The following is a 113,515-nucleotide window of genomic DNA, read 5'->3' on the forward strand; positions in this document are numbered from 1 at the left end:
CCTAAAGCATCCCCGACAGATACCTGTCCAGCTGCCTCTTGAAGGCCTCTTGTGTGGGAGAGCCCACAACCTCCCTAGGTAACTGATTCCATTGTCGCACTGCTCTGACAGTCAGGAAGTTTTTCCTGATGTCCAGCTGGAATCTGGCTTCCTTTAACTTGAGCCCGTTATTCCGTGTCCTGCACTCTGGGAGGATCGAGAAGAGATCCTGTCCCTCCTCTGTGTGACAACCATTACACCATGCTTTATCCCACTATTCACAAATAATACCAGACTTCCTTCATTAGAAAAACAAACAAACAAACAAACACTAAAATGGTTCCAAACACAGGAGAGGCCTTGGAGGAGGAGGATGTGATATAAAGGACCCGCAAATTCCTGTAAGTGAGGAATCATGAGCGCAAAATAAATGCCTTATGTAGGAAGGGTCTACAATTCAACTTCCATGATGTGGTGGGGGACTGGGACATGCAGCAAAGATGCATGGATGTCCCCCCATCTCAGGTGGAGAGCCTGCACTGGCCCTGATAAAATCTATTCTAATCCTGACAGTCCTAAAAGATAGGCAGGCAATAGGCAGGCACAGATCACTTTATATTTTGTGTGGTCCCTGCTACGCCACAAGTTGCCACCATCGCTGCCAAATTGCCACTGAGTTTTGGCATCACAGTGGACCAAAATGGTGCATTTCACTTTAAAACATGGCATGTGAGGAGCGTGTGTCTTGTTCTAATGAAAACTCACGCTGCCTTGGGGCTTCCAGGAACACGATTAGGCAAGTCATACAAGTCTCATGCTGGGAGCGATAGGAACTTTTTCTGTCTAAATATGCATAGGATTGTGCCTTCAAATAGGGTGCCCATATGAAAAGGAGGACAGGGCTGCTGTATCTTTAACAGTTGCATAGAAAATGGAATTTCATCAGGTGTCATTGGTATATATGGAGAACCTGGTGAAATTCCCTCTTCATCACAACAGTTAAAGGTTCAGGAGCTATACTAGAGTGACCAGATTTAAAGGAGGGCAGGGCACCTGCAGCTTTAACTGTTGTGATGAAGAGGGAATTTCCCCAGGTTCCCCATTTATACAAATGACACCTGCTGAAATTTACTTTTCAATACAACTATTAAAGATACAGGAGCCCTGTCCTCCTTTTCATATGGTCACCCTACTTAAAATGAGGTGTGTGCTCCCTGCGTAACTTGTTTTAAAGTGAAAAAGCTGGCTTTTTTGCTGCTGCCAAATTTCTGCTGAACTTCAGCTGCAATTTGGTGGCAATATGCATTTTAGCAGCCTCTGATACTGGAGGTAGCACATAACATCACAACTAGTAGCCATTGATAGCCTTCTCCTCCAGAATTTACCCAGCCCCCTTTGAAAGCCATCCAAATTGGTGGCCATCACTACATCTTGTGGTAGTAAGTTCCATAGTTTCACTATGCACTGTAAGAAGTGCTTCCTTTTATTTGTCCTGAATCTCCCACCCATCAGCTTCATGGGATGACCCCGGGTTCTAGTATTATGAGAGAGGGACAAAAATGTCTCCCTATCTACATTCTCCATACCATGCATAATTTTGTACACCTCTATCATGTCTCCCCTTAGCCTCCTTTTCCCCAAGCTAAACAATCCCAGTTGATGTAACCTTCCCTCGTAGGGGAGATGCTCCAGGCTCTTAATCATTTTAGTTGCCCCTTTCTGCACTTTTTCCAGCTCTCCAGTATCTTTTTTTAGGTGTGGTGACCAGAACTGTACACAGTATTCCAAGTATTTGTTGCACCATAGATTTGTATAAAGGCTATATGATACTGGCAGTTTTATTCTCAATTCCTTTTTAAATTATGCCTAACATGGAGTTTGCCTTCTTTACAGCAGCTGCACAATGTTTTCCAGATGCCCATGGTCATGGGATGCTGGGAGGTGTAGTCCAAAACATCTGGATATCTACATTCTTCCCACGGCTGCCTACCTGTTGCATTTAGGGAGTTTGTTATATTTAGCGGTATATAAATATTACAAATATTATTATTAATAATAACAACAACAACAAACACAACAAATGTGTGTTGTGTATGTTCCCAGCCAAGCCTCTAGAGGGTGTTTGATATCTCAGAACAAAGCGAGTAAGTTAAAAAACAAGCAAGTGACAATTCTGCTCCATACTGGACAGCATGAATTTTGCCTTTTCTCCAGTTTGGAGTTCTTTGCAATCTCTTTTTTGTTTGGACTACCCTAAACAATTTGGTGCCATCAGCCAACTTGGCCACCTCAGTCCTTATCATTAACTCCAGATCACTTATAAACAAGGAGCTCCCACACCTATTTCTTTCCCCTGGTTTGCCTCTGCATTTTTACCTCCGTTTCATAAGTGTGGCAAGCGTTCCTCCCTTTCATGATCGTAGCTATACCAGTAAACTCTCTTTTCACTTGTTTGCTCTTCCGCTGCTATTGCGCCCACCCCACCCCTTCTCCTTCTCCTTCTCCTTCCAGTTCATTGGTTCTTGTCATTGATGGACATTGTGATCAAGTAGGAGCCTTGCCCCCTTGCTCATTGGAGCGCCTATGGTAATTAACCAAAATGCTTACAGCTCCCTCATTTTTAAAGCTAAAGATATAGAACTTGGCACAGTGATAGCTCTTAAGTAGGGCTTTAGGCATGCTAAATTTGAATCGGATCAGTTCATCCCTTGATTTTTAAGGAATTTTTAATTCCCCCCCCTTCAAGTCATTTCCTTCCCATTAACACACACACACACACACACACCTGATTCTGCGCTGGGTGCATTAAGGCAGAATCGGAGGTGTGTGTGTGTGTGTGTTCAATGGAGCTCATTTATTGCCCAGCCTTGATTCCCTTACTCAAGAGTAAATCCCATTGATTTCAACTGCATTTACATTCAAGTCATACTAAGATCAATGCATGCTTACCTTTGAGTAAACCCCTTTGAACAGAGACTTACTTCTGAGTAAACAGAAGTAAGATCTCAGAAGTAAGCATAGGGTTGCAGAGCACTGCTTTCCAGTTTGCTGTTTTAGACTTTAAAAAAAGGTGATAGCTCTTAAGGAGGGCTTTAGACATGCCAAGTTTAAGTCAGAACTGCTCATGCCTTGATTTTAAGGAATTTTTAAAATGGAAATTAATAAAAATCCTTACGTCTGTGTAATTTTTACAGATAAAGAGATGAAGCTTGGCACCATGATAGCTGTTAAGGAGGGCTTTAGCCTTGCCAAATTTAAATCAGATCCGTTCATGCCTTGATTTTTAGGAATTTTTAATTGTTTTCCCCTCAATACATTCTCCTGATGCTCCACCAATGCGAAATTCCACCTGTTTGCATTTGTGGAAGATCTGTTTTCCTTTATTTTGATAATGCACAGCTGTTCATCTCCAGTTCATAAAAATAGAGATCTGCTGGGGTCCTCAGGGACATAGGGACCTTCCCCCCTCACTTCTGCGGTCGTGAAGAAGGCCTTTTGGTTTTATGGTTATTTCCATTAGGTTTTGTATTTTAAATGTAGGCTTTTATAGTTATTAGATGCCTTGAGTGTCATTTCCTCATAGAAAGTCTGGGTATAAATTAATTAATTAAATTTAATCGCTATAGACCCATTTCTGGTGCTCAGATGCCAAAGTCACACAAGAGCATGGTCTCTCTCTCTCTCTCTTGTGCTCTGTTGGTGACTGTGCTGATGCAACACACTTTCCTCTTTGCTCAGGGGCCACCTGTTAAAAACTTGACTCTTTCGTCACCATGCTGGGCGTGAACACAGGAAGCAATATGTTCTCCCCATACTCCCTTTCACCACCGCCCCACATTTTACTACCCTTCAGCAGAGAGAGGGAGAGAGTGACAGTGTGGTGTTGAAATTCGGAAGTGAGCCTCTCTCCTCCGCGTCTCTTCTGTTTTATTGCTCTGCCTGATCCCGTTGCTTCTCTTGAACCCCTGGTTTGGCTTTATCAGATTATTCAGTCGGTAGCCTGGCACCCTCTGCCAGCCATGCCCTCCAGAAAGTAAGACCCTGTGATTTCCACACTTCTCCACCATGGCTCGTGGCCTGCCTGCTGGCCACGTTCTGACACTGCTGGTTGGCTTGGCTTTGCAAGGTAGGTTTATTTATTTATTTGTGGCATTTTTATATCGCTGAGTACAGTGGAATCTCTCAGTGGTTCACAACCTTAACCTAGGTTAATAAGGGTTCACTATGGTGTGTCAAAAGCCCTGCTTTGAAGTCTCTCGTGGAATCAGCTGCACGCTGAACACATAGGTGTGCACACAGCACATTTCATTAGGGTGTGCACCCAGAGATTTTATTTATTTATTTAAGGTGAACATTTATTGAATACTTAATCATAAAGGACATTATTTTTATTCATTTATTTATTAAACACCGTAGATATCGATGCTCTATTCTGCGTTTGGATTGCCTGACCGTGGGAAGGCCGTTGCAGGTGGTGGTGGGGAAATGAGGACCACAATTCCCCAAGCCCCAGCATTGCTGGGGCTTTGCGGTGACACTGGCTGGAAGAGGGACTTAGGAGGCAAAATTAGCCTTTGGTGGGCCTCCTCCTAGCCTCTTTGAAGTGTGGCTCCTGGCAGAGCGATTCCTTTTTGCTCCTGCTGCCAGGAGCAACGGTATGTTGTCGGGGTGGTGGTGGCAGCGGAGCAACTGGAGGGTAGCTGAAGGACCATTCCCGCTGTGTCTACTCAATTCTCCTCTCAATTTGGCACTTATTGCTTGAGACATTAGGGTGTGCTTGGGCACACCCAGCACACCCCTTGCGCATGCCTATGGCTGGACATGTAACATTGTGCAAGGTGTAGCAGAGTTTAGCTCTGAGTGAGGACAATCTGCAGAGGCAGAAATTCAGTTGCAAAGAAATGACTTTATTGTAGGGAAAGGGGGTGTTGATGGTGAGAAAGACTTAACCAAGGGCTGTAGCTCAGTGGTAGAACACATTTTTGCATGAAAAAAAACCCAAGTAGAATGTTTGTCATGGCTTGGAATGTCTCCTGTTTGAAACCTTGGTGCGATGTTCTCAAGTCAGTGTAGGCCAGCTTTCTCTGAGCCTGCACCCTCCCAATGGGTTGGGCTAAAACTCTCACAAACAAATAGAAGGCAGTAGTTTTTAAATGACTAATATATACAAGGTGCCTGAACGCACACAACTACCCAAACCACTATTGGAGAGAGATGATTAACAAGAAACCCATTTATTATTATACAAAAATTACAAAAAAGCTGATGTATCCCATAGTTGTTAAACAATAGTGGTGTTGGGTACTATAATTCAATAAACCAATAATTGGAATGATATTCCTACTATAAGACCATGCAAGTCTATAATATAGCCCAACAAAAACACATTAACACACTTTAGTATATTAAACACATTTGGCAATACATCAGTACATAAACATATATTCACGGATATATTATAAATAAGGTTTGTTCTTATTATATTTTGTTCTTTCCAGCGTTGTAAGTTGTTGACAGGATTCTGCAATAAATTTCCCGTTTTTGCGGCTCAAGCTTCCTCGGAACAAACGCTACAGAGATAAGACAATATTATTTATATAATCATCACATTTAGTCTAGATATCTCTATAATTATAAAATCCAAGCACTCATTTCTAATTCAGCCTAAAAATCACTCACCCATATCAGGTTAAACCATCAATTATAGAATATTCATCCTCAAAAACTTTAAATGAAAAATGTGTACATTTGGAAAATGCAAACAAATTCACTTTTATCAATGGGAGAAAACGCATAAATTTCAAAGATGTTCACAATTGATTATTACATTTGGAAAAATATGCAAGAAGATAGTATGGATTTTCATGTAAAAAAAATCTCATAAACTGATACAGACTTGAGTCAGATTTTAGATGGAACTGAGAGAATGAGAGCTTGTGTTTTGCTGATTCCCTAACAACAGACCAAAAGATAACATCCGCAAAACGCAAACGGAACAGATTTAACAAAATTTGTACATCCTTATCAAACCTTATATAGTTTGTCCCTTAGCGTAGAAGTTGAGAGAAAGCCAACCTGGAGTACCACTTTAATGGGCAGCTTAATAGGCCAAAATAGACAGGTGTTTCCATGCTATGGAGATAAGCACATATTCCGTTACACCGTTCTAAAATTAAGAATAAAGTCACTGAGGCACCGTACAGCATTTTATGGAATTATCACACAAATATGATGACTTTAAATTTTTAGTCATTGATAGAATCTATATTGACCCATACTCTTGGACTGATTATAATGACTTATTACTCAAAAAAGAGGCTGAATGGACTTTTCGATTGGATACAATCTATCCACATGGTCTTAATGCTAGCATAGATGATTCGGTCTTCTTGGCAGGATAAAAGCCTCTTCCAATTAAGTAGCTGTTTTCCTTGATAAAAAGGACTACTGTGGTTATATTCAGACACAGCTGCTTTCCGCATTTTTCTTCAGACCATAAACAGACAGGCCAGTAAGATAACTTTTTGGAGCTCTTGGTAACTCTTCGAAACAGAAAGATGATGTTTATTTTCTAAAAGGTCAAATTTATGGTTTTCCACAGCCTTCAGTTGGAAGGGTTTTCTATCATGTCTCCCCTCAATCTTCTCTTCTCCAGGCTAAACATGCCCAGTTGTTTCAGTCTCTCTTCATAGGGCTTTGTTTCCAGACCCCTGATCATCCTCACGGCCCTCCTCTGAACATGTTCCAGCTTGTCATATTGACTGATTTTTTAAATAAATAATTTTATTGATTTTTTTTAACAAATAAAACAATAATGATTGATTTTTTGAACAGTTGTAACCTGCCGGTCTTCCTTGATAAAAGAACTTCAGACCGGTTTTCAGACATAACGTTTAAAACAAAGCAAACATAGTGTTGTCTTTCAAAACCACAGCCTAAGAAAACAAAGGGAGGAAACCCATAACTCTGTAGCAGCATATAGCAACCAAAATACCTGTCCCTGAAGAAATATCCTCAGCTGGTACCAAAGGCCTTTTGGAAAAGCCAGACTGTTTGCCTCATACCAGTGTTGGGGTTAGGTGGGTCTCCCTGCAGAGACCATTTCACAGTGTTAGTATAACCTCTACTTGTGTGGGTCCCATGGGGCTTAATTCAAATAAAACTTGCAAAGATAAAACTGAACAAATATGTATTTAGTAATAATTTAAATTATTAATAAAATAATTAAAATTATGCAAAAATGTAACAATTTCTCAGTACAAATGTAACAATTAGCCCTCCTGAGTCCAAACAAAATTATGGAGTTCTTGCTTGCAATTTTGCAGTAGCCCAGTCCCAAATTGTCTCTGGTTTCACAAGATGCTAGACATTTCAGTTGACTTTTTAATAGATTCCTTAACTTTAGATCACAGGACAATCCACAATCTGTAGCTTATACATCATAATTCAAGGTATTAGCCCTGCAATTATAATACAAATATAACAAAAATCAAAGATACAAAAACGATGCTGACCTCAGAGGTCAGCGTGATTAGGCAGTTGCTGCAGGCCCTGACCCTGCTGACTTTCTGGTGCAGACATATATACCCAGCAAATAGTGGCACTCCACTCCATGTGTCAGCCAGCCGCCATTTTAGATTACCTCAGACTAGGGTGACCATATCAAAAGGAGGACAGGGCTCCTGTGTTTTTAACAGTTGTATAGAAAAGGGAATTTCAGCAACACCTGGTGAAATTCCCTCTTCATCACCACAGCCCTGCCCTCTTTTGTAGAGTGACCAGATACAAAAGAGGGCAGGGCTCCTGCAGCTTTCTGTGGTGATGAAGAGGGAATTTCACCAGGTGCTGCGCGCATACAAATGACACCTGCTGAAATCCCCTTGTTAAAGATACAGGAGCCCTGCCCTGCTTTTGATATGGTCACCCTACCTCAGACGCAGTGCCTGACCTGAGGTGGGACATTTGGGATAATGTAAGATAACCACTGGTTGAAACACAAGCTCTGTCGAGAAGTGCGCCGACCAGCCGCAAGCCTCACTGGCCCTCCCATGACAAGTTTCCTGGCAGCCAGCAATGTTTCTGAGTGAGAGCCAAGCTGGCACTTTTCAAAAGTTTCCTTGTCTCTCACCAAGGTAAACACAGTTGGTCAGTGTAATATACAGAAATAGTCAAAGATGCATTCTCTCAGACTACCAGACTGGGTAATAAAGAGCACTACACGCTGTAGTGCTGGTAAGCTGAATAAAAAGGTTGTCGTCAGCCTGTTTATGAGAGACCAGTCAGGGCCCATCCAGTTCATGAGTGAAGTTGCAGCAAGTAGAGGTTTGTTACCGAGGGGACCATTGAAAGTTCCATGTGGGCCCTACAGAATGGGACTTTCAATGGGCCCCTCGATAACAAACCTCTACTTGCTGCAACTTCACTCATGAACTGGACAGGCCCTGACTGGTCTCTCATAAACCTATGTCTGTCACCTCCCAAATATTTGCTGGTCCTACAGTCATTAGAGGGCACCTTGCTCGCCCTGTGGGATGACTTGTGTGCTGGAGAGGGAAATGGGGAGTGTGACCCTATTGGTTCTCTTGAACTTCTCAGTGACTTTTGATACCAACAACGTATGGTTAGGCAAATGCGAGGTTACATTGGCACTGGCTGTCAGTCCATTTCCGGGCCCAATTCAAAGTGTTGGTTTAGCCTTTAAAGCGCTGAACTACTTGGGGCCTGGTTACCTGAAGGAATGTCTCCCATAGTTATACCTACCCAGACATAAATATCATCCTTTGAGGCCCTCCTCCTGGTGCCTCTGCCAAATGAGCAGGTGGCCACAAGGAAGAGGGCCTTTTCAGTGGTGGCACCTGGTTGGGGAGTGCTCTCCTCAGAAAGACTCACTGTTATGGTCTTTCCAATGCCAGGTGAAGACCTTTTTGTTTTCCCAGGAATTTTAAGAATTGCTTTTAATACTTTATTCTGCTGCGGATTTTAATTTGCACAGTTTTTTATTGTAATGTTTCTATTTTATGTTTTTAATGTATTGGTCACCTCCCAAAAAAATTTGGTTATTGTACAGTTAAAAAACAACAACCAGCCCAGGAGGTTTGCCAGAAAATAAAAAACAAATTGACAACTCTATTTGCCAGATGCCATAAGGACTCCAAGTCACATTGCAGTCAGTAAACCCACATTGCGCTGTTCTATGAACCCTGCAGTGGCACAGATATATACCCTCCACTCTTTTCTCTGCCTTTCCCCCCCTCAGCACATCAAGATTTCCCCCCTCAGCCTCTGCAACAAAAAGTGTGTGGGAACCCACCTTTCTAGCATCAGTGGTGGCAGTGACAGAGCTGTGGCTTACTCTTTAGTTGCAAATAAAGCCCTTCACCGCTGCAGGTCTAAAAGACAGAGGAGGTGGTATCCCAGAGGGGAAATCAGCTGACCTAACATGAAGCCGCTTCACCGACTTGTGGGATCTTGGTGTGATCTGCTAGCAATGTAAAAGTTACCGGATCTTTAATGAGCTTTGCTGCTCTGCTTTTTAGGAGCAGCAGCCCAGCACACAAGCACAGAGCAGATGAAACGTTGAATGAATACCTTGGAGAAGCAGGTAGAGAGCAAACTCAAGTCTGCTTTTTATGTGTATACATGTACACCAGAGCTTCTTTCTTAAATTTACATCCTGCTTTTCTACTACAAATAGTGCTCAGGGTGGCTAACAACAGTAAAAGTCAATATACAGTAAACTAATAATTATCATTCAAATTGATAATTCAAAGCAAATCAATTAAAACACATCCATAAATAAATGAACAGTACCCACAAGTAAAAACCTAGTTTGGCAAACAACAGCTGAATAAAAATGTATTTGCCTGCCAAAAGAAACACAATAAAGATCAAGCTAGCTTGGCCTCCCTTGACCGAGAGTTCCAAAGCCTGGGAGATAGATTTTAAAACATGCTCCCTCTATTTCAGATGTATAGGCTATTCACAATTCTTATTTAACTTCTACATTTCCAAACTCTCTCTCTCTCTCTCTCTCTCTCTCTCTCACACACACACACACACACACACACTCACACAAATACAAAAATGACTTAAAAAGAGGAAGAGGAAGAAGAAGAAGAAATACAATGCAAAATCAAAATCCATATAAAACGACAGGGCTCATCTACACCAAGCAGGATATTCCACTATGAAAGCGGTATATAAAAGGCAGGAGCCACACTACTGCTTTATAGCGGTATTGACACATACTATATACCGCTTTCATACGACTTTCATAGTGGAATATCTTGCTTGGTGTAGATGTGTCATGGGCCCCAACAGTTGCCAGTGCACTTCAGTACCTCTATAAAGGAGTAGTGTAGATCCTGCAGTGCACTTCAATACCACTATAAAGCAGTAGTGTGGCTCCTACCTTTTATATACCGCTTTCATAGTGGAATATCCTGCTTGGTGTAGATGAGCCCTTAGTCAGAGTTACTCATAAAGGATGAGGTATGTTGGCCACATGTTAGAATGTTTCTCAAAGGAGGCAAGACCTTGAAATCCTCAGCCCATTGTATGGTTGAGGTGGGGTACCTTGCCCTTCTACCCCTGTAATATGAATCCCCTAGCCACCAACACTGCATCTGGATGATGGATAACTTCCACACCATGGAAAATTAATTTACTAATGCATCAGCATCTTTGAAGTATAATGAAATATCCAAGACAAAATTGATGTGCCTAATAATGTCTATCCAGAAGGTAGCCACCACTGTACATGCCTAAATCAAATGTACCAATGATGCATCTGTTATCCCACAGCACCAGCATCTATTGGAAGGTGATAGTTTTTTCAGAAATAGGCATTATGGCACCCATTACACCCTGAAGAGCCATCTCTGCTGTAGAAGGCAAAGGGGAATCTAGAATTAAGGTCTGCACTTTGTTTAAGGCTAACTTCTCAAGCCTTTGAACACTTAGCAAATGAGCAAGCCACTTCATGTGCTTCTTGGATGACCCTAGCTTTAAACACCAAGGAGCCAACTTTTTCATTGGCCCTGCTCCCCTGCCTTTACCGGCAGCCTGACATAAAAATAAAGTAGCAAATTAAACTCTGCCTGTCACTTCCTCTCTGTGCCAGGAAAACCACTGCTTGCTGATGAGACTGCACAGCAACAAGGCCAACTTTAAGAAGTTGAAAACCTGTTGGAAAGAGAAGTCTTGAACCCTGATCAACTCTGGTTTAAATTTAGCCCAGGCGCCTCCTCAGCCTAAAACCCTCATTCCTGGCAAGTCCACTTCTCTAGCAAGCATTTCTGTCCACCCACAGATATTTCAACACAGAAGGGGATCCTTCAAGCTTCCTTTTTTGTTATGCATCACCTGATCCCAGTCAGCTGTGAAACAAACAAGGATAGAGACACAAAAATCTCCCCACCCAACCCTAAATTGGGTCTGTCACCTGATTAAATCATTCAAAGGTTGCAACCCTCTGCATGCTGTCCTGGGATCAAAACCCACTGAGCACAGCAGGATTTACTTCTGAATAAACTGGGCATGGGGTTGCAGTTGTCAAAGACAAAAATCCCTTTGGTTGTAAAGCAACTTTATTGAGTGTAATACAGCTGTATGGAGAAAGTCCTACAGACAAAGAACTTCTCAAGTGGCAGTGTGAAAAGCAGGTATATTTATACATAGTAGCATCTTAACCAATTAGCAGTTAGCAAAATTCTAAAGCAAAACAAAGACAAATCAAAGAAAATTTCTTCATTATACCTTATCAACAGATGTCCCATAGCTCTTCTGGCAATGTCAGATTGACTTGGATGGTCAGTCCTCTTTATCAAGCTAGCTTATTTGTCTTCTTGACCAATAAGGTCTTGACAGTTAAAGTGCAGGAGCTATACTAGAGTGACCAGATTTAAAAGAGGGCAGGGCACCTGTAGCTTTAACTGTTGTGATGAAGAGGAAATTTCACCAGGTTCTCTATATATACAAATGACACCTGCTGAAATTTCCTTTTCAACACAATTGTTAAAGATTCAGGAGCCCTGTCCTCCTTTTCATATGGTCACCCTACATAGGAGGAGCAGGAGTAGGAAAAAAAGAAAAGAAAAAGTGGCAACCCTCTGGTGAAGCATTACTAGAGCTTTCAAGGGGACATCATGTTTATTATGTATACATGTTATATTGTAACATATATGCACATGCCAAATGTGTACAGGCGTACAGAGATTAGCAGCCAACCTCCACCTTGTGTACCCAGGGTGGGGCTGGGGCATTGTGTTTCCATCCTTTTTATTGGTTTACAGTATTTTATTTCTTACAATATTTGCAATGCAAAAAGCAGCTCTCAGCACAAGCGAGCTCTGAGCCTGAGAACCAACGAACAACAGGGTACCCAAACTGCAACAAAAAAATATTGGTTTGCTTCAATTTGCAAAGCTGAGGACATAGGACTGAGAAACCTCTGCTGGGACCACACGGCGCCTGCCACTTGTAAAACTGTGAAAGAGTTGCGCACGTTGCAAAAAGTGTGAAATGTGTGTTTCCTATTACTCTGTGTGTGAACAATGGAGAGATAAGATCAGAGGGTGCCTCATCTTGGCACGGTGCTCAAGCATTCCTCACTGCCACCTACAAGTATGAATGAATAGAGTTTATTGAACTCTATCAAAGCCATAATCTTTAGGGAGAACCCTGCCCACCAGGACCACGTTTGCAAAGAGTGAGGCCTTCTCTGTGTTGGCTCCAAGGCTTTGAAATGAGCTCCTGAAACACCCCTCACTGTTACCTGTGAAGATGCCATAGACCTAGGCTATATCTACATGAATGCTTTTTATTGATATTGAAGAGTACCGATAACAGTTGGGGCACACTAGGCATTACGTATCCTGCTTTTCTAGTGCTATTTCCTGTTTTATCCAAATTATCGCCACAGATGTCAATGTGTGTGCTCCAAGCAGTGGCGGCACTAGAAAAAAAATTCGGAGGGGGGGGACAGCAGGGGCAAAGTATATTTCTAGGTGGGCAGGCTGTGCCCCACATGTTAAGGTCTCTGAAGAAAAATAACGGTATATCTCACGCTATAAATGCCATCCTAACCATATATTCTGAAATAAAAAATATATTGATTTAGGTGGTGGTTTTTTTAAAAAATAGCATGTATTAGCTAAATTCAAATTGCAGTAAGGAAAAAGCATTTCCTCGACATACAGTTTAAACAGACAGAAGACTTTCTTTAGAAAACAGTTACTTTTAAACCAGTGCAGGTAGAACCAGGAAGGTAGACTTTTAGTGCAAGGAAAGTAAGAGCAAAATGTGGGCCCTGTACACCTAGGAAACCCAATGTATGTTGTTGTGTGCTTATATAATGCCTATTTCCTTTGATATGTTCTTTATGAGCAACACTTAATTGCACAAAAACTGAGCCTCCTTTGGATTTCTGTGTTTCTTTGTAACTCTCCCATGCCACCATACAGGCTTTGTGGACTGCACTTCTGTTATGCAGCTTCATTCCTGAATCATTAGCAGTAGCTTTTTCCCAGTTGTACCCTTTACGAGTAAATGGATTTTCAGCAGTACAGGGATCTTTTCCAGAGAAATGGCGACAAACAAAGCAAAACACAGCATTTTGTATTACACTGTAGTCTAACCAATAGCATTTGTACCATGCTGGGTTGAAATGTCTCCATGACGATTGGCCATATTTTGTTGATGGATAACTTTTTAGTGCTGACTGAATTGGACTTTCTTCTTGAGACTATGCAATGTCACTTGGACCAGGTAACTTTTTTTTTAACAAAGGGAGACATTAACTCAACCCCTAAACAAGCATCTGGCAACTCTGAAACACTTTCGTCTTCAGAATTATCTATTTCAGAACTATCAGACTCACTACTACTGCCAGATCATTCCTCCTCCCAGTCAAGTTCTGGTTCAGTTAGTCTTTCCAAGGAACCTAGGGCGGTTGTGGGCTCTCCCACACTAGAGGCCTTCAAGAGGCAGCTGAACAAGCATCTGTCGGGGATGCTTTAGGGTGGATTCCTGCATTGAGCAGGGGGTTGGACTCGATGGCCTTGTAGGCCCCTTCCAACTCTGCTATTCTATGATTCTATGAACCCTGTGTTTCTGTGACATCAGACCCTTTCCTGAGTTTTGCTTGGCTAGTGAAGTAGTAGTCTAAAAAGATGACGCTCCTGATGAAGCTGGGTGGGTTTTTTATTATTATTACAATCCATTGCCTTTGTAACATGTAATAAAAGAAATAAGAGGCATTGAATAAGGTGGGATTAATTGATGAAATTCTCACAATTTATTCTTGCACTGTGAGTAAATTCTCCCCACCCCCATTCCTAATTCTCTGAGGAGAAAAAAGGAGGACTTGGAGAAGGTACAGATTAATTTTTTTCCTCCCCCTCTCATTTTTCCTGGCCTACTGTAATGAGAAAAAAAGGAAGAGATCCATGGAATAAGTGCTTTTCTAGCTGGGCTGCTGGTGCTGGAGTATAGTTTGGAGGACTCCCAAGAATAAGTTTAGGCATCATGTGTTTTAAGTGTGATGCAGTTATGAGTGCCCCCATCCCAAACCTCAGTTCCCTAACCCTAATTGGTGGGGCAGAAAGTGGGTTCACTGGAGACAGAGCCAAGGGGGTCACCATCCTCCTAGAAACCTCTCTAGAATAACACAGAGAAAGCAGTTTGTGGCAGAGCCCACTTATTGAAGCAAGGGGAGGTGAGGAAGGAAGAATCCCACAGGCAAACTGAGGTAGGAGGCAAATAAGAGTCAATTACTGCAAGAGAGAGTGAGTTTGGGTTGCATAATTGCAGCACACTAAGTTCCCAGAGCCAACAGAGAGCAGGCTTTTTTAAAAAATGTTTTAAACACACACACACACACACACACACACACACCCCAAGGTATGTCACAGCAAGAGAAAGGCATTTATAGACAAGCCCATCTCTCCAACATTTAAATTAAATGCAGTCCTTCCTGTGGTCGCTGCTGTCCCCCACTGGGGATTTTTAAAGAAAAAATGGCATCTGTAGCAGTGGTGGAACACCCAAAGCATCAGAAATATAGTTTATTTGCAAATTGTTTGAACCTTTTAGCATTCCGTAACTGCTCTGTACCCTTTGGATGCTTCATATCTGCTATGGATGACTTAAGAAAAAATTGCACTTGTGGGGTGTGTATGTGCAGCCCACAGGTGGAGGATCCAGGGGCCCAAAATGGCTCCCGGACCTCCTGCAGGTGTTCATCCCTGGACTAGAGGGTCTCCAAATTCCCTTCCAACTCTTAAGATTCTATGGCTGTTGTAACCTAGGAGTGAAACTGGCTCATACTCCACTGCCTTCCTCTTCTCGCCTCTCTTCCTGTTGAGGAATGAATTGGCCCACAGCTATTGCTTGTTTGAAACGGACTGCTTCTCTCTCAAGCATGTGGCTGCTGCACTGTGTTTTCTTCCCCATCGGGGTGGGTGGGTGGAGATCAGCAGGGAAAATAAAGCACCCGGCCACAGAACCTCTGCGATGCGCGTTTGCCACCTTCTCCCATCTCTAGCAACTGGCTGTGGGATACTTAGTTCCCCTACAAGGAAGAGGGTGAAAAACGAGGAGGTGGCAGCAATGGAGCTGGCTGGGAGCTGTTGCATACAGCAGCATCTGTCAATGTGCTAAGATGCCTCAGCTGCGCATAGATTTAAAAGAGAGTTCAAAGTATGTACTTTTATGGCTCTGTATATGCATATGGACTTTGAGGCTTTCCCACTTCTCCTTGAAGGATCACCATTTGGGGCAGTGACTTAAAAGAGTGTCTGTTCTCTCTGCTGGTTACTGAGAATTTTTTGTTTTTTAAAGAAGACTATACTGTCTTTAAAAAAAAAAAGAAAAAAGCTTTATAGCTGTGGTTTTATTTTGAACCTGCAAGGGTTGCTGGAAGTTTCTATCGCTTGTTATATCTGAGGAACGTGGGCTTGAAAAAAGCAACGTAAAGCACTGTGACATCAGTATCAATCTTGTATATTTTGGGCTCCATGACACCCACTTTTTTTATCCAGCTTTCATCTGTGGTTTCCCCCTCTGTTTCCTTAGCAAGTCAAGCACTGGGCACTTTCACGTCTGTGCATTGTTGCACTCTTTCAGCTCATGTATCTTTTCACCTGCAGCACTACTATGCCGGTGAAATCTCCCTCCCCTTAGGAAAGGTTTACAGGGGAGGAGGAGCGAAGGTTTGTTTTGCTCGTTTCAAAGGGTGGGCAGATGAACAATCATTTTAACTAATTTCTTTTGTAAAGGTGGTCAGGTCCCCTCCTTTGCTCCAAGGGAACCAAAATGCTTACATCTGCATATGTTTTAAAGATAAAGAGATCAAACTTGGCATGGTGATAGCTCTTAAGGAGAGCTTTAGCCACTCTGAGTTTGAATCAGATTGGTTCATCCGTTGATTTTAAGGAATTTTTAAAATGCAAACTTAAAAAATGCTTACATCTGCGTACGTTTTAAAGCTAAGAGATCAAAATTGGCACAGTGATAGCTCTTAAAGCTCTCAGCATGCCAAGTTTGAATCAGATTGGTTCATCCCTTGATTTTTTAATTTCCCCCCTTAAACCCTTTCCCTCATAGTCCACCAATGCAAAGGATCGCTTTTTCTTTCTTTTGATCATGTGAAGCTGTGCATCTCCAAGTTCATAAACTACAGATCTGCTGGTTCCCTTACTCAAGAGTAAATCCCATTGATTTCAACTGCATTTACATCCAAGTCATACTAAAATCAGATGCTTGCTCACTTTTGAGTAAACCCCACTGAACAGAGAGAGACTTATTTCTGAGTAAACAGAAGTAAGCTCTCATAAGTAAGCATGGGGTTGCAGAGCACTTCTTTCCAGTTTGCTGTTTTAGACTTAAAAAAAAAAAAGTTTCTAAGTTACCCCACTATTAAAGGTCAGTTCTATACGTTCTAAGGCGAAGGACTTTCCTATAGCATTCCCCTTGGAGTCCAATAATTATTGGCCACATTCTGAAGGTCACCTTAAGCGTGAGAAGAAGGTGCAGTGTGACCTTTGGACTTGCGCAATCTTACTCTCTGTTGCAGCCACAAGGCGTTCAAAAGCCTTTGCTTCTACTTCTCATTAACTGCAGTTTTCTGTGTTATTATCCAAACCAGACAAACTGTGATTAAGCTTGACTAGGCTAAATGCAAACAAGCCAACTTCAAACCACAGTTTACAAAGCTGGCTTGCCTCTTAGAAAGGCGCTGGAGGTAATAGTTCAAAGGGAGCTATTGATCCGTGAGCAGGCTTATATACATGCTGTCTACCTCACTTTGTGGTTCAGTGGTTGCAACTGGGACGTTCCCCTCCTCCTTAGTAGACCCTTGCTCACAAGTAGACCCAGAGTAGACTGATTTTCTGGCAGCCAAGTGGGCACTCTGAGAGGGTGACCATATGAAAAGGAGGACAGGGCTTCTTTATCTCTAACAATTGTATGGAAAAGGGAATTTCAGCAAGTGTTATTTTTATTAATGCAGCTGAAATTCCCTCCATCACAGCAGTTAAAGCTGCAGGAGCCCTGCCCTCCTTTAAATCTGGTCACTCTAGTATAGCTCCTGCACTTTAACTGTTGTGATGAAGAGAGAATTTCACCAGGTTCTCCATACATACAAATGACACCTGCTGAAATTCCCTTTTCTATGCAATTGTTAAAGATACAGGAGCCCTGGCCTCCTTTTCATATGGTCACCCTAGTATCTGGCCATGCTAAGCAAGGCTCCTGCAGCTTTAACTGTTGTGATTTCAGGGAAATCCCGGGCAGGTTTCAGGTTGACTTACGAGCTGTGTGCCTCTTGTCATTTTGTGGAGTTACCAGGTTTCAGGATGACTATAGGATCCAGACCGAGTCATAGTTAAGAATGTAAGAAAAGTTGTGCTGGGTCAATCTAAAGGTCTATCTAGTCTAGCGTTATGTTCCCACAGTGGCCAACCAGATGCCTATTACAAGACCACAAGCAGGACATAAGTGCAACAGCACCCTCTCACTCATGTTCCCCAGCATACTACTGCTGATACTGGAGGCACAATATAGCAGGGATGCAGTACTCTCAGCCTGTGGCCTTATCTAGCCAACTGAGCATCCCAATCTGACCTTTGGGATTTCTCCAGGGCGTGGGGCTTAGCCTTTCAACAAGGTAGAGGACTGTCTTCTGTAAAGTAGGTCACATGGCCTCCTTAAAACAAATTAGTCTGTGAAAAAGTTGAAGAGCATCTTTTGATTGACACCAGGGCTGGATTAAGACATGGCTGAGGCCCTAAGCCATGTCAAGATTCAGATACCCCATACCATAAAAATAAAGAGAAAAGGTGTATTATATTATAAGAGAGAGGGTAATGAAAGGGTACCACCCAGCATTAGGGTATGCTTTTAGTAAAACAGTTAAATAGCCTTCTCTGAAGATGTGTATAAAAACGTTGTCCCTATCTTCAAAAAGGGCAAAAAGGAGGAACCTGGGAACTACAGACCAGTCAGCCTGACATCCATCCCTGGGAAAATTCTGGAGCAGATTATAAAGAAGTCAATCTGTAAACACCTTGAAATCAATGCAGTGATTACTAGAAGCCAACATGGATTTGTCAGGAACAAATCCTGTCAGACTAATTTGATCTCATTTTTTGATAGGATAACCTCCCTTGTGGACTGTGGGAATGCTGTGGATGTCATATATCTTGACTTCAGCAAAGCTTTTGACAAAGTACCACATGACATTCTGATTAACAAACTAGCTAAAAGTGGGCTAGATGGAACAACTATTAGGTGGATCCACAGTTGGCTACAGAATCGGACTCAAAGAGTACTTATCAATGGAACCTTCTCAAACTGGGGAGAGGCAACGAGTGGGGTGCCGCAGGGCTCAGTCCTGGGCCCAGTGCTCTTCAACATTTTTATTAATGATTTGGACGAGGAGGTGCAGGGAACGCTGATCAAATTTGCAGATGACACCAAATTGGGTGGGATAGCTAATACCCTGGAAGACAGAAACAAACTTCAAAGTGATCTTGATAGGCTGGAGTGCTGGGCTGAAAACAACAGAATGAAATTTAATAGGGATAAATGCCAAGTTCTACATTTAGGGAATAGAAACCAAATGCACAGTTACAAGATGGGGGACACTTGGCTCAGCAATACTACAAATGAGAAAGATCTTGGAATTGTTGTAGATCACAAGCTGAATATGAGCCAACAGTGCGATATGGCTGCAAGAAAGGCAAATGCTATTTTGGGCTGCATTAATAGAAGTATAGCTTCCAAATCACGTGAGGTACTGGTTCCTCTCTATTCGGCCCTGGTTAGGCCTCATCTAGAGTATTGCGTCCAGTTCTGGGCTCCACAATTCAAGAAGGACGCAGACAAGCTGGAGCGTGTTCAGAAGAGGGCAACGAGGATGATCAGAGGTCTAGAAACAAAGCCCTATGAAGAGAGACTGAAAGAACTGGGCATGTTTAGCCTGGAGAAGAGAAGATTGAGGGGAGACATGATAGCACTCTTCAAATACTTAAAAGGTTGTCACACAGAGGAGGGCCAGGAGCTCTTCTCGATTCTCCCAGAGTGCAGGACACGGAATAACGGGCTCAAGTTAAAGGAAGCCAGATTCCGGCTGGACATCAGGAAAAACTTCCTGACTGTTAGAGCAGTGCGACAGTGGAATCAGCTACCTAGGGAGGTCGTGGGCTCTCCCACACTAGAGGCATTCAAGAGGCAGCTGGACAACCATCTGTCAGGGATGCTTTAGGGTGGATTCCTGCATTGAGCAGGGGGTTGGACTCGATGGCCTTGTAGGCCCCTTCCAACTCTGCTATTCTATGATTCTATGATTCTATGATTCTTTAAACTGGCTCTAAGTTTGCACTTACCTCCAATACTAAATGTTGTGTTGTTGCCACACTGTTTCTTTATAAGGCAACTCTGTTGTAAGCCACACCAGACTTTCCAACATATTTAAGCCAAAGCAATTTTGTCTTCACTAAAATGTAAGAGAACTATCTCCAACATATGTAGAGGCCCCTCATAATATGAGGCCCTAAACCTTGGCTTGTTCCTAAATCCAGCAGTGATTGACACAAATCTTGAATTTTCTGAAGTTCAGAGAGCAATGAGAGAAGCAAATCCCACTGAGTTCAATGGGGCGCACTCCCCAAGCTGCTCCACAGCTTAACTGTATATACTGATATCCTATTATATGTTATAACTGAATATCCAAAATATATTGCCACTCCTTAATTACATTGTGGACTTCTCTCAAAAAGACACATTGCTTCTGTTTCTGCATGATAACATCGTGGTCTACATACTGTGGCTACCTCCAAATAATATAATGTTCCTTTGTCTTCAATTTGCTGATGGTTTCAGGATTCAAGTTTAATTTTAATCCTGTCCCCCACTGCAATATTTTCAGAAGTGGCAAAAAACTATATTTTGAATCCCCTTCTTTTAACGTGAAACAGTTACTGAGAACAGAAGGACATATAAAAGTGCAAAAACATTGTGTGTGGGGGGGTAGAGAGTGTTAGACAACCTCCTGCACAAACTGAAAGCAGATGTGAAGGGGGCACAGGGTATGCACACACCATAACTGCTTCTCTAGATACCAACAGCTGCTGAATTACGTTTGGGTTGCAGAAATTCTAAGCAAGATGTACCAGATCCATTGTGCGATTATTTCAAGAGAAGTAGCCAAGTCAGTATGTTGCTACAAAACCAAGTCCCCATCTATACGCCAACTGGATTGCTCCTCATTGAATATAAACCCGAATTTTCGTAGATTTGAATCTACGAAACACTGCAGCAGCAACAGCGATATATCTCCTGAATTTACTGCTCAGAATATGCAATCATTGTTGCTCCGCTGGGTGTGACCCCTTCTTTTTTGTAGTGTAGTTATTAATGCACACACATGCACATACGAGGCTAGGAAACCCTAATTTTTTATCTGCGTTGCTCCTCAGATTCTTATAAGAGAAAAACAGGGAGGGGGAAGAACAAGGCAGCAGAGGAGGATGCAAAAGGGAGACTGAACACGTCTCCTCCCTCTGGCTGCCTGTTCAACCTCTTTGTTTTAATTTTATAAGCTTTATCTGTGGAGCTCCGCAGATTCATATAATTAAAAATGAAAACAGTGGGAAGGAACGAGGGAGCTAGAGGATGATGCAATGGGTGAGAAGGCGGGAAATCGGCCAATCACTTTGTGCTGCCCTCAAAGCTACACCCACATTTCAAAATTCAAATTAACTCCCCCAACGACACATAACTATAATGCGGTGCAAACTCGAAGATTTATCAAAAGCCGTGGTAAATCGCAAGTACAAATCTGCGCATTATCCGGTTAAAAACCTGGCGCTGCGGTGAATGAGCGGCTGCGTCATGTGTCCTGAAACACCAATCAGCGCATTTAAGTCAGGGTAAAGAAGCCATATAGACAAGCCCCAATACAGAGTCTTGTGGCATCTTAAAAATTAACAAATGGATTATAGCATAAGCCTTTGTAAACAACAGTCTTTTCTATCAAATGCCTAAAGTATTACCCTGTAACTTACACATGGTAGGGGAATGAAATGCAGAAAGTACAGACAGTGAGAAGTATTTTGTTAAGGGTAGCCATTCACAAAAACAGTTGTTGGTGATAGCACAGACCTCCTAGCAATTGTAAATTAATTAACCTATATTGTACGATGATGATGATATAACCTTATTGAGGTTCAAACCAGAGGTGATATTATTGAACTGATTGATTAATTATAATTCCATAATCCACATAGTGTACAACCGCCCAGAGAGCTTCGGCTATGGGGCGGTATATAAATGTAATAAACAAATTTATAAGCCAACTTAAAAATCACAAAAATGTGCTAATTTTCAAGATATCCAGATCTCACCCACTGCAATTCCCTTTGATGTTCCTTTATTCAAGGATGAGCACTATAAGATCAGTTACAGAAGGTTCTGGGAGACTGAACACTGGTTTCTGTATACAGCAGCATTTATGCTTTCTTTGTGGTTTTAAAGTGGTACTGCTATAGGCAGCATACTAATACATCCCACTTCAGAAGCCAGTGCAGTATAGACTGTATTGATTGCTCAGTAAACGAATGCAGCTTAAGGTGGTTAGGGAAGAATGTATACTGTACATTGCAAGCAAGGAGATATAGGCCCAATCTACGTGGAAACAGTATGAGAAGCACTTTGAGGTTTTGTCTCGATTTTCAGCTGTGTTGCATCAGCAGCACATCAACCAAGAAAAACGAAGGGTGTGTTACAGCTTTCATAGGTGAAACCGTAGTTGAAATCACTTTGGTTTGGGGTTGGTTGGAGTCCTGCCAGCTGAACTGAGCATCATCAGTAGATGCCATAAATGCTGCTCATCAAATGAGAGAGGCTTGTTTCTCGTCTGTGTCCACACTCCCCTGCTCTGGGAAATGGAATGGAAGCACTGAATTAAGCCCCTGTGCTTTACCCATTTATTCACCATTGTGAAAGGTTAAAACAGCACTACACATTGTGAACGGGTAAAGCAGGCTACTGTGAATGGGAGAGAAACAGCCCTACTGCACAATTGTGACTGGGAGAAATAGGCTACATATTGTGAGAAGCATCATGTGTGCTGCCTTCAGCTCTTTGGAAGGAAAGCAGGATATAAATGTAATATTAAATATCAATTTAAAAAATCCACTTTAGGGGTGAGGACTTTTGGTTTCAAAGGTTCCGCTGGTGGGGGGGGGTGTAATTTCTGTTAGATCAGCATTTCTCTCCCCTGAATTGAGTCTGTGGCCACCAACACTTTCCTTTGCGGTATGTTTTCCGAGATCTCCGCTATACATTTTAATTTGCTGCCGCCCACGCTTTTAACATTTCAGAGGAGATAGCTCGATGTATTTGAACTGAGCCGCTCTGCATTGACTCTGTGGTTTTTATGATTCATGAACCTAGCAGCACCTTGAGGTTGGGATCTTTTGTCTCCATGAAAGGGTAAATGAGATGTAATGTGCTGCCTTTCCGCTCCAGGGGCTACCCCCACCTCTAGTTTCATAAAAATCGCTGAGCTTTCAGGGGAAATTTCCAAGTGGGAGCCCTCCGCTTTTTCAAAGACACCCCCTAAAGCAGTGATTATTTTTGTGCCCTGTAACTTTGGTGTTTCCCATCTGAATGGTGTGACAGTTTCAGGCATTGCATTCAGGGCTAGCATCAAAGGTAGGCATGGGCCGGCATTTGCCGCGAGCCTTCATCCCAGCAGTGACCCATTGACAAAAAGACCCTGGAGATGCTCCTCTTCCTCCTTTTCACCATTGCAACCTGCTTGCTTACCTGCCTCGTTCAGGCCCAGACAGTGATGCTGAGAAGTAGGAGCAGCGGATGCCATGGCTTACTTCCTCACTAGCTCTCTGCCTGTCAAGCAAGCAAATAGGAAGTCACAATGATGATGAGGAGGAGGAGGAGCAATAGCAGCTGGTGACAATGGTGGTGAGAAGGTAGATTCACTGAGGGAAGGGGCCCAGTGAGTGTGTCTTGTAGGGTGACCCTATGAAAAGGAGGACAGGGCTCCTGTATCTTTAACAGTTGTATTGAAAAGGAAATTTCAGCAGGTGTCCTTTGTATATATGGGGAACCTGGTGAAATTCCCTCTTCATCACAACAGTTAAAGGTGCAGGTGCCCTGCCCTCTTTTAAATCTGGTCACTCTAGTATAGCTCCTGCAGCTTTAACTGTTGTGATGAAGAGGGAATTTCACCAGGTTCTCCATATATACAAAGGACCCCTGCTGAAATTCCCTTTTCTATGCAACTGTTAAAGATACAGGAGCCCTGTCCTCCTTTTCATAGGGTCACCCTAGTTGCCCCAAGGGCCCTCAAAAACCTTGAGTTGGCGTTGGTTGTACTACAGTGTCGCAGCAGTGGTTACAACAAATTTCATTCAGACTGGAAAGTGAGTCCCTCCTGTAGAGGGAATTTAAAAATTAATTTAAGCTCCCCATTGCTTTCCATGAGGGACCTGCCTGCCCTTCTCCCTGCTTGTAACTTTTGTGTTTTCCATCTGAAGGATCAGAACTGCCCAGTTTCAGATAGGACAAAGGACCCCCATTTTAGAGGCAATTTAAAGACACAGAGCTCCATCACACCTGGACGTTTGCCCTGGTTTACCCTCGAGTTATCCGCCTTCGTTTCCATAGCGTGTTTCTCTCTTTTCTCCTTATATGCAGTTGAATACATTGATATCAACCTGTGAGGTTTTTTTTAATTCTCTTTTATACTAACTGCTATTAAATGTTTTCCTAATTCTCACACATGCACGTGTAGACATAATTTGGTCCTTCATAAATCTCTCTCCCATGAATATTGATAGGCTACATTGTCTCTTTCTGTATATATTTATTATTAGAAAACGTATCTTGCCTATTAGGCTGTTACTAGTTGAAGAGAATTAAAAATGCTTTCTCAGTTTGAGAAAACGTATGAATTTAGCCATATTTCTTTGGTTCACATCTAAGCCACCTTCAATAGCTGCATTAAATTAATCAAATAAAGGCTGAAATAAATAATACAGACTGCTGTCAAGGATGCCCTGTATTGGTTCTGAAGTGTGATGCTCCTGACCCCTTAGCTGTGGTGAAGGGATTGGGTCCGAAGGGTCGTACACCCCCTCTTGCATATGAGCTCTCCCTGCCAACCTTAACCATGGTTTAAAGTTTCCAAGTGCCCAGGGGGAAAATCTGCGTATTCTGCTCTTGGTCTGCAAATATTAAAGGTAATAATGCTTATTGTACCATGAAAAGCACTGCCTTCTGATTCATGCAGATCAAGTTTCTGTTAAAGGCCAGGAGCAGATCAGCCCCCCTCATTCCTGGTCAGTTGGCAACCCTAGGTGTGGAAGAAACAGGCATGAACATAAGTTCGATCCCGTTTTCTCCATCTCCCCGGAATAAACATTGCCCCTCTTCTTTCCACAGGCCTGTCGCCATCCCTGGGACACAACATCGACACCTCTAATGCTGCTGTGTTCTTCTCCAACGCCAGCAAGCAGTTCGGGTATCAGGTCTTGCAGCTTGGGGAAGGCTCTGAAACAAGGTAATGATCCTTCAACTCACTTCCCCAGATACAATAGTCCAGGTATATTTGGGGAGATTTGCCTGTAGAAGGAAAACTTATATTTGAAATCCTCCTCAGGCCGGATTTAAAAATGTTGAGGCCCTAAGCCATGTCAAAGATTCAGAGGCCCCATACCATAAAAATAGAGAGAGAGAAAGGTATTACATCAGTGGTTCCCAAAGTGGGCGGTACTGCCCCCTTGGGGGTGGTGGGATTGCATGGGGGGGGTATTAAGAGGCAAAGGGCCGGCAGGGGGGCGCTAACAGGCAAAGGGGCGGCAGGGGGGCGCTCGAGGTGGTCTCTCCAGAAGGTCCTAAAACCCAGGGGCCAAGCAGGAAAGAGCGGCAAATTCAGCTGCTCTCCGCACACGGCTCCTGCTCAGGAAGGACTTTCTCACTCACGCAGCCGCTCTCTCCTCCTATCTCAAGCCCACAGCAGCCCCACCATAAGTAGGGGGTGGGGGAAGCACCCACAGGAGGCAGCAGAGCAGGAAACAGTGGCGAATTCAGCTGCCCTGCCCACTCTTCTCCTGCCTAGGAGGGCCCAGGGCTTCTTTCCTGCTGGAGCCACCACCACCCTCTCACTTGCTCCCTCCCTCAGCCAGAGCTGCTCCCTCCTATAAGCTGCCCCGGCAGACTTCTCAGGAGGGCCTGCTGCACAAGGCGGGAGCAGCAGCCGTGAGGCGGAGAGGAAGGAGCACGTGGAGGACGGCGGGCAGCAGAGCAGCAGCCAAGAACAGCGGCTGGCCGGCTGGGTGGGGAGCAGGACTGCTTGTGCTGCTGCAAGGTATCACCAGGCTCCCTTCCCCCGTTAGGAGTTGCAGATTGGGGCCATCTCCCCTCTGAGCTGCTGCCCTCCTGTCCTAATCAGCCCGGCAGCTATTGTGAGGCTTGTGGGGAGGGGGGTTGGAGAGAGAGAGAGAGATGCTGTGTGTCTCGGTGTGTGCTCCCACCCCCCAAAAAATCTGAACTACAACAGGATTGGGAGAGAAAAGAAAAGGGGGAGGGAGAGAGAATTGCAATTCCCCAGGTCCTTCCTGGCTAAAGAAGATTCAGCAGCACCTTTTTGCAGAATGCTTGCTGAAACAATTCCTATCTTCCCTTGCTTATTTCAGGCTGTCCAACCCCCTTTTTTCAAGCGTTCTTTTGGTAAACATGGTATGTGTGTATCTTGTGTCACCATAAAAACAGAGCTGCAACACAATCCTAAGTATGTCTACTCAGAAGTAAGCCCCACTGAGATCAATAGAACTTACTCTGAGGTAAATGTGCATAGGATTCAGCCTGAAAACGAAGGGAGGGTGAAGAAAAGACAGGAGAAAATGAATTGTAGAAATAGAATAGCAAGGTAACTGTGGGATATTTAACCATATTTAAAGACAATAAGTACAGTAAAATTAGTGGCCCTCTACTTCAGTCCCAGCCAGGTTTTCCATAGGAAAACTCTGTACCAGATGGCAGATAATTATTTTTAAATTTTAATTAAAATACATTATCCTTTCCTATAACAAAATGGTGCTTACTCCTAAGTAAGTGTGTTCCACTGAAGAAGGAAATCCTATTTGATTCCTGTATTCATGCTAGTGTGACATGATAAGTTAAGGGCATAATTTTATGCATGTTTAGACAGAAAAAAGTCCTTCAACTCCTAGAATCCCCTCTAAATGGGAAGCACCCACCCCAGGCTTGCCGAGGGAAGGAGGGAAAAGAGAGTGAACGCCTCTGTTTGCAGCCAGCATGGCGGGGCACACCAATTGGATTTTGAATAACGTATTCAATTAATTGTTCCTGTTTTGAAATTTATTATTATCTTCCTTAGTGGGTCGTTGAAAACCGCTATTCTGAACAATGATTTCTATAGTGTAGGGTAGGGGGCGCTGGGCATGAATTTGTGGAACCAAGGGGGCGGTGACCTGAAAAAGTTTGGGAACCACTGTATTACATTCTAATAGGAAGGGTATTGAAAGAGTATCACCCAGTGTTAGGGGGTGCATGTCATTAAACAGTGTTAGATAACTCTGAAGACATTTAAAAAGGGTTAATGAAGTGAGTAGAACTAAACTATATAATGACACTACCCACATCATTGGCAACTTTAGTTAGGGCCCAAGCGGATCTCCTTGAGGAGAGTATTCCACATTTTAGTGGGCCCTACCAAAGCCCCTATTCCCCCCTCACCGCCCCCCATAAATCCTTATCGAAGAAGAGGAACTCTTAAGCAGGGGCATTTATAATGATTGGGGGCAGGTTTACATGGCTGGAAGTGTCTCTGTGTGTGCCTGTGTGTATGTATGTACAATTGACAACATGGGGTCTAGCTTCTCAAGGGCAAAGTCCGAATTAAGTGAGGAGGCTTGGGTGCCCTGGATGCCTGAGTTAACCGTAAAAGCATTTACAAAACGGGAAAGAGGAGTCTTGTCCAAGGTTTCGCTGCGTTCACTATTTCAGTCTGTGGTTGACTAATTTGTTTACACCCTCTTTGGCCTCGTTTGGTTTCAGGGGAAGGGGTTACTTCAAATCTGTTCCCCTTTTTATTGAGCAATGCCTTATCTTCTACAGTGTGGTTGAGAAAATGAAAATTAAGGGTTGTGACGGAGCGGGGGTGGGGGAAGTAAGGTTGGCACCATTTATTTTACGGGAAGGGGTTCCCTAATTGGCGTATGACAGGCAAAACTCCGGATGGTGATTATATATTTAAAATATGTATAGAGCACCCTTCACGAACAAATTCCAAAGCAATATGCAATACCAGCTATAACAACTGTGGCGTTACCCACATTTCTACTCCTTTAGGTATGTCTTCTGGATGAGTATGTTTAGAGAGTGTGGAATGTTGGACTGAGTGGGTGTGGCTGGTGATGCTGTGGAAAGGGGGAGGAGTCTATATATATTCCAAGGAACTAAGAACTGTAAACAACAATAAACATTTTCTTTATTTTGCTACCACAAAACCACATGTCAGTTTGGCTGTGTCTCCTGCTCTATTGGTTCATAAATAAGTACATTACATTAAACCTTCAGCCTGCTATATTCACAGAAAAGCCTTTTCCAAATCTCCTTACCTTTCCCCTCTGCTGTAAGGGAAAGGTTATACTTTTCTTTTTTCCCTTTCCTCAGGTATTTAAGTGGTAGTGCTTACCCTGAGGGAGGTGTGCGCATCAAAGCCTTATGTGTGAGGTGGTGGCATCACAACAACCCTTAAAATAAAAAATCCACAGTAAATAGAAAATCTAACTCAGTTTGGCATCAATATTAGCAAATGCTTGGTTAAATAAATACCTTTTTAACAGGTACTGAAGCACTGTCAGGGTTGGCGGGGGGGAGGGGAGAATTCCAGAAGCAAGGCGCCACAATTAAAAAGGCTCTGCCCCTGGTTGCTGCCAGTTGCATACATGCAGGGGATGGAATGCCCAGGGGACTCTATGTAGATCTCAATGGACTTCCCTAAATTGTCACATTGCCACACCAGGAAAATGTTTCTGTCTGTCTGATGTCTGTCTGTCAGTCATAATGCTATTAAAGGTACGGGAGCTGCAAAAAAGTGACCACCCTATCCAGGGGTGAGCTGAACCTGAGATTTGGGGTCCTTTGGGAAAAGGTCCATTTTTAATTTTTTTTTTACTGATACTACCCTGCTCCTGTTATGAATTCTTTTTCAGCATCATTGTGGGAGCCCCCGGTGAGCTGAACTCCACAGGGAAGGTGTACCAATGCAAAATGCGGAGTGGGAAGTGTGAGGCAGTTCCCGTCGAGGGTGAGTTGCAGGGTGCCAGGATTGTGTAGGCAATGGAGTTAAAGGCCATGAGTGAGCCCAACCGTAACTGACAAAGAGCTGAGGGACAACCCCAGAATCTTCACTTTATTATTACATTTTAAATACTGCTGAAGCCTCGAAGTTATTCAGGGCAACATACATGATACCCCTCCTGCAATTTTTTCCTGACAGTAGAACAAATTTATGAGGTAAGTTAGGCTGAGAGACAGGTCCAAAGTATACTCAGCTTCATGACTGAACAAGGATTTAAAGTTCTGGCCAGATTCTGAAACAACCAGTCCCCGCCTCAGACTGCACTTTATTAGGTTAGATGCCTCTGTGTGTCACAAAAGACTCTGGTGTGTGGTTTCTAAGTTCATGGCGGTTGCCTCAGAATGTTAGAGGAGGCTCCAAGGCAAGGATGGGTAACCTTTTTGTGTTGGGGGACGCATTGCCCCCCTCCAGAATCCTTTTGGGGCTACGTATTCATACACCCATTCATATACAGACACCTATACATTCTCTCTCTCTCTCTCTCTCTTTCTCTCTCTCACAATCTCTCTCTCTCTCTCTCTCTCTCTCTCATATATCCCTCCACACAAACGCACAACATAATTGCTGATTCTACTGGGAAACCGGGTGTGTGTGTGTGCAAGGGGAGCCATCCATGTGCAGCCTGTTTCCTTGCAGAATTGGGTTCCCACCTGCCCGCTAAAGAACTGTGGACCACACAGGGGGCTTCTGAAGGCTGCATGTGGCCTGTGAGCTGTGGGTTGCCCACCCCTGTTCTGTAGAAGCTCTCATTCCCTCTAACAATCTCTGGTGCTCTGCCCAAAACACAAACGGTGGCCATCTTGCTTTGGTGGGCTTCGTAGCGGCTTTTAGGCCTTGGCAGCTGACAAGCCTGGCTCACTCCTGGAGCCTGCCCTGCAGAGATGTTTGTGTTGCGTGTGGTGGTGGGGAGGTCTCTACAGATCTGGAGGGAAGTCAGGCGCATGTCTCCTTCAGCATTAACCCATTTGCTCTCTGTCTCTTTGCAGAGGACGGTGGAGTGTCCCACTTTGGCATGACCCTGGCAAGCGACACGCAGGGGTCTACAATGATTGTGAGTCTATACTGGAAGGCTGGAAGGGAAGAGGGTGCCTTTGAGCAGGCTGAACTGGGCACAGGGCCTTTTAACAGCCATGTGACAGGCAGAAATCAACAGGTAAAGCTGTTTCTCGTCCCGGCATCTGCATGCTGAGAAAAGCTTTGCCTGTTGATTTCAAATGAGCTGTTGAAAGCTCCACATAGGAGGCATCTTGACGAGGCCTTCATTTTCTCTTTACAATTGTTACAATTGTTACGTTCCCACAGTCTAGCAGTATAGTACAGTGCTACCCTGGGGCTGTCTATATGGTTTAAAAGCCCTGCGGTGGCTGCGGGGTAGCACTGCATTGGTTATATGATGCAGCAGCCACCGCAGGGCTTTCCAATGAAGCTGCAAATAAAAAAAGTTGGGAACTTACCCCCATGTTTTTGTCTCAAGCAAGGCGAATGCAGCCCTTCCGCCATCTAACCCCACTCCAGCTTTGCTGTGGAGGCGTTCCCTGGTTGCAGGCAACCTCTGATTGGTTGCCAGAAACCAGGATAAGGGCAAGGAGGGCAGGGGGGTTTCCAGTACCCAGATGACTGCCAGAAACACCATGCACCATCACCCAGCAAAAACGTGGGGTTTAGGGGGGAATGCAGTGCCAACACAGCGCCATCAAGGCAGCCCCCCCATCTCTGTTTCTTGGATCCATTAGAGCAGGGATGGGAAATCTCAGGCCAAATCCGGCCTTCCTGGGGTCCCAATCCATTCTTCCGGGTCTCACCAGATGGTTACAGACTGGCTTCCCCCTGACTGAAATTTTTTTCTGGTTCTGAAAGTTTGAAATGCCTCTCTTCAGACTTAGTTAGTTGTTGTTGTTGTTGTTGTTGTTGTTATTATTATTATTATTATTATTATTATTATTATTATTATACTGTTTACTTCAACCCTTTACTCTTGCAGGCTTGTGGGCCAGGACATCAACAGTTTTGTGACGGAAATCTGTACATGAGCGGGATGTGCTATCTGTTTGATGCCATACTGAATGTACGGAAGAATATAACAACTGGGTACCAAAGTAAGTTAGAGTTGTACCTTGACCTTAGGACAGGGGAAGACACAAAGTAGATCTCCTGAGAGATCTCTTGGTGATTTGCAATAGATTGGCAATTTGTTGTTTAGCCATAGCAATTTTTGAGGTCTAAAAGCTCCATCACGCCTTGGAAGAAACGCTGGCTAACGCTGGCTACCGTCGCTTCTCCGTGGACACTCAGTTACTTCCTGTTTTTAAACAAGGTGCACGAGGGCCATTCAGTCCCTCGTCATGAGCACACTTCTTCTCCCACACACAGCAGGGGAGAGCAGTTCAACTTTGGTTTAAGAAATATTTTGGCGTTTTTCTGGTTTTTCTTGCGGCGCAGCGTTCTACACGTCTACACAGCGTTCCGAAGGTGCCCCGAAGCCCCTTGAGGGCGCCCCGAAAACGCTCGTGTAGTACGTATGGCATTCCCTGAATGTGGATCCTCAAGCTTTTCTACACGAGCTGTTAATTGTCTGCATCTACTTTCAGTTTTGTCACAGAATTGAGATCCAAGCACTAGACGAGGAGCGTTTCCTTTCCTGCTTTTCCACTATATTATTATTATTATTATTATTATTATTATTATTATTATTATTATTATTATTTCCATTTATATACTGCCCCATAGCCGAAGCTCTCTAGGTGGTTTACAAAAGTTAAAAACCTTGAACATTAAAAAACAAATATACAAAATTTTAAACCATAAAAAGCATAAAATACAAACAAAAACAAACAATATCTGTTTAAAACAACTATTCTGGGATCAGTTTAAAAACTCAGCATATGCTTAAATGCCTGGGAGAAGAGAAAAGTCTTGATCTGGCACTGAAAAGATAACAATGTTTGCGCCAGGCGAGCCTGTTATAGAATCATAGAATAGTAGAGTTGGAAGGGGCCTATAAGGCCAAAGAGTCCAACATCCTGCTCAATGAAGGAATCCACCTTAAAGTATACCTGACAGATGGTTGTCCAGCTGCCTCTTGAATGCTTCTAGTGTGGGAGAGCCCACAACCTCCCTAGGTAACTGGGAGATCATTCCATAATTGAGGGGCCACCACTGAAAAGGCCCCTCCCTTGTTGCCATCCTCCGAGCTTCCCTGGGAATAGGCACCTGGAGGAGGACCTTAGATGTTGAGCTTAGCATACGGGTAGGTTCATGTTGGGAGCAGCGTTCCGTCAGGTATTGTGCCACATAACCTCTAGGTGGCACTGTGGTGTAGGGGAATAGTGCAAATACTCAAGTAAAAAAAAGCATTTTCTTTTGGTTTTGCAATTAAATATCTCAATTTCCCTTCTCTATAAAAAAAACCACACTCAAAAAGTGCTCTTTAGACACAGAAGTGAAACTGGAAGGTTGCAACATTATTCAAAGGACCCGTAAACAACCATGAGAGGGACATGACAAGCACATGATAAATGCCTTGTGTAGAAAAGCCCCTTGTTTAACAAATACAGCATCATCCACACACAAGAGGGAGGTATCAGGAGGCTCAGGGGAACTCCAAGGTTCGCAGAAGTACCCCCCAAAAAAACTTTTGTGGGAGCAGCCCCTACTTTACGGATTGGGGGAATAGACCAAATATACTCAATGAGAACTGAGGATGTTCAGCAGGCATGGAATGCCGAATAACTATTGGGGGACGGGGTGGAAAAACTGGGGGAAATGGAATGGAGTATTCTGGAAAACATTATTGCTTCTTGGCTGGAACCCCAAACAGGAGCACTCCACACTGTTACATTTTGTTGCAGATCTCACTTGTATATTTATAAACTGCATTTCCAGGGCTCAAAGTGGTGAGTGAGGACAAAGAAATCAGAAAACCATTGGCCCTGCCTTCACAGCGCCATGTTGGTGCTGTGTTGCTCCTAAAACCTGAGGTTTCACTCCTGTGGGTTGGTGTCAGCTAAACCCCCACCAAGACGGAGCGTGGGATTTCCGGTCATCATCAGGGTACTGGAGCCACCTCCCTGCCTATCCCTGCCCTCTTCCTGGCTTTCGGCGACCAATCACCGGTTGCCATCCCCCTGAACGCCCCCCCCTCCCAATCGACTACAGAACAAGGTCAGACAGCAGAAGAGCTGGGGTGACCTCGCTCCCAACAAAAAAGGTGGGGTAAGTCCCCGGCTTTTTAACAACGCAGCTTTGCAGTAAAGCCCCACAGTGGCTACCAATCTGTGGCTGTGTCATATACTGACACAGCACTGATTCACAGCCACTGCAGAGCTTTGAACACGTACAGACAGCCCCCATGAGAAAACTAAGGGTCAATATACAGCCGTGAAACGATATAGCTGCAGGATCAGAACAGAATAGAACAAAAGCTTACTGACAGAGAAGTCTTGTGGCCCCTCCAAATCCTAGCATGGATGCTGATTTTCAGACTTCCTGAAGCAGATGACATCAGAGTTTAAGGGGCCACTGCAGCAAAGGCACTCACTTTAGCTGCTTCCCTCCTTACTCACCTTAAAGATTGGTGGGATCTCAAGTATCGTCTGGGCTCAGGTCGGGAGAGATGGACAGACTTGCTGAAATCCCCTAAAAAACTATAAAAGGCACGGGTGCCCTGTCCCATTCTGCACTTTCTTACCCTAACTATAACATCCTACAATGGGAGTAGAGTTGCTAATAGTGATGTAAAAGAATTTTGTTTCTGTTTGCAAACCATGCGAATATGTGCTGTTTGCAATACTGAATGCAAGCGGAAGTGCTTTTTTTGATAAACGTTTGCAAAGTGCTTTTTTTATATTAAAAAAATAAATACACTTTTTATTTAAAAAAAACCCCAATATTTAAATCCTTTAACTATAGGGGGAAGTATGCACTTCTGAAAAATATGCACAGGAATGCACGCACCTCCCAAGCTAGAAGTGCACAAAAACAGAAGTGAGCCAAAATGAGCTTCAAAGTGACTTTTTGAGAATTTAGGCAAGCTTAAAAATGGCTGGTGGTTTGCCCACCCAAAACTTGGAAACCAATATGAGACATGACTGTCAGGAAGCATTTTTCAGGAGGTGGGGAAAGGTGTTCAACCATTAGTTCCATTTTCAGAGAATACAGATGTTCTAAATTTGAACATTGTTTCTTTGGAAAGCTAGTTGCAGTATTCCTTACAAAAGACAAGGTAGACTAAACTTGCCTTTCTCAACCTAGTGCCTTTCAGGTGTTTTGGACTACAATGCCCATGGCCCCTATTCAATGCTACCAATAGCTATGTTGGCTCTGGGTACTGGGTGTTTTAGAACAGCAAATCTGGAGGGCAATGAGTTGAGGAACGCTGGGCTAAAAAGTGAAAAATCAACACCTCCCCGCTCTTCCTAACCTTACATGAGAGCATGTAGATTGTTAGGAAATGTATGGAGTTTCTGCACATTCCTGTTTCAGTTGAATAAACCCCTGGATCTGCCACAAGGAATCTCGTCGCTTGTCCTAACCCAGCCCAGGGTCCCTGACTCGTTTTTACTTTCATCTTAGCTGTTTTCTACCCAGTCATCTCTCTCTTCATCCTACAGAGTGCCTGAAAGGGAACACGGATCTGGTGTTTCTTTTTGACGGGTCAGTCAGCATGAAAGCAGATGATTTCAATACTATTAAGGAGTTCATGATCGATGTAATGGAGAAGTTACACAACACCAGCATACATGTAAGATACTGAGGAGTGACTATCAGAGGCCCTGAGAGACCAAAGGTGTCTCTGCATTAAGGGAAACTCCCCACACCCTTACCTGAGTTTCTTCTTCTGGAGTCTTTCCGCGTTTGCAACTGGCTCCTTTAAACAGTGATCACGTGACTTTGAATGGAAAACTTCCCCTCCCAGCAATGCTATTATTTTAAATGAAACACCACCATCTAGTGGTGGAATCATAGTGTACATGGGCTTTACACGCTGGGCAGATGCTGTGATAATTTAAATTCTGCATTGTTTTCATGATTTTTTTAAAAGCAAGATTTTTTAAAAGTGGGAGATGTCCTGGAGATTGATGGTGTCGTGTAAAAGAGCCACAAACTTCCATGAGTAGTCAATCATGAGTGTGCAATAAATCACTCATGCAAAGAAGCTCCAAGCTTGTTTCCAACTCTAGAGCAGGGGTGGGCAACCACAGGACTGGGGTCCCAATCCAGCCCTCCAGGATTCCCCAAATGGCCATGCTCCCTTCCCCTGGCCCCTCCTCCTTTCCTCCAATTGTTGATCATTTGGTGGTTTCCCAGCAGTTGTACAGTCCCTCCCCCATTCCCAAAGACTGAAATGCCGCTTCTAAGGCATAACTAAGAGCTTGAAGCTAAAATATGCTGGATTTGTTTATTTTTATTTGTATTTGTATTTTTTGCTCCAACCCTTTTATCTGTCCTGAATCTCCAACCAATCAGCTTCATGGGATGACCCCAGGTTCTATTATTTTGGGAGAGGGAGAAAAATGTCTCCCTATCCACATTCTCCACACCATGCATGCTTTCCAGGTGAAGCTTTTATTGTGCAATTGCACTGCTCTCCAACCCGGGTGGCTCTTTCGCCGGCAGCAGGAGGCCAGCGGGGAGGTGGGCGACGGCGGCGGCAAGGACTCACCAGCGAAGCCACCGAGCCCTGGAACTTTTCGCCCCGTCCTCGCGAGGGGCGATGCGGGGCCTCCTCCTCCTCCTCCTCCTCCTCCTCCACCTCTATCTACACTAGGAGTTTCGGGGCGCCCTGGAGGCGCACGCAAGCGCCTTCAGGGCGCCCCGAAGTCTCTATGTAGATTCCCTCTAGGGCCCAGACATTGTTGTCTTCCACTTGCAACTTTTCTGTTATTTTCTCATGGCCTTTTCTATCTTTTTTCTTTCCACAACAAACAAACAACAGATTAAAGAAAAGACTGAATACTTGCCAAAAGTCTTTTGATTGGTACTGCTTGGAGCCCTCCATTCGGAAACACTCTATAATGCTATAACACTAATTAAACAATATATAGGAGGGAGGGAGCACGGAACCAAGGTTGGTGACTGGGGGGGGGGGGGGAACTGGCATCATTTTTTTTTAAAAAAAATAGTGTTGTGCCATTATAGTGTTAAAACTTTCTTTAATTTAAATGACATCCCCTATTTTAATATGTTTCAAAAGTCATTGCCAGAAAGGCATGCTAGTGCTAAGTATAAGATTTATTATTAAAAAATAATAGCATGATAAAATGCCTCCCCCCCCCCCCCGCAAAGCTTATGGTGAAGGTGTGTTTAGCTTCAATTGGATGTTCAGGCAAATAGAATCAGCCTTCCTCTTTCAAACCCACAACAACTCTGTCACATCCACTGGTATGGATGGAACATAGTGGCATGTATACATAGAAAAAGCACAAAACTTCTGCTAGTGTTGAAGATCAATTGCAGTTCAGCTTGCACCTTACAGCAGAAGAGCAATGATTCAGGAGTGTTAGGAGCTGCCTGTCTGAAAGCATCCCAAGATTCTTCTACAATGTGTAATCAAGGACCATTTAGCAAAGGTCCCATGCAATGTTAATTAAAAACTTCCTACTTTCTGATTCTGTGCCTTTCATTGCTTTTTGCTGAGTGTGGAGCCAAGCTATTTGATGAGTAGCCTGTGAATAATTCCTTGAATAACCTCTCTTAATTGTCCCTTCTTGTCCAATTGTGTGTGTGTGTGTGTGTGTGTGTGTGTGTATTAATTAATAGTTTTCTCTTACATTTTCTTATTTCAGTATAGCAAAATAGTGCTATTTCAGTCAATTAGCAAAAACAAAAAGAATAATTATGAGAAGAAATCAGTAATTAATCCACCCCCTTCCTTTGGGGACCAAAACTGATAATAATAGACATTAAACAGCTATCTAAAGGACAATCAATAGGGTATTCATCACTAATTCCCAGCATGTGACCAACAGGAAGTAATAGAAAGTCATAACCTGCTAACGGGACATTTTTAATTAAAGGTGCAGAAAGCCTAAAAAGCCTCAAGACAACATGGCTTTGTGTTTAATATTTTTTTTTAATCAGTAAAATGGAGGACAACATAGAAAACACTGGAGTGGCACAATCTGATAGTGAGGGTATCCAATTTCTCCACTTTATAAAAGAGTAAATGAAGGATAGGAATGCCAGCGAAAAGGGCACAGCTGAGCTGTTTTGCTCAAGGCCGACATCCACCAACTTCAATTGTTGCAGTAATGAATCTTTCTTTCTTTCTTTCTTTCTTTCTTTCTTTCTTTCTTTCTTTCTTTCTTTCTGTGAGGTGTTTTATTGCCAGAAGCAAGGGTTTGCACACAGCTTATTCCCCCAGCGGGAAATGGCTAGGCTAGGCTAGCTGCTTATCTCAGCTCAACAAGTGAATGGAATACATCGGGTGCCATGGCCATGAGAGGCCCTAATCCAGGGGTGGGCAATGTGTGGCCCTGCAGATGCTGTTGGTCTGCATCCTCCATCAGCCATAGCCAGTATAGCCCATGGCAAGGGATGCTGGGAGTGGCGGTCCAACCACGTCTGGAGGGCCAGAGGTTACCCAGCTTTTCTTTACTCTACACATTCAGCAAAATTGCATGGTAGATAGATGGACTGGATCCTTTCAGACTGCCAGTGGAGCGGGGTTTAGCAGTTTTCGACGCTCTACATTTAACAAACAAATAATTCCTCACTTGCAGAAGAATAGCATATTAGGGAGGAGCTAGACTGGAAGCTTCCTCCTCATGGGCTCAGTTTCTACATGGGGGATGATGATGATGGTGATGACTTTGGCCTTGGGAAGTTTTCAAACCTGTGACAAACCCAACACCTGCTGTATGAAGTGGAACAGTATAGGCCAGACTATAGCATGTGATTTCGACAAACATGTAGGCCGGCTCTGTGTCTTCCCTGGGACGGGACCCCTTCATCCCCCAGCCTGTGCAACAAGGGGGACTCCGTTTTGCATAGCAGTGTTGCAAGGATGTCTTTAATGTTGCTCCTGTTTTCCCTCCCAATCCTTCCAGTTTGCTGCCGTGCAGTTCTCATTCAATACCAAGCTCGAATTTGATTTTAACAACTACACCCATGATCCCAACCCTCAAAAGCTCTTGGCCAACGTGAGGCATGAGAAATCAATTACGAACACCTTCAAGGCTGTTAAATATGTCGTGTGAGTAGCTTTGCTTTTTCAGTGGCTGTTGGGCTGGTGGTTGGTAACTTCAAGCATGGAGGGCGAGTCACGAGTGGCCTCTAAAAGGTCTGCGTGTCCGCGTGTCCTTTCTCAAGATCTACAAACCAAGATGCTGCTTTGGAGCCATGACCCATCTAGCTCAGTATGGAGTCCTGGCATAAGGCTTAGCAGTGGCAGATGTTTTGGAATACAATCTCCATAATCCCTGGCCATTGGCCAGGGCTGATGGGAGGTGTAGTCCCAAACTTTTGGAGGGTGTCAGTTTGGGGGAGGCTGTATATACAGTATATATATAGAAAGAGAGACAGCTTCATCACACCAGGGTTGTACTGTGCAATCACTGTGAATTGCGTGCAAAGGACTCCGAAGTTTTCCAGGTTATAATCTGCTTTGACTGTGAAGCACTCCCATGCATCCTGCTTTAATTGTGCTTCTTAGCCAAAAGAACCGCACTTTAGGAGTGAATCATTTGTTGTTCTCCAAGCGGCCACTGGGGGCGCAGGGGGATGATTTGATATGTTTAAAGTACAAATTAAACAAATGCTTACGGCTGCTTAGGTTTTAAAGATAAAGATGTCAAAATTGGCACAGTAATAGATATTAAGGAGAGCTTTAAGCATACCAAATTTGAATCAGATTGGGTCATCCGTTGATTTTTTATGATTTTGTACATTTCTCCCCCTTAAACCCCTTTCCTGGTATGCAAAGGATCTTAGGAGCGCTGCCGCCCAGGGTGTGATTTAGCTAGCAACAACAAACAATGACAGCTTTATGCTATGGGGATAATTCGGGGGAAACAGGTATGTGGGATGAAGCCTAGAGAGAGTTAGTTTAGGGCAGCTTCCTCCAATGTGACACTGTCCAGACACATTGGACTACAACTTCCATCAGCCCCAGCCAGTATGGCCAATAGTCAGGGATGATGGGAATTGCGTCCCAAATCATCTGGAGGTTACCAGGATGGGGAAGGCTGGTTTAGAATGAGCCCTCAGAAGACTGCCATGGAATAGTTGGGCCAGTGCTTTCAATTGATGGGCTGCCATTTTCTTTGTGGTGAGAGCATAGACACTTCCCGCATGTTCAGAGGTACTCTGCTTTGCTTTTTATCTCTTTTCTTTTCAAGGGGACCAGAGCCACTGGTGGGAGGGGGCAGCCAAACACGTGCAGTTAGAGAAGGAAGAGTGGGGACAAAAGACCACAACCAACAATACCAGGAAGAAGACATTGTTTTCCACTTGCATTTATGCTAGCTATCTCTGACCTGCAGCAGCTTTGGAAGGACTCAGACAGTGGAATTTCCCAGCCCTGCAAATACGTGCTCTAGCTATTCAGAGGAGGCTGGTGGCTCTGCTGTCAGTGGGGCGGTGAATCCGCTCCGGGTTTCAGTCAGAACCAATCAGAGCTCTAAAAGTTCTGCTTTGCAACTTGGGTAGCTCCTTTAGAGTTCTGACTGACTGAAACCTGGAGCCGATTTACTGCCCCACTGACATTGGAGCCATCGGCCCCCACTGGTTTGAGCCAGCCCCAGAGCTCTCCTGAACCTGCTGATGTGTCTCCCTCGCACACGGACGGTGCCATTTTAGCCACATAAGATCCACACTTGCAGCATGAATTCACTGTTAGTGTATAGTATATAGGCATGTCTGAACTAATCCCCAATGAGAACAGTAGAGCAGTTAAACTACCTTCAGGATTTGCCTTGGTTAGGATAACCGTTCCCCGGTTTGCTCTCGGCAGGGATGAAGTTTTCACTCCTAAGCGGGGGACGCGGAAAGGAGCAAACAAAGTTATCATCATCATCACAGACGGAGACGCCTCGGACACAGACGAGGGGAGCATAGAAGCCGCCAAGAAAAAGGGCATCGTACGCCTCATCATTGGGGTAAAGTATCTGGGGTCCAGCTGCCCACCCGTCCCTTTTGAACCTGGTAGTACAGATGTCCAAAAGCTATATAAATAGCTTTTGGGGAAGAAGATGCGAGGGGGACTGGAGCAGGCAGGGACCATCAGAGCCTGCTTCAGTTGGAAAAACACCCCCCCCCCCCAGGGCTAACATCTTCACCTTGTGGGGAAGAAGGAGCTGTTGGTTTGCCCCTCCATTGGGAGATGAGAGGACGGAGCAGGGCCTTCCCACCAGCCTAAACAGTCTCCTTAATTTCTTTTTATTTTCTCCCTCTTCCCTCCCCATCCACTTTTCCTTGTGTGTCGCGTCTTTTTTTTTTTTTAGAATGTAAGCCTGAGGGTAGGGACTGTCTTCTTTATTGATGCATTGCAAGCCGCTCCGAGAGCCTTTTGGCTGAGGTGCGGGATAAAAATACCCTAAATAAATAAATAAATAAATAAATAAATATAAATGAGAAACGTTATATAGTACCAGCCCTGATTATCGAACTCAGTGGATTGCTGTCTCCAAAATCAAGCTCCTAGTCCTTACCGTTAGAAGGCTCTTGATCGTAGAGAGAAAAGGGAGCCAGGTGTAATGCCGCAAGGAGCAGGATCGAGGGGGTGGGAGTTGAAGGCCCTCAAGGCGATGGTTGCTGGTGAGTCTGACCCACCTCGTGACCTCATTCACAGATGTGACACAAAATCCGTGACCACTAACTGCTGTGTGTTTCTCTTTAAACTTACAAAACTGCTCTGTGTGTGTATAGTTTATTAGGAAAATCAACCAAAGACAACAAAAAAAACCACCAGTATTCTCGAGAGCAGCCTTCCTCAACCTGGGGCGCTCCAGATGTGTTGGACTACAACTCCCAGAATGCCCCAGCCAGCTGGCTGGGGCATTCTGGGAGTTGTAGTCCAACACATCTGGAGCGCCCCAGGTTGAGGAAGGCTGCTCTAGAGGAAAAGTGCAGCAAAGTGGGGAGTATGTAGCAGAGGATCAGGATCAGGCTACCTGGGGACTATCTTCACAGCACCGAGTTGGCGCTAAATTCATTCCCCCCAAAACCTGCACTTTCTCCTGCGGGGTTGCGCCAGATAATCCCCATGCCAAGGAGCAAGCACGGGGTTTACAGTGGTCATCCACCCCCTCCTCCATCCTTCCCTGAGACTAGGGGCTCATCTACACAGGCACTTTTCCCTGGGGTAGCTTCGGAGTGGCAGCAGGTGATCTACATGAAGGGATCCAGGAGCAAAGCCCCAAAGCTAAAAACCCCGGGTACTTACCCCGATTTTTTAGCTTGGAGCTGGGCTCCGCGCCTCTGCAGAGCCTTTTTAAGAAAAAAAAATAAAATTTAAAGGAGGTGTTGGAAGGGGTTGAACAGGGAGCTCCAGGCTCCACACTGTAAATAAATAAATAAATATGTTTTAAAGAAACAGGGTGTGGGAGGAGAGGAACGGGGCAGCTGGGAGTCAGCTGCCGCCGCTGGGACAAGCACCAAGAACACGGCAGCTGATTCTCCTCCCTCTGCGCTCGCTTTGTCTGCCCCGTTCCTCTCCCCCCGTTTTTTATTTTTAATCTGTAAATGCAAACCTTCGCATCTAAAGATTAAAAATTAAAAAATGGGAGGGAGAGGAACGGGGCAGCCAGAGCGAGCTCAGAGGGAGGAGAGCCAGCTGCCCTGTTCCTCCCCTCTCCTTGGTTCTGCCAGTGGCAGCAGCAGCAACTCCGAATTTTTATTTATTTATTTATTTATTTAATTACATTTATATACCGCCCCCAGCCGAAGCTCTCTGGGCGGTTTACAATGTAGACGCTGGGAAGGAGTGCCAATTCAGGAGCCCGGGGTCTTAGGGCACAGACCTGAGGCCGTCAAGACGGGGGCTAGGGCGAGGAGGCAGCAGCAGTTCAGGGGAAGGGAATAATTTATTTTAAGAGGAGGGGGGGCGGCATCAGCTCTGGGGAAGAAAATAAACTCTTCTCCCCATGGCAAGGCAGCAGGGGGTGTTCCGGCATTCATTCCGCTTGCGGCCCACCCTCTGCCCTCTGCCTGTGCAGACGGAGACCAATTAGGGGTAGGCACCCACCAGGAATGCCCCTGGAGCAGCTTCAGAGCGAGGACAGACCGACGGAAGAGCCGGGCTGCCCTCGCTTTGGCTGGAAATGTCGGGATAAGTCCCCGGCTTTTCAGCTGCGCATCTTTGGCTCTTTGCCCTGGAGTGGCTCCGAATCTGTGGCTGCGTCATCTAACCGATGCTGCGCAGATTTGGAGCTACTCCAGGGCAAAGAAGATGTCAAGACAACCCCCAGGTTCCTCATGTTCTGCCCCGTCTCCCATTTTCTGGATGTTTCCAGCTCCTCTGTCTCCCTTCCTACCACTGATTATAGAAACGTTCTTCCTCTCCCTCACTTGGTCCTTCCTTGTCTCCCCAGATTGGGCATCTTCTTAACACCACCGATTCACAAAAGAATCTTCGAATGCTTGCCTCAGAACCCAAGGATCAGTTTCTGAGGGTCCTTGCCAGTTTTGAGCAGCTGAAGGGCAGCTTCAACGATCTCCAGTCGAAGATCTATGCCATCGAAGGAGGAGAGAATGGTACAGACTCCGGCTTTTGAATTATTATTATTATGCCGCTTCTCAGCTAAAAAGGCTTCCAGAGCATCTTACATAGATTCAGTTAAACAAAATCCCTGCCTGCAGGCTTACAATCTAAAAAGATGTGACATGCAAGGAAAAGGGAGTGGGGAGGGAAGAGGGAGAAATTAACTCTTTCAGCAGGGCTGGTGGATTGTCTCTGCTCTCCCTCTCATCTCCCTCAGTATAACTTGCTGGGATGGCTGATGCTGGGCACATGGAGTCTTAGAGCTGCTCTACATGAGCAATTTATTTCACGCTCAGAGGTTTTCATGATGTTGTCAACCTCCAATATCTTCCGCTGTTTTTAAGTGGGAATCCGTCATTTTATAAAACCCTGAAAATGCAGTAATAAAAGGAAAACAAGCAATAAAACAGTGCCACCTGCTGGCGGTAGGCTTGAAACACATTCGAACTGACAGAAATAAGGCAGGGAGCACGTGCATTGTGTCAGTCGTTAAATCCATGAAACCTCTCGAAGGAAAAGCCCCAGTAAGGCTTTGACTGAATGTGGACAAAAGGGGAATTTCAGCAGGTACCATTTGTGTACATGCAGCACCTGCTGAGATTCCCTCTTCATCACAAATTAAAGCTGCAGGAGCCCTGCCCTCTTGACCAGATGCAAAAGAGGGCAGGGCTCCTGCAGCTTTAAGTGTTGTGATAACGAGGGAATTTCACCAGGTGCTCCATGCCTACAAATGACACCTGCTGAAATTCCCTTTTCTTTACATCTGTTAAAGATGCAGGAGCCCTGTCCTCCTCTCCATATGGCCACCCTATCTTTATATAAACCACTGCCCTCTTTTTCATCCCAGAAGGTGCCGTGTGTCTCGGCACCCAGTGAGAAAGAACAACTGTGAGTAATTAGGAAGTTGGGGTTACAAAAATGTTAACCGGGAACATCTGTTAGCAATTCCTCTAAAAGTTCACTGAGCGCTGCTGGTAGAGAACATTGCAAACACAATATGCAGGTGTGGCGTGTGCTTCTGAGCATGTTCAGAAGGCATCTACATCCCCGTTGAATTACCCTGGCCAACAGACGTCTGAAACAAGCAAGGTTCGGCTTCTAGGTCAGAAAGGCTGAATTCCGCCACCTCTTCTTTTCAAAATTAATTCCTGCCACTGGGTGATGTGCAGGAGCCTCTCTCTGTCTGCCAGTTTGGACCTTTGGTGAGTCTACCCCTCTATGGTATTACTTTCTGGCATGTTCTGCACATTGCAGAGCATGCCTGAAGTTGTTGTTGCTAGAGATGCAGGAGCCCTGCCCTCCCTTTCATATGGTCACTGTAATAAAGACATCTATTCCCCCCCTCCCCTGATCTATTTCCTTTGCTTGCAGGTAACAGGGACAGCGGATCCTTCCACCTGGAGATGTCATCCAGTGGATTTAGTGCAGATCTATCCCAGGTGAGGCTGAACCCGCAGGTGTGTTGTGGAAAGTAGAGTCTCACAGGCCTGCTCGGAAGTAAGCTCTACTGAGTTCAATGGGACTTACTCCCACGAGGCAAGCGTAGCCTAGGATTGTAGCCTCGGCCCCCACAAGATCCCCATGCATTTGCAAACCTCCTTCTTTTTCCCCTTCTCCCCACTGCAGGGCCGGGTGGTCCTGGGGGCTGTGGGTGCCGACAACTGGGCTGGAGGGGTGCTGGAGCAGCGGATGGATTTCACCGGCGAAAGATTCATCACCACCCCCTTGTTCAGGAAGGAGATGGAAGGGGCCTACTTGGGTGAGTAGGAGATGATCTGCACTCCTCTGAATCTCTGCAGCATCACCATGATTAGCTGGTCCCTTCCTTTCAACTCGGTATGCTGAGCTTGGACACATTGGGGTTTGGGTAGGGTGACCCTATGAAAAGGAGGACAGGGCTCCTGTATCTTACAGTTGTGTTGAAAAGGGAATTTCAGCAGGTGTCATTTTTATACATGGAGAACCTGGTGAAATTCCCTCTTCATCACAACAGTTAAAGCTGCAGGTGCCCTGCCGTCTTTTAAATCTGGTCACAGTATAGCTGCAGTATAGCGCCTGCAGCTTTAATGGTTGTGATGAAGAGGGGATTCCACCAGGTGCTGCATGCATACAAATGACACCTGCTGAAATTCCCTTTTCAATACAGCTGCTAAAGATACAGGAGCCCTGTCCTCCTTTCCATATGGTCACCCTAGGTTTGGGGTTTTTCCTTACTGAACAGGGCAGTGTGCAGCCATCTTTTGTATGGGGCAGCCATGCCTGCATAGTGTTGCCAGCCAACCTGACCTTTATGCTTCTGCCTCCTTCTCCTTCTTTCCAGTAAGTTTGAAATTATTCCTATAAACATGTGCAGTTTACAATGGTGGTGGGAAAATAAGCATTTCAGCATAAAACAACTCAGGCTTTCACCCGTCGTTAAGGGTTAATTTTGATTAACAACAATGGAGCGGAAGTTGGGAAAATGGAAGAGGAAGGGAGAGAGGAAAGCTTAATTGTTCAGTTGTGAGGAAGCAGGGTTGGGCAAACTGTGAACCCTCTTGGCCTCAGCTGGAGGGAAGTGGTCATTGAAACTGGTTTCTTTCCCTCTGAGACTTCTGTTCCCCTCTCTTACCGCAAGGAGCCAAAGAAAGCTCACCTCCTTCTTTTATGGAATTCATGGCTATTAGCCATAATTGTTCTGATCCTCCAGCGAAAGCAAAAGGGAGGGCTATTGCCTTCCTGAAGGAAACAGGATGCCAGGCTAGATGGATCTTTGGCCTGATTCAGAAGAACGCTTGTTGAGTTCTTAATGGTTGCATTGGCATGGAACAGTAAGCCAGGATTCTGGGGGAAAGCCAGGATTAAAATCAGGATCCTGGCTTGTTGGTCCCAAACAAGCCAGGATCCATAAGCTAAGAACCAACCATGGTTTATGATCTTGGCTTGTAAAGAATGCAACAAGCCAGGCACAGTTCCTGGTTCGTTTAGCCAATCCCACTGGGAGGAAGAGACAGCAGAAGGGAATGGACTATGTGCTCTGGCATACAGCTTCTTCACAGTAAGCCAGGATTCCCCAAAATCCTGGTTTAATGTTCTGTGTAAACTCAGCCATTGAAGCAGATTTTAAAAACTCCCCACTACCACCACCAATCCTTCTGAATAGTCAAGCCAGTATTTATTCCCCAAATTTCTGGGAAGAGCATCTAGACACATTTCTAAATCAGTTTTCAGTGTGTTATATATAATTAATGTCTTGCTGCTTACCTTGATAAGAGAAAAAGTAGTTAATGAATGAAGTGATGTTTCTGAGCCAATTGTAAAGTAAGAGATCTTCCTCCTCTAATAATTATTTCAAAGTGTATTCAGTCCATTCTTTCTACCTTATTGGCTTATCTTCAGTGCACGAGAGAGAGATGTTAGTGCCTTTAGGCACATGATTGTAAACATGCCCTCAGCCTCAGGATGAACTCAACACATACTTTTTGAGCTTAAACAAGCAATATGCTATAAAGCTTGGGACAAATAAACACTCTACAGATCCTCAGAGACACTCTTCCTTTTATCAGTATCTTTCAAAAACTGTTTCTATTTGAAGGAGAAAGGAACTCTCCATATGTTCAAAGGCACTGGGCCGGTTCACATCACATGGCAGCTTATCGTGGGTTAATTAGCCAAGGTGCAATGAGCAAAATCGGGGTTGCAGTGTGTCATGCGAACCCAACCATTGTGGTTTAATCGAGGGGTTAAATAAGCCACACTAAAGCCAATTACTAATCAAGGGATAAGTGCAGGATGTTTAACTTCAATTAATCCACAATGACTGGGCTTGCATGACACTCTGCAACCCCCAATCACGCTGATTGGAGGTTGCATATTCAAAATGACAGACCCCCCACATGTAACCCACCGTGTCATGTGACCTGGATCACTGTGGGCCTTAAATCCATTTTTAAAACAGAAACTCTTTTCTTGCATGACAGCACATGCTCAGAGATACTTTACCTACAGGTCCTTTTATTGGAGAAAAAACTTTATTCCTCTCGGCACTCGTATGTTTTGAAAGGAAAAGTTGGCAAGCTAGAATCGGGGCAGAGGGTTGGGCTTTCTCTGTTGAATCCATCGTAACAATGAAGTTATTGTGAGAGGTCTTAGCAAGTTTCTAGTCCTCACTGTTGCAAAATTCAGGAAGTGCAGAAGTATCTTCAGTCTATACCTCCTCCTCCTCTCCAGTGTTTCCACCTAATTCTTTTTTAAAAAATCTTTTCAGGATATGCATTGAAATTCCTGCAGCATCAGCAGAGAGAGTTCTATGCTGTCGGTGCTCCTCGATACCTACATGTGGGACGAGTCCTCATATTTGAAGTCAACACCACCACTGCCAACTGGACCTTAAAGCAGGAGATTGAAGGGAAACAGGTGAGTAAAATGAGAACTGGTTGACTTGGACGCCCCCTGTCCTGGCTGGAAGGAGGCAAAAGGGTGATAATGGTGGTCCCAGTAGCCCCCCTTCAAGATGCCCCTCCTTGTGTAAGGTTGGTGTGGTGTAGCAGCTAAGGGACTGAGCTACAAGTCAGGAAGTCCTTAGTTCGAATCTCGCCTCTGCCATGAGTTCACCAGTTAGCCTTGGGCAAGCCACTCTCTCTCAGCCTCACCCCCGCCCCCGTGTCTGCAGTAGGGGAGATAATAATACTAACTTGCCTCACAACAGCCTTTCCCAACCTGGTGTCCTCCAGATGTGTCAGGCTGCAACTCAGCCTGACACATCTGGAGGGTACCAAATCGAGGAAGGCTGCCTTATAGGGTTGTTGTAAGGATTATATCTGTTTTAACTGCTTTTACTGCTTTTAAATTATATATTGTTTTAACTTGGTTCATGGTTTAATTTGTTTTTAACTGTGCATATTTATTGTTTTATACAGTATGCTTTTATCTGTAAGCCACCCTGAGATCTTAATGATATAGGGGAGGATACAAATGTTTTAAATAAATAAATAACATCTAGTTAATGCATTTGAAGTGCTTTATTTATTTATTTATTTATTTATTTATTACATTTCTATACCGCTCAATAGTCGGAGCTCTCTGGGCGGTTCACAAAAATTAAAAACATTCAAAGTATAAAACAACAGTATAAAACCATAATATAAAATACAATATAAAAGCTCAACCAGATAAAAACAGCAGCAATGCAAAATTACAAATTTAAAACACCAAGTTAAAATTTATTTATAGACAGTTAAAATACTGGGAGAATAAAAAGGTCTTCACCTGGCGTCTAAAAGCATATAATGTAGGTTTCAGGCTTTGAGGTCACTATACCTGGCATGGGGGACATGTGGCCATCCAGATGTTGCTTACTGCAACTCCTATCAACCCTAGTCAGCATAGCCAACATGGGAAATGCAGTACCGCAATGACCCTGTTCAGACAACACGCTGAGCCATGGTGGTTAAGCATTTTGAACTGAACATTATACGTAGCTTAGCGTGTCGTGTGAACCATGACTTAGTATGTCGTGTGAACCATTCCTAACCATGGTGGCTACAAAACCACAGTTTAAACACTCTCACGAACCATTTGCTGCAAAAGCGTTAGCAGCCTCACCATGGCTTAGTGTGTTGTCTGAACAGGCCCAATGTCTGGCAGCCACGCCTTCCCCTCCCTGTAGGATTCCAGGGCTAAGCCATGTATCCCTTGAGGTGACCAAGTCCTCATTTCTCCCCTCCCTTCCCTGGTTTCACCCCATACATTTTTATATATTTCTTTTGCAGACCGGATCCTATTTTGGGGGAGTGCTGTGTGCCGTGGACCTGGATAACGATCAGGAGTCAGACCTGCTCCTCGTTGGGGCCCCGCTCCATTTCACAGAGACGAACGGAGGCTGTGTGTATGTGTACGGCTGGGAGCAGGTGAGCAAATGGGTCCAAAAGAGAGCAGGTCGCGCTGGGCGCCTTCTGTGGGCCCACGGGGATCCCACAGCATCTGGCGGACTCTGAAAGACACACCTCTGTCTCCTTCCCAGGATAATCTCGTCCTCCGGGGAAAGCTTCACGGGGTCTCCGGATACCCTTTGGGCAGATTTGGAGCAGCCATTGCAGACCTGGCAGATATCAGTGGGGATGGATGGACGGATGTGGCTGTGGGAGCCCCCTTAGAAGAGGAGGAGGAGGAGGGAGCCGTCTACATCTATAACAGCCACGAGGGGGGCCTGCAGACCCACTACAGCCAGGTAACAGGATAGGACTGTAGAGGCAATTTGCCTGCTCATGTACCTCCAGAGAATGACTAATGTGCTACAGGAAATGAAGTCTGTGTAATAACTAAAGGCTAAGGCAACCATCCATCAAGGAGGCCTTTCCCACGACATCTCGGCACAGGCTCCTACAGAACCACAAAGGGTCATTCTTGCATCAGGGACCAGGAGCCTGCTGCTTCGCTGCTCCTTCTCCTGAAACCCCGTGTTATAGTGCTGCAGGGTGGGGGCGGGAAATCCCCAGACCAGGAGGGAGTGCAGGGTGGTCATCTGGGAACTGGAGCCTGTCCCCCGTTCTTCCTGGAGACCAATCACTGCTCAAAACTTTTGGTTTCGTCACGGAATTGAGATCAGAGCATTACACAAAGAGTGTTTCCGTTCCTGTTTTTCTGTAACATAACCTCTAGGTGTCACTGTGGTATAGCAGAATAGCAAGGTCACACAAATGGAAAAAGCATTTCTTTTTGCTTTCACAAATAAGACCGCATGCTCCCTGCTCTGAAAAATACTTGTAGAAAGTGCTGTTTAAAAATAGAAGTGAAACTGTAGGGTCACGATGTTGTCTAAAGAACCCGTAAACAACCATGAGTAGGAAATGACAAGTGGATGATTAATGCCCCATGTAGAAAAGCTCTTGGAAACGATCTATGGAGGACCCCCTCTAGCCCTGGTTTTCCTGCATCAAGCAGGAGGTTGAACTAGCCGGCCTCTAAGGCCTCCTCCAATGCTGTGATTCTATGTCTCTGTCTGAAGCTTCCTTTCCCAACCTGGTGCCCTCGAGATGTGTTGAACTACAACTTTCAGCATTCCTGACTATGGGGCTGATGGGTGTTGAAGTCCAAAACAGCTGGAAGGGGACCAGGTTGGGGAAGGTTGCATTAGAGACTGTGGCCAGGATCCATGCCCCACCCAGGCGAGGCACAGCGTCCGAAGACAGGGCCTCAAGAGTGCGATGGTGCTTCCTCCCCTCTCTGACAGGAGATCTTCCTTCCTCCTTCCCTCCCAACATATGTTCTCTGGGTGACTTACAAACAAAGAGTGTAAAACGAAGATATAAAACAAGGATGAAAATGCATCACACTAAACCCAAAGTAAAATGCAGCCTTAAAAAACCCTGTCCTATCTGGAAGCACCCTTGTGGTGGTGGTCATGTAAGAACGGAAGAAGAGCCCTCCCTGCGGGATCAGATCAAAGGCCCTTTGAGTGTCATCACCGCAGACTGTGGCAGCTGATTCCATCAGTCAGCTATGCGCTGCGTAAAGGAGCGTGTCTGGTTGTTCGTCCTGAATCGACTGGTTGCCCTCCTCCCCGGTCATTCTAAGCCAGCGTTTTTTCTCTCCCACAGAGAATCAAAGGAGCCAGCCTTTCTCCCAACTTGAAATTCTTTGGACAGGCCATCCATGGAAAGAGAGACCTCGACGGAGATGGTCTCATAGACATCACAGTGGGAGCCCTGGGAGAAGTCAGAGTGGTCCGGTGAGTGAGGGGGCTGAGAACCACGTCTCTTGGGTTCTGCCGGATGGGGTCTCTGTTCCCCAGGGGCCTGAATGGTACCAATGGAAGTTTTCTCTCATGTCTGACTGCCACGAGGCATTGCATCTGAAGAGAGGAGCCAACCCCATCCCACTTACTGCATCCCTTCCACCCACCCCAAGTAGCAATTACGTTTAGGGGGTAAAACACGCACACACACTTCCACTGGTGCCCATAGAAGGTTTTCTCTAAGCTTAACTGCCAGGCACAAGGGAGTTCGTAGGCCGGGGGGGGGGGAGGGGGGAGCGGAGCAATTCGACACTCCTCCTGCCCCACCGCCTGATGCAGGCGGCACCTCACTGTGCTTCATGGGTGGGCCAGCTCAGGTTGGAACCCTTGGAACGCCTCACTTCCTGGAAGTGAGATGTACGTGTATAACAATATGTATGTGTTGCGGGGGGTGGCAGAAAAGTCACAAGCCCCCACTGCATGGAGAGACAAGCCCAGGAACTGCAGAGCAAGACAGGGAGAAGCCACCACCCTTCAGGCCTGCCTGTTCCTTTCTCCCAGCTTTCCCCTCTGCTTCACCTTCCTCATCTGCTTCCTCGCCCCTTTCCTCCGTTCTCCAGCCCTCCTAACTCCCACCATCTATCCAGCATTTTGAACCTCCCTGAACATCGTGTAACACTTTATTTTATTTTGAATGTAATTTACGGAGGTGAGGATGGTCGATGAATGGGGTAATTAATTGAGGGTGAATGGATTGCATTTTGGAACAAGATCTGGGAGGGCACTGGGAAGGGAAGTGGGGCGACCCCCCACAGTCAACCTTGGCTTGCTTTTGGATTAGCTCGCTGTCAAATATTTTAAACTCCATTTCGGTGCAAAATTAAGTTTTTGAGTGCCTTGTGAAAGAGAATTAGTTGTGGTGGTGGCAGGGCTGATCTTTTCTGGAGATACGAAATCTAGGATTCTTATCTCCAGAAAATCAAGGGGATTAAAATCTAGATGCTTGTGGGGGAAGGGTTGGGGCTTAAAGCCCCTGGATTCTCAGAGAGCTGAGTGTGAGGCAGAGGCCCCTGGGTATATTTGGGAATAAGCTGTGAATCAGGATAGGGACATACAACCCTTCTCCAAACTGGTGCCCTCTAGATGTGCCGGACTGCAACTCCTATCATTCCCAGACAGCCAGTGGTCATGCTGCCTGGGAATGATGGGAGTTGCAGTCCAACATATTTGGAGGGCCCCAGGGGAGGGAAGGCTGAGGACATAGTTAGGGCCCAGTTTGAGCTGGAAGAGCAGTCCTGAAAAACATGAAGTTGGTGTGGTGTGGTGTAGTGCTTAGAGCGCTGGATTGGTACTTGGGAGATCCGAAGTACCCGGTTTTAGTCCCCAGTTGGCCATGGAAGCTCACTGCGTGACTTTGGGCCAGTCACTGACTCTCAACCTAACCTACCTCACAGGGTTGTTGTTGTGAGGATAAAATGGAGAGGGGAACTACCCTATTTCTTCGATTCTAAGACGCACTTTTTTCCCCATATAAACATCTCTAAAAATGGGGTGCGTCTTAGAATCGCGGATGTGTCTTAGGGTTTTTTTTTCTGTTGGTGGTACTGAAATTAGTGTGCGTCTTACAATCGAAGAAATACGGTATGTCAGCCACCTTAGGTTCCTTGCAAAATAAAAAAAAAGGTGGGGTATAAATATAATCATAAATACATAAATGAAGTCATATTAAAGAAGGGAGTGCCTCAGTCCATGAGCAGAGTGCCTTTTCCTTTCATGGAAATAACTACAGGTGTTCCACAAATATTTTGGAGGCTGTCTTCATGGCGCCAGGTTGGCACCACCTCCCTCTCAAACCCCGCACTTTCCTTCTCCTGGGGTGTCGCCGGATAATCCCGACGCCAAGGAGGGAGCGCGGGGTTTCTGGGCGGCCATCCGGGTGCCAGAACTACCCCCACTGTCTTCCTGGTGGAAGGCGACCAATTGCCGTTCGCCTTCCACCAGGCACTGCCCCAGGATTGGCCCCAGAGCGACATCAGATAGCAGAAGTACCGCATTGGCTTCATTCCGATTAAACATGTCGGGGTAAATCCCTGACTTTTTCCAACTGTAGCATCGCGGGACAGCCCCACAGTGGCTTCGAAGCTGCACCTGCGTCATCTAACTGACGCAGCGCAGATCCACAGCCACTACAGGGCTTCCCTCACATACAGGCAGCCTCCCAGACTTCTTGGGATGACTTCTGGGCTGATCGGACCGTCTCTTGTTAATAAAGCAGCCACTGAACATATTGGGAGATCTGTAGGGGTTGGTAGCTAATAATCCCTCTTCTCTGTTACTTACAGCTCCAGACCCATTGTCACAGTGGACGCACAGGTGACGTTCGAGCCTACAGAAATTCGGGTGGAAGACGTGGAATGTTCGGGGGACCCCAGGTCATGGCATAACAAGGTGCTCAGCCTCAACGTCTGCTTCGTGAGCAGCTTGGCCACCAAGAGCTACAATGGTAAGAGATGCCAGAAGGTCACGGAGCTTCTCTCTAAGCGTAATCCTGCAGGAAAGAATTCAGCACCTACATTTGAAGAAGAGAGGTTGATATGGGAGCAAGGCAAAGGCTTCGCTGAGCACACAGGTTGCCTCCCCTGGAGCTTCATCCCACGTACCTGTTTCCCTCGAATTATCCCCTACAGCGCTAAGCTGTCACCATTGTTGTTGTTGTTGCTACCGGGCGGCAAGATCCTTTGCATACCAGGAAGTGGGTTTGAGGGGGGAAATGTAAAAAAATCATAAAAAATCAACGGATGACCCAATCCGATTCAAATTTGGCCTGCTTAAAGCTCTCCTTAATATATATTACTGTGCCAGTTTTGATGTCTTTATCTTTAAAGCTTACGCAGATGTAAGCATTTGTTTAATTTTTCTTCAAATCCTGCTCCTGTGCCCCAGTGGCCGCTCAGATGATACGCTCCAAAACTAGTATCAAAATACAGCGAGTCTTTTGCCTTTATAGCACAATTAAAGCAGGATGCATGGGAGTACTTCACAATCAAAGCAGATTATAAGCTGGAAAACTTCAGAGTCCTTTGGACGCAATTTGCAGTAATTGCAGAGTATAATGCTGGTGTGATGAAGCTCCTGGCGTTGTCATCATTTCCTCTCGAATGGCCATCATTCGTTTCCTCTCCAGTGTTTTCTGTGGTGTTGCCCTCCTTTTCCCCCCAGTCCTGAATGGCAGCAATTTTTTCTTTTGTCCTTAAGATGTAATTTCAGTCCCAGCCTGCCCAACGTGGGCTGCGCTGGCAAAGTGCTATTGAAGCATTTAAGAGCTATTGTGTCTTTAATTAAAAGTTTCTGCCTTGTGGCTTCTGCCCTTTTTTGTTGCTGCCTTTCAGCTGCGGCAGCATTCTTGAATAACAGGGCTTGCTTCCTGCCGCCATCAGGGTCTCTTATTCCCTCCCTCCAGGGCCTCTTTCTGCCAGCCTCCTCTTCAGCTTGGAGATTGACGGAAACAGGATGAAGAACCGAGGTGTGCTTAGCAATGGCAAGAAAGTCATAGATGGGACCAAGGACATCTCTCTCGGAAAAGAGTGCTTACAGGAGAGAATTAACATCACGGTAAATGCACATTTACTCTCGTTTCATGCAGCTTCATCTGAGGTGGGATGTGGCATCTGTTTGTATAAAATGATGCATGTTGTGGGGAAAAGTGGCTTCTCTCGCAATGGGTTGTTTAACACTCGCGTAATCCATGATGGCCAGGTTCAGATAATAAAACAACCCTCGGTCAGGGGTTAAATACACAGAATGGTGGCTGGCACGCACCGCAGCTCACCATGGCTTAAACAACTCATAATAAGCTATTTGATCATGTGAACTTGGTCACTGAGTGTCCCTAGATCAACTTGGCTGGACCTAACATCTATTTCATTCCTATCCTATCAAGAATGTCTCCTACAGTCATTGGCTGAATTCGGACAATCACAGTGGCTTCTTTTCCCCGTGCCACTCACGCGACTGTCATTTCCCTAATAACCTGTAGCACAGGTTAGCCTGTTAGCCAAAGCCAGCAAGGTGTGTGATAGGATGGTTTCTAAAACACCCCACGAGCTATGTGTTGTGGAGTAGTTTAGACACCACCCCTGCTGCACACTTCCATCAAGTTCAGAGCATCCTTCTGGGGCATCTGGTTGGCTGCTGTGTGAACAGAATCTGGACTAGATGGGCCTTTGATCCGATCCAGCCTGGCTCTTCTTTTGTTCTTATTTGGCATCTCTTGTTGCTCGGCGTGCAGTTTCTTCTGGGGTCGAGCCAGCCGCATATGCAAGGACCCTTCCTTAGGAACGGACTGGCTTATATTTGTAAGTGAGGTGTGGACTTATACGGCAGCTGTGGTCTCCATTGCCTTGCAGAACTGCATTGAGGATTACCTCTCACCTATCAAGGTCTTGGTGAACTACTCCCTCAGGGATGACAACGAGCCTAGCAAGGGGCATCCCAGGCCTGTTCTGAACCCCCTAAAGAACAGGACAATGGTGGAGGTGAGAGGCAGGAGCCAGGAGGGACTCCTGATACCTGGAAGGAAAGTAGATATAGCAGAGATGTCAACCTGGGGCAGGGATGGGGGCTGGCCCCAGAGTATGTGGGAAGGGAGGGGAGTTTTATGGCTTTAGGGGGGATCTACACTACTGCTTTTAAAGTGCTTTAAAGCACTTTGAAAATGTTTTGAAAACTATATATGCAGTGTGTCCTGGGCCCCAACAGTTGTCAAAAGCGCTTTAAAGCAGTAGTGTAGATCCCCCCTAGGACAGAGGAACTGGGCAGACAAGAAAATGTGCAGAGCTATGATTGACACCCACGGCATGCAGTGGAGGGTGATATCTGGGCAGTACATAGCTAAATCCAAATGTTTTTGTGTAAGGACATGCATGCAGACAACCTTCGTACCAGTTAAAAAATTGTTTTTGAACTGAAAGCACTTAGGTAGAAATGCACTTTCTGGAAGGGGAAAGGATGGGATTCAGAGCAAGCCGGGAGGAAATCCGGAAACAGAGTTGATCAGATTTTGGACAGGGTTTGGGCAGAGCAGAGGGAGAACGTTGAGCGGGTGTAATATATTAACTGCCCTGGTTCTCTCGGTGGATATGTTTAGATTCCTTTTGGAAAGAACTGCGGGACAGACGACGTGTGTCAGGCCGACATGCAAATCTCCTTCCACGATTCCGGGTATGTCAAACGTCCTTTATGCTACAGTTTCTTCAATCTGTCCTCTATGGGAACAAATGAAATGCAGTTGGGCAGCCTCCTAGTGTCCTGCCGATGTGTTAGGGGTGGGAAGAGGCTGCAGTAGAGGGAGAGCAGAATCTGGAGAGCATTATTCTTTAAATAATAAGAATCCTTTGCATATATACGATGTATTTCAAGTGTTCAGACCAATCACAAGTGTGCAATAAATTGCTTGTTTAGAGGAGCCCTAAGCACTAGGAAAGCATCTCAACATTTTAGAATGGGGGGGGGGCTACACAAAAGCCAGAAAACCACCAAATTATAGTGGTCAGAGGAATGGGTGTGTGGTTATCTAGGCAATCCTGGAGGGCCAAACAGGATTCCAGAAGAGCTGGATTTGGCCATCGGAGCTGAGGTTCTGCAGACCTGCCCTAAGGCTGCTTCTCAAGCTATTCTCCCAACTCCGTCTTTTTCAGGTCTAAGGTGCTGGTTGTATCCCCTCAACATCAACTGGAAGTGAACCTGGAGCTAAGGAACCACCAGGAGGATGCATACTTTGTGACCCTCCATGTGCCTCATATTCCTGGCCTCTCCTTTCGCAAAGCTTCTGTGGTCAAGGTATGGACTCCATCCGCAAAAAGTCAGGCTTTCACTATTGCTACTGCTCCATGAGTTGTGATCTTGGGATAGCTATCTTGGGATAGCCAGGGTGCTTTCTTCTCCCACCAGAATAAGATTGCTGAGAGGGGGAAATCTGAAAGGTGCAGCATATTGAGACTCACAGGTGGGAGGTTCGGAGGAGGGCTGTCCCTGCTTACTCAAGAAGCTCAGGATGTCTGAAGAACTTGAATCTGTTCGTAATTTGAAAGCAGAAAGTTGCAACTGGATTCACGTCTTTCGTTTGTCTTCTTGCACAGTCCAATGCTCTCGTCATCGTGAACTGTGACGGAATGTTGCATGGTCAGGACAGCAAGGGCCTCACTTGCAATATCAGCCACCCAGTCTACAGGAATAGCACAAAGGTAAGGATACGATACCACCAGTGTGGCCCGGGTGGGGTAGGTTGTTGACAGTGCTTCAAATTCACTGAATCCTGTGCAGGGGTAAATATGAATTAAGGCTTAGAGCATGCCTACATTAAGGGAAATCATATTGTTTACCAGGGACTTTTATGCTTCCTGGTTCTTTGGCACAATTACTATGGGCTGAATTACATGGGAGGAGAGGGGAGACAAGGGGTTTGAATTGAATACTTCCCCTCTGTTAAGTTCCATTGAGTTTTATTGAAACAGCGCCACCTAGTGCCGGAAGTTCTTGCTGTTTCCCAGCTATTGCCATTTTAAAAGTAGTTATTTTTATCCCGGAATTTCCAGAGGATTCTGCGGTAGATGTCCTGGTTGCTGGAGACATCATGAAACCGACCCGAAAACTTCCATGAGTGGCCAATCACGAGCGTGCAATAAATTGCTCATTTAGAGGAGCCCTTAGTCCTAGACTCGTTGCCTCAGCCCTAGGCTGGTGCCAGGGCTGAGGCAAGGGCAGCAGTCTGAGGGGAGCCCTTGTGCAAGCCAAGAGGAGGGATCAAGGAGACAGCCGAAGGATACGGCAACACAACAGAGCTCAGGAAGGTCTTGTTGCTTGACTGAGGCTTAACTGGAACCAGAAGTGGATCAAATAGCCAACCTGGGTGGGCATAGCCAGTCCAGGGGTAGGCAACATTTTCGCTTCTGAGGGCCGCTTGTGGTAGTTGGTGGCGTGTCAAGGGCCACATGCCGGCAGGGCGTGTGGCCAGAACTAGCACTCCCCAAGGCTGGGCAGAGGGGGGCCAGTGGGGCCAGTTGGCATGGGCCTACGATTTTGAGGGGGCTTACTCTGAGTCCCCCTGGTAGAGGCAAAGATGTCTTATACACACCTTGAATAAAAGTGCTTGCCATTACCTTTTTTATAAATCGTTCTAGTTCATATGTATTTTGAACTGACTAAAAATACTTAATGAGGAGTTTGAAATGGGGCCTACATTTCCCATCTGGCCCGGGCCTACTACCAGCTTTGCCTGGCCCTCCCCCTTTCTCTCCCCCACACACATACATGCAGAGAGCCCTTCCCCCTTCACTTTCTCACCCACAGAAGCACACATACACTCTCACTCAATCTCTCTCACCCACATTTCCCTACACACACACACACACACACCCCTTATCTCCCCTCTGTGGGGCTGCAGGGAAGCCTTCATCAAGCTCTTCAACTTCCCCTCCCAAGGCAGGGAAGGGGTCCCTCTCCCTGCTAGGAGAAGAGAGGTGGCTGTTCCAGCCCTTCAGACTTTCGGGTTTCAAGAATAACATTATTGTGAGGGAAACCACTCTATCCCTCCATAAGCTGTGGTTTCCTTCGCAATAATGTTATTCTTGAGAGAGGGAAACCGCAGAATTTGACGGGGTAGAGCAGCAAAAAAAAGTCTGTTTTAGGCCCCCAAAGAGGAGAAAGTACAACAGGAGGGGCACGGGGGGGGGGGAATGGGAGGCAGTAATCAGGTATTTCATGGGCCACAGGGGGACCCCTTTGGGTTGCAGGTTGCCCACCCCTGACCTAGGTTGAAGCTGCAACATGCTGATTAGTGGCTCAACCATGTGAGGCAGCTGCCTACAGGCTGAAAGGCTCCTGGCCTTCCTGTCATGTTCCCAGCATCCTCTAGAGTAGAGAGGATACACATTTGTCCACTGTTTAGGAATCAAAATTGCTCCACAGGTGAGGCTTGTGGCAAAGCTGATATGTTGTCTGAAAATATGCCCTGAAATTACTCCATCACTGTATGGAGAATGAAAGAGAAGAAATATCCTGGTGGGGGTGGGAGTTTATCGGGAACAGCAGGAGGCAATTGTGGGGAACTATTTTAAATTTGGAAACAATAAAACGTTCATTCCATACCAACTACAGCACCAGAGCCCATCTCTCCTTTCTCTTGAACTTTTAGGAACAGGAAGCACAGTTCTGCATTTCAAGGTGTGCTTCCAGGATTGCAGGGATGACAGGGAAGTGGGGGGTCAGTGGTCCTGGATGAAAGGGGGGGCGATATACAGTGGATGCTGTGAATAGCCTCAGTCCTGTTCTCCTCCCTCTTCCATTTCAGGCTTTGATCCAGCTCCGGTTTGGCAGCTCCGCTAAAAATGACTGGAAATATAACTTGGACATGGAGGCCCATGTCAGCAGGTAAGTCTGTTTTGTCTGCCGTGTTGAACTGTTTTGGGCTGTTGTTGTTTGCAGAATTAGCAGCAGCACCGGACTAGTCTAGAAACACAGAAGTGACCTGGCCAGGGTCCAGACAATGCTTTCATCATGCTATCATTTACATAGACGTCATCTTCCACTCATAGCCTTCCTGTGTTTTCCTGCTGCTGCTTCTATCTTTTCTCTTTCTGCAGAAAGTCCATTAAGGGGGTGGGGGAGTTTTAAAAGGTGGTTAGACAAATTCCTGGAGGAGAAGGCTACCAATAGCTACAAGTCCCGTTGGCTATATCAGGACTAGTACCAAAGACAGTATGCCTATCTACACCAGTTGCTGGGGAACATGGGTGGGAGGGTGCTGTTGCACTCATGTCCTTCTTGTGATTCTCATGGACAGCTGGTCGGCCACTGTGTGAACAGAATGCTGGACTAGGTGGACCCTTGGCCTGATCCAGCAGGGCTCCTCTTATGAAGAGGTGCAGAAAGCCTTCTGATTAGTAGCATTCGGAGGCCTCCATCTGGAAGCACCGCTGTTCCCTAATCACAGGGCTTCCACTCAAGAGAGGGCTGGAAGAGGTACGTCGGGGGAGTGGGGGGTTGACAAGAAGTTGCAGAGAGAAGAGTCAGATAGCGATGGTGGAGCAAGTAAGGTAAGGCTTAAGTGGTTCAGGATTTGCACGAAAACGGGCAAGTGGCTTGATGCAGGGTAGTGGGGGGAAGAGAATTTCAGTCATAGGGAACAGCCTGGCAGAAGGCACAGTGATGAGAGTACGAAGGATCTGCTTATTATAATACAGTACATGGGGATAATTGTCTATACATTATCAGCATCAGCATCAGCATCTATAAATGCAGGTTGGGACTATTTCTGGAGCAAGTGGGTTTAAGAATAGTTTGCATCTTCTTAAACTCTGTGTGACTCTCTGTCTTACAGCAACAATGAGATGAACGGGACTCTTAATGACAACACAGCCAACATTAGCATCCCTGTCCAGTATCCCATCAGCCTCGTTGTTGAGGGGTAAGAGAGTGGTTGCTTTTTCTCCCATTTCCCCAACTAGGGAGGAGGCCGGAGCTCAAGAATCTTAACCAGGGCTGCGTATATTTTATGATTCCGTGCAAGTGCAAACGTAGAATTTGGTTCAGGGTGCGGAATTCAGCATCTTGAATTCCCTGGCATTGTCAGTGTGTGTGTCTTGTTCATGTATGTGTGTCTTGTCCATATGCATCTGTGTTTGCTTTTATTTGGGGTGAAGGGAACTCATCCAGAAAGAAAACTATATGTTAGATATAAGGTTACAGGGTGTCTATATGACGCCTCTTTGTAGTTGATTCCCTCGAAACCCTGCAGCGTCGCTGCTGTGAGGCGGGAACGATAAATTTAGATGGCAGGAGGGAGCACAAGCTATCCAGCCAGGAAAGCCGCATCGCTGGTGGTCATTTGGCTCATTAAGCCTGCCTCCTGCCCCTTAGCTTACCCTGGAATTGGATCAACCCCCTGCAGCGCCCACTGGCTCAACCCTTAACCCGAACAGAAGCCGCCACTGATGGATGGAGAAACAAAGTGGTGACCTTGGCCGTGGTGTGAACAGAATGCTGGACAAGATGGATCCTTGGTCTGATCCAGTATGGCTCTTGTGTTCTTATGACTTTCATAAGAGCAAAAAAAAATCCCACCCCTGCCTTAGGGCATGACAACAAATTACTAATTTCTAGTCATTAGTGTCCCAAACAAGGGGATGTCTCTAAATCATAAACTGTAACTGAAAGGAAAGACTGTCACGCCCCATATTTCGTGTGTAACATAAAGCTGGCTCTAAGTTTACAGGAAACAACCTGGGGCATGTCTACACAAAGGGTTTGCCCCAGGGTGGCTTCGCAGTAGCGGCACGTCATCTACACGACGCAGCCGCCATTGCGAAGCCATCCAAGGGCAAACCTTGGAAATTCCGCTCCAAAAAAGTCAGGCACTGAACCCAACTTTTTTGGCAGCAGAGCCCATGGCGCCCTCTGGTTGGTCGCCATGGGCGGCCCCACGCCTGTAAAAGTAAAAAGAGAAGTTTTTAAAAAATGGGGGCAGGAGAGGAACAGGGCCATTCCTCCCCCCTTTTTTATTATTATTATTATTATCCATATCTCCGCAGCTGCACAGATACAGATAATAAAAATAAAAAGAAATGGGGGGAGAAACAGGCAGCCAGAGGGAGGAGAGGAGAGGTGGTTCGCCCGGAGTTCCTGCCTCTCTCCTCACATCCTCCCTCTGGCTGCCCGTTCCTCCCCCATTTCTTTTTATTTTTATTATCTGTATCTGCGCAGCTCCGGAGATACAGATTTTTTTTTAAAGGGGGAGGGAGGAACAGCCTCATTGCTCTCCTCCCTCCCCCCCCCCATTTTGTTTAACTTTTAAAGACAGGGAAAGTTTGCACTTGCGTTCCTTCCCGTGCAGATGTCGGGAAGGAATGCAAGTGCATTCCTCCCATAAAGACGAGGGCTTGGCTAGATAGCTCTGAGTGGTAGCCTTTTCTTGTATATTGGAGAAATAATGCTCATAATCATAGCTTTACTAATAATGCTCATAATCATAGCTTTACTAATAATGCTCATAATCATAGCTTTACTAATGCTCAAAGAGCCTTTGGATTCATGTAACTGGTACAGATGCTGTGCAGGACTTTTCTATTCAGAACCTCGTAACAAACAGCCGTGATTGCAGCAAAGCATAAAATGCCTCTTTCTGGTAACAAGACGACCAGGCTTATTCCCCCTGCTCCAGCCCATTCCTTTCCTCTCTAGCTAGTAATGTGAGTGGTTGTGGTTTCTGTGGTGGCCAAGGCCCCAAGGGGAGGTGCCCAGCCCAGGAGTGGCTCGCTCAGGTCACTGCCACTACTGCCGGGTCACCACCTTTGACGAATGTAGCTCTTAGGGGTGGGCTTTTCCTTGCCCCCACATCTTGCCCTCCCTCATCCTCGTGTCTGCTCTTTCTTCAATGCAGGTTAGAAGCGTCTATGCACTACGTTAACTTCACTTCTCAGGGTGAACAAAACAAGACCGTGAAGCACGTGTACAAAGTGAGTGACAGCCCACCCATTTCACAAAAAGAGAGATCTAGGATCTCTTTCATGATACTCAGAATCTCATAGCATCAGGCCAAAGGCATGCGATGCAGCAACTTCGCTTTCGCTGAGCAGGGGGCTGTCTGTGCACCCTATTTACCACGTGTTGGCTGCGCGTTGGCGATACAACGAAGCTGCGGATTTAAAAAGCCGGGGACTTAACGCGACTTTTTGCTTTGCTGCGAGGTTACCACTGCCTTCCCACCATCTGTCAGTGGTGACCTCGCTTCAGCTTCGGGCAAGGGGTGGATCGCAAGCCCTGATAGGTCACCAGAAGAGAGGGAAAGCCAGGCAGAAGGCTGGACGTGGGCCTGACGAGCCGAATGGCCATCAGAAAGCTCATGGCTCCTTCCTGCATTGGGGATTAACTGTCCCCACCAGGGCCGGTGCCAGACTATTTTGCGCCCTAGGCAAGGCAAGCTACTTGCGCACACACATACACCCCCCCCCCAAAATTGCCAACTTCGATTTTTAAGAACAGATGTTTTGTGGAAAAGATAAAAAACACAAAACTTGAACTTATTATGTTTTTTCTTAAAACAGCTAATTTGTATTAAACTGTGACCCTTAAAGGTCAGTACTGCACCCCTCTGAGGTCTGCGCCCTAGGCGGCTGCCTAGTTAGCCTAATGGTAGTGCGGCCTTGGTTCCCACCCTGCAGCTGCGGGGTTTTAAGGGAACGTGGGGCCGAAGCACCTCTGGAAAGACACTCCCAAGGTCAGGGTTTGGTTAGTGCAGGGGTGCAGAACCTCAGGCCTGGAGATCGAATCTGGCTTCCCCAGAAGTGTCCTCCCCTTGCTTCACCATTTCCTTGACCATTGATCATTTGGCGGGTTTCCTGGCTTTTGTACAGTTTCCCCCCATTCTGACAGGTTAAAATGTGTCTCCCCAGGCTTAGTTCCTAGCAGTAAGGAGTTTTAACGTGCAGCATCTCCTTTCTCTCTATTTCTCCATCTCCTCCCCTCCCCTCCCCCAGGTAACTAACATGCCCATGGGCACTTCCCAAACTCCTGAAGTGACGGTGTTCGTGCAGGTGCCGACCACCTTCACTGGCAGGCTGACCTGGAATGTGGATAATATCGAAACCGTAAGTGTTCTAGAGGGCAACAGGGCGGTGGTGGCAATTGGAAATGCGAGGGGGAAACTCCGCTCCCCCCTAGTGCTAGTTTAGGGTAGCTGAGCATGGGGGAGAAATCGCCTCATCATCATTCCAGGAAGGTGAACTATGGGTGCTCCCAGACGAAGGGATCCTAGCATTGCCAACCGTTGCTCTTCCGCAGTCATCTCAAAGCGGAGCTCCCATTCGTGGCCTACATTTCGGGGGGGGGGGTTTCTAGGGCTGCTTCAGTGTGTTGCCTCTCACCATGTTCTGTCCACACAGTGGGTACAGCATAAACAAGTGGGCAGTGTTGTCCCCTCCCCTTTCTTGACCCCGTCATGGTCGCCACATACTGGTTCTCTCAGCGTTTTGAAGCAGTCCCTGAATTCACAGCACCGCTTGACCATGCTGGTTTGCGTTTGTGTGCGTGTGTCAAGTTATTTTCTTCAAAACGAGAAAAAAAAGGCGGGGCGGAGTGCCTATAACACAGGGCAAGTGGGCTACAGCCTTACTCCCAGGTAAACAAGGTGATGATGGGGCTGTAAATCCTGACTTTTTCTGGTAAGTTTCATGAACTGGCCCACTTGATTTTGCTTGTCCGTTTCAAACTCACCCCTTGATTTTTCTGATTCCTTTTACAACCCACAACCATGTGAGGAAACTTGCCTGCTTGGTCACTTTTGCAACCAGTCAAGGAAACCTCAGAATGTTGTTACATTATCAATCACCCCACCCCACCCATTTGAAGAAGCTCCATTGACTGTTTCCAAATTCTGTTTCTTCAAAGGAGGGGAGGGAGGGCAGTAGTTGAAATTGACAAACGGTGTCCTTTTAAAAAAAGAAAAAGGGAAAGGAGATAAGTTGTTCCATAATTTCAAAGTGCCCTATTTCAGCATAGTGAAAATCATCATCATCATCATACCTCCCGCTGTACCTCAGTGGTACATTTTCCTGTCCACAACTGCTGAAAAATGGCTCTGCTGTTTCACTCTTTCCCTCCTTACTGGATTGGTTGCAATTAGGAAAAAAAAAAGAATCCAGCAGTGGGAAAACACCGGCTGAGTGCAAACAGATCTTCATGTCATCTGGACCTTCCATAAAATTTCATGAATGAGGCAGGGCGATAGTACAATTCAAAATTCTGTTCAGAAGCACGCATGGCCAGTAGCTCCATGAAAAATTTCATACGGTAATCTAGAATTTATATAACTGTGGTATTGGTAACATGGAGTCTTCTCCTCTTCCTAGGTTCCCTCTGTGACCTGCCAGGCCCTTCAAACGGAGGATAACACAAGGAGTCATTCCAAGTTGACTGAGGTAGATTATCTCAGGATGAGCATTGCTGACGAAGTATTATATGTCAAAATACATTGCACGCTTATTAATTAATTAATAAAATTAATTGTGGATTCACCCATGTGAACCCACAATGGAGAAAGCATGGGGAGGGGAGCAAAGAATGCCCATTGATTTCATGTACGTGTATACGTAAGTCTTGGTCACAGTAAGGCAGGGATGGAGAGAAGGCAGATTGGGATCTATTGGTAGATCTTTGCATGATTTGCAGTTGATTGGCAAGAGTTTCTGGCTCCCTATTGAAGGGGTGGGGAACTGTATTTAGGGAAGGGGGGACTCCCCATCAGGCCCTTCACCGGCTGGATAATGTCAGTGGGCGGGATGTGGTGATGTCATGACCTCCGCCCCGCTCATTTCTCCTTTCCCTGTGCCTCTTTCAGCATGGAGAAAGGTACTCAGTTGGGCACCTCATTCATGTGCCTCTTGTCTGAAAGAAGACTCAGGTTGCGCTGGAAGGGCTGGCTCCTCTCTTTGCCAACTAAATCTTTTTCATGCACGCTTGCATCCTCACCACTGACCGGAGACCACATTATCCTGCCTCTGTGATGAGGAATGCGTGTGTGTGTGTGTGTGTGTGTGTGTGAAATTCAGTTACGGAACTAAAGCAAATTCTTGGGCTGAGCATGTTCTCAGAGGGAAATTCTCTTGCACGGCATTCCCTATTTGAGACAGGGAGTAGTGCACAGGGGACACACACACACACACACACACCTCTGATCACTGATAACAGCTGGGATTCCTCTAGGAGGCGGGGTTTTGAAGCCAAATCCTGCCCCCTGGAGGATTCCAGAGGCTCTCCAGGACACATGGGGAACTTCCACCGGCCAGATTAATTTGACAGTCCAGAGGCTCTCCATCCCTGCTCTATAGTTTAATGATAGCAACCATGAAAAGGTGGATTCCCACCTGCTCCAGGCACATTAGGCTGGAGAAAGTTTAAGGAGAAAGCAGGCGTGTGCACACGTGTGTGTGAAAGGATAGCAAGCTCCACTCTGGTCCTAAAACAAGTTCTTGGGTTGACCCTGTGCTCAGAGACACCCTGTTCCTTAATTCTAACTGTGCGTCTTTCGTACTCCCTTGGCCACTCTTGGGGCTCTAGTACAAACAAACAAACAACCACAACAAAAACTAATAGATCAAGCAAACTTGAAATCTGCCCTCCCTTGCAGGGTAGTTCCAGGTATGAGGGGCAGCAAGGGAGAAAGGGCAAAGCCTTTTGAAGGAGCAGGAGACTGAGGGTGGTGGGTGGTGGCGCTGAAGGAATGAGGATCACTGGCAGGTCATGTACTGGGATATAAGAACAGAGAGATAAAAGGGACACATGAAGCTTTGGAATGTAAGGATTAGCTCCCTCATTCAGAGGTGCTGTTAACAAAAGATCAAAAAGGTTAGGTGGCCAAGACTGGCCTCAGTCTTTAAGATGCAAAAGAGTTAACCGTCAGTGATTGTGGCGTTACACCCCACAAGTCAGTTCCCAAATGTATGTCTGCAGTTTGTAAGTCTGTGGTGCGTTTAGAATGTTGGCCTGAGTGGGCGGAGTTAGAATGTCTTGGGAGGGGGAGGAGTGATATATAAGGGAATGACTGAGGGGATTGGGGGGGACTTTTTTGGTCCTCTTAGAGTCTTTAGTGCTCTCTGTGTTTAGAGTACTTAAGTTCTGGGAAATTTGAGGTTCAGTGTAGAGAGTGGTGTCTTTGGAGTGTGGTGTGCACATAGTTGATGTATATTAATCAATACAGATAATAAAGAAAGCTCAAGAGTGATTGTGTGAGAGAAAGGAAAGCGCATATGTGAATGAGTGAAAGGATTGGATGAAAGGTTTCAAAAAGGTTTTTAAATGTTGTATTTGAAACAAAGCTTGTGAACTTTTAAAAATACATTTTAATCATTCGTTTTTAACTACCACAAAAATCCCACGTGTCTGTTTGGCATTTATCATCTGAAGTTTACACATTTAGCACCCACTCTGACAATAATTCCCCTCAGCACACATAACTCACAGTGTGTTTTATTTTATATATTGAAATCCTTCTCCATTTAACCCCTTTCTCCACATAGTTTGGTGGAAGGTGGTTTTTACCCCTTGCCTCAGGCGTATCAAGCGGTGGTGCTTGGCATGAGCAGGGAGGAGCCACGGCCAGGCTTGGTGTTCAGAGCCTGTGTCGTGGCAGTGATGAGTTCTCATTCGTATGCAAAAGGAAATACGCAACCTGCAGAAGCTTCTATGGAACCAGGTTGCAGTTGATTCCATGGCAATAGCAGCTGACTGCTGTGAGCCGGTTCTTTACAACTTTACCTCACTGGGGCAGTTCTTCATCTGCCAATGTATCTCCAGTCCTAAACCGGTTTACCTTGAATAATCTATCCTAACTGCCACATTTTGCTTCACCGAAAGGGATTTCTTGGACGCACCGCTCTTTCTATGCCAAGAAGCATAGCATTAGGTTTAAACTGCTGAATAATGTTTTTTCTAGAGTTTGCAACAGGTTGCCTTTAAAATCTTTGCCTTCTGAGGTAGGTCACTTTTGGGTGTGTCCATCATACAACTTAACTATTGTGGTATAATCACCTCTGGAATTGCCCCATCGCTAAAGCAGCTTTATTTCCCCAGTGGTGGTTATTCCTTGTGTTGGAGGAGTAATTACCACAGCTGGAACAACTGATGCAGGTTAGTCTTAGTCCCAACTGGCCTCTTTTTGGAAGCAGCAGTAAGAATAGGGTGACCATACGAAAAGGAGGACAGGGCTCCTGTATCTTTAATAGTTGCATAGAAAAGGGAATTTCAGCAGGGGTCATTTGTATATATGGGGAATCTGGTGAAATTTTCTCTTCATCACAACAGTTAAAGGTGCAGGAGCTATATTAGAGCGACAGATTTAAAAGAGGGCAGGGCACCTGCAGCTTTAGCTGTTGTGATGAAGAGGAAATTTCACCAGGTTCTCCATATATACAAATGACACCTGCTGAAATTCCCTTTTCTATGCAACTGTTAAAGATACAGGAGCCCTGTCCTCCTTTTCATATGGTCACCCTAAGTAAGAAGCAATCTCTGCCTATCTGGGACAAAGAGCAGTCCTAAAAACGTCCTCCACCCTTCCTTCTTGTGAGGTACTCTCATTACCTGGGAGTAAATTTGCAGGGCCTACTATGTATGGACATGGAAATTTGATCACAAGTTGGTGCTACTGGTCAGTTCTAGAAATATAACCACTCCTGAAAAAGTTGTTTTAAGTGTGGATAAGTCTTCTTTAACCCCTCTATTTTCTTCCTAGCAATGCACTGCTGACCAATACAGCATCTTTAGGTGTGACCTTGGACTGATAAATTCCTCTGAAATCCATGTTACTGGGACGATGTATCCCAACGGCAAAATAGAGGTAAAATCCAGGAAAGATAACTTGCTGCTCCCATCCAGCTTTAGAACTGGGACCTGGGTTTATCGAGGGCATTTTGAGGATGGGATCCTTTCCCCCATCTAGTGGGCCGTGATATTGAGGCCAGAGGGCTAAATTGGGTTTATGAGGTAATTAGTAAACTGTCTTATACGGAGCCAAGCCTCTGACCTGTATAGCTCAGGATTGCCCACAGTGGTCTCCCAGGTTTCAGGCAGGGGTCTTTCTCAGCCTTGCCCTGAAGTGCTCAGGACTGAATCTGGGGCACCTCCAGGCAAAGCATAAGCACCACAACTAAGCTCTGGCCCTTTTGTACTTTTGGAAGTTTCATTTACAATTATCTTTAACGTAAATCACACTGACATGGCCGACATCTGTCCCTTCTGGCCAGACAAGTTGCAAATCCTGTGATGCGTGAACCGTAGCTACACGTGTGAGCAGTCTTTGAGAGGGCTCCTTAAACCTCTCAAAACATCACCAAGATAACGTGAGGGAGCAACCCTTGATCGGATTCCTGGCTCCAAACTCACGGACAGGACTCGGAGCTGAGAGCCAGGAAACCACCCTCCTTGTCCTCCCCCCCCCCCCCCCCCAATCGTAGCCAGCTTGGAGAGAACTGTGGTAGCTCTCTCCAGGCTCACAATGTGGAGAAGGAAGAAAGGCATTCCACGAGTTGCCCCCAGCCTCCTCCCTCTCCCCTTCCGAAGCCTTTGCTACAGGGAAAATTGCCCGTCTAGCTACAATCGCCCGTATTGCAAGGCGCCTCCCGCTCTGTATTGGATACCCATAAGCCTCCAGGTTCCGAGGGTTATGAGTTGACCAGGCCGCATCCCATAGGCTCGCACCCTAAGTGAGTTATGGCAAGCATCTGTGCTTAGGAGCAGACCTATTGCTTTATGTTAAAGTCGGGATTTTCTGCATGTGGTTTATGTTTCTCAATATGATGTAGAGCTTATTGTTACCTTCTCTGTCCTACTAGCGTTCCTCTCGCTACAAGTATTGCACAGCCCTGTGGTTAACGTTCAACACCAGAAGATTCATAAATATCCACGGTACTGAATTTTCCCAATTTCAGGTACTGGATGTTTCTGGGATTATTTCCTTTCCTCCCTTACTGAAAGTTTCCCTGTGTTGTTCGCAGCATTCATTCTTTTCAACAAAATCTTCTCCATCCAAACCATTTACTTTAGGGCAGAGGTTTTCAGACTGTGCTCTGTGAGGTCCATTAAAGTAGTCTGTGCAAAGCTTGCAAAGCAATCAGGAATATCTATACTTGATCCTGCATTTGATTTAATTTTTGTGAGAACAGAGGATGATTCTGTTTTGACCAGGGCAGAACTATCAAACAGACAAATGAGGCCCTGGCGTAGGGTCCAGGAATTTTATAATATACCGCTGTGTCAGTCTACTATTTCCCCCACTAAAAATGTAGCATTGGGGTCTGGTCTGTTACTTGTGATTTTTGCAATATATATATATATATTATGTTGAAGTTGTTGCTGAAGGGGAAAACGTTATTAAAATACGAATTATGTGCTTTGATTTGTAGAATCCCCAGCTGAGACCCCCTCCCCCAGCAATGTTCAAATGGTACACGCACACACATTTGAGAACCACTCAACTTTATGGGATGGTTCATAAGATCATTTGCCTTACTCTACTAGATTATTTGAGCATTAAACTTCTTGCTCACTGAAAGTAGAGAAAATATGACTAAAATTGGTAGATTTTTCTCTTTGGGTATGTTTCTGAGAGAAATATTTAATCCACATTTAATTATTCCTTTTAATTCTAAATTAACCCGTGGTGCTTCCAGTCGGAGGGCTCCTAGCACCTCCAACAAGAAGGAATTGTGCAGCTATTCCGTCTTTCCTTTCTTAATGGGTTTCCTGTGGTAAGAGAAAAGATGGGAAAGGCGATGGGAAGACACGGTAGAGTTACGAGAGTAAGACGCCATCGCCTGAGACCCCTGTAAAATTCCATGAAAGAGGCAAGGTGATGGCATGATACAAGTCTTGTCTGGACTTACTCCAGGAGAATTCTCACAAATTAGAATGATCAAACTTTTCAGTCATTTAAAGGCAGGGATAGAGAACGTTTTTAACTTTTGAAAACTGCCCACGGAGCTTTGGCTATGGGGCGGTATATAAATGTAATAAATAAATAAATAAACGTGTGGCCCTCCAGAGTGGACTGCAACACCCATCATCCCTTACCACTGACTATGCTGGCTGGGCCTGGTGGGAGCTGCAGCCCAGCAACGTCTAGAAGACTACACGTTCCTCACCACTGCTCTAAGGGTTTTTTTTAAAAAAATTATTTAATACTTCAACAATACATCAATACAAATAAAACAATACTACATAATACACAATAATATAAAATAAACATTTGATAACATATATTCTAACTTAATTCTCTTAACATAATCATACTTAACATAAAAGTGCTCCCCCCAACCACAGGATCTTATTCATGTTTCCGAAATCTCATTGCTTCTTCTGGAGGTGCTTTCCCACTCCCCTTTGATAATACAAATTCTAGGAACTGTTTCCACATTCCCTCAAAATCATTCGTTTTTATCATTCCTTGTGTAACTTTTATATTACATGTTAATTTGTCATTAATAGCAATATCCCATATTTCTTTATACCAATCTTCTATATGATAATCCCCTTGAACCTTCCAGTTCCTAGATATCATTAATCTTGCTGCTGTTAACAAATTCGTTATCAATTCTCTTTATTACAATTCAATTCTCCATATAATGATAACAATGCCACTATAGGTGTCTCTTCGATCTCCATTCCTAAAATTTCTTTTCTCTCATTAAACACCATTTTCCATAAATTTTGTACCACTGCTCTAAGTAAAGGTGGGCAAATCCCAACCTTTTACTGTTGTTTAGCTAAACTAAGGGCGCAACCCTGTCGATTGTGCCCTTGGGGCTCGGAAGCCGCTGAACTTGGAGGCGTCCAATCACCCAATGCAGGCAGGAAGAGCAGCAGTGGAGGCGATCTTTGCCTTCCCGATTTCCCGCCCTGCAGATTTCGCGAGATGGGCTTTTCAGCCCGTCTAGCAAGGGTACTTCAGAGGGGGAGGATGCTCAGGATCAATCTCTGGTCTCCTCCCCTCCTCTCTCCACCCATTGGAATGCCCTGCTTTTCTGGTCATGTGGGGGAGCTGGTGGTTCTTTCCACACTGGCTGCGAGGGGGCGGGGGAAGAGGGTCGATCTTCAACTCCACTTTCCAAGGTTGGAACGGCAACCCTGACCTTGAAAGCAGGACTGGAACAATCCAACGGTCCCTGGGACGCTTGCCCAGGAACCATAGGATTGCTCCTTAATATTGTGAACAAAAGGATGTCTGGAGAGTGTTAAACAGTATCTAACCTATGACCTGTGCATTTTGAGCAGCAAGGGTGTCCTTTCTATTTGACCAATTTTCTAAGCTGTATCTTTCCCTCCTCCCCTAGCCCACAACTTCCTTAGGTAACCATGCACATTACTACTTTGAAATGATTTACGGGCATACAATGATCACTAGTTGGCTTCTCAGAAAGCCTGTTACATTTTATTTCATCTTCACTCCATTTAGACATTTTGCTTTAGCTGCTTTTGTTCTTGATTATCTGATGATTGGGCTTCTACTTTAGAAACGACAAGCATATCTGGTATGTTCTGGGCAAGATGTTTATTTGAAAGTAGCTACTATATGAGAGGCCTCTGTTGGAGAAAACACAGTATTGGGCTGATATGACAGCCTGGAGGGAAATATAAATGCCTTTCCCCCTTCTGAATCGAGTCCCTCAGAACCAGGCTGCCCATCTCAGACTCTATCCAATATGATTAGTAATCTGTACGTGTTTCTTTCTCCACAGGTCACTGAAGTGGAGGAGGTGTATGAGATGGATTATCTCCCTATTATAATAGGCAGTGCTGTAGGAGGCTTGTTCTTGCTAATTCTCATCATTGTAGGACTTTACAAGGTAAGACTGGATATCATTTGGGAAGCTCAACTTCTTAGTAGTAGTAGCAGTTTAAAGTTACCACTGTTAATATCCAAAACATATTTTTTCAGTTCCTAGGAAAGAGTCGGATCATTGGTCCGTCTAGTTCAGTGATTTGACTGGTAGCAGTCCTCCAGATTGTCTGATGGGAGTCTTTTCTAGCTGTATCTGGAAATGCTGGGGATTGAACTTTTGCCTGGGGAGCATCATCTGCCCTTCCGCTAAGCTTCCGCCCTTCACCAAATTTAGCTCTATTAATACTGTGGACAGTTCCTATGATTCACATCCCAGAAGACTCTGCACTAGGAGAAATTAAATCCAAGTTGGCTCCTGTAGAATTTGAATCCTGTAAATTGTACAAATTGTTGTTTAACTTTGCCAGTAGGTCTAGAACGCTGAGCATGAGGGCCTGGACACCCCTATTCACGGGGAAGTTCCCTGTTCTGTGGCTCAGAGGATGGCAACAAAGTTGAAGACCGCTGGATTAAGCTGTGAGAAGCAGAATGCTGCCCAAGGCTACCCCAAAAATTTTAAATTGGGATTTGAAGTGGGGTCTCTTACTTACAAATTGAGCATCTTACTCCTACTGCTAATAGTTCCCATGTTTTGTCTACAGTGTGGATTCTTCAAACGTAACTACAAGCAGAAAATGGACTTTCCAGAAGTAAATGTGAATGCCTTACCTTCAGAAGATAACCTAGGCGATGATACAGAGAAAGAAGCTAAATCAGAAGGCAGCGAGGAGGGTGACAAAGAGAAAGAAGCCAAATGCTTTACAGACCTAACAGATGGAGAAACTGAGCCTAAATGACCAGATCAATTTCCTCCCCACAGATTATAGTTGAGATACTTGGCCTAAATGTTCGGTGTGCAGGAAAGAACCTTTTCCGAGGCTAGCAGTGAGGACTTCCAGTCCCTCTCTTGCCATTTGCACATCGGTTGTGGACAACGGAACTGTGATTGTGTTTATCTCTGGTGTTTCCACGGGTTCTCTTAGAACGATACCAATCGACTGTATATATCGGGACAGCAGATGGCAGGCGCACAAGTTGAGGTGGCCAGAAACAAGGAGTTGAAAGTAGGAATTGGATTCTTATGGACTAGCAGGCTGATGCGTCCTTGCTATCCCCTCGATGAAAACAGAGCAATTGTTTGTGTGTATAGATATAAATATCATTAAGGCCCTTTTCCAGATAAGAAAATGAAGAGCACAGCTTGCAGCCCATGGGACTGTCAGATGCTTCTCTTTGTCTCAGGGTGGCCTATCAGCAGGGGAAAAAAGATCCCAGGGGTGGGAAGGGGGCTTTCTAATCACCCTCCCCGGTTATCCTAATGCAGTCAAGATGGCTGTTTACAGGCTGTTAATAGCAGCAGGAAACAGTAGTCTTCAGGAAGATGACTGTGTGTGTTTGAGAGGTGGGGAGGCTTTAACTCTTTCTACCCGTGAACCTGATTTAAGTTCGCTGATTCTGTGCTGCTGCTTGGCTGCATCGGGATTGCTGTGTGTGTGTGTGAGAGAGAGAGAGAGAGAGAGAGAGAGAAAGGAGATGAACAGTAGATGGATGGATGAAAACAGGGGAGAGAAAAGTCAGGTAAAAGGGGTGTCCCCACCCTCCATTGGCAGGACTGGGACTGTGGCCCTCAACACCGCCCCTGCCACAGAGTTCCCCTCCTCCTCTTCATCTTCCACCTGCATAGCAGAGATTGATTCTGTTATTGCACATCAAGCCGTTACAGGCCTTTAACAGATTTTGAAACGGGAAGTGTGCAATCCCCATTTGGTTTCCTCCCCTTCTCTCTCTCTCTCTCTCTCTTTTTCTTTAGAAAGCCAGGATTCAGCTTAAAAGAAAATGGGTGCTGTTTATGTGACATTTCTACCTTTCAACCTCTGTGATTAATCTATTTAAAAACCATCTGGTTTTTAAACATATTAATTTTGCACTTCAGATTGACCAGACTAATACAATCCATTTACATTAAAAATGTTAGAGTAATTTATGCTTTTTTTTTCAGTATTCATTCTTTTGAAGATTTGTTGGGTTTCGGTTTTATTTACATTTCTTCTTTAAGATATTCGCCATTACTTACTATGTCATAATATACATAAAGTGCTTTCTAAAAAACAAACCAAAAAACCCCACACCCTTTAATAATCATGCTTGCCACAATGTAACTGTTTTTCAGAATATTTGTATAGTAAACCTAGGGTGACCATAGGAAAAGGAGGACAGGGCTCCCGTCTCTTTAACAGTTGCATAGAAAAGGGAATTTCAGCAGGTGTCCTTTGTATATATAGGGAACCTGGTGAAATTCCCTCTTCATCACAACAGTTAAAGCTGCAGGAGCTATACTAGAGTGACCAGATTTAAAAGAGGGCAGGGCACCTGCAGCTTTAACTGTTGTGATGAAGAGGGAATTTCACCAGGTTCTCCATATATACAAAGGACACCTGCTGAAATTTCCTTTTCAGTACAACTGTTAAAGATACAGGAGCCCTGTCCTCCTTTCCATATGGGCACCCTAAGTAAACCAGCTAATGAAACTCTGTTCGCAGTTTCAACAGAGACTTGCCATTTATTTGGCTCTTTGCAATACCCAATTCCAAGCCTCCTTCAGGCCTGCACACAATTAACGTGGTTCTCTAGATTCAGGCCACGGAGTTTTGATCAGCTAAATTGGGCAGGCATTTGTAACTCATTCTGCTTGCAAATAATACCCACAAATAACTGTTCAAAATACGCAAGCTATGTGCAACCATATATCATCGTGAAATTTATTTGAAAAAAATGTTTAGCAAAGTTTATCACCCCAGCGCCAAAATTAAATGAATTCAGGGCACTTGAGTAAAATCAAAAAGAGCATTTATTAGTTCATAAGACGGAGACATGGATAAGAGCAGGAAGTCAGAAAATTACAAAAATAACTAGTTAGGAGTAGGGGTTAAGGGTCTGGAGCATGCAGTAAAAGTTTTAAAAGCCGTTCTAGTTAAATACTGGAGTCTTACGTATGTCCCCAGATTCCTCTGGGCTCCTAAATAATAACCGTGAAAATAAATCATTAGAGGGGGGTTTGCTCACAAAGCACCTTTCTTAGCCAATGATTTCAAAGCTTTCAGACTGAGGTGAGGCAGCCTTGCTAATCGATCAGTCCCAGGAGCGCAGCAAGAATTGCTCCCAGAGTAGGCAGAGGCACCCACCTCTTTATGAAAAGGCACCTACCTCCAGAGAGGAGCTTTACAGGTTTTTAACAGAACATGATTCGGGCCGGGGGGCGGGGGGAGAGCGAGGCACACCATGTACATACATAGGGGAGGTTTTAAAAATTGACTGAATAAAATCACCCATTTTTGGAATTCATTGGATCAGCAAATGGCACAAGACTTGGGACAACACAGGGAGCCCGATCGCCATTCAGCTTGACCGCGGGAGCCACTCGGTGCTCCCTAGCACAGGCATGCAGGTACTGGGGGTGAGGAACACTGTCAAGCGGAGAGCAGCCCCCAACGGCAGCCCCCACAAGCACAAACACGTCTGTATTTGCGGCAGGAGAACAAGGCCGCTTTGCATCAAGGTGTAGTTCGGCGTTTTTGTCCCCTACATCTTGAGCTGATGGCTTTGCTGCGTTTGGCTGCAACGGGAACTTCCCAGGCATCCCATCCCCATTCTCCCTTCCGATACATCCCGGCCAATCACTTTAATTCCACCAGGCCCTCCTCTGCATCCCGGCAATCCGGTCGTCTCCTGCCCTTGCCCTCCTCTCCCTCCAAGCTATCTTCCCCATCTCCCGGCCAACTCTCTCGCTCGCTGTCGCCTTCGCTGTCCTGCCACTCCTGCACCACACTCAGCGTCTCCCGCCTTAAATTCTCGTCCCCCACATCCCCCCGCTCCTCCTCTCGATCGTCCTGCCAGTCTTGCCCCACCTTCTCACCCTGACGCTTTCCCCTCGTGTTTTCATCGTCCTGCCAATCCTCCCCTGCGCTCTCGTCGTCGTCTTGACACTCCAGCTTCATGCCCTCAGTCCCGTCAGCCTGCAAACGCTCCTCCGCCCTCTCCTCTCCTTCCCCGTCGTCGTCCTCCTGGCACTCCAGCTTCACGCTCTCAGTACAATCAGTCTGCGAGGCCTGCTCCATTCCCTCGTCCTTGTCGTCCTGCCACTCGGCCTTCACCGTTTCATCCGCACTGCCCTTCCGGTCCTGCCTCATGCTCTCCCTGCCATCCCCCCACAACCGCTGCTCCATGCTCTCCTCGGCCTCATCCTGCCACTCCGCCCTCATGGCCTCGTCTCCATCCTCCTCCCACCCCGGCCTCATGCTCTCGTCCCCATCCCCCTGCCACTCCTGCCCCATAATGCCTATCCCATTGCCTTGCCACAGGCTGTCCAACGCTCCTCCTACCCCCTGGACCCCCACACCTTCCATGCCGGCAGCTTCCCACCCTTCCACCAAAGCCAGGGCCTCCCCTCGCCTCACGTGGGCTCGCCGGTGCTGGGAGAGGGCCGACTTCTGTCCAAAGCCCCTTCCGCAGTACGGGCATCGGAAGGGCTTCTCGCCCGTGTGGGTGGCTTGATGCTGAAGGAGAGCGGAGCTGCGCACAAACCCTTTCCCGCACACGGCGCACGAGTAGGGCTTTTGGCCAGCGTGGATTCGCTGGTGTATGTGGTAGGTGGAGCTGATGCTGAAACTCTTCCCGCACTGGCTGCAGCAGTAGGGCCGTTCCCCCGTGTGCGTGCGCTGGTGTTGCAAAAGCGCCGAGCTCACGCCAAACCCTTTCCCACACTCGTCGCACTTGAAGGGTTTCTGGCCTCGATGCACGCGCTGGTGCTGCTGGAGGTTGGAGCTCTGGTTGAAGCCTTTCCCGCAGTCCGGACAGCGGAAGGGCCGCTCGCTCATGTGGATCCTCTGGTGTCGGATAAGGTGGGAGCTCTCGGCAAAGTGCTTCCCACACTCTGGGCAACCAAAGGGCCGCTCCCCGGTGTGGGCACGGAGGTGACGGACCAGGTCGGCGCGGAGACGGAACGTCTTGGTGCATTCCCCACAGGAAAAGGGCCGTTCCCCGGAGTGGAAGCGCTTGTGCTGGGTGACCTTGGAGCTCTGCGAAAAGCATTTGCCACAGATGGAGCAGACGTAGGGCTTCTCGCCGGTATGGATCCGCTTGTGCTGAATGAGGTCGGAACTGTGGCTGAAGCTCCGCCCACACTCTGGGCAGGTGAAGGGGCGCTCGCCCGTGTGTGTCCGCAGGTGGATGATGAGATTGGAGCTCTGGGAGAAGCCCTTGCCACAGTGCGTACAGCGGTACGGCTTCTCACCTGTGTGAGAGCGCATATGCTGGACCAGGTGGGAGTCTTGGCGGTAGCTCTTGTCACAGTGGGGGCATTTGTACGGTTTCTCACCTGTATGGACACGACGATGCCGGACTAGATGAGAACTGTTACTAAAGCTTTTCCCACAATCAGGGCAGATAGTGGCTTTGGGAATCTTGTCATTATCAGAAAGATTATCCGTAGATTCCTGTTCCACAAAAATTACAGATTCACCATTACTGTTCTCACGTTGAGTGGTTTCTACTGGACGACCTTCTTCCGTGACTTCCTTCTCTGGAGACAGTTCTTGCTGCATTTCTGCCCCTCTGTGAATCTCCTTGACTTCTTTCTGTATGCTCTGGGGTTCTGCTTCCTCATTTTCATTTATCATCTCAATGCCCTCTGTCAGAACAATTACACCACAGATTTTTACCTCGTTATTGTTAACTGGACTCAGAACTTTAAACTGCATACTGCTTTGAGCTTTGGGAGGCAGACTAGAGATATAAAGTAAATATTGACAAATTCAATGGGAACTGTTCCTTGAATCAGATTCCTTTCTGCTTCAAACTGCCACAAAACCTTGCAAGATAGTGCCAGTCATGGTTAATTTGCCCACAATTCTGTCATTATAAGGAAATGATAGAATAATGGGTAAAAGTAGAGTATTAAAAGATAATGGTAATATGTTCTCTTACATTTCTTTAAAAAAAAATGTCTCTGTTAAAACCAAAATGTTACTATCCAACTAAAACATTACTATCCAACTTCCCGCAAAGCTTTTTAAATATAATTACCCTGCTTCATTTACATAATTTTAGAGTGGGGAGCTGACATCTTCAATTTTGTAATTCTCCCATGTTTTCCCACCACTTCTTCAGTCTTTTTGTCTTTCCACACACAAAAAAAACCCCATCAAGGAGGAAAAGACAGAATAGCTGCACAATGTCTTTTGACTGGTAGTGCTAAGAGTCTGGAAGCACCATTGGGAAGAAGTAGGATTCAGCTTTCATAAGTGATTGTGTAAAAGCTAGTCAGCTGTATGGAGAGCTTCAATATAGGCCCTCACTTTCTTCAGCTACATAATGTACTGCAAGGCTACGAGTAAACATAGTTCACCACATCTCAGCTGCACACCTACCTCATTTAAGTCTTGTTCTTGCTCAACACCAGCCCCACACTTGGGAGAAAAGACAGATAGCAAAACTTGTTTCCTGCATCACACAATTTAGCAAAAAGGTTAAACAGATCTAAGTATCGGATATATATTATCTGGAATCTCCCACAAATTGGAAGAAGGGGTTGATGGCATATTTGAAACCTCAAAGGAAAGTTAAGGCATAGGAATGACTGAGTTATGTTGATTATGGATTGAGAAAACTAAAATAGGACAGCCTCCTGGGTTTTGAAGGAGATGGGGGAGGACAGAATTCTTATCAGAAGAATTCAAAATCAAGTTTTACATCGAGGTCCCTTTCCGGTAGACCTGGGATTTTGGCCTATATTCTCTCACTTTTAGATATCTACAGAAAGCTGTTGAGATGGTGGCTAGCCCAAGCTTATATTGTAAGGCTGTGGCAGAGGTGAGATTTGAAACAAGAGGCATCCTGATTCACAGCTCAGTCTCTTAACCATTACACTACATGAGTCTGACTCATTCCTCACCTCGTAGTGTCTCTCCTTCACCGGAGTCTTGAAGATCCAGAACACATGCTTCTTTCTCACTTTCCATACGGGAAGCCACAGCGTTACCACTAAGGAACCCTGATTGTGAGGAAAGAAACAGATTTGTGTACGGTCAGGGCATATAGACGTCTGATGCTCTGTTACACACAAAATAATAACCCTACTCCAGCGCTCTATAGAGGCCCATAAAACACACACACACACACGTTCCGTGTAGATCCATAACACAAGCTCCCTAAACATCCTATAGAATAGACATCCCATCAATCCAGACTACTAAATCTAAGGCTCCTCGATACCTCTACAGAGTCTGATCCAACAGTCACCCCCAAGCTCTACATAACTGTTTGTCGTTTTGTATTTTTAAAAATCCAAAGCACCCAACATTATAGACCTCTCATTTCAGAAACATCCCTCTAATAAACTGAGGATGTTTTGCCAATATAAACAGAGCTGCCATGGAAGGGGGAGCACACGTCTCCTTGGCTTTCCCCACCCGGATTCCTACATTCCTGTCACCAGGGCAATTCCCTGACTCCGTTTGCTGTGTTGGCTCACAGCCCCCTTCATAGCCCCTTCCCCTTTCTAGCGCCCAGTGAGCCGCCGCTGCAGCAGCCATGTCAAACCTTATTATTTGGCGTCGTTTCCCTTATATGACCCTGTGGGCTTTGTTTTCATGAACAGAGTGGGCATGAGGAGGATGGATGCTAGGCGTCTAGCGATGGAGATCGGCTTGCAACAGGAAGGTCCCTTCATGATTAAGCCCCTTCTACAACTGTACTTCCTTCTGGGTCCTTTCTAGGCAGCACCAACTGTATAAGCTCTACGGTTTTAACTCAGTCACTTCCCCAAGTTAGAGCTGTTGTATGACCCTCGTTTTACAGAAGCCTTCCTTGTTCCAGAGCGCTGCGGGGACAATAAAACTGAACACATATCCTTTATTTCGCAGAGATAGTTATGAAGTTATTTGTGTTTCTGAAATTTTATTCTAGTAAATCTAATCGTATTGTTCTCAAATATGTTAAGCAATTACTGGGTTTTGTAGGGTCAACCTATTTTCCTTTTATTACATGGGGAAATAAAAAAAATATATCAATATTACTGACATGACTCAGAGTGTATGAAGAAGCGTCAAACTATGAGGACAACTGACCTAAACACAGCTAGGCTGGAAGTTGTGAGTGCATGTCAGTTCCCACAGCTGTGGTCTCAGGGGGTTATTACCTAATAGCACTATACTTTCCTGGTCCAGGCATTATATAGCAAATGTCAATGCTGACCATTTCCTCAATCCAAAGTCAGATTCTCATTACAGGAGAATCCTAGAATAGTAGAGTTGGAAGGGGCCTACAAGGCCACCAAGTCCAACCCCCTGCTCAATGCAGGAATCCACCCTAAAGCATCCAGCTGCCTCTTGAATGCCTCTAGTGTGGGAGAGCCCACAACCTCCCTAGGTAACTGGTTCCATTGTCATACTGCTCTAACAGTCAGGAAGTTTTTCCTGATGTCCAGATGGAATCTGGCTTCCTGTTATGGTTTGTTTGTGTGTGGTTTTTTTAATATATATATATAATGTAAGGAAGTACTGTTCTCAAATGTCCTTGCTTTTGGTACCTTGGACAGAAACTGACTTTGCCTTTATTTTCTCTCATCTGACCCTGGTTTCACATTCTTCTGAATTAAGGGTTAGAACAGAAAGCATCCCAATTATTTTAATTACTTATATGATGTCCTCCATGTGAATGATGCACATTTACAAAGGAAAGTAGGGCAAGTCCCTGCCCAACGGGGCATACAATATAAAATTTGAGAGAAGGGAGACAAAACAAGCGGAGAAACTGGGCAAGGACATAATTTCAGTTAGATGTATTTAGGCTTACGGCACAAGCCTACACATTTACACAGAGGTAAGTCTCACTATGTTCAGTGGGGTGACTCACTAGTACAGTGGTGGGGAAACCTCTGTACTCATTCTATACTTCCGGACCTTCCCAGGGTAGCCCCATTTCTCCAAACTATTCTCTACTCTGGTTTCTTGATATTATTTACCCTGCCTTGCTCTGTCCCTATCAACTACAAAACTGATGAAGGGGACGCTGCACAAGTTGGGGAAGGTAAATGCCAGGATGCACATGTCTCCCCACCCCCAAATTGCGTACTGAACAAAGGCAGGAGTCACATCTGTAACCCTCCCCTCTTTGAGCACTGCCCCTGCTCACTGCTGGAATGTGATCACCGTCAGGTTTCAACTGAGATAATATGGACCTCAACGGGGGCGGGGTGGTGGTGTTCCCCATCCCTGTCCCAGTATCTGTGTTTAGGATTGCAGCCTTTGATACAATGGGGTATGGGGACTACGGGCATATGCCACAGGCTTCATTGAAAACGTGAATTTTGAGGAGGGTTTTCCACAGTTGTGGTCACTAATAGTTTCTGTCCTGTTTCTCAAAACCTCCTGCCTTCTTGGGAGACAATAATGAGGCCTGCTAAGTAATCCACAAAGCTTTATTCAAGCAATAAACATCTCTTCCCACCTGAAGCGAGTCTAATCTCTAGGAACTTTCCCCTAGGCAAAACTTTGCAAACTAAGTGAGTGTCATGATCTGTCCTGTCTTGCAGCATTATCTGGCAGCAGCTTTCCATATAACCAGCCGCAGGGCTTTGCAGGATGCAAGCCCTGGCTAGTAAAGCCTTGCAGGGTTCAGGCCCAGACCAGCAGGCACTCCAAGGTGGGCTCATACAGAACAGCTGGGAGAGGCCAGGAAAGGCCTATATAAGAACTGCATTTCCCCTTCAGTCTTTGCCACAGCAACAGTCTCTCATGCTAGCTGCAACAGGTTCCTGACCGTTTGCTACCACAGATCTCGCCTCACTGGACCTCTTGCTCGCCTCGACCATGCCTCTGCCTCTGCCCCGTTTACTACCTGGTACGTGCCTGAACCTTGCTTTGCCTTTGACCATCGACTTTTGCCTCTGGCCCTTGTTTGAACTCTGTTCCTCCTGGACTCTGCCTCTTGTCTTGATTCCTGCCCGGACCTTGCCTGCTTGTTGACTGGACTTCTCTTCTGCCTCTGCCCCCTGCTTGGATTCTGAACCTGTGTCTGACCTTGTGCCTGTTTCCTGGATCTGCCTCTGGCCCTATGTTGGACTCTGCCACCTGAGACCCATGCCTCTCTCCCAGCTTGCTCCACCAGCATTCCAACCACCCAAGGCGGTTCCGTCTCCGTCCATCCCGGCCCTGGCGTTCCTGCCTAAGGACCCTGCCACCCACGCCCCGGATCGCAACAGCGAGACAATTGTCCTTTCAAGAAGAATGGAAAGCCCTTTCCCAAGACGCGTTAACTTCGGAGAGACTAGTTCTGAGGCAGCTTCTGACAGGACACCAGCTGGGCTGACTTTCTCTCGCCTTCCTTTAGCTCCACCCATTTTAGCCTGCTGCGTACTCTAGGATCAGCTAACCTCTCCGCATGAATATTGGCTTCCCACTGTATTGTTTGCCCTTGAGCTCTGGAGAGGATTCACTCCCAGCTGGTGAAAAGCCTGTGAGAGCTTCCTCCCCTGCTGGTACAGGCTGGCCTGTTTCTAGTGCCGACTCCTCTACTTCAGAGTCTGATTCTGATTGATCACCCAAAACACCTTCTTTCAACCCAGGGGGAACAGGGCTAGACATGCCAGTTTCTTTGACAAGACCCTGCCTCTATTTTACACACAATATGAGGTGCTCTATCAGTAACCAGTTCCCTAAAGGGACCCGCAGCAGCGTGCTGCATTTCTAATTTTGTTTCATTCCTGGCAGTGAGACGTAAAACTAATTTCAACACAAATCTGTATGCATGACTTCCTCTTTTCATATATATTATTTCCACATGTATTTCCACAGAGTTTTAGAAGTTAATCACATGGACACATCTCCATTTTCACTCTATCCGAGAAGATCTGGCTGTCATTTTCAACATCAGAAAAGAATTCCTTCACAGCAATTAACACATGATATCAAGATTCACAACTCCTACCGAAGTTGCAAACATGATAATATTGTAAACTTAAATTTTATGCAACATAAGAATAGATTGTGTTGGGTTTCATTATTTTTTGAAATACTTGGTAATGAAGCAAGATATGGGCACCATCACTGAGCACCATACTGAACATCAGCAGTTCTGCTCACCATTCAAAATGACTTATTTGGCCATGTCTACATAAAAATTAAAGCACTTCCTGGCAATATTTAAAAAATCGGGGGCCCTTAAACCAATTTCATTTATTTTTGCTTTGCAATTTACAGAAGCAAGCAAATGAGGTTGCAATGTATGTTCTGGAATAAGGGTCAATCTTTTAAAATAAGGGAAGCCCCTTATAATAAGTTCTGAAACTAATTTGATCATTAGCCTTCTGAAATTCTGCAATGCCAGCTGCATTACTTCATAGTAAACAAACTCCCCCAGAATGGGCTCAAGATAGCTTAACCATGTTCTGCTGTGGTTAACGCTAACCACATGTGGAATGCTTGCAGACAATGCTTTTAACCCTTTTGTGAACGGGGCAGATGGTTGGGGGAAACGTGTGTCAGAAGACACCGTAAACCATGGTTAAGCATTCTGTTAACCATTTCGTGGTTAAGCAGCATGGTTTAGCGTGTTGTCTGAACGGGGTCATAGACAATTGTGTGTGGGCTGCCCTATGACTGACCTAAATATTTACAATGACCTCTGTGCTATGCCCTCCATGCAAAGCCTTTTTATTTACCCAGGCATTTTAATATGTTGGAAATTATTTTTTACAGGTTTGATTGTGGTTTTGTTGTGACTATTTATTGTACATGGTCTTGAATTCCCCAAAGAAAGCAGATTAGTATAAAAAAATGCCCTGAACTGTTCTTATATAACCTGCTGCACATTGATTCTCTTTACTCCCAACGTTTTTACATATCCCACATCCATATCCTGGCACATGTCACGTAGTATCAGTCCAGATCCATTGTATCTTGGAATCTGCTATTCGTATTCCTATATCCTGAACACTGTGTCTGTTTCTATTATATAGGGTGACCATATGAAAAGGAGGACAGGGCTCCTGTATCTTTAACAGTTGTATTGAAAAGGAAATTTCAGCAGGTGTTATTTGTGTATATGGGGAACCTGGTGAAATTTCCTCTTCATCACAGCAGTTAAAGCTGCAGGTGCCCTGCCCTCTTTTAAATCTGGTCACTCTAGTATAGTTCCTGCAGCTTTAACTGTTGTGATGAAGAGGGAATTTCACCAGGTTCTCCATATATACAAATGACACCTGCTGAAATTCCCTTTTCTATGCAACTGTTAAAGATACAGGAGCCCTGTCCTCCTTTTCATAGGGTCACCCTATATTATACCCAGTTTTGTTTGTTTTTGCTGAAACCAACAGCCGTTAATATCTCAAACCACACCCTTCTTCTCATTCTGCAGCCTGTACAGCTATTTTATGAGGGGTTTATTATTTGTTGTTTCGTTTTTTAGATTGTTGTGCAACGCTTTGAATGTTATCAACCATCACTATTAAAAGGCTGGTGTGTACTGTGGAATTTATGTACTTGTCGCCTCTTTCCCCCACCTGGGGAAGGCGGGAAAGAGGAAGAAACGGAGGAGTTCACGCGAGCGCTTTGCCTTTCTAACGGCTGAAGCGTGCAACTCTGCCCCCTTGTCAGACGGCTCTATAAATAGGCGTGGAGTCTCACATGCTTGGTTAATTTTCCCGCCCGCTCACAAGTGTTGGCATGTAACTGTTGCTACTCTGCCCGGGACTGATGATTCAACCCTTTTAAACAAGCGATTTTACCTCAGGCTCACACTTCATGAAGTATAAACATAGAGGATTTTTGGGTCTCCCCACCCCCGCGTGCGTGCTTGTGAACACAGCATACCTTATCATAGAATAGTAGAGTTGGAAGGTGCCTAAAAGGCCATCGAGTCCAACCCCCTGCTCAATGCAGGAATCCACCCTACAGCATACTTGACAGATGGTTGTCCAGCTGCCTCTTGAAGGCCTCAAGTGTGGGAGAGCCCACAACCTCCCTAGGTAACTGATTCCATTGTCATACTGCTCTAACAGTCAGGAAGTTTTTCCTGATGTCCAGCCAGAATCTGGCTTCCTGTAACTTGAGCCCGTTATTCCGTGTCCTGCACTCTGGGAGGATCGAGAAGAGATCCTGGCCCTCCTGACAACCTTTTAAGTATTTGAGTACTTAAGTATTTAAGTATTATTCTGGCTCACGTTTGTGCATATTGTAATGGCTGCCATAGGCATATCTTAGCATAAGCAAAGCCATGTTGGCACTGGAGGTGAACTGTTCATAAAAAAATAAAATCTTGTATGGGTGGAGAAGTAACATTTACTCTGGGTGAACTTGAAGTGGCTGATTGATAAGCAAGTTCCTCTTACAGGACAAACAGGCCATAGAAATTACAGGAAACAGCTGTTAGCTAAGTTTCCTATTTCGTTAACAATACTTTGCACATGCTCCATGTTTTATGCTTACGTGATCAGAAATTGCTAATAAAACAGCTGACACACTCAGCAAGAGCCAGAGAAGGGTATTCCTTGGCAGGGGTATGTCTTCTCTCCATTGCAATGTGAATCCCCTTCTATCAGTTAAAGATGTGTTGGATCATCAGGAGCACCTTTGTAATGTTTGGGCCACAGCAATATACCACCACACAGTTGAAAAGAATGTCCTTGTTTTCTATGATCATTACTCTGGAAGGTTTGCTGCCTTATGGCTCTTGTGTTTAATTTTTAAGTACCAAAGTCCTGGGGCTCAGGTAGATGTGGAAGCTCACCCCACCCCACTAAAACAATCCGGGCTGTCCCCCTAAGATAAATAGCCCCAGGGGTAAGGAGTGCCTTTCATGCCTCCCCAGGTTGTCAGCTTTGCAGAGCCAACCAGAGGGTTTATGGGGCCTGGTGCAGGTGTGATGTTGGGGGCTCTGCTCCTGGCCCCCCTACAAGGCCCCCCTACCCCTGTGCATATGTGTACAAAGCTGGGAGCTGCGTACAAGAATTCTTGCAGGAAGGGACTGCATCAGACCATTCTTGCCTGCAGCTCTTCCTTGTCCTGGGATTGTGTAGAATGATAGATGAGCTTCATTTTTCTTATGTGGGATAAGGGAATAGGGGCTGGGCTGGGCTGGGCACCTCCTGAGTACCTCCTTCAAATTCTGGCAGAGCTTTCTGCTGCCTAGGGCTCAGTCTCACACGTCTTCTGGTTGTGGCCTGCTGCTGGCCATCTCCACTCTTCACTTAGGAAGGATTCCTCCCTTACAGCCTGGCCTCACACCACTCCTATGCCTTTCCCTGTGGTAGTGGCCACAGAAAGTTATTTATTTATTTATTGCATTTATATCCTGCCTTTTTTCCTCCAAGGAACCCAAGGCGACAAACATAATCCTCCTCCTCCGCTCCATTTTATCCCCACAACAACAACCCTGTGAGGTAGGTTGGGCTCAGAGTCTGTGACTGGGTCAAAGTCACCCAGTGAGCTTCCATGGCCGAGTGGGGACTAGAACCCGGATCAACCGACTCCCAGTCCGACACTTTAGCCACTACACCACACTGGCTCTCTGTTACTCTCTAGGGGCACCTTGCCTGACAATCTTACGTGGTCCTTCACTCACTCACTGACTCCTTGAATTCTCCTCAGTGGGCCTGCAGTTCTTCCTGTGACCAGCTCCGACACAGAATCCCTCCTGAAAGCCTTGCCTGGTCCTTCTCTCCTTGCAACAAACTTTGCAACCAGGGCTACTCGGCCTGCCTGACCAATCTTAGCTGTATTGCTACCCAGACATAAAGTTAGATGGCTTTAGACTGCCTTATAATAAGCTCCCCCCTCCCTCCTTTCCAAACTCCCAAGGATACATTTTACAGCCACCTTAAATTAGCCTCTATTCTGTTTCATATACAACTATGTAAAATACTTACTTCCTCATGGCCGGGGAGAGGTCCCCTTATGCCACAATTTCATCTTGCGATTCAGTGTCATATTAACACTCTCACTGCCTCTTTTTAATGAAAACTTTCAACAAAATACCAAGAACTCTGGTGAGCAATGTGGAAGGGGGTCCAGGCACGGCCCAATGGTACATACAAGAACGGAGGCAAATTGCCACAGTTGCCCCCACACACCTCGGGACAGTCCCACACCTTTGCAGTGTTACCGTTGAATGGCTTGTGTACGGCAAATGACATCAAAATCGAAAAAGAAACATAGTCGAAAGCAAATTGAAGGAAGGTTTTTTTGTAGTTAGTACCCAAACAACCTGTAGAACCTTGTAAAAAAAAAAGGTTACAGAAACTTGGTTTTTGCCAACCTAGCTCACTGGAGACAGTACATTAAAAAACACAGCCACTGAGCTCAGCTCAGCCCCCCTTCAACTCAGTTTGGTGTCCCAGACAACCGCCCAGCTTGCCTATTATTAAAATTGTTGTTGTTGTTATTATTATTATTATTATTTTATTTGTGAACCGCCCAGAGAGCTTCGGCTATTGGGCGGTATAAAAATGTAATAAATAAATAAATAAATAAAATATCCCACCTTTTCTCAGTACTGGGACTCAGTACTGGGCCTAAAAACAAGCTCAGTTATGTGAATAAGCTGTGGTTTATTTTGGTAAATCACAAAGGTTTCCCAATAAACATGTCCCAATAAATGTGCGAATCTTTAAGGCGACACAAAACTGACAGCTAGCCCTTTGGAGTCTGGTTACAGAAGTACAGTCTGTATGCTCAGATCCACTCTTTTATTTATTATTACTATGTTCCACAGCTGATCTCTTCAAAATAGGTTCTGGGGATCAACCCACAGCTCATATTAAGCCTGGCTTCATGCTCACAGTTTAGTAAAGCAGATTCAGTCATCAAAACCAAGCCAGCATTGAAAAAATTGTGTGGATAGGGAAATCTACCCACTTTATACCTGCCTAATCATACCTAATGCCAAAGTCCCACTCTATACAATAAGGCTTACTCGCTAGTAAATGGGTTTAGGTTGCAGCCTATGGTTAGTAAAGGAATTTTAAATAGTCACCTGACATAGCACAGTGCACACACCCTTCCCCAAGTGGTGAAGTACACTATGATGTGGAGCAGGGATGTGACTTACTTTTGAGATATCACCAGGTCTTTATCATCTTATCACAAACCATAACGGAAGATGAACATTTGGCAGGATGCTTCATGCCAAAATGCCCACAATGGAGTAGCCATATAATAGAAGGGAATTAGTTTTTGCATAATACATTAGACATCACTGTTCTGTTCCTTAAAGCTTGCATCATGCCTTCTAATTTTAACAAATCTTTAAAAATGAAGGGACCTCTTTTACAAGGATTGTAGTAGAATTTGATGAACCTGTAGGTCAGGGTGGAGAGATATAAGATGCAAGGCTAAACAGCTTCTTTTGATTATTAGATTGTAAGCCTATGCTTATTAGATTGTAAGCCTATGCGGAAGGGCCTTGCTATTTACTGTTTTACTCTGTACAGCACCATGTACATTGATGGTACTATATAAATAAATAATAATAATAATAATAAGTTTGGTACTCTTCAGTGTATACCACATGAGCCATACCAGGAGAAACTCAGTGTTCCACCAAGGTTCTAACAGAAACTGGATCCCTCCCAAGAAAGATAATCTGCACAGCCTAGGAAAGAGCCATAACACCAAACAGCAGTCATCAGCAGGCAAATTATGGAGCTGAAAGTAGTAGACTGGCATCTAAGCTGTCCCTCCAGCAGTGGGCAGTGCTGGCATCTTTTATTGTACCAGCCCCTAACAAATGATGTGCAGTAGTATAGTGCTTTTCCTTTCTTGGTAGTATTCAAAATACTAGTGGTATATTTTATGAAGGTTCAGCTATTGGCTTCAATTAAAAATGTAGAGAAGAAATAAATTAGACTGGCAGACTGTGGCAAAAGCAATCCAATGCATGAAACAAACAAGCGGCCCTGAAGTTAGGATTGTGAGCTGGAAACATTCCTTCTCCCCACACTCTTCTCACTCACCCCCCCTCCCCAATATATGCATCCTTACATCTTATATTGTACCTTGTCATGATGGATTGTAATTGTTGTAAGCTGATTTGGAAACCCATCTTAGCTGAAAAGTGAAACATAAATATACAGATGAGGTGGGAGTGACGTTAAAGAAAAGAAGTGCAGACAGAGAATATTATTTCTGATCTAATTCAGGGATACAATTACTTTTTGAACAGTGTACCCGAAGATGTTGAGGGATGGAAATTGTTCAGCTCGTTGATACGCAAGCATCCTGATGGGGCACATTACTTTGGTGTTGTCTTATTATTTGGGAAGCTGCTTTAACACCCTTCTTTAAGAATAGTATAAGAACCTAAGTGGTTGAATCCAGGATCTGACTACTCTGGACAGAACAGCTCTGCTCAGAGAAGATCTCTCCACCTAATTTTCAGGGATGTCTCCCTTTCCCCATGTACCACAGTTCACCCCATTCGGCATGTGGCCCTGCCCATCTGTGCAGCATTTTCAGGAGGCTGTAGTGGGGAGAGGGAAGAGTCCGTTTCTACCAGCTCAGTTGCACGTGTCTAAATCTGGATACATTGTAAAGAAATACTGGACTCCAAGACTTCCTTATACTCAAAACCATGCCCATGACAGCCCTGTCCCTCTAATGCAAGATATTTTGTGATAACTCACTAAGTCAAGAAAGGACACCCTGCACTGCAACTTCTCAAAGGTGTCCTTTTCTACAGCCATCCTGTATGAGACAAATAATCCTATGTAACACATATTGAGGCCACTTCATACACTAGGTCCTGAACTTTTTGAAAGAGAGTCTTAGCCTAGACACCAGTAGGTTGCACTGAAACTATTATTTCTGCATGTTTAGGTGAAAATAAAGAGGATATCCTATTGGTAACTGGTCCATAAACAGCCCAGTGAGATTGTGACCCCACTGGGATTGATGAGAGAAGTGGAATTTCAGGTCTCCCGAATTACCTCAGGCTGAAGAAAGAGTGGCACTGAGAGAGGCACTGGAGGGGAGCAGGGTCTTATCTGGGGGGCGGTGGGCGGTAGTGAAGTAGCACAGGAGGATATAGGAATCCTGGGTGGGAAGAAGGGGAGTCAAGGGCATGAAATCTGTAATAAATGTAGAATGCAGCAAGATTTCATAAAGTTTGAGAAACACTGCCATAATTCATTTATTATAGTCACTATAATATAGTGCAAGAAAACACACACACATCATTTCCCTTTTTTGGAGTCTGAATCACAGTAGCTCAAGTGTCTGCCCCGGCATCGCTTCCCACCACGAAACAAGTCTGTTCCTCTGAGAGAGGCACTACTTGCAAAGTGCCTCAAAGATCTCAAGGGTCCTCTTAATCTCCCGGATCTGCTTAGCAAGGGTGTGGACGGGCTGCATGGAGCGGTCCAGCTCCTCGCACCTGGCCATCAGAGTGTACATCCCTTTGATGCTCATGTCCACCGATTCACCCAAGCTGTCCACAGCATCCCGGTATGTCTGGATGTATCCCACGCTGAGTGCGGTCATGTTCTGGATAGCGCTGTTCAAGACTCTCAGCATCCCGTCCACCTTTTGCGCCACATCCCTAGTGAGCTTTTCCAGATCCCGAATTACCTGTGGGTCAATGGGAGGTATATCGGCCGTTTTGCCCCTAACAGACAGTTGTGATGACACGGAGGAGGAGGTGGTGGGTTCCGTTTCATCCAGACTGCCCCGGGAGCTCATTTTGATTTTCATCTGCAGGTTGTTGGCCACAAAGTGGGTCAGGTCCCCATCATGGCTCACTGTCCCTTCCAGCTCCAAGGCGCTGGATATAGTGGCCCTCCTTCCTTCCTGGGCCTTGGACGCTCCATAGACCTGGCTTATCCCATCCAAGCTATGACTGTCCAACAAGCGGCCTCCGGCCATCCTTTCCCGGGCTGCCACGCGGACTGGATTGGGCAGCCTCCTGGATTCTTCCCCAGCCACTGAAGACGACGACGAGGAAGACGACATTGGGGTCTGGATATGCACCTGGGCCATTATATGTTGCCCCTCCATCATGCAATGCGGAAGGAAGATCGAAGGTGCGAGGAGCCAAGTAGCGAAGACCAAGACGCAGGCGCTCAAGGAGGAAATAAAGCAAGGGGAGCCCAGGCGCAAGAGCGATCCGGCTTTCCCATTTCCAGCGCTCTCTTTGCGCCTCTAGGGGGCGGAGAGTAAGCTAGGAAGAGGAGGGAAGGATCGGACCGGTTGGCTACGGCGGGGGAACAGAGGCTTCTTATTGGTGCACCTCGCGTTCTTTAAACAGGGTAGAGCCAATCGACGGGCAGTACGAGGAGTCGCGGGGCCGCCCTACACCCGGAGCAGCTCTTCTGCCGGAAAGAATTTCACACAAGACAACATTCTTGATTTGTCTGGAAAAGAGGCGGGTGGGATCAAGATCCGCCAATGGGAGCCGTCGGGAGCGTTAAAGGGGCAGAGGGGTATTAATATATCGCCCGACTCTCGTAGAGGACCGTCGGATTGAAATGTCTGATTGAAATACTGAAGCTGAGAGAGAAGCTTTGCTTTTGTAGTGGCTCAAGTGTCGGACTGGGAGTCGGGAGAGCCGGGTTCTAGTCCCCGCTCGGCCTCGGAAGCCCACTGGGTGACTTTGGGCCAGGCACAGACTCTCAGCCCAGCCTACCTCACAGGGTTGTTGTTTTTGTGAGGATAAAATGGAGCGGAGGAGGATTATGTACGCCGCCTTGGGTTCCTTAGAGGCAAAAAGGCGGGATATAAATGCAATAAATAAATAAATAAATAAATAAATATTTCCAAAGGGAATGTATATGTTTTACGTAATGCCGTTTCTCTTGACGGGGTTTAAAAATACTCAACTTAAATCCTGTCCGCAAAGCCTATTTCTAACATGCCTGGGTTATCTTTTCTTCTTTGTCTGGAAGGGTAGAAAATATTAGGCCACCCTCATTCGGGCCATCTATGGAGCTGCCATATTCAGGAAGAAGAACACATATTCTCGGGCACCAGCTTGGAACATAATTTCTGCCAACCAAATATTCACTCCTCCCTCCTGATTCTCTGCAATTTCCCTAGAAAAAAATCCCCCCCCCCCCGCTCTTCGTTTGGGTAAAGGCCCAGGACCACAGCTAAATTAGGTGTAGGACTTCGCTCTGTCTAAACATGCTTAGGATTGTGCCCTTAGTTCACTTATATTTCACCCTTCCCTCAAGGAGCTTGGCTGATTAATAATAATAATAAATTTATTTCTTCCCAGCCTCTCCATTTTGATCGAGGCAGGGAACAGCAGTAAGTATAAAATACATAAAATACTGATTAAAACATAGTATACATTGTTAAAACATCCTTAAAAATATCCTAAAAGCATCCTAAAATTCCACTGGATAGGCCTGCCGGAGGAGATCAGTCTTTATAGCTTTCTTAAATGCTAAAAGACTGTTAAGTTGATGAATCTCCTCCAGCAGGCCATATATGGTCCCCCACCTCCATTTTTATCTTCATAACAATTCTGTAAGGGAAGAGAGTGACTTGCTCAGAGGTAATTTTGGTTAGTTCATTACCAGTTGGGAGTGGGTTACGTCAATTCTAACTGGATTTTCTCTGTCTTGCTTGCTCTTATTTCTTGCTCTGGGTTATAATGTGATACACTTCTCTCTTGCATTGTTAGTCTTTTTGAACTTGTAGTAAAAACACAGCTTGTCTTTATTGATATGTTTAGCCAATGAAAGCTGGAGCCATGATAAATGCATTAGTGTTCAAGATGCCAAAAATTGCTGCTTCTTTTTCCTACAACAGGTAAACACTGCTGTTCCCCAGGAACCTCAATCACTGGCCATCTCCAGCTAAATGAGGTGATAGGCAGACTCCTACCAACTGGCATACTGGAGGCTATCACATAACCATGTCTTTTGGTGGTGGCCCCCAAAATTGTTGTAATTTTATTGGTGTATTTTTCTTTTAACTGTAACCTGCTTGGAGAACAGCGGTTGAAAAGCAGGCCATACAGTTGTGAAATAAATGAATAAAATCGCAAATAACAGAATGTCAAACGGTAGGGCTGTGAAAAGTCTTCTCCTGCCATGAGTATCCTCTGTATACAGCCCTATAATTTTGTGTTTTTATATTGTATTTTATATTAAGCTTTTATACTGCTTGTTTTATATTTTGAATGGTTTCTATGGTTTTAATTTTTGTAAACCGCCCAGAGAGCTTCGGCTATTGAGCAGTATAAAAATACAATAAATAAATAAATTAGGCAGGGGTGTGTGTAGAGAACTGTCTGCATGAGAGATCTCTCCCCAAGGAAGGTGAAAGCAACTTGAGAAACAAGGGTGGGCCTCTCTTGAAGCAGGGCCATTTCCCCAGTAGCTTAAGCTTAAAGCTATTTTGTCCCAGGCAGGTGCTGACAAAGAGTGGATGCCGACACCCGTGTGCTTAAGAAAATATTATGTACCCTTGGTTATCTGAATATGCGCAGCCTTGGAAATGAAATTGATTAATCCTAATCCGCAGGCTCTTCCTGCCTGTCCACCCTCCGGCTCATTGTAAACCATTCTCTTCCTCAAAATCCACAACATCTAATGTGTAATCTACCCATCTCTCCCTGCAAATTCCTTACTGTTTTCAGTGGTCAAAGTGTGATATCTCATCTCTATGAAACAGATATTGGGAGGAGAAGAGAGATACCTCTGCTATTCAGCGTACACCAGCTTTAGACAGATTTATGGTGCACACTTTGCCTGACTGCATACATTGGTCTGAGAAGGGGATGAGTGGGGCTGCCTTTGGAGTGTAAGTGGATCACTTTCATGATTTCACTTCCATAGTCAAAGTATTAAGTATTAACACACCAAAGGCTAAAATGTAGGTATAACGTGATACAAGTTTGCACTTTTCATTGAGGTGAGAAAGTTTTCTGTAGCAAAGGCAATCCGTGTTTAGTTAGTTTTCCCTCTTAAAGAGACAAGCCAACAATGCAGTATCATAATTGCAGATTAAATAATGTATTCTTATCATAATGCATTTGTTACATTTTTCTTATCCTTAGGCCATGTCTTGTTAAAGTGAAGTAGTTGCTTATGTAAAAATCACCAAAGTGTGGCTTTGGGCTCTCACAATGCCACAGAGAAGTTCTAGTGCTTTTATTGGTTCAAAAACAAAAGCAATTCATAATGAACACAGCACTTTTTAGTGTTAAGTCCTCACAACAACCCTGAGAGGTAGGCCATTAATGCTCTTATTTTACAGACTGAGCTGGGGATTACAAAGAGAATTTGCCAAAGTTGTACCTTCCCAGTGAGTCCATAATTGAGGTGAGTTAAGGTCATTCATGGCCATTTTTCATTACAATCTCCTTTCTTTCCCTATGAAATTGGCTTTTAAAAGCTCTTGTTTGGAAACATCCTTCCATTAACTCATTTTTTAAAGGAATGAGTTAAGTTCTGTTAAGGTTTCCAACTTAGCTTGCTTTAAATTAGTTCAATCATAATACTTTTCCATCAAAGAAATCAATTATGTTTTAAAGCAGCTCTTTAAAGATTCAATGATTGCTCCATCTACTTATTTTCATTTTTAAGGGCTGCCCTCTGATAACCAGACAGAACAATTGATAATATATGCTACTTAAATCAGAATCACAACAACTTCCAAACTCCGGGAAACTCTGTAAGCCCAGTGTCAGAGTGACCCTTTAAAAATTATTGATATATCATTTCTAGCTTTAATACACCCTGAAAATGCACATCTCATATGTAAACATCAGGTCTATGACTATTCCAAGCATGAGGAGAGATTTCTTTCTTGTTTTTGTTTTATTAAGATCACAGAAATATTTGGGTGGGGGTGGCTTTACCCAGAGGCCCATGAAGTAATAAAATATAAAAACAAGGGTAAGAGTGTCAGCAATATTTCAAGAGTTTTGAAACCAGGAAGAAGAAAGGCTTCTGAATCTTCTCCCTGCCAAATAATTTTCTGGTGTGGAGTCAGATTGGGTTGGATCCAGGCTTAGTCATGCTTAGAGTAGATCTACTGCAATAAATGGGACTTAAGTTATTCGTGACTATCCTCAGTCCCATCGATTTCTAAGTCTATTCGAAGTACGACTAAGCCTGGATCCAACCCACTGGATATTTTTGAATAGCTAACTAAAAATTCTTTCCCAGTAAGAGTCTAGACAATCCGGCTGAGTATTGCCATTTTAAAGTTGACTTCTACCCCAGTAATCTTAAAACCAGGGGTGTTGAATCGTTCAGCCCCAGGGCTGAATTCAATTTTAGAGAAGCTTTCAGGAGCTGCATTCCAAGGGTGGGACAGAAGGCAAAAGGGACAGGGACAAAATAGCAAAAATACCAGCCTATTTTAGCTTAAAGCTTTTACTGCCATTAACTGAGCTTTAAGGGAGGCATTACAGCCTTTTAGAAAGGGGAAAAAAGGCACAAAAGCCAGGGAACCACCAAACAATGGCTCCGTTTGGACAACATGTTTCCCAATGGTGGTTTTAGAACTCCACGGTGGAGTTTTTTTGGAAAACACTCCACGCTGAATATCCACACTGCGCAGAGGAGAGTTCCTGCACAACCATTGTGTTGTGTTCCATGGAGTTTTCCACTGCATTGAGTTGACTTTTCCCACTGGCTACAGAGTTCCCTGGCAAGAGTGGTGAAAGGAGCGAGGGCCACTCTAGGAGAGCCACCGGGATTGGGTTTTTTTTTGGCAGCAATGGCTGATGGGATACCATCGGGAGGACCAGAGGAGGAGAGAAGGCAGAGGAACTGTCAATCAAACGTCACGATGGATTTTACTCAACTCCACAGTAGCCCGCAGTCACACAACAGTGGGGTTAGAACATGTTGTGTGGGGAGGACCTCCTAAAAACTCAACTGTTGAGTGGAGTTTTCACACTGTGTTGACTAACATGTTGTCTGAACTGAGCCAACAATTGGCCAGGGGAAAGGGACATGGCCCTTTCCCCCAGGTGGGAAATGGAGGCTTCTAGGCTTGAGGTTCTACACCCCAGCCTTAGACGCTATCCCTTTATGAATCGGTACACTGTGATGGTCTGGCCTTTAGGCAAAGCGCTAGGCCTAGCAAGCTGAACAAATGCTGAACATCACTATAGAGAAAGTTTGGCAGCTTAGGCACTGTTCTCATCATGCCCTTTAATACAGTTTGAATGCAGAAAGGGGAGATCTTTTAGCACAATCACCACTGAGGATACTTGCATTCTCCTATATACTCCCCACCATGAATTAGATGGCTTGGACACTACCAGTGACCAAATTTGGATTTGCAACTATGAGGACTAGAAAAAAAAACATGTTTGGGATTCTATGAAATTGTCAAAACTGACCCAAAGAATACAAAGAGCCAAGAACCTGTTTGAACTAAGGCTCTGCACTAGAATTTGTTCTGAATCTGCTCCCCGCCAAGGGGACTGTGCCTGAACCCATGTAAATTAGGGTGACTCTGAGGATATATTGAATTCCTTTCCTTTATCACTGAGTAAATCTCATAAACCAACACACATCTGGTTTTAAAGCACGAACGGGCAATCTTTCTTTATGTTGAAAGCTGCATTCCCTCATGGGTAATCTTATGGTTATTTATTATCTGTATTTATTCTGTTGATTATGATTTATATTGATTTGAGGGGGGGGCTTTCTGTTATATTAATGATAGATTTCTGTATTTGTATGTGTAAGTTTCTTCAAGACTGATTTTTGCAGGGGGAAGCAATGCATAAATCATCATCATCACTTGGGTGTGTTTGCATGTTACAGGTAGGTGGGTCCAAAGCCAAAGACAGGCAGGGCCAGAGCCCAAAGTGAGTGGGTCACTCCTTTTCTCTCTCTCTCCCCCCCCCCTCTTCCTTCCTGCCTGGGAAAGGACAGGGCACCCTTGCCAGAAGTTTGATTTGATTGCAAGTAGAGGGCTTTTGAAATTAGGCCAACGTCCGCAGATTGTCCACCCCTGGATTAAAGGGGCAGGATTTCAGGGTTTCAGGACGTGGGCTTAAAGGCAGGCTTCAGTTCCATAGCTCTCTTTTTAAAAGTCATCCACTGCAGTGCAAACAGGCTTAGATTGTTCTTTCTTCTTCTGACCATCCTGAGAGTTTCTGGGACAGTGCCATCACTCATATTCCTTTATAAAAACAACAAGCTTGTTTGCAACCCCTTCAGTCCTCTGGCTCCTGTTTGATCTCGAGAGACGTCGTTGACCATTCCTCTTTCTCTTCCATCTGGGCCTCATCTGACACCTCCTTTTTCACCCGTGAGAGTGACCCTATTTCCACAGATGGTACATCATTCTCCCATTCAAGATCTGGCTCCTCTTTTATCTCTGCATCCCACGTCCCCGGAGGGAGCACCAGTACTTCACCCACTTCTTCCTCCATGTCATTCTCTGTCTCCTCCTCCTCCTCCTCTTGAGGTTGAACAAAAAGGTCTCTGTAAACCCTTTTATCGACGGGCTCGCTGTCTGTGCCAGAAAGTGAGGAGTCCTTGACATGGGTCCTCAAGTGCTTAGCAAGTGCAGCCCGTTGGCTGTAGTTCTTGTTGCACTGGAGACAGGCATACGGCTTCTCGTGAGTGTGAATCCTCTGATGCTGGACCAGCGTAGAGCTCTGTTTGAATCCTTTGCCGCACTCCTCGCAGCGAAAGGGGCGTTCACCTGTATGGGTGAGGTGGTGCCGCTTGAGGGCTGACATACCGCTAAAGCTTTTCCCACACTTTCCGCAGCTGTACGGGGATTCCCCTGAATGTGTCCGGTGATGCTGAGTCAATGCTGAGCTCTGACTAAACCCTTTCCCACACTCCTGGCATTTGTAGGGTCTTTCACCCGTATGAAGCCTCCGATGAGTTGTAAGCACCGATTTCTGGCTAAAACTGCGCCCACAGTCTGGACACGGGTAAGGTGTTTCTCCAGTGTGTATCCGCCGGTGCTGAGTCAAGGCGGAGCTGGCAATGAAACTTTTTGAACAGTCTGGGCACTGGTAAGGTTTTTCTCCCGTGTGCGACCTCTGGTGTTGGAGAAGGGAATAGCGCTTAGTGAAGGATTTACCGCAGGCTACACACAGGTTAGGCGGGCCCTGTTCGGAGTGTGTCCGGACGTGTTCATTGTAAAGAGCCCGGCGCATGAACCGCGCACCACACTCCTCGCAGGCAAAAGGCCGCTCGCCAGTGTGAATGCGACGGTGCTCCGCTAACGTGGTACTCCGGCAGAAATTCTTGCCGCAGTCATCGCAGTGGTGAAGGTGCCCGCTACCTGCACGTCCCGCGGAAGCGGTTCCATTTCCGCCGCCGCCATCGCCCTGATGCGAAAGAAGATGCTCTACCAGCGAGGAGATCTCTCCAAAACGCTTCCAGCACTCGGTACATTTGTACGGCTTCTCACCTGTATGGCTGTTGAGATGCCAGACCAGGTGGGATTTGGTGCTGTAGGTGGCCTCACAGTACTCACATCGGAATGGTCTTAAGCCGTCATGGACACGCTGGTGGCGGCTCAGATTGCTCTTCAGCCGGAAGTTCCTGCCGCACTCCTGACACTTGTAAGGCTTCTCGCCTGTGTGGATACTTTGGTGGCTGGCCAACGTAGACTGGACGGAAAAGCAGCGCCCACAATCTGAGCACTGGTAGGGCTTCTCTCCTGTGTGGGTCCGCTGGTGGGCAAACAGTTCACAGGTCTTGACAAACCTCTTTCCACAAATGCCACAGATTACTCGGCCTACTCGACGGTATTTTGCTGCCGGGACTGCTAAACTTCCCTGAATTTTTCTCCCTGATGGAATAATCTCTTCTCTTTTGTTTGCAGGCTTTTCAGTTGGCCCAGCTACCTCCATCTTCTTCCCAGGATCTACTGAGAAGAAGAAATTCACACTGATTCATCTGCTACCATCCCCTTACTCTACGTTTTCTGGAAAGCTCTGCCGCGTGCCTAGGAACAAGCTCCTCTTCCCACAAGAGAAGCCACCTCCCTCAATCTTCCATGTCCTCCTCCTGATATATCTCGCAAGGGATTTGCCGATAGGAATGCTCTGTTCAAAAGAAAGAAAGAAATGGTAGCTTTATTAGGGTTCAAGATAATATATTCTCAATAATATCACCTGTTTGAGTCCCTCACAGATAAATTAAAAGAGGATCCCAGCATATTTTGGATTCCATGTCATAGGCACACTATTGCTATAACATTTTCAAAATAATAATAATAATAATAATAATAATAATAATAATAATAATAATAATATAGTCTGCCTAGACCTGAGCTTATTTTATCGAATAATGAAAGCTAAATATTTTTTTAAAAAAATAAAAGCTCACACTTCTGAAACATAAAGACAGCCCTGCCTGTGGCGAAGAGTGGGGGCATCAGATACCAGCAGAATGTCCTTAAAAGCAGGACAACACCATCAGCCAGAGAGGAAAGTCTGCTCATTCTGCTCATCAGCTTCTCTGTAGCGACATGCCTGCTCTGTCTTGTAATGCCCTGTGCTTTTCTTTAGCTGAAAGGGACCAGTTTTAACAGGCACTAAAACAACAATTCAGATCCCAGACATCTTGCTCAGTCACTTAAAACTCAGGTGAATTGCGTGGGGGGAGGGAAGTCAAGTTTGGATCCTTGTTCAAGGACTATGGAGCTAGGCTAAAGTTTACTGTACATCTATCTGTTAAGAAACAAACTGCTTCCTTTGTTGAAAACTCAGATGCCGACTAAAAGGCTTTCAGTATTAATTATGCAAGTACGACACACTTTTATACTCACAAAGCAGGGAAAGCCCAAGTAGCTTGGACCTGCCTTTATTTAGCATTCATTCTCCAAGCGCCTTTGCAGGACCTTGGAGATGTTCCATTCCTTCGGCTGTTACTTCGTCCTGGAAATAGCTTTAGTACCTAAGTAGGAAAAGTTGGCAAGAGGAGAAATGGTCAGAGAGAAAAAACCTTTTATCATGTTGATAAGGTCAGATGCAGGGCAGGTACATAGAACTTGTGCTGCTGCCAAGCTGGTGGCCCTGCGTGGCAGACTTGTATTTTGACCTTTACCCTTCCCTTCTGCCCCATCCCTCTACTTGTGACGAAGAGAAAAGAAGCCTCCTAAGTGGCCCTGCATTTCACATGTGGCTTACTCATACTGGTAAGCCTGCTTCATACGTCCCCAGGAAGCAAAAGGGCAACTCCAGGCTTTCTTCCTTTTGCACATCCTGCATTTCCGACAGTTCAGCAACCAAGCTAGACAGTTTACTTGGACCAAGTTATGACAAAGTTAAGCTCTGCCAATCCCTCACTAGATACTGTGAAACTACACAAGCCAGCAAGGGGAACCTGAGGACACACAACGCCGCACCCGCCAGATTTCTGTGTCTCGGGCAGCTGTTTCAATCACAGAAGCCCTGCCACCAAAATAAGAGCTGGGAAGCCGCCCAGTGCTGCAGCTAGCCCAGCCTGCAGGCTCCCAATGCCCTGCCTCCTGCACCCCAGGCGTTTCCAAAGCAACAACCCCATCCTTCAGTCCCAGTTTTGCAGATGCCCTCCAAACTCACAAGGCTAAGAGGTTTCAAATAATACATTAATAACCCCAACCCGGGGTTTCCCTTTTGCTCACCGCGTTCCGCACGTTGACAGCTCCCCTCTGTGCGATCCCAAAGCTAAGCTTTGCTTTGCTCTCTTCTGGGGGCGAGGAGGGGGGTGGGGGGAGAAGAAACGACAACACAGGAAGGTCCATCTGGGGTCTCCTTCCCTCTTACCGCTGTTTCCGGGGGCCCCTCTAGAATGTCAAAATCTTGCTGATATTAACCCCGTAAGAACGGCCAAATTTCCTTTAGCCCTTGACGACGTATACCTAAGCGACTATTAAATATTATTCACTATGTATTTTGTACAATTGTTTGTTTGTTTCATCCTTCTGATTTAAGGGATGGTAACAACCCAATCTTTTGTCTCCCAGGTTCCATTCAGGAGAAGGAAACAGCTGATGATACCAAAACGTGGCAAGGGTCTCTCTTTGCATTCCTCAGCCTCAGAATGCGCTCAGAGGAACCTTGTTCTTGAATCCTAAGTGGGTGTTGGTGGGTGGATCTTGGGGTTCGATTAAAAAATGAAGTAGATCCGACAAGACTGAAGCCTGCTTGGTTTAGATGCGCAAAAAGATGCCCATGGAAATTCGAGAGAACAGCCGACCGTGGTGGGGGCTCCATCAAGAGACCTACGACGTTCTCTACCTGCGTCGTGACAGCAGATCCCTCCTTATACTAGATGCGTACACTTCCTAGAGAACCTTCCTTGCATCACTCTGGCACTCAAGAGGATACTGGGGAGGGAGAGATATTAGGAACCATGCAAGAGCAGCGTGGTGTAGTGGCTAAGGTGTCGGACTGCGAGTCGGGATATCCGGGTTCCAGTTCCCACTCCGCCATGGAAACCCACTGGGTGACTTTGGGCCAATCACAGACTCTTAGCCCAACCCACCTCACAGGGTTGTTGTTGTGAGGATAACATGGACAGGAGGAGGAGGAGGAGATTATGTACGCTGCCTTGGGTTCTTTGGAGGGAAAAAGGCAGGATATAAATGTAATAAATAAATAAATGGACAGGAAGGGCAAAAGAAAAAATGGGTCCCAGCACTGGCACCAGGAATGCTTTGGGAGTGGGTGGGAATCCTCAACAGTGGAATTCAAGAAGTGGTTCACTTAGGAATAGATTGGGGCACTTTTGACTGCAGGAAGCACAGCAGCGTTGCTAATCTGATCTTTCTGACACACACACCCTCCCCCAGTAGCCATTACAAGTCCTTCCTCCCCTCCCGATATCGCTGTTGCCAAAATTGGAAATGTTAAACGCACATAAACTTGGGTGCATCAGTCTCAAGATCACCTTTATGTGTGCCAACAGGCTCTGTTTGAAAGGCTCTCTCCAAGGCAGGAGAAATATATACCAAGCCTGGCACCCATAGGCTCGGACCGTGCACCCCCCTGGTGTCATCCCACATGCCAGGGTTGGCATCAAGGCTAAGCATGTTTGGGCACCTGCTGAGGGCCCACATCCCAATGTGGGTCCACTGACAAGAGCCCCCCTGCTTGTGCTCCTGCCTTTTGCTCTGGCTGGGGTGACGGTGAAACGGAGGAGCTGCAGTTCCCTCTGCCAACTTGCTCTCTGCCTGGCAAGTAATGATGAGAAAAAGAGCAATAGCAGCTAGTGGCAGCAGCACTGAGAAGGTAGCTGACTGAGGGAGAGGTGCCATTGAGGGTATCTTGCCCAAAGACCAACTGGCATGCATGGTCACACAAAGGAGGGCCAGGATCTCTTCTCGATCCTCCCAGAGTGCAGGACACGGGATAACAGGCTCAAGTTACAGGAAGCCAGATTCCATCTGGACATCAGGAAAAACTTCCTGTTAGAGCAGTGCGACAATGGAACCAGTTACCTAGGAAGATTGGGGCTCTCCCACACTAGAGGCCTTCAAGAGGCAGCTGAACAACCACCTGTCAGGTGTGCTTTAGGGTTGATTCCTGCATTGAGCAGGGGGTAAGACTCGATGGCCTTATAGGCCCCTTCCAACTCTACTATCCTGATTCTATGAATTATGTCACTTGCACAGAAGATCCACTTCTGTGGGCAAAATCAGTCCACGCTGCTATGGGAGGAGCCACCACTGTCGGAAGAGATAGTTGTTGTTATTCACTTTCTCATGTTGTTTCTTTTTAGGTGTGCAACTCTGTGGTTTTAACCCATTCTCTCTCCCCGCCCCCATGAGCAAAGGGAATTGTGAGCCATCAGAATGTCCTTCCCCAATCTAGTGTCCCCCAGATGTGTTAACTCTGCTGAATGGGGAATTATGGGAGTTGTAGTCCAACACATCTGGAGTGGGCCAGGTGGGGGAGGGCTGATTACACTGGATTGGATCCAGATTTAGTCATACTTGGAGTAGACTCATTGGAGTAGATTAGCACAGACCACTAATTTCAATGGGCCTTCTCTAAGCAAGACTAAACTCAGTGCAGTAGTGGTCAGTTTTGTAGTGCAGGCGCACATCATGACCATCCACATAGCCATGCCCCCAGGAAGAGACCGAGATTCCAGGCAGCTGTGTTGAAACAGAGCAACAAACCAGTTCTAGTGGTTCCCATTTCCACCAGAAGCTGGTCTTTTGTAAAACTAGTGGATCATTCAAGACCAAGCCCCCTCAAATATATCATTGCAGGGAACAATATATCATTGCTGAAAATTTCATTTTCCCACAGCTACTGTGAAGATTGCAGCTAAGCTCAGAGGAACAGGGAAGTCTGAAGGGTGTGGCAGATGACATCAATGTTCCAAATAATGATAATAGTAAGAAAATAAAGTACCCACTCAGCACCCACAAGCCCTAGCTCCACTACGCCACTGACTAAACCTGGATCTAACCCTGTTTGTTTTTGTCTCCCTTGGCGGAGAACCAATGTTTTTAACACCTGCACCAGAGGCAAAATGCAACCAGTACAGATGACGTGATGGGAAGATCTTCACTTAATGGATCTCTCCCTCAAGATACAGGAGCCCTGCCAGATAAAAAGCTCAAAGCCTTGGGTTGTGCTTTTGCAGAGGCAGAAATTGAGCAGAGGAAGCTTTTCCAGCAATAGGATAAATCTTCACCTGATACATGATTTCTGAACAACACCCTAAGGCACGAGAGGTGGGATGGGCATCACTCTTCGATGGGCTTGTAAGCAATGGTGAAGTCAAGGGGTATTTCCAAGGGTACTACGGTAAATCAGCAATAGCTTAAAAATGAGATTCCAACTGGAGGAACTCCTGAAAAATCAAGGAAACTTGAGAGTTGTGGCCCAATTGGCTAGGAGGCTCAGTACCCCACCTAGCCAGAGCATTCTCATCTTGGGTAAAGCACTGGCCTGTCCTCAGGGGCACATTAATGCTTAGTTTAACTGCTGCAGGCCCACTGAACATGGCTCTCTTCTGACCATGCCACTTATTCCGCCTTCAGGAACTCTGCCCAAGATGCCACTCTGGCCCCATTGAGCGAATGGGTTCATGGACCTGCTTGGGTCCTTTTGGTTTGATAGCTGAGAGACTGGCAGCCACACAGGAGGAGCCATTTGGAATTTGTCAATCCACAGCCAGTGCTCAAATGTTGAGACGGGGCGTAGCAGGAAGGTTTAATGAAACCCACAAGCCTCCCCCTGCAATCCCTCCTGTGGCCATGTCAAAATAGCCAGGGACAAGAGAATTATGCATCCCGATAAACTTCCCACTGGAACTCGGTGCCAATAGCTTCTTGTTCAGAACTCCGCGTCTGACTGAACATTGAATTTCAGACCAAGAATAAAATTGCTGCATGTGGGGTGGTTTGCCATCTTCCCTAGCGCATGGCTTTGCTGCATGTGGCTCAGAATAGTCACTGCCAATGGGGACCCACATAGTAGGCTCATAGTAGCGTTGAAACAGCTTTGCCAGTCCGTTCTGAGCCCCATTCAAAGCATTGGTGCTTAGTTGTTAAAGCTCTACATGACTTGGAAGCCAGGTCACTGTTGGGCTGTCTTCACCTGGATCCATCCAACTGTCCGCTTTCCTCTGGGCGCCCCCACCTTCTGGGATAAGGTAGGTGTCAGCAGAGAGGGTGCCCTTTTGGTGGTGGCCCTATCTTTGGAGCACCTATCTTTTGAAGGCTCACTTGGCACCTCTGTTTGTAAAAGCATGGGACCAGGCAAAGACTTTCCCCCCCTCTGAGTTTATTTTATTGTTAATCTTCTAAGTCACTGTGAAATTTCTTAGCTACTCTTCCCTTTTATTATGTTTTTATCTGCTGTTAATTGCTGGTTTGGGGACTGGACCAGTTCATCGTGGGAAGACGATGTACTGAAGGTCACAGGACAGAAACTTAATGAACAAAAATAAATGAACCATGTCACTCATTTTCCCTGGTTCCACAATTCTTTCAAGTCTGTTATGTGGGCTGGGTGTGCTGGGATCCAGGTGTGTGTTGAGGCAACACACCTGGATCACAGAAAAATCTCCCGCCTATAAATACAGACCCAGTTTGCTTGTCACACCAATTCTTGGGCTATTTAATGCAGCACTTGTTGGTGCCCATGGCAATGAATGAGCAGGCCACCTCTTGTGTGCTCACAGTTTCCACTTTCAATCAACAACCCAGGAACCCATGGGTGACTATTGGGTTAAACTCTGGGTTACCTAAACCCTACACAACCAAGAATTCCGGGTTCAGACATCATAATAACCCAGGAATTGATGAGATGAGTGAACCAGGTCATAGAAAAGTGTCTATTCCACACATGAGGTACAAAACTGAGATTCACAGGATGCTGAACTTTTCTTTAAAAAACACACAGGGTTCTAGTCCCTGTGGTGGCCATGAGAAGCTTGAAAACAAGGGGGGGCAGTGCTCAGTGAGATCAGAAGACATTCTTGGGGCTGATCAGGACTTTTAGCGATTCACAGCCTGGGGCTTTAGCCCTTTCTGCACAGATGCTTGCTGTTTGGAGAAGCAGGCTGAAGTATACAAAATATGCAGCCCTCGGCAAATTGGCACAATTTATTCAGATTACCTTAGTGCAGATTATGTGGAGGTTTTTTTTTTTAACATAATGCTTTTAATTTTAACAGAGCATACATATCCAAGCTCATAGAATAATCCCTTGGCTAGGGAGTTGGTAGGATGACCATTCTTCCAGAGTATAAGAGCTTAATCGAAGTCGTGGAGAAAACGTGGTTTTCCTGGGGCCACGTGATTGTCCTCCCTCCCCCACAAAGTTAAAGATGAGCTTGGAAGGTATAAACTCCAGAGTACAAATGGACACAAGAGAGATTCTATACGCACACGAAATAAGTACAGCTTGCATTCAGCAACCGCAGATAGGTGCCCGGCTGCCACCGCAAAACATTTTGTTTACCAGGGGCTGTTTCAAGTGCGTGGCTTGCTTTGCTCTGTAATGGAATGAAAACCACTATCAGAAGGCAAACTATCCAAGTTTCAAGGGAGACCTGTGCAAACGTATACTCCCAACCTGTTCTAGGAATCAGCGTTCCCTGGACTATGCGTTTATCAAACCTTGAGGGGAGTGGTTTCCCCACTATTGGGGGAAGGACCTGAACAGGTGTGCAGAACCTCCCAGCTTGAGGGCCAGATTGTGTTTCGGGGGCCGTGTTCCAGCGGTGGGAGGGGCTAAAGGCAAAAGGGGCAATGCCAAAACACCAGCATTATTTTAGGCGAACGCTCCCTTCTTCTCTGCATCCATTCCCACAATACTATATACACCCTCATTCCTTCTCTACACCTTTTCCTGCCAGAAAGTGGTGCCAGTGACACAACTCCAGACCTTGAGCTTCCTCTGCATGGCTGCTTCGGCTAGTTGCATCAGCCTTACTGATGCTCTCAGCCTCAGTAAGGCTCTTGATTTCTGACTAACCAGATGCTCCTTCCCATGAAGGGAAGGCAAAGAGAGAAGAGGGACTCTTTCATTTTTATTCCCCCCCCCAAAAGAGGCGTAAGCAAGGAGGAAGAAGGTGGCAAGAACAAAAATGTGGCTGAACGAGCATGGAAGGGAAGGAGGAAGGTCTCTCTAACACCACCTTGAAGTACAACCAGATAAAACCCATATTCCTCCCCTAGAATTCAAGGGCACACAATCTCCGGTATTGTTTACTCCATTCCTTCACAGCCAAAAGCAGGAACAGGACTCTGGAGTCGACTTAAGGACACCGTGGAAGAGAATTCAAGGCCAGCTCCAAACAAGCACCATCCGATTGGGAAAATGCGGGGTTCAACATCCACCCTCCGCCCCAGTCCACATCCTGGTCTGTTATTGATTTAGCGACCCATAAATCTCTCTCCTCGCCACCTCCCTAACTAAGCCGGAGGTTTTCTTTCGGACCAGTCCGACGGCTCAGGGGGGCTACTGAAGCTTTGCTACATGGCCCCACCACTGTCTGGCTACGTCCAACAACTGTTGCCACACTCAGTGCAACTATAGGGCCCCTCCCCCAGCGCCGCGTCTTCTTGGTTCGGCTCTTGAGGGCGGGACGCCAAGCGGAAACCTTTGCCACATTGGCTGCAGATAAGGAGCCGGTCGCCCTCTTCGCTGTCCATCTCGTCGTTGCCGTTGGAGACACCAGCCTCGGCGCACAAGGCATCCAGGCCGGCCCCATGAGGGCTGCTGCCGTTGCTGGCACAACCGAGGCTGACGCGGTGGGCCTCGGCGTTGGCCTCGTCGCACGCCGCCTCACCACGGAGGTCGTGGCCCAGGCCGGTGGCGCGGGCATTGGCGTGAGTGCGGCGGTGGCGGATGATGTGGGAGCTGAGCCGGAAGCTCTTCCCGCACTCGGAGCACACGTACGGCTTTTCTCCCGTGTGCACCCGCCAGTGGTCCACCAGGTTGGAGTGGTGGGTGAACCGCTTCCCGCACTCGGCGCAGCCGTACGGCTTCTCGCCGGTGTGGGTGCGCCGGTGGTTGGCCAAGGTGGAGCTGCCGGAGAAGCGCTTGCCGCACTCCTGGCACTGGTACGGCTTCTCCCCGGTGTGCGTCCTCTGGTGGCGGGTGAGGCAGGAGCTGCCGGTGAAGCGCTTGCCGCAGACGCCACACTGGTACGGCGTGACGCCCGTGTGGCCCCGGCGGTGTAGGTTGTAGTTGGAGCTCTGGGAGAAGGCCTTGCCGCACAGCTCGCAGCGGTAGGGCCGCTCCCCGGTGTGGAAACGCCGGTGCTGGAGGAGGTTCGAGCTGGCCGTGAAGGCCTTGCCGCAGTCCCTGCAGACGTAGGGCCGCTCACCGGTGTGCGTCCGCTGGTGCTTGGTGAGGGCGGAGCTCTGGTTGAAGCTGCGGCCACAGTCGTTGCAACGGTACGGCTTCTCGCCTGTGTGGATAATCTGGTGCTTGGCCAGGTTGGAGCGGCGGCTAAAACTCTTGCCACACACGCCACAGGTGTTGGGGTGCGAGGAGGAGGACGGAGACTGCAGGAGTGGAGAGACAGTTAAAAACAGCCCAGGCTGTGCTCGCAGTTTTAAAACATTTCCATACTGGGTTATTATTGTGCCTCGTTTCTGCATCTTTTTTAAAACCTTCCTCCTGCTTCTAGGAACACAAAGAATCATACAATAGAAGAGTTGGAAGGGGGCCTACAAGGCCATCGAGTCCAACCCCCTGCTCAATGCAGGAATCCACCTTAAAGCATCCCTGACAGATGGCTGTCCAGCTGCCTCTTGAAGGCCTCTAGTGTGGGAGAGCCCACAACCTCCCTAGGGAATTGGTTCCATTGTCGTACTGCTCTAACAAATCAGGGAGTTATTCCTGATGTCTGGCCGGAATCTTGCTTCCTGTAACTTGAGCCCATTATTCCATGTCCTGCACTCTGGGATGATCGAGAAGAGATCCTGGCCCTCCTCTGTGCGATAACCTACCGCTAACCTACAGCCCTCCCTTCTGCAGGGGCACTTTTCATCCCCGGTTGCAACAAAGAGCACAAAGTTTACTGAAGTCCTTTAAGAGTTCTTGTTTGCTCTGCTTTGTCAGAGGTAGTGATCACTCTCTTGTTTGGTGAACAGAGGCAGCTTCACAAGGGATGTACAGGAAAATAATAATAATAATAATAATAATAATAATAATAATAATAATAATAATAATAATAATGGCTCTCATGCCTTAAAGCAGCCTTCCCCAACCTGGCTGTGTTGGACTACAACTCCCCTCATCCTCAAACTGGTTGGGGATGATGGGAATTGTAATCTGGCACATCTGGAGGGCGCTGGGTTGGGAAAGGCTCCCTTTGAAGAGCTGCCTCGCAAGGAAAGAGTCAGCAAGACGCACAAAAAGGCTAAACATCAGGCCTGGGCAACCTAACAAGAGAACCCCTGGGATCACTGAGACAGTATCCTGCAACCAGGCCCAACACTATCACCACCGCCTCCCATCTGCCACAAATCTCTTCCCCACTACTCACTGAATTCCCATCCATTGGGATGGTGATTTTTTGCACCTCGAATTCCTGAGCATTCTGCTCCTCCGACTCCACCTTCATCTCTTCCTCAGGCGGGGAGTCCTCAGGCTGGAGCGGGTTGGGTGGAGACGAGACCATTAAAAAACAGCACCAGTTCAGTAACAACCTCATCCTCCGAAAATAGGCCCCTTCCGCCTCCCCACCCCCCGCCGCCCCTCTTCCCCCTGCCTCAGCCACCAAATATCCTGTCTTCCTGTCCTCCTCATCTCCACTCACTGGTTTCCCATTTGCAGAGACCCTCCGCACGTCCACCTCAAATTCCAGATGCTCCTCTTCGCCTTTCTCCTTCTTCACTCTCCTTCTGATCACCAGCTTTTCCTGAGCGCTGTCCTCCACCACCGCTGAGAGCCCATCCCGGAAGGATGAAGAATCAGGCTGGAAAAAGCAAAAAGGGCAGAACAAGCGGCTCAGCATTTACACGGATCTTCTTCTCGCTCCAGAGTTGAACTGCTCTCAATGGGCAGCAGGCCTGCACACATTTATCACCACAAGCCAAGCACAGCTCAACAGCCAGGAATTTACCAACTAAGAATCTAATGCCTAAATTTGCTTCCCCCCACCTCTTCCCTCCCAAAACCCTTTCCTTTTGTGTCATGTCTTTAGAGAGTAAACCTACAGCAAGGGGCCATACTATTTTTAATCTATTATTATTATTTGCTGCCTTTGGATACTGTTGATTTATACTGTTTTTATATTTTTGGTGGTTTTTAAATTTTGTATACTTTTTAATGTTCACTGTTTTTAACTTTTGTAAACCACCCAGACAGCTTCAGCTGTGGGGCGGTATTTAAATTTAATAAATAAATGTTAATAATGTATTCGTTTTATATGTTTTCAATCAATTATTTATTTATTTATTGCAATGGCTGAAGCGCTCTGGGCGGTTATGGTATATATTTTATGGTGTTTTGTATTTGCGCTGTAACCCACCTCAATCCAGAGGGAGAGATGGGTAAGAAATAAACATATTATTATTATCATTATCATTATTATTATTACCTTTGTAAGCCTTTTTTGGCTGAAGGCTGGGAGAAAAACACCATAAATAAAAATAAATAAAAAATGTACTGTGGCCTCCCAATTCCTTGGACAGTCCTACTTCTTTTTTCTTTTTTTTTGGCTTTCCCAGGAAGGCACCGCATGCCAACATGCCACCGCATGCCAGAGGCGGAGTAGGAGCGGACCGCGGACCCCTAGAAGCAAGGCGAAGAGAAGCGACCATTTTTCGGAGCTCCTAGTTCAGGCGGAGCGCTCCGGTCGCCATCTTGAAAACATTTCGCCATAGGATTGCATTGCGGCAAATAATCGCGCATAACTAGGTCAAAAGTTGTGTAGGCCAAACCTAAGGAGGCATGAAAAGTTGCCAGGGGAAACACAGCTTCTTCTATGTCTCCTCACAGAATTTTCCTGAATTGACACGCAAAACCACATTTAAAGTATCAAATTCACCACAGAAGTGGACTTTTCCCCAAAGGAAGTCGAGAAGTACTTCCTTTTATTTGCCCTGAATCTCCCACCAATCATCTTCATGGGATGACCCCGGGTTCTAATATTGTCATGTCTAGCTTTGCTCCCCCTGGGTTGGAAGAAGGTGTTTCAGGTGATCAATCAGAATCAGACTCTGAAGTAGAGGAGTCGCTGCCAGACACAGGCCAGCCTGCACCAGTGGGGGAGAAAGCTCTCACGGGCTCTTTACCAGCTGGGAGTGAACCCTCTCCAGAGCTTCTCTCCTCAAGGGCAAACAATACAGTCAGTGGGAAGCCAATATTCTTCCAAAAGGGAGAGCGCGGAGAGGTTAGCCGATCCTAGAGTACGCTGCAGACTAAAACGAGCAGAGCGAAAGGAAGGCGAGAGAAAGTCGGCCCGGCTGGCGGCCCGTCAGAAGCTGCCTCAGAACTAGTCTCTCCAAAGATAACACGTCTTGGGAAAGGGCTTCCCATTCTTCTTGAAAGGACAATTGTCTCGCTTAGTTTGCCTAGTTTTGCCTAGGGGAAAGTTCCTGACTCTCTTCAGGTGGGAAGAGATATTTATTGCTTGAATAAAGCTTTGTGGATTACTTTGCAGGCCTCATTATTATCTCCCAAGAAGACAGGAAGTTTTGAGAAACACGACAAATATTATGAGATCGGAAGAAAAACATCTCCCTGTCCACATTCGCCACACCATGCATCATTTTGTACACCTCTATCATGTCTTCCCTTACTCATCTTTTTTCCAAGCTAAACAATCCCGGCTATTGTAACCTTCTCTCATAAGAGAGTTGTTCCAGCCTCTTGACAATTTTAGTTGCCCTTTTCTGCACTTTTTCCAACTCTGCAATATCCCTTTTAGGTGCAGTATTCTAAATGTGGTTGTACCATAGGTTTGTATAAAGGGAGTATGATCTTGGCAGTTTTATTCTCAGTTTTCCCCCTAATTATGCCTAACATGGAGTTTGCCTTTTTCAGCACTGGGTCAACATTTTCATCAAAACTGTCCACCACAACCCCAAGATCTTTTTCTTGGTTAGTCATTTGCTTATTGCTCCCGATCATGCTGTTTCTGAAAGAGAGCTCCAAGGGCTAGTTGAAAAGATGGCAACCCCAATGAAGGAGCTTTAAGGTTTTACCTCTAACGGTAGCCTAAAAATAATTGTAATTAAGAAACATAAAATAAATCTGTAGGGTAGGAGTCCATATGTAAATAGGAGCCCTTTCTACAGCAGGTGAGCAGAATTAAACACCACCCAACCTTTTGAAATCCAGACAGGAACACACGAAATGCCAGTGTGGTGTAGTGGTTAGAGCACTGGACTAGGATCGGAGAAGATCCAGGTTCAGTTTCCCACTCAGCCACGAAACTCACTGGGTGACCTTGGGCCAGCCACGCTCTCCCACACACAGTCTAACCTACCTCACAGGGGTGTTGTGAGGATAAAAGGAGCTGCAGAGAATCTGGTAATGGTCAGCTATTGGGCAGTAAAGAAATATAATAAATAAATAAATAAATAAATGTACATCCCCTAATCTCCTTGAAAAAGTGGGAATAAAAGAGTACCAAAGAAATTATCCCACTCCATCCCAAACTAAGGAATCCTGATTCTCAGTCCTGATCCACTCCTATAGAATCGAAGAATGCTCTTTTCCTCCTGCTCCTAACCCATTCCTTCAAATCTATGTGCCATATGCTCTTTTAGAGGGCCGCTTCCACCCCAAAACGGATTGTGCATTTAGTATTTGAAGGGGATACTAATCAAGTTACACCCGAGCCAAAAATACAAATCCCAGGTTGTTCTTCTTTCTCTCTCCCGCCCCCCCACCCCGGCAGCCTAACTCTTCCAAGAGGAAACGCTTCCTAAGTTTGACCCCGGATATCCGTCCCATGTGCACCTTGGTGTCCTGTGCTTCCCCTTCTGCTCCCTTCTTCACTCTGGGCCTCAGCCTTTTCCTCCGTATCCCCAAGGACGACTTCCAAGGTATTCCTTCGCCCTTTACCAAGGGTCCATCCCCGTCCACATCCAGCTTCTGAGAGTAGAGAGCAGGAAACAAGCAAACAAGGTTGCAGAGGGGCACAATTGTACCAGCCTGAGCAGAATGAGATGTGATGTTTCAGGCTATTTTCCGCGAAGGAGCCTTTCTTCCCAAACTCAGAGGCATATGGGGGGGCGGGGCGGTATTCAGAGTTACTCACCTCAGCCTCATTTTTAACCACAGATGGTGCATCGGACAGAGGGATCCCCTCTGCCTTCTCGGCTTCCTTACTCTCCTTGCTGTCATCCATCACGAATTTCAACGCAGAAGTGGACGACTTTTGAGGGAAGACACGCAAGTTAAAAAGCAACCAAGGTTCTCTAGCCTAAACGTAGTCATTTTCGTGATTTTTCTTTTTGTTATTTGTAGCGCCCCCCCCACAAGCCTCCAACGAATGAACTTGGCATTTCCCCCCCACCTCACAACAACCCAGCGGGGTAGGCCTTGCTCAAAGACACCCATCCAGGAAGCTTCATACAGGAAGTGGGATTTGCATCTCTGTTTCCCTACACCGCCTCTGCACCGCCCTGTGGCTCCCAGTGGACAGGACGGAGGAGTCCACTTGGGTTAGGATACAGGCAACAGAGAGACAGGCAAACCAGCCTGGAAATCTGGCCCCTGATCGCAGAGATGAACGTGCCTTCACACCGAGGGGCTCAATGACGAACCTGCAGAAGCGGTGGCGGAAATGCACTCTGCACACTCTCAGAGGCGAGCGCCCAACAATTTGTACGGGGTTCCAAGGGCCGGTCCTGGCTCAAAATGACACCCTCCCCCCCCCAAAAAAAACCCTCGCTTCTTTTGTCTGCCAGTGTGTGTGTGCGTTCATAACACTCGCCCGTTACTTTCGCCTGATCCCGGGGCGACGGGTGGGGGAAGCCAAGGCGTGGGAGGGGGGCGATGCCCGGCCACGCACCCCCCCACCCACCCACCCTGCCTGTCTTGCAAGCAACAGCTGCGGCTGCAGCCCACGTGGAGGATTCTGCCCGCACCCACCGACCCCCAGCCCCGCGCCACGTTCCTGCGGGTAGGGGAGAGTTACGGAGGCTGGAGACGGGGAGGCGAGCAGCAACTCTGGGGAGGAAGTTGAGAGCGAGGGAGTGACCGCTTCCTGCGATCCAGGCTGGCTGGCTGGCTCCCCCACCCCGCCCCGCTCCGCTCCCGTCCTCCCCACTCACCCGGGCCTCCGGAGGCGAGGAGGGACGAGGGTGATGGGGGCGCGGGAGCAGCTAAGGGAGATCCGAAGGAGGAGGAGCCGCCCGCCTGCCTGCCTCCCCC

At 45.9% G+C, this 113,515-nt stretch overlaps 5 protein-coding genes across 5 annotated transcripts; 1 reads left to right on the plus strand and 4 right to left on the minus strand.

Moving 5' to 3' along the window:
• The first annotated feature begins 3,854 nt into the window (after nt 1-3,854).
• On the plus strand, nt 3,855-73,840 carry ITGAL (integrin subunit alpha L). The gene is made up of 30 exons (XM_063138344.1): nt 3,855-4,105; nt 24,949-25,066; nt 28,746-28,840; nt 29,881-29,945; nt 30,876-30,990; nt 34,504-34,634; nt 37,942-38,087; nt 39,846-39,990; nt 42,424-42,586; nt 43,965-44,032; nt 44,220-44,352; nt 46,840-46,988; nt 48,344-48,481; nt 48,595-48,801; nt 50,171-50,301; nt 52,650-52,810; nt 53,768-53,919; nt 54,714-54,842; nt 55,454-55,527; nt 56,004-56,145; nt 56,445-56,549; nt 58,655-58,734; nt 59,684-59,770; nt 61,742-61,817; nt 62,838-62,948; nt 64,209-64,277; nt 67,589-67,693; nt 68,688-68,783; nt 71,589-71,696; nt 72,334-73,840. The coding sequence occupies exons 1-30, from the start codon at nt 4,045-4,047 to the stop codon at nt 72,526-72,528; spliced, it is 3,555 nt and encodes a 1,184-aa protein (XP_062994414.1). The 5' UTR covers nt 3,855-4,044; the 3' UTR covers nt 72,529-73,840.
• Nucleotides 73,841-75,405: 1,565 nt separating this feature from the next.
• Nucleotides 75,406-111,802, minus strand: LOC134405662 (zinc finger protein 436-like). Its single transcript, XM_063136906.1, has 3 exons — nt 111,794-111,802; nt 78,681-78,769; nt 75,406-77,417 (listed from the first exon to the last, which is right to left on the minus strand). Exons 2-3 carry the CDS (start codon nt 78,745-78,747, stop codon nt 75,406-75,408), a joined length of 2,079 nt encoding a protein of 692 aa, XP_062992976.1. The 5' UTR covers nt 78,748-78,769; nt 111,794-111,802.
• Nucleotides 89,877-90,906, minus strand: LOC134406231 (BLOC-1-related complex subunit 6-like). Its single transcript, XM_063137552.1, has one exon. The coding sequence runs from the start codon at nt 90,775-90,777 to the stop codon at nt 90,052-90,054; it is 726 nt and encodes a 241-aa protein (XP_062993622.1). The 5' UTR covers nt 90,778-90,906; the 3' UTR covers nt 89,877-90,051.
• LOC134405663 (zinc finger protein 345-like) lies at nt 96,911-98,572 on the minus strand. The gene has a single exon (XM_063136907.1). It carries the CDS (start codon nt 98,570-98,572, stop codon nt 96,911-96,913), a length of 1,662 nt encoding a protein of 553 aa, XP_062992977.1.
• ZNF771 (zinc finger protein 771) lies at nt 105,278-113,314 on the minus strand. The gene is made up of 7 exons (XM_063138350.1): nt 113,280-113,314; nt 112,398-112,514; nt 112,073-112,231; nt 108,945-109,103; nt 108,672-108,776; nt 107,005-107,685; nt 105,278-106,944 (listed from the first exon to the last, which is right to left on the minus strand). Exons 2-7 carry the CDS (start codon nt 112,485-112,487, stop codon nt 106,672-106,674), a joined length of 1,467 nt encoding a protein of 488 aa, XP_062994420.1. The 5' UTR covers nt 112,488-112,514; nt 113,280-113,314; the 3' UTR covers nt 105,278-106,671.
• Nucleotides 113,315-113,515: the final 201 nt, after the last annotated feature.

The sequence above is a fragment of the Elgaria multicarinata genome, chromosome 11 (genome assembly GCF_023053635.1).
Source record: "Elgaria multicarinata webbii isolate HBS135686 ecotype San Diego chromosome 11, rElgMul1.1.pri, whole genome shotgun sequence".
In the NCBI taxonomy this organism is placed as follows: Eukaryota; Metazoa; Chordata; class Lepidosauria; order Squamata; family Anguidae; genus Elgaria; species Elgaria multicarinata.

Bases quoted from the DNA above. Each gene is read 5' to 3' on its own strand.
- ITGAL (XM_063138344.1), top strand. From the start codon at position 4,045: ATGGCTCGTGGCCTGCCTGCTGGCCACGTTCTGACACTGCTGGTTGGC. The intron at 34,635-37,941 runs GTAAGATACTGA...CAATCCTTCCAG, and splicing joins TACACAACACCAGCATACAT to TTTGCTGCCGTGCAGTTCTC. The intron at 53,920-54,713 runs GTAAATGCACAT...ATTGCCTTGCAG, and splicing joins AGGAGAGAATTAACATCACG to AACTGCATTGAGGATTACCT.
- LOC134405662 (XM_063136906.1), bottom strand. From the start codon at position 78,747: ATGGAAAGTGAGAAAGAAGCATGTGTTCTGGATCTTCAAGACTCCGGT. The intron at 77,418-78,680 runs GTGAGGAATGAG...TTGTTCTGACAG, and splicing joins TGAAGGAGAGACACTACGAG to AGGGCATTGAGATGATAAAT.
- LOC134406231 (XM_063137552.1), bottom strand. From the start codon at position 90,777: ATGATGGAGGGGCAACATATAATGGCCCAGGTGCATATCCAGACCCCA.
- LOC134405663 (XM_063136907.1), bottom strand. From the start codon at position 98,572: ATGGAGGTAGCTGGGCCAACTGAAAAGCCTGCAAACAAAAGAGAAGAG.
- ZNF771 (XM_063138350.1), bottom strand. From the start codon at position 112,487: ATGGATGACAGCAAGGAGAGTAAGGAAGCCGAGAAGGCAGAGGGGATC. The intron at 108,777-108,944 runs GTGAGTGGAGAT...AACCCGCTCCAG, and splicing joins TCTCTGCAAATGGGAAACCA to CCTGAGGACTCCCCGCCTGA. The intron at 107,686-108,671 runs GTGAGTAGTGGG...CCACTCCTGCAG, and splicing joins TCCCAATGGATGGGAATTCA to TCTCCGTCCTCCTCCTCGCA.